The 140,628-nt window shown below is 56.5% G+C and overlaps 3 protein-coding genes across 7 annotated transcripts; 1 reads left to right on the top strand and 2 right to left on the bottom strand.

The window, feature by feature from the left end:
- Nucleotides 1–3,072: 3,072 nt before the first annotated feature.
- On the top strand, nucleotides 3,073–9,421 carry DRD5 (dopamine receptor D5; the record flags this gene model as incomplete). Its single annotated transcript, XM_084881452.1, has 2 exons — nucleotides 3,073–3,129; nucleotides 7,652–9,421. The coding sequence occupies 2 exons, from the start codon at nucleotides 3,073–3,075 to the stop codon at nucleotides 9,419–9,421; spliced, it is 1,827 nt and encodes a 608-aa protein (XP_084737578.1).
- Nucleotides 9,422–29,193: 19,772 nt separating this feature from the next.
- SLC2A9 (solute carrier family 2 member 9) lies at nucleotides 29,194–88,134 on the bottom strand. Of its 5 annotated transcripts, none has more exons than XM_084863251.1 (13): nucleotides 87,972–88,134; nucleotides 61,171–61,272; nucleotides 55,073–55,171; nucleotides 47,766–47,926; nucleotides 44,334–44,458; nucleotides 42,731–42,876; nucleotides 41,282–41,414; nucleotides 39,984–40,171; nucleotides 38,315–38,425; nucleotides 36,154–36,255; nucleotides 35,395–35,470; nucleotides 32,957–33,084; nucleotides 29,194–30,712 (listed from the first exon to the last, which is right to left on the bottom strand). In XM_084863251.1, the coding sequence occupies exons 1-13, from the start codon at nucleotides 88,002–88,004 to the stop codon at nucleotides 30,458–30,460; spliced, it is 1,659 nt and encodes a 552-aa protein (XP_084719377.1). In that variant the 5' UTR covers nucleotides 88,005–88,134; the 3' UTR covers nucleotides 29,194–30,457. The 5 variants fall into 5 exon arrangements, with proteins under 5 accessions (XP_084719377.1, XP_084719381.1, XP_084719380.1 ...); XM_084863255.1 differs by lacking the exon at nucleotides 87,972–88,134 and adding an exon at nucleotides 76,489–76,533; XM_084863254.1 differs by lacking the exon at nucleotides 87,972–88,134 and adding an exon at nucleotides 69,555–69,688.
- A 10,539-nt stretch (nucleotides 88,135–98,673) lies between these two features.
- WDR1 (WD repeat domain 1) lies at nucleotides 98,674–128,824 on the bottom strand. The gene is made up of 15 exons (XM_084885557.1): nucleotides 128,582–128,824; nucleotides 128,007–128,128; nucleotides 118,734–118,824; nucleotides 114,611–114,758; nucleotides 113,122–113,302; nucleotides 110,049–110,126; nucleotides 109,695–109,775; nucleotides 109,176–109,409; nucleotides 108,394–108,486; nucleotides 106,712–106,863; nucleotides 105,142–105,229; nucleotides 102,919–103,029; nucleotides 101,949–102,122; nucleotides 100,605–100,749; nucleotides 98,674–99,733 (listed from the first exon to the last, which is right to left on the bottom strand). The coding sequence occupies exons 1-15, from the start codon at nucleotides 128,595–128,597 to the stop codon at nucleotides 99,627–99,629; spliced, it is 1,821 nt and encodes a 606-aa protein (XP_084741683.1). The 5' UTR covers nucleotides 128,598–128,824; the 3' UTR covers nucleotides 98,674–99,626.
- Between the last annotated feature and the right edge of the window lie 11,804 nt (nucleotides 128,825–140,628).

Raw genomic sequence — 140,628 nt, 5'->3', positions numbered from 1 at the left:
ATCTAAATGCTCCCTTGTCTCAGGACCCCTTGCTTTTTGTTAACACAAATTGTCCTAAGGCAAGGTAGATATACACTTCAAAGGCCAGGGATTGAAACACACAGAATCCATTGTCAGATTGGTGAATTGCCTAGGGCTGTTCAGGTGCTTGGCCAAGAGGAGACAATAACATGTAGATTAAGATATCCTTTGCTGTCTGGCAGCCATCAATTTATGCATCCTTTTCAGGTTTGGGGAAATGCCCTCAGCCATTTCCAGATGATTCAACCCTGCTGACATGCTGGGACTGGCTTCTGGCAAGAAGGGATGGACATTCTGGCCTGGTGTTGTAGCCACACTGATATGAAACACCACCACAATGATGATAATGCTAGTTGTCCAAAAGATGTCAGTTAAATCAGGTCACCTGCTAAAAGCCCACCTGTGGCTTCCCGTTCCTTTTAGAAGAAATGATAAACTCCTAACCGTGGTCCATGGGGATCTTCACGAGCTGGCCTGATACTCCCTCTTCTCCTGCCAGTCCCTTCCTCTGCCTCCCTCCCCAGGCACCCAGGGGCGCTGCTGCAGCCGCATATGTCTCCCTCACTTCCTTGACTCTCCCAAACTCTTCTGTGCCCCAGGACCTTGGCATGTGCTACTCTCTCTTGGGAGTGTATTTCTCGGGCTCCTTGAAATGGGTCAGTCTCTTTCTCATTCTTTAGGCCCTGTGGGAGGTCCCTACATAATGAGGTGTGCTCTGGCCATTTGCACTGAGTGGACAGATTATTATAATCTCTGAACACCCACAGGCCCACCCTGGCTAGGGCTGCTCTGGCCATCTGCACGCACACACTCCCCGTTACCCTTCACCGTGCACCTTACACACGAGGTGTTTATTGTGTGTGTGCTTGTCTCTCCTGGCGAGGACTGCCTGCCTGTGCGAGCAGGGACTTTGCCGCTTTCCCTCCCAGGATCTCACCGCACCGTCACATGAACACGTGGCCACCCTCACACCACCAGGCTGTTGCAGGGCGTGGGGCAGCACCGGGAACAAGGTGGGCATCCGTGATGGGTGAGTTTCCTGGAATAGTCTGTGAGAGGCTCTGCCAGCTTCTGGTGAACCTGTCAGGCACAAGGTGGCGCTGGAAGGCTGGCTGGCAAGAAAGAGCTCAGCAGAGCTCAGTGGTTGAACTCCGACCTATGAACTAGGAGGTCAGGGGTCAGCGCGCAGGTCCTCAGTAGGAGGCATGCAGGAAACAGCCGATCAACGATTCTCTCTTATCGGGGGTGTTTCTATCTCTCTCTCCTTCTCTCTCCCTCCCTGAAAATCAATAAAAATATAGGTTTTTTTTTTTAAAAAGAGTTCAGCAGAACCCTGAGCTACAACGCACTCCCCCCTGCTTGCTCTGACGACCAGGAGTGGGGCCACCTCCACGGAGGCTGGTGGGCTCTGCTCCTGTCCTTTGAAGGGAAGAAGCATACGCTCCCCCAAAGCAAGCATGTCACCCCCTAAGGCTAAGGGGGCCCGATGGACGGGGCCCGCGGCCGGCGAGTGTGACATGCTTGCTCCAAAGCCTCTGGAGAGCACACACTGTTCATTGCCTTCCCGGCAGTGATTCCTTTGCTTGATTAGAAAACCCTGATTTTGGTTGGGAACCAAAGTGCCCCGTCTTAGGTGGTGGGTCATAGCTTGTTTAAACCAAGCCTGGGCTCTCAGCGTCCTTCACCTTGTACTTGGAACAGTGCACCATCTGCCTTGTGGCCAGGGGTGTTACGCCCAGACTTTGTGATCCCCAAGGACCACCAGGGAGCTGAGTCCGATGCAATAAACAAAAGAGCCTGTTCCATGCTAGCATGGGCTCCTCCCACTCACGCCGGCAGCATGGTGGAAGAGAGCGAATTTCGCCCAGTCCAGGGGTTTTACTCCGGTCGGTGATGTCACTGCCTTGGCTAACCCTGATTGGTTGGGTGAGGGCTAGGGATAACTCTGCCCTGCAGGGCGGAGTCAGGAGCTCATCCTTGCCCCGCCCTGCCCTTTCAAGGGGCAGCCACGTGATTCAGTTCTGGCCGATGGGACATGGGGTCCGTCTAAGATTTTCTCCATGGTGACCAGCAAGAGACACATAAAGAGAAGTTGCTCTGATGTGGCTTCCCTGCATTTTGCTCCCGGAGTTTGGATTTGATCATGGTGCCTGAAGCTGTAACAGCCACCCGGCGACCACGAGGCTCCCAGGGTCACAATGTGGATAAAGGAGAGATTTGGGTGAAAAGAGGAAAAAAAAATGAAAAGAATCTGGATCCTCAGTTACATTGCTGAGTTTTTGCACCAGCCCTTGCCTGCTTCCTCTTAACTTCCTGTTACATTAGAGAATTCAACGTCTTTATTGTATAAGCCACGAGCAGTGAGGTTTTTCTGATACTCACAGCTGAAGGCATTTCTAATCAATATATTCATTTAAGATTTCTTTTATTCTGAGATAATTTCAAACTTATAGAAGAGTGAACAACCTTCCCAGCAGACCACAGACCAATAGTGAGGAAGAAGTGTTTGCTGTTTTAAGCCACTAAATTGGGGGGGGGGGGCTGTTTGTTATGCAGCATTATAACAAAACCTGACTAATACCAACTTACCATTTCCTAAGTACAGCATGTCATTTATTCATAATAGCCCTGCACAGTAAATATTGATATTAGCATTAAATTTTTTTCATTTTAAATTACAGTTGATATTCAGTATTGTTTTATATTAGTTTCAGGTGTACCACCTAGTGGTAGACAATTACATAATTTGCAAAGTGATCCTCCCTATATTTCAGGTACCCACCTGGCACCATACAGAGTTATTACAATACTAGAGGCCCAGTGCATGAAATTCATGCACTGGGGGGAGGGGGTGTCCCTCAGCCCAACCTGCACCCTCTCCAATCTGGGACCCCTGAGGGCTGCACTTGCCTGCTGCCTGGTCACTGCAGCAACTGCCAAGCAGGCCATGCTAGGTGCTGCCTGTAGGCTGACATCACTGCTTCCTGGTTGCTGAGGCTGTGCTGGGTGCTGCCTGCAGCCATGCTTGCCTGCTCCCAGGTTGCTGTGGCGATGGCCAAGCAGGCCGTGCTGGAAGCTCCCTCCTCCCTGCTGTCAGTCTCCATGGAGGTGATGAGGTTAATTTGCATACTCATTCCTGATTGGCTGGTGGGCATTTTGAACTGATGATCAATTGGCATATTTCTCTTTTATTGGTGTAGATTATTATTTTTTTTAAAAAAATATAGTTTTTATTGATTTCAGAGAGGAAGGGAGAGTGAGAGATAGAAACATCAATGATGACAATCATTGTTCAGCGGCCTCCTGCACGCCCCCCCACTGGGGATCAAGTTCTCAAACCAGGCATGTGACCTTGACCAGAATCGAACTGGGACCCTTTAGTCTGCAGGCCGATGCTTTATCCACTGAGCCAAGCGAGCTAGGGCTAATGTTACCGTTTTAAAGATGAGGAAACTCAGGCTCAGAGAGGTTAAGTAACTTGCTCCAGGTCCCAGAGCTAGTAAGCCAGAGAGGGGGGGTGTGAACCCAGGACTGTCTGACTTGCAAGCCCACCTCCCTTCCTTATCTGCACGCCTGTGCTACCTTCTGGCATAACTGTTTCCACCTGCCTGACACGGCTGTTCTCGGCTCTCCGTGCTTCTGAGCTGTGGAAGGCAGGGTCCCGGGCACTGACCCTGGGGTTTGCCGAGGCCTCGGGTCACCATCCATAAGTGAGGTGGCTTTTCTGGCTGCAGGGTGGATGCAGGTGACGGGCCATCTCTCTCCTCCTGCCTGGGCTCTGCCGAGCCAGGCTGAGCACGTCAGCAGGGCTGGCGCTGGGGGAGTTCAGGGGTGACCCGTTGCCAAGGAGCCAGGCCAGTCTGGGTATAAAACACGTGGCTTTTTGATAGCAGCCGCGGCAGCAGCCACCGCAAACCCTCGCTGCGGTCCTATTGATTCCGAGATTCGGCCATTGGTCTCAGGGAGACAAATCCCATTTGGAATACGCCTTCGGGGAAAGGAGGATCAGTGAGTTGATACAGCAGAATATTTGCCGACCGGATTAGGAAGACCCCGGGGGCTAAAGTGTTCTTAGAAAATCCTCTTAGCACACTTGTGCGGGAGCCGTGCGTGCGAGGGGATCGCCTCCTGGCTGTGTCCTCGGAAGACGGAAGACAGGGCCCAGCAGGGACCAGGTGAGAGATAAGGAGTTTATTAGCGTCTCATTGGGGAGAGTCCTCGCCTGCGAGGCTGGCTTCTGAGGTTGACTGAAGACACTCGTTGGGTTGCAGCTGTTTACTCTGCCCTGCTCTTCCGAAAACCGTGGGAAAGGGCCTGGTGAGCAAGGGCGGCCACGGCCTCCACTGAACCGTCACCGCCCCCAGCACGCTGCTCTGGAGCCGTCCCGGGAATGGGGGACAGATGCGTGAGGCAGCGCCCTGGCTGCATACTGTTACTCTGCGCGCATGGGGTCTTGTCCACGGAGAGAAAATTCTTAGAGTTCTGAAGACCTACCCTTCCCCCATGGAGCGCCGTGCCTCTGAGCCTTTGCGCATGCTGTTCCCTCTGTATGGACTGTCCCGCACCCCAGAATGCTTTACCCGCAGCCTGCGTGTCCTCTCTTCTGTGCAGCCCTATCCTGGCTGTCCACCCCGGTGGCCAGTCCACCCCGTTGCTCTCACGCCACCATCTGACTAAGACACCTTGCTTATTTCCTGTGTGCGGCAGGGCCTTCTCAGTTGCAGGTGACAACTGAAACACAACTCAGCTGCGTGTCAGCAAAGGGTGACTTCCTGGGTTTTGTAACTGCGAAGACCAGGCTGCGCCTGGAGCGAGAGGCTCAGAGACATCCTTTTTCTCTCTAAGACACAGCTACAGCCAGAGGGGAAGGGAGGCTCAGAGCCACTCATGGAGGATCTACTTTGGCCTCATCACACTTGCCTTTGAAACTGCTGTGATCAGCCCATTGTGAAGATTCCAAGGAACTTGGCCCAAGCTCTGACAGCTAGTAAATGCCGGTTCCTGCCTGCCCCACCGTTCCTTCTCCCCGTCTTCCCTCTTGTCCACTTCGCTGTGATGTCAACCCAAAGAGGGACTGCCCAGGGCAGCCTTCCTTACCTGTCAGGCCTCCGTCAACCCCTCAGGATGCTCTGTCCCCTCCCTCCTAGCCCTGGGCACAGCTGTAACTTTCTCGGGACGATTCTCGGGTTAAGTTTATCTTCAACACTGGACTATAACCTTGAAAGGACAATACTTACATATATATTTTATACACTCTTGCATTCCTGGCGGATAAAACAGCATTTGGGACGTAACAGGTGCTCAATAAATATTTGCTGAATAAAAGAATAAGAAACTGACATTCAGCTGAAACCGGTTTGGCTCAGTGGATAGAGCGTCTGCCTGCAGACTGAAGGGTCCCAGGTTCCATTCCAGTCAAGGGCATGTACCTTGGTTGCAGGCACATCCCCAGTGGGTGGTGTGCAGGAGGCAGCTGGTCGATGTTTCTCTCTCATCAATGTTTCTAGCTCTCTATCCCTCTCCTTTCCTCTCTGTAAGAAATCAATTAAATATATTTAAATATAAATAAATAAAATCTATTTATATATATTAAAAAAAGAAGGAAACTGACATTCAAACCCCGTCTCCAAAACCCAAGCTCTCTTCTGACCTCCCAAGTTGGAGTTCTCCAGGACAGGAGTGGGGGGTGGGGGGTGGGGTGGGGGGTAGGGGGCGCCCGGAGTGAGGGTGACCGTGTGACCCACTAGGAAGATGGCGTGCACGCGCGCACGTGTGTAGGACAGTGGCTTGAATCACGGCTGCCTACGGACGGGGAAGAACAAGAGGAGAAGCAGGAGCACCGAGCAAGGGCAAGGTGATGAAGAGAATAAAAGTCCTCCCCTGACTGTCTAAGGATCGGGGTCCCAGGGAGCTCCCAGGGCTGTCCGTCGGGGGGTGACACGCTCACAGTTACATTTGACAAGGATCGCTCTGCCTGCCATTGAGCGGAGGGTGGACAGAGGCTCACAGCAGGACCCAGAGTGCCCGAACCCAGGAGAGTGTCCCCATAAAACAGGGCGGGGAGGACACAGTCCTGGACAGGGACGAGAGGAGTGGTCCAGCGCCTCGGAGATGGGGAGACAGGTGGCGAGTGTGCCTGCAGTTCTAGGCGTAGGCATCTGGACAGATGGTCTTGCCATCCCTCACAGCGGAGAGGGGGGGGGGGCGGGGGGGAGAAGGGCTGAGCCAGCTGAGTCTGAGAGCTGGGCTCTGAGGTGTGGCTCCAGGGGAAGCGGCAGGCGGTTCTGAGTGGAGGGGGAGGGTCCAGCCCCCGTTTCTGGACCTCACAGCGGGTCTCAGTGGGGATGAAGCCCATTCATTTCTCTCCAGCTGCCTTCCCTGAGCTGCACGGGGCAGAGATGGGCGGGTCGCAAGCGGAACTTGTCTACGGAGGCGTGGTGAGATCCTGGAACAGGGCTCTCCCTGCCCAGCCTTTCTCCACCTTTTTTCTTTCTTTCATTCTCTCTCTCTCTCTCTCTCTCTCTCTCTCTCTCTCTCTCTCTCTCTCTTTTTCCTTTAATTTTAGCCCTGGGCCACCCAGTGAAGCCTGTTTCCCCTACTGTGAAGCACCGAGGTGCTATGAATCCATTCCTCTCAGGGCGAATAAGGAGGAAGCCTGTGGCAGAGGGGAGCCCCCCCCCCCCGCGCCCCCCAGTACCCCTTCCCAGCTGGGCCCCTTCCTCTCCTTGTCTCCGGGTTCCCAGCAGCTATCCCCCAAAGCGCAGAGGCTCTAGAATTGGGGGTGCTGGTAGGGAAGAGGACTCTCTCAAGGCCAGGCGAACCCCCAATCTCAGAAGGAGTGTGTGTGCAGGGGCAGAGGGGGGAGGCGTTCCCAGGAGTCAGCCTCCTGCCCGGGGCCCAGGGGAAGGGAGCGGGTGGGCCTTCCTGACCGGTTTCAGGGACTCTTCCAGCACCCGCGGGCGTGGGCATCACTGCCCCGTTGTGAGGATGAGGAACCGAGGCCCAGGGAGGTCAAGGTTCGCGCTCAAGGTCACACAGCCTCGAATCCAGTCCGAATTGGGACTCAGGTCTGGGAGACACCCAGAGTCGCCCGCCCTCCTGTACCCCACAAGCGCTCTCTCCATGCCTGCAGCCCAGTGCTCCCCCCCCCCCCCCCAGTGCTCCTCCCACCCCGCCCCCTCCCTCCCCTACCCCACCTTCCTGTTTATTGAACATGGCCATGGCCAGCGCGGGCCGCCGGGCTGGGCCGGGCGCCTGTTTGTCTTCCCGGGCGCGTTCTGCCCGGCGCGCCGCGGGCCTCTGGCGCTGGGGTGCCGCTGGCACCTGCGGGTTCTGCGGGTGCGTCCTCAGGCTACGCCAGGCAGGGCGCAGGGGGACCCTGCCCGGGCACCGGCCGAAGAGCGGGTGAGCAGGAGAGGGCGCCCCGGAACTCGGGAACCCGTGGGGCGCGCGCGCCCAGAGCGAAGAAGACGCGGAGGCGGTGCGGGGCCGGGAGCCAGGGCCCGGGAGCCCGGGAGCCGCGGGGACCCCGGCGGCGCCGCCACCGCCACGCTGGCCTCCAGCCGGCCGCCCCCGCCCCCGCCCCCTCGGCGGTGACCAGCTCCGGGGTGCGTCCCCGGCTCCGAACCAGACGGCGCTCCGCGCTGCCGGGAACAGCTCCGCGGGCCCGGCTACTTCCTGTCCCCGCTCCGGGCGCCCGGCCCCGGCTCCGAAGGGGCGCACCGCGACCCGCCGCCCGGAGGCGCCCGAGGGGAGCAGCGCCCCCGCGCCCCGGGCCCCAGCGCAGCGCACGGTGAGCGCCCCCGGGGGCTCTGGGGTCCTCGGCCCCGGGTTCCCTCGCGCTCCCCCGGCCCGGGTGCCCGATGGGGCCGCCCGGGGGGCACAGGGCCGACGTTTGGAGCGCACGCAGCCCGCCCCTGCCGCCGCCGCCGAGGAGAAGGAGGAGGAGGAGGAGGCCGAGTGCGACATGCTGCCGCGGGGGCGCCCTGGCACGGAGCTCCCCGCGCCATTGCCATCCGGGCCGCGGCCGCCGGCTCCGGGGGGCGCCCTGGACGGCGCGGAGGGGGCGGCGGCGCCGGGGCCCGCGCAGGTGCTCACCGCCGGCCTCCTGACGCTGCTCGTCGTGTGGACGCTGCTGGGCAACGCGCTGGTGTGCGCCGCCGTCGTGCGCAGCCGCCACCTGCGCGCCAGGATGACCCACGTGTTCATCGTGTCCCTGGCCGTGTCCGACCTGCTCGTGGCCCTGCTGGTGATGCCCTGGAAGGCCGTAGCCGAGGTGGCCGGCCGCTGGCCCTTCGGGGCCTTCTGCGACGTGTGGGTGGCCTTCGACATCATGTGCTCCACCGCCTCCATCCTCAACCTGTGCGTCATCAGCGTGGACCGCTACTGGGCCATCGCCAGCCCCTTCCGCTACCAGCGCAGGATGACGCGGCGCGTGGCCCTGGTCATGGTGGGCCTGGCCTGGACCCTGTCCGTCCTCATCTCCTTCATCCCGGTCCAGCTGCACTGGCACCGGGACCAGGCGAGCTCGCGGGGCGCCCCGGACCCGGCCAACGGGACGTCCTGGGGGGACACGGGGGACCCGGAGGCGCGGGAGGAGAACTGTGACTCCAGCCTGAACCGCACCTACGCCATCGCCTCCTCGCTCATCAGCTTCTACATCCCAGTGGCCATCATGGTCGTGACCTACGCGCGCATCTACCGCATCGCGCACGCGCAGATCCGCCGGATCGCCTGCCTGGAGCGGGCGGGGCAGCGCGCGCAGCGGGGCGGGGGCGCGGCGGACGGGGCGCCCGTGCCCGGCCTGCGGGCGTCCATCCAGAAGGAGACCAAGGTGCTGAAGACGCTGTCGGTGATCATGGGGGTGTTCGTGTGCTGCTGGCTGCCCTTCTTCCTGCTCAACTGCATGGCGCCCTTCTGCAGCCGCCGCGCCGACGGCACAGGCTCAGGCTTCCCCTGCGTCAGCGACACCACCTTCGACATCTTCGTCTGGTTCGGCTGGGCTAACTCCGCCCTCAACCCCATCATCTACGCCTTCAACGCGGACTTCCGCAGGGTGTTCGCCCAGCTGCTGGGGTGCGGCCGCCTCTGCGCCCCGCGCCCCCGGGTGGCCACGGTGACCGGCAGCAACGAGCTCCTCTCCTGCGACCAGGACACCGTCTTCTCCGGGGAGGCCGCCGCCGCCTACAGCCACGCGGTCCCCGGTGAGGGGACCCCCGGCCACAGAGAGGGGGACAAGGAGGAGGGGGAGGAGGGCCCTCTGAACCTCATGTGCCGGCTCTCTCAGGCTCAGGCGTCCCCAGAGGGTGACCTTGCTGCCCACTCTGTCTGGGAGCTGGACTGTGAGGGGGACACTTCTTTAGGCAAAACGAAGCCTTTCACCTCAAGTGGGTTCCATTAGACTCATACAGATGCCCTTCGTGGACATACAGAGCCTCCCAGACACTACAGAACACGGAGAACACACACACACACACACACACACACACACACACACACACACACTGAACTGCATACAAATGCCCTTCGTGGACCTACAGAGCTGCCCAGACACTACAGAACATGGAGAACACACATACACACATTTACACTTGCACACACACACGTGCACACTCTTACACACATTTACGCGCCCGCGCGCACACACACACACACACACACACACACACACACACTGAACTGCATACAAATGCCCTTCGTGGACCTACAGAGCCGCCCAGACACTACAGAGCACGGAGAACACACACACACATTTACACTCGCACACACACACACGTGCACACTCTTACACATTTACACACACACACACACACACACACACACACTGAACTGCATACAAATGCCCTTCGTGGATCTACAGAGCTGCCCAGACACTACAGAGTACGGAGAACACACATACAACATTTACACACACACACACACACACACACACACACACACGTCCAGTGTTGCAGGATCATCATCGCTCCGCGCTCTTTGTGGTAGCGTTTGTGCTTATAAACCTTACCTAATTGGTTTGTTGTTGAAAAAATTGGCAGAAGCAATTGGGACAAACTCAGTCTAATACACCCCAGTCTGGCAGGTGTGGGCCGATGGTCCTTTTAGAGGTGGTGTTTGGTCCTTACAAAAAAAAACAAAAAAAAATGGTACTTGGTCTTAAAAATATACACTCCTCCCTGCCCCTTTAAACGGATGGATGGCTCAGTGCCTTGGGCTGGGCCGCTTTTTAAACTGGTTCAGTGTGTGTGCAGTGCTGATGGGCGGGCGGCCCTCCTGTATCTTGCTTCCCGGGGCCTGTGCTTAAGCAGCACTGCTCTCCGTGCCCTCTGACAGCTGAGGGATTCTTCCCGACGTGCCCTGGTGTCTAATAAACACAGATTACGTGTGAGATGGTGACTCTCTTGCTTTACCAGATGGGTCTGCAGGATGCTCCTGCAGAAACCATGAACGCATCCTTTCAAAGTCCGGAGGACCTTGCTGGGTCTGGACGCACATGTCCCGTTTCTCTCCTTTACAGACAGCTTGGCCTCAAAGAGGCATGCAGGCCGAAGGATCTTTTTGTTTGTTTCTTGTTAATCCCCACCTGAGGATAGTTTTTCCATTGATTTTTAGAGAGAGTAGGAGAGTGGAAGAAGGAGGGGAGGAGAGAGAGAGAAACATTGATGTGAAAGAAACGCATCGATTGGTTGTGCACACTCCCTGGCTGGGGTAGGGGAACAAACCTGCAACGCAGGTACGTGCCCTTGACCGGGAATGGACCCATCGACACTTTGGTGGCAGGCTGATGCTCCACCACCGAGCACCTGGCCAGCGCATGGGCCAGGGATCTTCAAGAGCTTCCGATGCCTCGGAATTTTTTATTAGACACGGACTTCTGACCAACCGTGTGTCCTGAGGGACTTGGACATGCTGACCTGCTTTGAAAACCAAATCCCAGTTTGAAACAGGGGTTTTTATTTGCAGACAACAAGCAACGAGGGAATGCACTTTAACTAAAACGTAGGAGCGAAAGATGACATTTGAACGAACTTGAAAAACCTATGCATTGAGGGGCTCCCCAAAATGCCCAATGAGGTCCAGTCATCCCCCCTCCCGGAAATCTGCACAGAAAGGGGGGAGGGGCGTGTTCCAGAACCATCCTGGTCAAGAGCAGTGTGCTGCCGTCAGAGCTGAGTCTGAGCACTGTTGGCGAGAGCAAAGGAAATGTGGATGTGCAGTTCCGTACAGCCGGCCTCCCGTTTGAAGCAGGTTTATCGAGACCTACTCGGTCCATTTGGCTCCTTTTAGGGATCCCTTCATTGTCCGAGTCCACTGGCCAGCCTGTCTCATTCACTGTAAACTTGATGTGTAACAGTTGTTTGTTGAATGAGTAAGTGACTGTTCAGAACGGCGAAATGGAAAGCAAATCCTATTTGAAACATTCATTTTCATGTATGACTTGGAACATTTCATTTTCCTATATGATTTAGTCAAATTGATGTTGGAGTCTGAGTTTCCTTTCTGAGCTCCTGTGAGTCGAGAGCGAAATGGGCCCCCAGGGAAGCACTGGGACGGTGCAAGGTGCCTGCTCTGTGGTTCAGGAGGTGGCTGCGTGACCCTGAACGCGTGGACGCAGCTCCCTGGCCTCAGGCTCTGCTGTCCATTGTGCTCCGCGGTGCATATGCGAGTGGACGGGGTCCAGGGGGAAACAAGGCTCAGTGCCCTTTCCTCCCCGGACGGCCTGGAGCGGTCCCTGTGCAGCGGGAAGCCCCCCGCGGGAGAGGAGTCTGCATTGTTTCCCACTCTCAGCTCTGGCGAACCCCTTAAAAGGGGAATTCCCTATCCCGGCTCTCCCCAGACCACAGTGTCAGGGAACCCCGTTTAAGAAACTCCGCTTGACCTGGACGTCTCAAAAACGCAGCTGTTTTAGACAGGCGGTTAGAGGCCAAAGCTTTCGTGGCAAACATCGTTCTAGACCCCCGTTCACATCGTCTCTGTGTCGGGAAGTATGGGCTATGTGAGAATTGTGGCAGCCCCTTCTGAAAAATACCAGTCTGTTCGATTGTTTACACGACCATGTGATGGGCACTGCTCCAGGGATCTGGTCACCCACCCGGGGCTCCGTGTCCTGAGCTGCTTTTCAGGGGGAGAGACACGCAGATGGGCCGGACTGGGCCGGGCGGACGGCCGTGTGTGGCCCTGTGCAGCCCGAACTGTCCCGCCAGGCGGCCATGATCGATGTGACGCCACAGGAAACGGCGAGAGCAGTGACGAAGCTGTGTTACTCGGGGTGATCCAGGAGGGCCTCCTGGACGAGGCTGATGGAGAGAGACCAGATGAAGCAGTTAGGGTTGGAGCACCTCTCACGCCAGGAGGAAGAGTGCGCCAGGCAGAGGGGCTGGCTCCCGCCTGGGCCTGGGAACGGGGAGGAGAGAGAGGCGCTCTGTGGTGAGGGCCCTGGAGCTGTGAGGTGCTGTCCTGCAGGCCCTGTCTTCACCAGCTCATTCAGCTGACGCTCAGCCCGGGGGCGGGCACTTTATTACCCGCTCACGGATGAGGCGATGGAGACATGAGGAGGCTGACCCACAGCCCAGGACCATGGAGCTTGGGAGCAGCAGAGCCGGGCATGGACCTGACAGCCCGGCCATGGAGTCTACACCACCAGCAGGGGAGAGAGGGGCCGCAGGGCACCCCCGTCAGCCTCTGCATTCCACCTGGACCAGAACAGCCCTCGTTCCCGTGTTGGGAGCTGGTTCCCGCGGCGTTCCCATAGTCACGTTGCCCGAGTTGGGGTGGGGGGTGGGGGAGCAGCAGGCGGCAGCGGGGCAAAGAGCCGCGTCCTGAGCCCATCCATGGTGGGTCCGCCTATTAACCCCACGTGCTAGCATTTCCCCATTTTACAGATGCGGACCCTGCGGTCCAGAGCGGGAAGCTGCTTGTTCAATGTCCCTGAGAAGCGGTGGGACCAGGGTGAGCACCTGGGCCAGTGGTTCTCAGTTGGGGTGACTTTGTCCTCCAGGGGCCATTTGGTCACAACTGCGTGTGGGTGCTCTGGCCTTCTAGTGGGTTGTGGCCACGGATGCTGCCAAACACCGTACTGTGCACAGGATGCCACCCCCCCACCCCCACCAGGACTATTCGGCCCTGAGAGGGCTGACCCAGGCTGGTGGGGTCCAGGACCCAGTGGTCTGTCCACAGAGCACACTGCCCAGGCTAGGAAACAGCCCCCCCTAACTAAAACCACAGTGAGACCCCCCCTCACCCTGTCAGAGCAGCTGCTGTCAGCGAGTCAGCAAACAGCACGTGTGGAGAAGGGGAGCCTTGTGAACCACTGGAGGGGGTGCAGCCTGGTGCAGCCGCCATGGAAAGCAGCGTGGATGGAGGTTCTTCAACAATTAAACATGGAACTGCCTCATGACCCAGCGATTCCACTTTTGGGAATTTGTCTGAAGAAACCCCGAACACTAATTTGAAGGAATATATGCACCCTATGTTGGTAGCCAAGATTTGGAAGCAGCCCAAGTGCCCATCGCAGAGGAGGGGGAAAAAAAGCGGTGGCAAATTCACACAAGGGAATACTACTCGGCCGTAAAGCAGAAGGAAATCTGACCGTTTGCACCAGCACGGATGAGTCTGGAGAGCACTAGGCTAAGTGAACTAAGCCAGTCGGAGAAAGACAGGTTACCGTATGATCTCACTCGTATGTGGCATCTAATGAACAAACGGAACTAACGAGCAAAACAGAGAGCAGGCAGACAGCTGCTGTTGGGAATCAGCTGCTGAGTGGGAGAGTAGAGGGATTGAGCAAAATAGAAAGAAAAAGGAAAAGCCCATGGGCATGGGCAGTCAGCGTGGTGGTTGCTGGGGGAGGGCAGAGAAGGCAGGTGGAGGAGGGTTTGGGGGGATGAATGGAGATCTGACTGGGGGTGGTAACCACACAACAGTGTGGAGATGATTTGTTGTGGGATTGTGCCCCTGAAATCTGTGTAATTTTGTTAACCAGGGTCACCCCAATAAACCCAGTGAAAAGAAACAAGAAACTCCACAGCTCCAAGTTCAAATGTCAGCTTCCCCCGTTCAGTGGTTGTTTGGATCTGGGCACCTCGCCTCGCTTCCATTTCTTTATCTGAGAAATGGGCTCACCGACCGCAAAGGTTTGGGGGAGGATGGAAACTGAATGTGTGGAACCTCGAGGCTATTGCCGAATGTTCTCCTCTTCTTCCTTCTCTCTTCTCCTTTTCATAAGGACTCCATGGTCTGACACACTTGACGGAGCCTTTGGGGTTCCTAGCTTGGAAAGAGCTACGCTGTCCTGGAAGCTGAGGGCCGTGACTCTGCTTCCTCTCAGCCTAGAAGGTGGTGCCTGGCACGGAGTAGGTGCTCTCTCAATGTCAGCCTCCTGACCTTGGAGTCTCTCTCTCTCTCTCTGTCATCTCTCTCTCTCTCTGTCATCTCTCTCTCTCTCTCTCTCTCTCTCTCTCTCTCTCTCTGTCATCTCTCTCTCTCTCTCTCTGTCATCTCTCTCTCTCTCTCTCTCTCTCTCTCTCTCTCTCTCTCTCTCTCTCTCTCTCTCTGTCATCCCTCTCTCTCTCTCTCTCAATCCCCCCCCCCTCACACACACACACACACACACACACACACACACACCTCAGGTGTTTACACAGTGAGTCCCAGGCGGTTTGCCCATGCGGGGTGGTCCCCACAGCGGGGCTGATAAGAGACCTGCAGGGCTGCAAGCCACAGGAAATGTGATCACACAATACACATAAATGCTCTTTGATGCCCAGCAGAGTGTGTGCAGTCTTCCCCCAGGGCTCACAAACACCTGGAGACCCTTCCAACCTGCCCATTGAAGAGAAGAGAGGCCCTAGCTGGTTTAGCTCAGTGGATAGAGTGCCAGCCTGTGGACTGAAGGGTCTTGGGTTCCATTCTGATCAAAGGCACATGCTCGGGTTACGGGCTCAATCCCCAGTGTGGGTCATGCAGGAGGCAGCCGATCAATGATTCTCTCTCATCATTGATGTTTCTCTCTTTATCTCCCTTTCACTTCCTCTCTGAAATCAATAAAAATATATTATAAAGAAAAATGGACACACACACATATACAAAAGAAGTGACAGGTGACAGGTGACCTGGGAGGAGCCCAGAGGCTTATCACCCAGAGAGACTCCCCTTGAACTTGGGGGTGGCCTTCTTTCCCACACCCTGTCCAGCTCATGGGGCACAGAAGGGACACGTGAGCAGGTGAGCTGGGAGCACTTCCTTAAACTCACATCTCACTCTCCTCACCCTACTCCGGGCTCCGTGTGGTGGCAGGAATGACCTGTCCCCACTTGGGGAGGGTCCACGGCCTGGTTGGCGAGACACCAAGTGGCAACTGAAAAAATGACGCTTCATCCTAGGGAACAGCAAGGGCCCCTCAGCCATTCCCGCCTCCCGGAGGCCTCCCTCCCCCGGCCTCTCCCTCCCCCCAGCGTGGGGGCTTCGGGGCAGGTGGGCTCCTTATAAAGGCTCTCAGCTCACAGGTGTGCACCGGGGGTAGGGGGAGCCAGGTGGGCCCTGCATCTCCTCCATGACTGGCCTCTGCGAACTACAGACATGAGTCCCTGAGGCCAGACATTGGTTAAGGGGAGGACGTCAGACCCCACTTCTTGATGGGAGGGGTGTCCCGGAATTCTGAGATGGTTTACATTTTCTGTTTATTAAAAAATCATCCTATCTAATGAAGACAGAATATGCAAATTGACCATCACTCCACGACAAAGATGGCCATGTTCACAGCCAATAAGGAGGGAAAATGCAAATTGATGTGACAGAGATGGCTGGGCCTCTGGGCAGCGTATGTGCATGCAGGCATGGAACAGCCAGGGCAGGGCAGGACACCTATTCTTGCACAAATCTTTGTGCATCGGGCCTCTAGTTCTGATATAATATCAGACGTACAGAAAAGTTGCAAAATATTACAAAGGAATTTCTAAATGCCCTTGATTTAAGTCCCCCAAACATTAACATTTTGCTATGCTACTTGCTTTGCTCCTCTCTTTCTTTCTCCACTTAAGACACAATGTCCATATACTCCCAAATATTTCATACTTCAGGGCATTTTTTCTACAAGCAAAGAGTTTTCTTTCTTTTTAACATATATTTTTATTGATTTCAGAGAGGAAGGGAGAGAGGTAAAGAGAGATAGAAACATCAATGATGAGAGAGAATCATTGATTGGCTGCCTCTTGCACACTCCCTACAGGAGATGATCAAGCCCACAACCAAACATGTGCCCTGACCAGAAATTGAACCCGTGACCTCTTGTTTCGTTCATAGGTCAATGCTCAACCATGGAGCCATGCTGGCTGGGCAGGAATTTTCTTATCAAATTTGCAGCCCTTATTCAGAGTTCATGATGATGTCCTTTGGAACAAAACCCGAGACCCTGTTGCACTGAGCTGGTGTATCTCTTCAGACCATCTTTATTCCGAAACAGCTCCTGCCCATCTCTCGTGACTTTGACTTTTACAAGGAACACCCAGCCAGGCACTTGGGAGAATGTCTGCTGTTTCCTCCTGAGTAGTCTGAGCAGAGTCTGAGCCTTGGGCGGGGACACCATGGAAGCGATGCTGAGTTCCTCCGTGCCTGGGGACCTGCCATGAGCAACGTTAACCGCAACCCGCCCCCCCCTGCCCCCCCTCAAAGCTTTGTGTACCCCCTGCAATTGTACGTACTCCTTGGAGAGGTACTTGGAGGCTGTTGAAATACCCTCTTCATTGTCCAACTTCCCTCGGTTTTAACATCGATGAAGGACCCTCCCCCGAGGCAATGATGATTGTGTTGCCAAAGGGCGTTCTTGAGAAAGCCCACCATCTTATTACTGTGGGTCTTCTCCTGTAAGGCAAGGCATTTCTCTCCTGCTTTCCTTGTTTGCAGCAGCAGGGTGGATTCTGGGATGCCTGACTTTTCCAGTAGGTTGTAACCCTTTACACTCCGTGTTTATCATGATGTCTGTATGGCCCCCGGTGTGGCCAGGGGGAGGGCTTTGCAGTCAGCTCCTGTGTCCTTCATTGTTCTCCCAGCTGTTTGCTCTTTGTTGGTACAAGACAGCTGGTCTATCCCGTGCCTGAGCCCAGGACTGGGCCATGTCTCCTACACACCGATTGCTCTCAGCAGAGGGAGGGACGTAGGAATCTAACCCTGGGCCCTGGGGTGTCATTGCTCCTGGGGGGACACAGCTGCTAGGCCCCTCAGAGGACAGAGCTGGGAACCAGACACACTCCTATGTGCAGCTGCTCGGATCCATAAGTACCCGCGTCTATTTCTGTGCCTTGCTGTATACGCATGTTAAGTCCCACGGGTTCATTCAGATCCTTTATGGGCATATTTTGAAAGAATGACCCCTGGCTTAAATTTTTACTTCCTTCATTTCTTAGTTTATGAGACCAGGAAGTTCAAGGAATTCAGTTACCTGCCCCGGGTGTGTTTTCCCCTCCCATATTAAAAAAGGGGGTAGGAACTTGTAGTTTGTTGGTAGGTGACATGACACGTGGCACGTGTGAGGCCATGTACGCAGTGAGAATTCGGAAACCATCAGCTGCGTGTGATCGGGTCTCTAAGGCCCGAGAGCAAGGGCAGGCCCGCTCTGTGTCCGGGTTGCCCAGGGCCGGGAGCTCAGGGGCCAAGATCCAGGCGAGGGAGAGAATGAATCAACAGCGGCCCAGACGCAGCCACACCTGGAGCAGGAAGAGATCCGAGCTTGATAAGGAGATAAACGGTTGGGAGCAGGGAGGGGTCAGAGGAGAATGTCCTGTTCTTCTTTTTGTTAAATTTATTTATTTGAGAAAGAGAGAGAGAGGTGGATTTGTTGTTCCACTTATGTATTCATTGTTTGCTTCTTGTATGTGCCCTGATCGGGGGTTGAAGCCACAACCTTCGATGCTTGGACGATGCTCTAACCAACTGAGCTACCCGGCCACGGCCTAAAGGAGAATGTTCTGGAGGCCAGATGGAAGCCCTGGAGAAGGCCAATGTGAGAAGAGCTCACAGGAGCATGAGGGTCCCCGCTCACAGGTGGGCACAGAGCTGGTACCAAAGTGAGAGGAGGCGTGTAGGGAGGGGACGCGTGCTTTTTGCTTGAAGGAGAGACGTGGCTGCTTGCGGGTGGAGGGCAGACTGAGGCAGCCTCCGTGAGGACCTCCAGTGACTGCTGCCTCCGGTCCTCTCCCTGAGGAATTGCCTCCACTTGAGTGTGGCTGAGCCTCACGTTTTGCGTCTCATGAACAGAATATGGCCAACGTGATGGATGGATGCCACCTCTGGGTTTAGGTTCCGAAAGGACAGTTCTTTCCATCTCAGCCATATTTCTGGCCCTTTCTCTCTCTCTCTCTCTCTTTTTTTTAATTTTTATTTATTTATTTTTTTAAAATATATATTTTATTGATTTTGTACAGAGAGGAAGGGAGAGAGATAGAGAGTTAGAAACATCGATGAGAGAGAGTCATCGATCAGCTGCCTCTTGCACACCCCCTACTGGGGATATGCCCGCAACCAAGGTACATGCCCTTGACCGGAATCGAACCCGGGACCTTTCAGTCCCCAAGCCGACGCTCTATCCATTGAGCCAAACCGGTTTCGGCATCTCTTTTTTTTTTTTAAATATATTTTTATTGACTTTTAGAGAAGAAAGGAGAGGGATATATAGAGGAACATCTATGAGAGAGAAACACCATGGATCGGCTGCCTCCTGAACGCCCCCTACTGGAGATTGAGCCGGTGCAACCCGGGCACATGCTCTGACCAGGAATCCAACCAGTGACCTCTTGGTTCCTGGGTCCGTGGTGCTCAACCACTGGGCCACACTGGCCAGGCGCCCTTTCTCTTTCTTGTTTGGATGGAAGCCAGCTGCAATGCTGTGAGCTGTCCTGTGGGGAGGGCCAGGGGCAAGAAACTAAGGGAGGCCTCTGGCCAACAGGCACCCAGGACCCGAGCCTGCCCAAGCCACATGGGTGAACTTGGAAGTGAAGCCTCGCCTGAACCTGTAGCCCTGGCTGGCACCCTGACGGCCGCCTGGGAGAGACCCTGCCTGACCCAGAACACCCAGCGCAGCCTGGGCTCCCACCCCACAGGAGCAGGAAGACCATGAACTCCCACTGTTTCTGCTGCTCTGCGTTGCGCTGATTTGTTCCTGAGTCACGGACGCCTTGCTCAGAAGACTAGGAACATGTGTGCACCTTTGAGCTGGGGGTGGGGAAGGGTGCTCCCTGTCCTTGGACATTCGTTTCCAAAGGAGACCACCATTTTGGTTCTTACAAGGATATTTCTTGGATCACATGATCTCACACATCTAGAGGAAATAATGAACAATATAAACTGATGAACAAAAACAGACACATAGAAAGAGAAGCAGCAATCAGACTCTCAAACCTCAGAGGGAAAGTAGGGGAGGGTGGGAGTAAGGGGGAGAGATCAACCAAAGGATTTGTGTGCATGCATATGAGCCTAACCAGTGGCCATGGACAAGGGGATGGGGGCATAAGTGGGGAGGGTTATGGGATGGGAATGGGGGGATGAGGACAATTATGTGATACCATAATCAATAAAACAAAACAAAACAAAACAAAACAAAACAAAGGAGACCACCAGCCCCAAAATGTTCCTTCCCAGTTGCTCCTTCAGTGTAAATGACATTGGTGACGTCTATGCTTTCCCCACCACGCCTCCGGTGAAGATGGGACATCGTTCCCTTGCTTTCAGATTAAATATAGACGCTCAGATGCTCAGGACTTGACTCATCCTGATGGAAAGAGAGTGTGGGGAAGGGTAATTTACAACGAACAACCGTGAGCTCCCCGGGACAAACCAGCATTTCCAAGGCTGGTTCGTGTTTGTTTTTGGAAGTCTACAAAAGAGAGTTTTGTTTTGTTTTCTGCGCCAAGTGGCAGGAAGCCATTTTCAAAGAAGAGGGAAAGGAGACTTAAAAACGAACTGGAAACAAATTCAGAGGCACTGTGTCTCCATCACGGTAAACTCCTGCGGCTAGAGAGGCTGTTCAACTACAATCCTGAACCGAGGCAACTTTTGGATTTTTAGAGAGGGAAGGAAGGGAGAGAGAGAACAAAACAAGAGGGAAACATCAATCGGCTGCCTCCTGCACGCCCCCTACTGGGGATTAACCTGGGTTATGTGCACTGATGGGAATCAAATACTGACCCCTTGGTACATGGGATGATGCCCAATCAACTGAGCCGTACTGGCCAGGGCCCCGTTGTGTATTTTAAGTAAATGATTCAATATCTCCTGAGTTTGGTCTCTTCACCTCTAGTAATGAAAACCATCATGCCTACACCACAGGGCCATGATTAGTGTAAAAAATGCCTATTTCCTAGAGTTTACCCCCAGCCTGATGCCATGCTTGCACCTGTGCCCAGGAGTCTCGTGGATCCTGTGGGGGTCAGAACAGGTCACCCTGAGGAGTGCCTCTGCGGCATGTGGATTGTTTTGAGCTAAAGGCAACCTAAACCCTGTGGTCTCCAGGAAGCTTCTGCCCTGTCTCTTAACTACCTAGGATAATTTAAATTAGGGCCTTGCCCATAATAAGAGATGGTCAGAGATAACCTTTTCAACTATCTCCATGGTAGGGCAAACTACAAATTACTGAACATCTGTTCTTCTTATCACTAACATCCTCCCCTCGGAAGCCCGCAGGTGTCTTACATCATCTCTACCTAGCTCAGAATGTCATAGACACCTCGTTTCCCCTTTCTGTCTCTGAGCCTGTCAGGTACGTGGGGTTCCCATACAGACACATGTAGTTACATTGGGTTACTCTTCTCTTGCTAACCTGTCTCATTAGAGCAGCTGGAAGAACCTCAGTGGGTAGAGGAAAGTCTCTTTCTTCCTTCCCATAATCCTTTGTGGCAGCTTGCTGTGGTCTAAATGCTTGTGTCCCCCTCTATTTTACACACTGGCATCCTAACCCCCAAAGCGATGGTATTAGAAGGTGGGGCCTTTGGGAGGTGCTTAGGGCAGGAGGTCAGAGTCTCCATGGTTGGGATTGGTGCTCTTATAAAAGAGATCGGAGGGAGTTCCCATCCCCTCTGCCACGCGAGGTTGCAGCTACAGCAAACACAAGGCTGTCTTGGAAACAAGCTCTCGCCAAACACTGAATCACCAGCACCTTGACCCTGGAGCTCCCAGCCTCCACGCTGTGAGGGATGAAGTTCTGTTGCGTATAAGCCACTTAGTCTGCGTTATCTACCCTAATAAAAGAGAAATATGTAAATTGATTATATGTCCGAGACACCCTCAGCCAATCAGGAGTGAGTATGCAAATCAACACAACAAAGATGGTGGGTTAATTTGTACACACAGACCCGGAGCCAAGACTGAAGGCTCAGGCCCCAGCAAAGATTGAAGACTGAAGACTGAAGATGACTGAAAACTGAAGAGGCGTGGCTTCTCTGCTGTGGTTGGAGCAAAGGCCTGGGTCCTGGGTGCCGGCAGCCAGGGGAAGGAAGGCCTATTGTACGAACCTTCATGCAATGGGCCTCTAGTTTTGTTATAACAGCCCAAGTGGACGGAGACACAGCCCTGTGCACAGGTGTGCTCATTCCCATTGTACAGCTGGAGATGCTCTGCAGAGAGGTTCAGAGAGGTCACTCTGCTTGCTTCAGGTCACACAGCTAAGACATGGAGAGGTCTGTCTTGACACTACCCCACATGGTACAAATGTGATGTGCAAACAAATTGCAAAACAAAACCAAACCCACGAGTCCCAGAGTTGTCCTGCCCTCTGCCCTGTACCCCGTGCCAGGAGCCCGGAATTAAAGACCCATAGGCAGCGTGTTCCGTGGAGCCCTCAGTGGTGCTGGAGGAGGAGCCTGGTGGTCGTAGAAGGCGGGATGATGCTTTTTGACTCAGCTTCGGACTCGTGTGGAAGCTGTGTGTGGGCCACCCAGGCGGGTGTATGAGGGGAGGACCGGAGCAGAGGTCTGGACCTGGGTTCCCGGCACCAAAGATAACCGCTAACATTGGCCGCTTAGTTGGTGCTGGGCACTGTGCCAAAGGTTTCGGGGTGTCAACCCAGTCAGTCCTCACGGTGGCAGAGGGACATGGCTGCTCTCAGTGTCTCAGCTGTGCAGAGCAGTGAGGGGACCTGACTCTCAACCACATGCAGGCAAAAGCGAAAACCTCAGGGAGAACAACCTCGGATGTCCCAGGCCTTCCTCTTTGGGGGTTCCTGGCTCAATCTCGCCCCTCCAGCTCTAATGTCCCCTCTACTTAAACCACTTTCAGTCTCCTAAGAGCTCCCTCACCGCACTGTTGTTTGCTTTACATGAGTTCTCCTGGCTCAGTGTGTGCCAGCAGTGAGCCGGAAGCACTCTCTGGTGGTTGGGCTCAGGGACCCTCAGGAAAACAGCTTTGCATGCCAGGAGGAGGGCTGGAAGCCTCACTTCTGGATCTGAAAGACAGCAGGAAAGGGTTGGGTTAGGGTTAGGGATAGGGTTAGGGTTAGGATTAGGGTCCCTCGCCCCACCCTCAGTCTCCCCGCACAAGTGCAGGCCAAGTTCATGCTCTCCGTCCCCAGAGGACCAGGGCCACGAGGGAGCACCCTGATGGTCCCAAGGGCACACTATTGGGTCCGCGCCACACGCACAGGCTGCGTGCGAAACATTCTATAAACATGAATTCGTGCGATGCTCACCATAAATCCAGGAGGCAAGAACAATGGATAGGACCGCATTGCCAATGACGAGATTGAGGATTGGAGAGGGTCAGTGATTTGCCCAAGGCCACACAGCGAGTGTGGCAGATAGGAGTCCTGAGGGCCCGGGAGGACCCTCATCTACCCCATCAGGCCACACTCTGTGCCCCAGAGCCCAGTCTCCGTACCAAACACCTGCCTGTCGGGGCTCATGCTCCTGTGGGGGAGAGGGGAGCCCCTTTCTCCTCTTGGTTCTAGTGGCTGGTCGAGTAATTTAAACAACCTACAGTGGACAGACCCGGAAAAAATCAAATGCGACACCTACGCACAGGGAACTCTCATGAACATGACGGATTACAGACAGTGGCTGTCCCAGAGGCAGAAGGAGACGGAGGAGGAAGTGAGGCAGTTTACAGGGAAATGAAGAGGGTTAATGTTTAGTAAAAACTGTTCGCCGGGCCTGGTGGAGACAATGGGCTCCGGAGAGGACTTTGATCAAACGGGCCTGTCGAGGCGCCCCAGCCCCCACTCCGGCCCGCCACACCTCGCTCAGGTGAGCCTGGCGGCCGGCCTTTCTTCCACATTCTTTCAGGCAGTTAGGGGGAGGCCAAAGGTTCCTCCTGGCCTCAGAAATAACCGCTTGAAAGAATTGATTTTCCCGAGAGGCATGTTTGGGGGTGGCCAACTCTGCTCCCCATTCCCTCCCTTAGGCCTGAGTCCTGGGGTGCAGGGGGACCCTCAGCTATCCCATCCGGGCAGATCCATCCCATCTTTTCTTTTCTTTCTTTCTTTTCTTCTTCTTCTTTTTTTTTTTTTAAACATATTTTATTGATTTTTAACAGAGAGGAAGGGAGAGAGATAGAGAGCTAGAAACGTTGATGAGAGAGAAACATCGGCCAGCTGCCTCTTGCACACCCCCTACCGGGGATGTGCCTGCAACCAATGTATTGTACATGCCCTTGACCGGAATAGAACCTGGGACCTTTCAGTCCGCAGACCGACGCTCTACCACTGAGCCAAACCGGCTTCGCCATCCCATCTTTTCTTGAGCAGCCCTGGTCACAACGCTTTGAGGTTGGTAAGAGCGTTTTTCTGCTCCTGCCATCGTCATCTGTCGCTACTCCCCAGACCACAGCTCCCCATGACCGCGGCTGTGCTAGGCCCGTGATCCTCATGAACACAGAGGCCCTGGTTCAAGTGGAGGCACCGAGTGCAAAGGAATGACATGAATGGGGTTGACCAGATGCCTCGCTGGAACGTGTGTCACCTGTGGGCTCCTCGGCCACCCCACAGGCAGTCTGGGGCGTTGACCAGCTTTACCTGAAGCTGCGTTCCTGGTCTCTAGACCCGAGGCAGGTGGCTTTCCCCTGGTTCTGAAACTCTGCCCCCACGTGCCCCTGGGTTTGGTTGTCTGGAGGCAGCAGAGCGCGAGGAGGTCAGGCTGGCGGGAGTGTGCGGTGCCGGAAGGAAGCCAGACTTAACGAACGACGCATCCCCTTCCCGTGCACAGAGCCCGCCTCGGCCGCGGCCAGCCCGGGGAGGCAGGGGGAGCTGACTCATGTGGGCGCCCTGCCAGCCCCAGAGGTCGGGACGGGGGCGCTGAGGGAGGCAGCCAGACAGACAAGGGCAGAGCGAGGACGCGGGGCCAGGTCCAGAAGGTCACCAGGGCGGAAAGCACCGGGTGCCTAGCAACAGACAGACAGTTGTAGGGTGGCACCCGTCCCCAGGTTGGCCTTTCCTCCCGGCATATCGGGTGATGCGGTTTGCACCCCTGACCTTTCCTCCCTGGGCTAACCTCTAGGCCTCCGTTGTGTTTCAGCTCCAGGCCTGGAAAAGTAGCAAAAGCAGACATCAACCCCCCCCCCTCCCCCGCTTAGATAATGGCCCCCTGCCCTGGTTTCGACCAATCAGCGGAGACTCTGACCCTGAAGGACCCACCTGGGAAGCTGCTGAGTGTTCTATGGAGAACTTCCCTGGGGCCTCCCTCTCCTCCACTCTCCGCCCTTAAAACCTTAGGGTGAGGACCCAGCAGCTCTCCTCCTGGGAGTTCCCCTGGCCTGTGCCTTCCTTTCTCCCTCTCCCTCCCCCCTGCCCCAGGGCTCAATTTTACCTTCCTCTGGCTCTACAGCTTGTTTCCTGTGCCCATTTCTTCTACACGTTACATCTTGCACCTCTGCGGCTTTCTAAATAAGTGTTTGAGGCTTGGCTCTGAATTCTTTCCCAGCCAGAACTCACCTGGGCCTTTCTCACCTCCCCCAGCAGCGCCACTGGGGGTCAGGCAGCAGGAATACAGATTCCTCTCCAGGCAGGCACGCCGACAGGGCACGCAGAGGACGGAACAGAAGAGTGAGAACTGGATGATGGGAGGCTGTCCCGTTGGCCAGACTGACCTCACGACGGGGCACGGGATGGGGAGGCGGCTGCATTGGAGGCTGAGAGCACAGGAAGCCTGGCGGTGCAGAAGGGAGGCTGCTGACGTAGCCCTGGTTACCGTGCAGGTGAGTCCTGGGCCCCAAAGATGTTCACATGCCAGTTCCCAGGGCCTACGCATGGTACCTTCTATGGCAAAAGGGGGGCACATTCCCGTATATGGCAAGAGATGTGATGGAGTTAAGGATCGTGGACTGGAAGGATTATCCCGAGAGGCCAGGTCCTCACGGGGCTGAGCCGGCATCTGCTGGCTGGCTCCGGACTCTGCACCACTTCTAACGGTGCCCCGGGCTGTCCCCTAGTGTGACCGGGGCGCCTGGCCCGGCTGGGTTGGCTGCAGCGTTGCTTCTCTGTCCTTGTAGCCCTCTTCCCAAGCTGCCTTTGCCAGAGCAGTTGAGAGTCTGGTGCCATAAAGCAGGCTATAACAAATATGAGGCCCCAGAGAGAAGTGGAAATACATCACCCAGAGGCCTGCTGCCGGCTGGCTGGCCCCTTTAACTCGCACAGATCTGGGGAGAGAGGCTCCTGGCCCTGACACCCAGCTCGGAGAGCCGGATCCCACCAGCTCTCACCTGCACCGCGTGCCTCCTCCCTCAGAACGCCCTCGCCGCCTCCTCCCACCATCCCAAAGCATCTTTAGCCAGAGGACACGGCAATTAAAAACTCCATATACGCCAGCGTTCCTTCCCCTCACCTTCCTTTTCTGTTTTTAAATCCTCACCCGAGGACATTTTTTCCATTGGTTTCCAGAGAGTGGAAGGAAAGGAGGAAGGAGGAGAGAGAGGAACATCAACCGGAGAGAGACACATCGATTGGTTGCCTCCCCAGCTGGCCCAGGGAATTGAACCTGCAACCCAGGTATGTGCCCTTGACTGGGAATCCAACCCACGACCCTTGGATCTGCAGGCTGATGCTCTCACCACTGAGCAACACAGGCCGGGGCTTCCCTCACCAATCTAGTAGACGTGCACTGAGCTGGAGCGCCCGCTCTGCCTCACCTCCTGTTGGCTGTGGGATCCTGGCAGGCGCCCTGGTGGTAGACACACCCGGCTCTTTCAAGGAAACCTTGCCCATGTCTCACTGCTCCACATGAAGCGGTTTTCCAAACACTCCAACCGTTCACGCTGACAGTGTGTGCTGGAGGCGGCCCTGAGCCGGGCTGAACAGAAGCGTGTGGAAGGAGAGGAGGAATGGTGGGGTCGTAGAGGCTGCTGAGTCCACAGGAGGGTGGGCAGCTGAGGTTTAGGTTGGTCCCCATCCCTCTCTGACTCTTTGGAGGGACTTTAGTTGGGGGGAGGGGGTGTCTGTGCACCGGAACACCAGTGTCCCAAGGCTGCAGGCACCGGAGTAAGGCAGCTCCGGGCACCTCAGGACGCTGTGACAGGGGCCGTCTTTTCTCTTCTGAGGAGCTCCCTGGTGCTTTCTGGGTCCTACCCGGTGCTTTGGTGTCAGCGCGGGTCCCCCGCAGCAGCCCAGCCGTCAGAAGCCCCCCATTTCCCCTCACAGACGGCTACGACGTCCGAGATCCCCCATCCCAACACCCACCGCTACCAGGGCCTCCTGCACGCCCCACACTGGGGATCGAGCCCACACCGGGCCTGTGCCCTGACGGGGAATCGAACTCTGACCTCCTGGTTTATAGGTCGATGCTCAATCACCGAGCCACGCCGGCCGGGCTAAAGCCACACTTTCTCCTTCCCTGTGATGCTGAGACTGGTTGGTGAGCCTTCTGCTGCTCTCCTGTGCACTCACCCGCACAGCTGCCTCCGGGCGGAGGCCACCTGGGGTGGGCTCAGCCTCGTATGGGTCCTTCCTTCCCCAGGAGGCTGGCCTGGGCTCCCGCACACCGTGGCGTCAGCATCTAAGAGGGGAAGCCCTGGAGCACAAGCCCCCATCGAGCTTCTCGGCCTGTGTCACGTTTTCTGAGTCTCCATGGCCCAAATACGTTGCATGGATTCCACGCGATAGAGGATGACACAGGGCTGAGACGCTGCGGGCCACCACAGGGGAGCGGGAGGCGGGCTGTCACCGTGGAAGGGGTCGGTGTCCGGGTGGGTTCCGGGGAGAGGAGGGGAGATGCATATCAGAGCGGCTGCTCTGGAGACAGGGGGCTGGGCCAAACTGCTGGGGTCCTGAGGAGCAGTGCTGGGAGCATTAAACGTGGCGGGACCTGGAGGGGGAGCACAGGGTCCGGCTCAAATGAAGGAACCCAGGAATGTGTGCTTCACGGGTTTTCTCTCTCCTCAGAGAGATTATCCGGTCAGGGCACAGGCCCTAGTTGTGGGCTCGATCCCCAGTGAGGGGTGTGCAGGAGGCAGCTGATCCATGATTCTCTCTCACCATGGATGTGTCTCTCTCCCTCTCCCTTCCTCTCTGAGATCAATAAAAATAGATATATTTTAAAAGACACTGTTGCTTTAAGCTGCCAGAGGCGATACCGTGGAGGTATTTTGCAAACTTGAACAGAAGGGGAATGAACGTTCTCAGGCAGAAAACCCAGGTCAGCACCCCAGACAGCTCCGAGGCAAAGCACCAGGAGAATCCTGAACAGGAGTCCCTGCCGCCTGGCTGGACGCGCCCGCGCCCAAGGGAGCAGCTGCCCGGTGTCTAGACAACTGAACCGGCTCGATCCATTCCCATTTGCTGGGGCTGCTTCCTGTGGTGACTGTCTGAACAGAGTTTAGGTTTGGTCATGAGTACAAGAAACCCCAAGTGAGAGAGGGTCTGGCTCTGGTAAGCAAAGGCCGCTGCTAGGCAGGTCGGGCTGTCATGGCCCCGCTGCTCCAGGAAGTCCGGACCCTGGATCCTCACTGCGCACTGCCCCACACCCTTAGGGGGCCCTTCAGCCTCACGGTCTCAGGTGGATGGCCAGTGTGCCTGTCACTGCACCCACATGTTTTCATCGGCTCCTCCCCCCAATAAAGCAATGTTTCTGGTGTCCAGTATGTACCAGAAAGAGCTAAAGCCTAGCCAGTGTGACTCAGTGGTTGAATGTTGACCCATGAACCAGGAGGTCACAGGTTTGATTCCCTGTCAAGGGCTGTGGACTCGATCCTGTGTGAGGTGTGGAGGAGGCAGTGATCCATGATTCCCTCTCACCGTTGACGTTTCTCTCTCCCTCTTCCTTCCTCTCTGAAATTAATACAAATATTAAAAAAAAAAAAAAAGGCTAAAAGGCATCAAAAAGTCAGCATTCGCCCTAGCTGGTTTGGCTCAGTGGATAGAGTGTTGACCTGCAGGCTGAAGGGTCCTGGGTTCGATTCCAGTCAAGGGCACATGCCCGGGGTTGTGGGGTCTATCTCCAGTTTGGGGGAGGGCATACAGGAGGCAGCCAATCTCTCTCATCATTGATGTTTCTATCTCTCTCTCCTCTCCCTTCCTCTCTCTAAAATCAATAAAAATATTGGTGTGTGTGTGTGTGTGTGTGTGTGTGTGTTTTAAAGTCAGCATTCTTGGGATTCTGAGGAAGAGAGGAAGAGAGAAGCTTTTTGAGACTCGTGCAGAGAAACAGCCAAGATGAGCCCTGGCTAGCCTGGGCGGGGTGGGGCAGTGTTTGAGTCCAACACAGGCTGATTGTGCTGCAGGAAGACTGGGCTTTACAAACAGAAGGTTTGCGGCCACCGCACGTCAGCAGGTCTATCGGCACCACGTTTCCTGGGAAGACGCCGTGGAGATCATGGAAATGACAGCTCAAGATGGATAACGTGTAATACACTTTGTTGATAAACAGTGGCAGGGCTGGGGAGGACGGGCTCTCATTCTGGAAGAAGTTCTGCTGTGGATAAAATGCTACCACACCGCGTCGCATGGGACAGAGAAATCGTGCGTGAAAGGAACAGTGGACGGGTGTGGCAAGCTTCTCTGCTTCTTAAGAAATTGCCTCCCAACCTTCTTGCCTCCCAACCTTCAGCCATCCCCCCGCCCCCCATCAATCACAGCCACCAACCCTGAGGCAAGACCCTCCCCCAGCAAAAAGACTGACCACATCTGTAATCACCACCACCACCACCACCACCACCAAGGAAAAGACTGCGGCTTGCTGAAGGGCCCAGAAGACAGTTAGCGCTTTTTGTTTTTGCAATAAATAGCTTTTAATTAAAGTATGTACATATTTCAGACATAACGCAATTGCACACAAGATAGACACCACAGGGTGTAAAAATAACTCTTATGTGCACCAGGAAACCACGTGTGTGTGAGACTTGTTTATTGAGACTTGCTTTACGTGGTGGCCTGGAGCCGAGCCTGCAGACCCCGAGGTGAGTGTATGTAGACTTCTGTGCCTCTGGGAAGCCTGCCTCACACGCCATCTTCCAGCGGCATCTCTTCCAGGATCGGCAGCCATGAGGCACCCGCGGGACAGACAGCACCGGGCCATCGCCGCGTCCTTCTCCTTCACTCTGTGCAGCCGCAGAACCGGTCTTAACATTGTTGATGGTTCCCACGGAAAAGCGTGCCATCTACCGAAACGTTACTTCTTGCATCGGCCTCCTGGGTCTTCACTGTGGGGTCCTCTCTCTGGTTTCTGGACACGTCTGGCCCTGTGTTTCAGGGCTGGCGGCCTTGAGCCCCATGGGACAGCCAAGGCAGGCAGAGCTGGGTGGGGGTGGCAGCAGGCTCCTCTGAGCCAGAGGTCCACAGGGCAGGCCAGAGATGGGGACCAGGCATTTGCCAGGTTGATTTAGGAATCCTTCACCTGCGTCCTGAACATCTGCACCCAGGACCCGGGCCTAGGGTCCCTGGGGACTCAGGATCCGACGGTGGCAGCTCCTGGCTGCGGCAGGTAGAGCAGGGACTCAAGGCCTGTGCCCCGAGGCACTGCGATCCTCCCAGAAAGCATCAGAGGGCCCGCTCCCGATTCCAACTCGGAGCCCTGGGCTCAGGGGTGAAGAGGGCGGGCCGGGGATTCGTGTAGGAGAATGGGGGGTCTGCTAAGACACAGGGTGGCCGCTTCCAGCTTCCGGGAGAGTCTGGGGGACACAGCCGTGCACGAAACCCAAATGGTTGCAGTATTAAGTGAGCAAAGTTTCACTTTTAAGTACTTCACAATGTTCAACATGTCGGGGGATCTTCGGCTTTCTGAAATGGTGAGACCATCCGTGAGGACCAGGGGTGGGAACATCCAGCCCGCAGGCTGCATAAAACCCCAGGAACCACGTGCTCCGGCCCTGCCAAGGCGTCCGGGGTGTGCTAATGAAATGCTTGGCCAAAAAGAACAGGCTGGTTTTTAAGTGGATGATTCTGTATGTATGGCCTGAGGACGATGTCACAGACATCCGAGTGGCCCTTGGCAGAAAAAAGGTCTCGCCCCCGTCCTGCCCCGCCCACCCCCGTGGTTTAGACAATCCCACTTTTGACGTGATTGTCCAGCGTGGAGGAGGCCTCTGGTTCCGGCCTGTCCGTGGCCTTGTCGTCGGCGACGGCCGAGTCCGTCTTCTCTGCTGGCGGGTAGGCCTTGTTCCTTTTGGCAAACGCCTGGCTGATTTCGGCGTGGGTCCGGTTTTTGGTCTCAGGGAGGACAATGAATAAGTAGACAGCACCCGCGAGGCAGATGAAGGCAAAGACCAGGAAGCAGTAGGTGCCCAGGCTTTTCTGTGGGAAGGCGGAGACAAAAGCGTCAGCTAGACAAACATCACACTGGCCACGAAACCACCTCTGAGCAACTGTTCTTTGTTAAAAAAAAAAAAATAATAATAATAATAAAAATTATATATATATATATATATATATATATATATATATATATAGAGAGAGAGAGAGAGAGAGAGAGAGAGAGAGAGAGGGAGGGAGAGAGTTAGAAACATCAATTATGACAGAGAACCCTTGATCAGCGGCCTCCTGCATGCCCCACACTGGGGATCGAACCTGCAATGCAGGCATGTGCCCTGGACCAGAGTCGAATCCTGGACCGTTCAGCCCGCAGGCTGATGCTTTATTCACTGAGCCAAACCAGTGAGGGCCAGACTGTTCTTTATGGTCCCCACTCGTCAGCCAGCATCCCTAGGTGCAACTCCGCATGCACATGTGCCTTATAATTGTGTACAGGAGGCGTCTCCCGTGAGGCATGAATAAATCAGCTTCAAACCCCAGGAAAGATGAGGAAGTGGCAGTCTTTACTTATTACTTTTTTTTAGAAAAGTGGGCATATAAAACTTAATGATTGTGAAAGCCAATTACTATCTAAGGTTATCCTCTTTAAAAAGTATGTTTTAAAAATTGGAATCGAACTTGACCTCCTGTTCATAGGTCAATGCTCATCCACTGAACCACACTGGCTGGGCTATCTAACACTATCTTAAGCTCATGTTTACCATTAACTACATCCTTCCCTCCAATATACACGTGAGAAAAGTGTGATGTCAAAAGGAAGTGAAATTTCTCCATTCACAAGAAAAATATGGAACATTACTATGCCCAGATGACATCACTTTCTCTAACATGCAAAGCTATAACTCACTGACTGTTACTCTGATGCAGTCTCGGACAAAGAAGAGAGAAATGTGGGATGCAGTCCCTCTAGCTCAGTGGTCGGCAAACTGTGTCTCGAGAGCCACATGCAGCTCATGGGCCCCTTGAGGTTTTGCAAAGGCCAGCTTAGGAGTACCCTAATTAAGTTACTAGCAATGTACCTACCTACATAGTTTAAGTTTAAAAAATGTGGCTCTAGAAAGACATTTCAGTCGTTGTCCTGTTGATATTTGGCTCTGCTGACTAGTGAGTTTGCCGACCACTGCTCTAGCTCGTGCATCCTGCTTATGGCGGCGAATGCTTGGACGAGAACGGCCCTGACGGCTGCACTAGACCAGCTGCACCAGGCACCTCGGCAGCTCCCGTGCCCGCAGAGCCTGGCGCATGTAGTTGCTCAGCAAATGTTTGTCAAGAAAAAGGCTCTCGGGGTTCCAGCTGTTGGGGCTGTGCCCCCCTGGATGTGCCTCCCCTCTAGGGGCCCCGAGACCCGTTTGCAGAGGATTCCGGGGAGGCTCGGTGACCACCTGGGAGAAGCAGAAGGGGACCCACGCATTTTATTGGGGTTCCCTGTCCTACACTGAGATCCGCCACGTCCTCGGCTCCTCCTTGTCACAGCCCCTGTTTCTCAGAGCCCAGCAGCCTTTCAGGGACATGCTACACTGACCCAGGGGGTCCCGCAGAGGGGCTCTGCTGGAATTCCTCCCTGCCTCTTCCAGACCCCCGCCCCCACCCCGTCCATGTTTCCTCCTGGAGCTCCAGCCCAGCGGGCGCCCTGCTGAAAGTGAGCCCGTGGGGATGAAGGCGAGCCCCCTCGCAACATGCTGCTACTTGGCCCATGATTGTGTGGGAATCACAGCGACAGACACAGCAAAAGCGGTGAGCGGGCTGCAGGTTTGAGGTTCTACCCAGCTTTCCTTGTGGGCCCTCCATGACCGGGGGCTCCCTCCCTCTGAAGCAGCCCTTAGCATGTAGGGAGTGCCCGGAGGGAGGGGGGAGGGAGAAGGGTAAAAGGTTTGGGCCACAGCCCTTCCTTAGGCCAAGTCTCCAGTGGATGGACCGGCCTGGGCTCTGTGACCTGCGTTCACTCTGAGGGCTGCCGAGTCACAGGGGACTCAGTGAGAGGTTGGTGAGAGGCTGCAGCCAGCCTTACTGGATGAAGGGAAGAGCAGCCAGCCTCACCCGGATGAAGGGGAGACCAGCCAGCCTCACCCGGATGAAGGGAAGAGCAGCCAGCCTGACCCGGATGAAGGAAGGGGAGACCAGCCAGCCTGACCCGGATGGAGGGGGAGACCAGCCAGCCTCACCCGGATGAAGGGAAGAGCAGCCAGCCTGACCCGGATGAAGGAAGGGGAGACCAGCCAGCCTCACCTGGATGAAGGGGAAGACGAGGCCCACGACGAAGTTGGAGAGCCAGTTGACCGTGCCCGCCACGATGAAGGCGGCCGGCCGCTGGGACTGCTGGAAGAACTCGCCCGTCAGGACAAAGGGGATGCCGCCTGCGGGAGAGCGGGGGGTGGGGTTGGGGGGGATTAGTCACCCCGAGGGGGAGGCCATGCCACCAGCCCCCCTCTCCTGTGGCAGGGCAGGGGCGGGAGAGCCTCAGCCTGTGTGAGCAGCGGCCTCGGAGCGGGTTACAGCCCAGAGCTCTGACAGGCAGGCAGGACACCACCTCTGACCTGGCTGGTCTGAACAAGAGGTCCCCCCCTCACCCCCCACATTCCCCCACGCTCTCCGAATGGCCGAATGGCCGGGTGGTGAGGACTGCGAGATGATGCGGGAGCTGACATCTGCGGAATACATTGCGTTAGGAATACTCATCATTTCATCTCTGGGACTGCTGGCTACCTGTCCCTGGGGCGGGGGCAGGGGGGACGGACTGCAGCCTGAGAGGTGCCTTCACTTACCCAAAGTTACCCAGCTCTGAGGGGCGGGGCCCGGATGCAGGCCCTGGCTTTGGTAGACCTTTGCTCAGGCAGCATCAGTGCTGAGAGGCCATTCCCTACAGCCTCGGTGACAATGCGCCCCCTGCTGGTCACCCTGACCCTCTTCACCCCTATGTGGTCCCCTCTTCTCTCCCCATGGGCCCTCCCTTGCCCTGGCTTTATATTTATATATTTCTTGGCCGTGCCCGGTTCCCTATCTGGGAGTGTGAGCTCCGTGGGGGCTGATCTAGCAGCTTCTCCCAACATCCGGGTCACAGCGGGCACAGAGGGGGAGCTCACTTACAGGTGGAGAAATATGGAAATGGACAAAGCGGGAGAATCCTTCCGAAGGACAGAGGGCCAGGCTACTGGGTCCCGTCCCGGTCCTCAGCGGCGTGAGGGCTGAGGCCTCTCGGGCCATCCAGGGCCTTTACGTGTAATCACTGTGATGGGCTGAATTGTGTGCCCTTCCTTCCCTGCCCCCACTCCTCCAATTCCACACCCTCAGCACCCCAAAATGTAACTGTACGTGGAGGTGGGATCTTTAAAAGGGTGATTAAGGTAAAAGGAGGTCATACGATGGCCCTGATCCAGTCTGACTGGGGTCCTTAGAGGAAGAGGCAACTAGGCCCAGCCGTGTGGCTCAGTGGTTGAGCATCGACCTATGAACCAGGAGGTCAGGGTTTGATTCCCGGTCAGGGCACATGGGGCGTGCAGGAGGCAGCCAATCCATGATTCTCTCTCATCACTGATGTTCCTATCTCTCTCTCCCTCTTCCTCCCTCTCTGGAAAAAAAAAAAAAAAGAAGAGAGGCAGAGGGACTTTGGGACGGACATGTGGAGGAGAGGCAATTTGAAGACAGGACAGAGATGGCAGTGAGGTGGCTCCGCAGCCTCCAGGAGAGTCTCCCCGAGCCTGCCCACAGACACCAGGGGCGCCTCGCAGAGAGCGGGGCAGGGGCCACACCCCCCGGAGCCCCTTCTCAGTCTCCCGGAGACACGAACGCAGAGCCAAGGCAGGGCAGGGCTCTCAGTCTCCTCCACACTGGCCATTTTACAGATGGGGAAACTGAGGCTCAAGGAGAGGCGAGGATGTTCCCACGAGGGCAACGCCAGAGCTGGGGCTGGACTCGAGTCCTGGGTGCACACACCAGACTCCCCTCTTGCAGGCACTCAAGGTGGTGGCTGGGGGCTGGGAGTCCTGCATCGCTATCCGGTCGGCTCCGGGCAAGTTCCCTCCATCCCCACCTTCTCTTGAGCGGCCACAGCCCTGCCTGAGCTAAGTACAGCCACGTGGTCAGTGATCAACGCATCTTAGCCATGGCCGCTGTTATCATCTCATTGTATCCTCCGCACGGAATTGAGAATTGTCTGTGGGCAGCCACAGACCGCACCATGAGTATCATGAATTCATCCCAAACCCGTGTGCCTGCCTCATGCCCTCACAGCTGGGAGTTGTTATTGTAGGCCAGTGGTCGGCAAACTCATTAGTCAACAGAACCAAATATCAACAGCACAACGATTGAAATTGCTTTGGAGAGCCACATTTTTTAAACTTAAACTTCTTCTAACGCCATTTCTTCAACATAGACTCGCCCAGGCCGTGGTATTTTGTGGAAGAGCCACCCTCAAGGGGCCAAAGAGCCGCATGTGGCTGGCGAGCCGCAGTTTGCCGACCACGGTTGTATGCTATCGCTAACGTGTCTTGGGTAGCACATTGGCCACCACCTGTGGGATGGTCATGAAGGCCGTCACTGAACCTGAATGGCTGGGATCTCCCTCTCCTCCCTCCATCCCCCATCAGGCCCTGCCCCTCCCTGAGCCCCTGACTTCCATGGCGGTGCCCCCAGCCCCGGGCCAGCTGGGGCAGAAGGGGGCGCCATACCTGGGCCGCTGCAGAAGGACGCGATGATGGCCAGGATGCAGACGATGCTCAGGTAAGGGATCCAGGGGGCCCGGTCCTGCGAGGGGGCAGCACGGGCAGGTGAGGAGGCAGGTGCGTGGAGGACCTGGGTTCCCACCCCAGTTCCTCCTCCTGGGGCCTTACTAGCAAGGGAAGGGGGTGGTGGGGCAGGGGACTGGCAATTTGGTAAAGGACGTCTTTGACCTGGTAAAGGTCACTTTACACCTATGAGCCCCATTTCGGCATCCAGAAAATGGGGACAATGATAACCCCCCGCCATTCCAGCGCCTGTTACAGACACGAGGAGCAAAGAGGTGAGTTGCCGAAAGTTCTGTGCGAGGAGGTGGGACAGCGGGGATTCAGAGCCCCAAATCCCCTGCTCGTACCACAGGCCACTGATGTGACAATTGCACAAAGGCTTTGCATGGTGGAGCCGGGCGCTCTAGGAAACATCAAGTGCAACCTCTTCCACCCCACAGAGGGCTGAACAGAGCTCAGAGAGGGGATGCAACTCACCCAGCGTCACACAGCCCCTCAGGTCTCCGGGCTCCCAGGCCCGGACCCACCCCTCAAGCCGTACCTCCCTCTCCCCCCCACCCCCCAGCAGCTTCCCGGCTGAGATGCCCCTGGGGGAGCCGCGTCTGCAGATGGTGCCACCTTCCCAAGCCCAGGCCCCAGGCACTGAAGCCGAAAGCCAGCTCCCGCCGAGCCCCCGAGGGCGGGACCGGCACCTGCTCTCACCTGCAGTGTCAGCGTGACCGTGAGGATCCCGAAGAAGAGGGTCATCAGCCCGAAGCCGCCGATGAGCAGGGGTCTCCGCCCCAGGCGCTCGATGACCAGGCCCTACAGGGTCAAAGGGCAAAGGGCATGGTTACAAGAGCAGCGGGAAGGACGTGCGGGGCTGAAGGACGGCTTTGACCTGAGGCAGGCAGGTGACTCTCTCCACAGCCACACCCCGGGGGGGGGGGGGGGGCAATGACCTTGATGACAAGGAGGAAGGAAGAAAGTCCCGTGTGTCTACCCCACTTGCAGCCCGGTGCCTGCCTTTCAGTGGCCAGGGCAGGCTGCTCACTGAGCGCCTCAAACGCCAGCGACCCCGAAGAAGGTGATTGTAGCTGAGCTTCAGAGACAGGCCAGGCTAGCGGGTACCCCTTTCTCCAAGCGGCTTTCGAAGGGGCTCATGTGATTAAGCATCTAGGTCCCGAGTGTGTGCTCCGGGCCGGTGCCTGGCCTGGACGGATGTGCCAAGACCAGGATGGTGGGGGTACAGTGTGACCACCTCTGTCCTCCTTTCTTTCAATCTATTGTGCGACACACACGTGCTCACGTGTGCATACATCTGTGAACACATGCCCAACACTGGGGCGAGATGACACGGCCCAGGAGGGGGCCAGCGCCCAGTATGCCAAACGGCTGACCTTGACAATGACATTGTGAGGTGGGGGATCCCTGAGGAGCCTCACCTCACCAGCCTGAAGGACTCTCCTGGCAAAAGTGGGTTATTGCCAAAGCCTGAGCTAAGGAAGCCTGGCAGGAAGGAGGGGGTCGGCTCGGTGACTGCCGGTCAGCTCTGTCCTAGCACAGACAGCAGAGGGGGAGGCAGGGAAACGCCCGCTTCCCGTCCCCGTCGATTCACAGGGACTTCTGTCTGGGAGAAGCCGAGGCCTGGGAAGCCCATGGCTATTCCAGTGAATAGTTTTAAAGCCTGTGAACAGAGGACGGGGCCTCGGAAATAACGGTCTACCCGGGACAGCTCTCTGTAAACGGAAACGTAGGAATAATTCCTCGAAGCGTAAACTTTGCTTGGCAATGTGTGTGTCAGAGAAGAATGTGTGTGAGAGCTGTGTATCTTTGGGGCCAGAGGTATGAGAAGTGGCAAAGTGACATTGAAAGGACCCTCATTCCAGGGTGGTTCATGAACCCTAGAAATAATAAACAAAAATGGCCTGGAGACATTTCGTCCCGAGTGTAAACCCAGACGGGAGCGGGGCCAGCTGGCCCGGAGGCCAGGCTGCCGGGGCCCAGCCCTCCGTCCTGGCTCCTGGGAACCGTCTTCCTGGGCGTCTGCAGCCCCAGGGAACGCCCCACCTGCTGCCCTTTGGAGGAAAGGGACCTCTTCAGAGGCTCATGGTCTCCAAGTTGCACCCTTCTTAATTTGGGAAAGTCAGCTCTTAAAGCTCTTGCCCTAGCCCTGTGGTCTACAAACTGCGGCTCTCGAGTCACATGTGGCTCTTTGGCCCCTTGAGTGTGCCTCTTCCACAAAACTCCATGGCCTGGGCGAGTCTATTTTGAAGAAGTGGCATTAGAAGAAGTTTAAGTTTAAACATGAGGACCCTCCAGGCCCCTCTACCCCGGCCCCCATGGGGACTCCCCAGGCCCCACTGTCCCGCCCCCACACATCTGTTTTGCAGCTGGCGTCTGAGAAAGAGCTCCAAGAGCTTTCTCGGATTGTAGACCTGGCTCATTGTTGAAGCCCCTCTGCGTTGCATGAACCGAAGGGAATGTCTTTCTCCTTCTCTCTGCCTTGCAAACACCTACCTACCTGGGCTGGGAAGATGACAGTACATGGTCTGAAACGTTTTTAAGGTCATGACCACAGACCCGAGGCTCCGGGGCCTCTGGCCAGACTCCGGGGAGATACGCCCGTCCTCAGAGGGAGGTGGCGGCCGTCATCTGTGACGAGGTAAGAGCTCCGAGGAGGGAGCGATTGTTTAAAGGAGGAAAATGGGGAAGCAGAACAGACGAGAACGTTCTCTGTATGGTGAGGCATCAGTGGTGGACGACACGGTCACTCCTCAGATTCACACACCGTCCGCGGGACCGAGGGTGCCCGTCGCTGTGGGACCTGGTTCCCCGCGGCCCCGCTGACTCCCCTGCGAGGGGTAACCCTCCCTTTACTCACAGAGAAGATGGAAGCCAGGGTCTCAATGCCGCCGGTGCTCAGGGTGATGTAGGGGATGTTTTCCGGAGCGATCCCTGCTTTCCCAAAGATGCTGTTGGTGTAGAACCAAATCTGCAGGGAGCAGAGTCGGTCAGCGAGGGGGAAATGTTGGTGAGGATGTAGAGAAATGGAAACCCTTGCGTAGTGTTGGTAGGAATGTAAATTGGTGTAACCACCATGGAAAACAGTCTGAAAGGTTCTCAACAGATTAAAACTGCAACTACCATCTGATCCAGCGATCCCATGTTTGGGTATTTATCCCAAAGGGGTGAAAGCAGGACCTCAAAGAGATACTGGCACTCCTGTGTTCGACAAAACATCATTCCCAATAGCCAAAATGTGGGAATAACCTAACGGTTTATCGATGGATGAATGGATCAGGAAATGCAGCCAGTCAGTCAGCCTTGAAAAAGAAGGGAATTCTGCAGCATGTGAATCATGGAGGACGTGAACAGAGGACAGGGCCTCGGAAATAACTGTCTACCCGGGACAAGTGGAATGAAGCCAGTCACAGAAGGACAGGTACTGCCTGAGTCCACTTATATGAAACTAGTGGCACGGTGCACAAAATTTGTGCACATTAAAAAGGGATTAATTAGAGGAAATATTTTAATATTGCTATTTGCCCTTTCTCTATAATAGAAGCATCAGAGATGGAAGAAAATCAGTAAAATATATATATGAAAATCTCCCTCCTGTCAGAGTCTGGGGCCCGCCATAGGACCCAGAGTCAAGTCCCCGCCCACCTGCGTGCACCTCAAAATTATGCGAGACTTAGACCTGGCTGGCCCCACCCCTGTCAAGCCCTGCCCCAAACATCCCAAACCCGCCCTGCCGGCTCTGGGGGGTGAGGGGTGGGCTCATGCCCATTCTGTGCCAATAAGGGGGGCTGGTTACCTGGGCGCCTTGGAAGGTCACCTCTGGGCCCCGCCATGGCTCCCCTGAGCACGTACTTGACCCCAGAGGGCACTGGGTGCTTCCGTGCCAAACCTCCTCTACACACCCCTGCCCCGGTCCAGCCTGCTGACTTGCACACCTGCGTGAACCCTGGTGGCAACCCACTGTTCGCCAGGAGCAACGATGATGATGATGATGATGATGATGATGATGATGATCTTACGGCAGCCCCCCTGTCCTCAAACTCCCAGATTCTAATTCTGGAGCAGGCAACGGGTAGCTGAGCTCCTCGGAGGGCATGGGGGTGGCTCCGTGGAGGGATCTCCTCCTCCCACCTCCCCCCCTCTGTCAGCTCAGGCCCCACGAAATGTACCCTTTACAGCCCAGCTACAAGCACTTGGTTTAAATCATCTCCGTGTTCCTTCCTGATGACTTCCTAATTCCCGCTTTGTGAAGAAATAAGGCTTTTAAGGATTCCCAGGGATAAGTAATCACAGGGAGAGGCAGCACATAGTAAGGGACAAACCCACTAGCTGCTACACTGAACGCTTGGCCTGAATTCTTTCTTTCAGTGCTATGCCGTCCCATTTTACAGATGAGGAGACTGAGGATCAGGTGATGTGGTTGCCCAGTGGCGCAGAGCTGGGACTGGAACCTGGGCATCCGGGGCCCGAGCCTGACCCACCCCAGCCCTCGCCTCCCTTGGGTCCCTCCGACGGTGCGGGACACTCACCGCGTTGAGGCCGCAGAGCTGGTAGCAGGCCATGGTGACCACCACGGTGATGACCTGCCAGCGGACGTAGCGGGTCCGGAGCAGCTCCAGCGTGGACACCAGGAGGATGTTCCTCTGCACGCGGCCCTCGGCCAGGGCCTCCTCCACCTCCCGGGACACGTCCTCCTTGCCCAGGAAGGTCCGGAAGGCTGCGCATGGGGACAGGCGGGGACGGTCAGCCGAGAGCAGCTGTCTGTGTCTGACGCTGGGCCCCGCGGGGACGGTCCCGCCCCCAGACACACGCCTCATCAGGGGCAGAGCTGGCAGGGGCCTCCGAGACCACGGTGTTTAAAAATAGGAAAGCAGCCAAAACCGGTTTGGCTCAGTGGATAGAGCTTCAGCCTACAGACTGAAAGGTCCCAGGTTCGATTCCAGTCAAGGGCATGTACCTTGGTTGCGGGCAAATCCCCAGTGGGGGGTGTGCAGGAGGCAGCTGATTGATGTTTCTCTCTCATCAATGTTTCTAGCTCTCTATCCCTCTCCCTTCCTCTCTGTAAAAATATCAATAAAATATGTTTTTTAAAAATAAAATGAAAACAGGAAAGCAAAGCCCCCGAGCATGTGGAGACCTGCCTGGGGTCACCGGGCGGCCAGGAGAAGAGGCGGGAGAGAACCAGGACCCCCCCCCCCAAGTGCCCCGAGCAACGCCGAACGTGTCCTGGTCCAAGTCCCGTCTCTACAGGGGCAGGTGAGCAGTTTGCAGTCACCCGGCCTCCCGGGGCTGCGGGGTGGCTGTGCTGTATTTAACTCACTAACTCACACCCAGGGAGTGCTCCCCACGCAGTGCAGAGAACCTCGTTTGCCTCTGCGCTGGTCCTCACTGGATGCGTCAGGACGCCCGGCAGCCAGCTCCACTCTCGGCAGGAGGGCCTCTGGGCCCCTTCCCCGTGCCCCCCGAAATGCAGACACCTGGGGGGACAGTCTCAGAGCTCATCTTCCCAGGATTCAGACGAACCCATGTGACCACTAAGAAATCTGTGCTCCGTCATCTCTGTGGCCGGGACACCCCATGGAGACACCTCGGCACAGACGTGAGCAGCCCTGGGTCCTGTCCTGCTGACCTGGCTTTGCCAGGCTCCCAGGGTGGCCTGCGCCCTCCCTGGGCCGCCAGAGCAGGCTGTTGGGGAGACGAAATGGCTTAGGGTGCCCCAGGGCACCCAGCACCACGCCTGCAGAGAGGGGTGGCCCGGGTCTCTGCACGCCCTGTGCCCTGACCCTGTGCGATGCCGGAGTTGCGTGGGAAAGGCCGAGGGCCATACCTTTCTCGGCCGCCGCCTGGTTGTGCTTCTCAAACAGCAGGTAGCGTGGGCTCTCGGGGAAGAAGGGCAGGAACACCAGCTGGATCACCGCGGGGACGAGGATCAGTCCAAACAGGTACGGCCAGGTGCTCTCCTGGGGGAGACGCGGGGGGCCAATGGGTGGGCATGGCAAAGGGAGGAGCCTACAGCTTTCTATTTCCATGGCCTCCATGTCAGCCAGCCATGTGCCTTGTGGGGGAGGGGGGGCTGCTGGTGTGACCCCGCCAATGCACTGGCACAGGGAGGTGGTCTCAACTGTGACTGCAATGACAGGTGCAGGGCGGGGCTGCTCTCTCATCACTGCCCCCTGGTGCTCTTTCTGGGCCACTGCAGTTCCCCCAGGGGCGGAGCTCTCTCCCCATCTTTTTACTTTTTTTTGCACCGGCTCTTCGCTCTGCTGGGACGGTGTCTCCCTCAAGGTCTGCACCCACTTCTCCAGAAAGGCTCCCCAGCCCTGCCTGCTGCATCGGGGCTGCTCCGGGCTCCCTGGTCCCCAGGCTTCCTACATGGCCACCGCGTCCGTGTCCCTTCCATCTGTCCCTCCAGCAGCACGGTCCCTGCAGGCAAGGACTCTGTCTACCCACATGGGGCAAAGTGAGTGGATTGGGATTACATGGGTCTGGGAGGCAGATATGCTTGGAGGCAAGTTCTCCACTGTGGCCCAGGGGTGAGGAAAGAAGGGGTTGGATTGAAGGGTGTCGAGGGGAGAAGAGAGGCCCTGCATGAGGTGGAGACGTGGAGGGGGATGGGCCAGACCAGCAGGGATCGGGAGAACCGGGCTGGGTGAGGGTACGGGCGGAGGCATCGTGGGGAAGGGCTAGGATGTCACCCCCTGGGGATCTGCCTGGGCTGCTGGGTGCTTCACCATGTGGAGGCCCGAGGCCTCCCTCCGAGGCCACGCTGTCAGGCTCCCTGCCCGCTCCCTCCGGCTGTGCTCCGCCTCACATCACCCTCGAGAGCCAGCTTCCTAGATCTGTGTCTCAGGTGTGTGTCCTCCCCTGAAACGCAGCGAGGTACACGAGGCAGGGGTCCCGTCTGGCTGTTCTCCGCTGGATGGAGCCCAGAGCAGTGCCAGGCACACCATCCACAAGAAGTGTCAAATGAGTGAATTCACCGGGAATGAACTAACTGCTCCTGCCCGCTACGGACACCAGGGGGCGCCTGATCACAGTCTGGGTCTGGGCACAGGGCCCCTGAGCACCCCCAAACCTTGAGCCCTGGGTGAGGCGTGCACTGAAGCTGCCATTGGAAGCGTATTGAAGTGTATTGAAGTGAGCTGAGGGCTCAGGAGTCCTAGGCACAGGGACAAGCTTTGTGGGGAGGGGAGGGCGCCCCTCTGTCCTGTCGGTGACACAGGGAGCCGAAGTGGTGACGTGAGCACAGACGTGGTTGGCCGAGAGCCACGCTTACCTTGCCCAGCAGCTCCGGCAGGCCCAGCAGCTGCCCGGTGAACACCCCGATGCAGATGAAGATGGCGGTCACTTGCCCCAGGGAGCCCCGGATCTCCTTGGGCGAGATCTCGCTCAGGTACATGGGGAGCGCGCTGAGGGCGATGCCTGCGGAGGACACAAGGCGCTATGAGAGAGCTGGCTCCTCCTCCGGGGAGCCCTCAGGCCACGGAGAGCCGTGTCCTCCAGGAGGACTGGCCACGACCCTTCCTCTGCTTTCCCAGGACAAGAGCAGCGTGCACTCAGCACCATGCCTGCGCTCTGCACACAGTGCCGACTCGTAACATGCTCGGAATCATTCAGTTCGCAGGCGGGCTGGGAGGTGGAGTTCATTGAAGAGGAAGTAGCTAGGATGGGGACACTGTGGTGCTGCTACAGGTGATGGTGGTGGTGGTGCTGATGGTGGTGGTGGTGGTGGTGGTGGTGGTGATGGTGGTGATGGTGGTGGTGGTGGTGATGGTGGTGGTGGTGGTGATGGTGGTGGTGGTGGTAGTGGTGGTGGTGGTGGTGGCTGATGGTGGTGATGGTGGTGGTGATGATGGTGGTGGTGGTGGTTGTGGTGGTGGTGATGGTGGTGGTGGTGGTGGTGGTGATGATGGTGATGGAGGTGATGGTGGTGATGGTGGTGGTTGTGGTGGTGGTGGTGGTGATGGTGATGATGGTGGTGGTGGTGGTGGTGGTGATGGTGGTGTGCACTGTGTGGATGTGTCTCACCTCTTTTACTCAAATACATTAATGTTGTAGCATGTAGCTATAATTCATTCATTTTCATTGCTGTGTTTTATTCCAATGTATACATTATACCACAATTTATCTCCCCTCCTATTGATGCACACTTCCGTGCTTTCCAGTTTGGGGTCAATGCCAATAGTAACCCATGAACACTCTGGCACAAGACTTTCATTGCACACGTATGTATGTAAGCTGTTAGGTACACAGTAGCCATAATGTGTGCATGTTCAGTGCTAGTAGTTAAGCCAGTTTCCTCAGTGTTCATGCCAACTGACCTCTGCTCCACGTAGTCACCAACATTTGGCATTACAAACTTTTCAACTGCAGCCATCGTGGCTTTGATGTGCATTTCCTTAATCACCGAAGCCATCTTCTGTACCTACTGGCCACTCGGTGTCAGTGCCCATTCAACCTCTGAGCCGCTTTGTGTTGGGTTGCCTAGAACCAGCCATCGCCGTCCACCAGGGACCTCCTAACGCAGCCAACATGGCTCGCACCCCGGGCGAGTGGGCAGCAGAGTCGTCCACACACACAGAACACCTCTGCAGGGGCCTGAGCCCCTGGCCCACCCACGGAGCTGCAGGCTCCGCAAACTATATTTGCTTTCTGCCATTACATCTCGGGTTGAGTTTTTACTTCTATGCAGCAAGATAAGACCTTACTGACAGACCAGGTGATGGAGTGAAGTCAGGTACGTGGCAGAACCAGGCCATTGGAACACACAGCCCTGCCCTGAGCCATTTCCTGTCCCTGCCCCTGAGTGCTGGTGTCCCCACGGGAGTCCGCAGTGCCCCCAGGAGCTGTCACCGCCCCTCCCGGCCACGGAGCCTCACCTCCATCCACGCCCATGACGAAGCGGCCCACGATGAGCATCTCGAAGGCGCCTGCCCGGAGCGAGAAGGCCATCAGCAGCGCGGCCGTGATTGCGAAGAAGTTGTTGACAAGCAACGTGCACTTCCTGGAGGGGAAGGGGGGGGTTCAGGCTTGACTTGGGGTGCCAGACACACAGGACAATATATAGGCCATGTACCGCAGAGTCAGACACCTGGCACCGATATAATTTTAGTAACCAACGTCACCCCAATACATCCAATAAGAAACAAGCTTACAATAAAAGGAAGGGTTTGATGAAGATGCCTGACCATGGGGCTCTCCATCCCAGGAGCGGGGTCCCCACGGCCCCCCACAACCTCTGGCTGTGTGATCCTGAGCCAGGCACTCACACCCTCTGGGTTCTCCCCGGGGTTGCTGATCTCTCCCACGAATCGCTCTGTGCTGGGACTGTTCCCGCTGTTTTGCGGACGCGTTGCTAAGACTCCGTGGCTTGGCCACATGACCCGTGTGGGGGCCCGGGACTAGGCTCCTGCGCCCGCTCTGGCTTTATGAGCCGGTGGCTTCGCACTGGATGCTCTGCGTTGTCCTTCCTCGCCTGCAAAGTGGTCGTCCTTGCTCCCTACAGCGAGCCCCGCTCTGGGACAGACGTCACTGTGAGCTCTTTCCGTGAGTCGCTCCGCTTCTGCTCACAAGGAGCCTCTCCGGTTGGCCACGTCCCCACTCCTGCTCCATAGAGAGGTTAACCCGGACAAGGAGCTGGGCACACACTTAGATGCTGTCCCCCAAAGACAGCGAGTTAACGGGTGGCCAAGGGTGTTATCGGATGTAAGAAGCTGGGCATGCCGAAACCAGTTTGGCTCAGTGGATAGAGCGTCGGCCTGCGGACTGAAGGGTCCCGGGTTCGATTCTGTTCAAGGGCATGTGCCTTGGCTGGGCACATCCTCGGTAGGGGGTGTGCAAGAGGCAGCTGGTCGATGTTTCTCTCTCATCGACATTTCTAGCTCTCTATCCCTCTTCCTTCCTCTCTGTAAAAAGCAATAAAAAAAATAAAAATAAATAAATAAATAAATAAATAAATAAATAAAAAGCTGGGTGTTTTCCAGAGCCTGTGACTGCTCTTTGGAGTCAGAGCTCTTTTCACCATCAGACTTTTCTCCAACTTTGCCCTAGTTTCCCCTCCCCCTCCTGCATCCTCTTGGAGATCCCCGAGTTACTGACCTAGGCCACGCCGTGAGGATGGTTCAAAGGCTGCTCACGGCCACACCGCCCCTGATAGCAAATGACGGCAGCGACCCAGTGCCCGTGACCGAGCAGCTCCGGAAGTGAGTGACGATGCATCTGCCAAGCGCACGCCTGCAGACACTGAGTCAGAGACAACCCTCTGCAGTCTGATACGGAAAGGTCTCTGAGCCACGCTGTGTGAAGTGCAAAGAGCAAGGTGCAGCCCTGGGGAGACTGTGGAAACCACCTGTATGAAAAGGGGTGTGTGTGTGTGTGTGGCTGGGGGGGGGGGGGGTGCGGTAGAGACGGGCACAAGCCTCAGAGGAGATACACACAGAGCAGGTGACACCGGAGCGTCCAGAGGGGCCGTGAACTGGAAGCACAGACTTTGAGGCACGTGTCCCAGGCTCCACGAGTCATGGGTATCAGAGTCCGGGCGCAGAGCTGGGCCTGCAGCCAGGCCTGGGCACCAGCATGGCCATCGTCCTGTCTCATGAGGGACAAGGGGTCTGTCACTCGAGCCAGGCAAGCCGAGGACGGATGGCCCCAAGTGAGCATCTGGGGCTTAGAAACTATTCTCAGTGGACAGACTTCTCCAAGCCAGAGAGGCCAGCAGACAAGGCGCCTGCATCTCTGAGACCAGATCTTGGGGCGGCTCACACCCTCCTGTCCTCACCCCTCTCCCAAATCACAGACGAGGTTAACGTGCCCTGGGCGGGATGGGCCCACTGTGACCACGTCGAGGACTCCCAGGATGCACAGCTCCACCTGAACTCTCTCCCAGCCCCCACCGCTGGCCCTGACAGCCTTGCACACCCAGCTCGGCCTCCTCGTCCTCCCCTATGGCCCTCCCGGGGGATGAAGAATGAGGCCTCAAGCAGCATGGCCATCAACACCATGTGGCAGCAAGACAGGCTGGTGGCCACTCAGACCCAGATCTGAATTTTGGGTCAAGTGCATTCTTCCGACCCTGGGACACCTGCTGGGCCTCGCGGCCTCGATGCATCCTGTGTGGGAAGCATGGTCTGTGGAGCTTGGCAGGTAGCAGGAGGAGGACAAATGATATCCGTCTTCAATGCCTGCTGCTTCTCCTCCCCCCGGAGTGGTGATTCCAGCTGAGCCGTGACCCCAATCCGGCTCTCACTCGGTCGTAATGCAAACAGGAGTCGGCTGCTGCCGGGGCATGACAGCTCACGCCTGTGACCTGATCTCTCTGTCTCCGAGGATTGTCACTTAGAAGTTCAGTGTCTCCCCGAGGCGTTTCCTCTTCAGCTTTTCTTTTGCTTTCGTGGCTGCCATGCTGCTGAGGCCACCGCCATCGCCTTGGCCTTGGCCACACACGTAGGGAGAGTGCTGGCTGAGAGGGAGGTGCCCACCTCACGTCACACACCTGCCCAGGTGGGGAGGCAGCACTTGCTGGCCCCAGGGCACCCTGAGCCCAGCCCCAGCGGCCCTTCCTGTGCCATCTGCTCGGGCTCTGGCTTCTACGGAAGACTGTCTGAGGCTGATGTTTTCAAAAGCAGAGCGCTCTGAGCACAGGGCATGGTCCCACAGACACGTGGTGCGTGCCGTGGCTTCGGCCCGCTCTGTGCCCAGGGCCTGGTCTTCCTGACCTAACTCAGAAAGCCCCTGGTTCTTCTGGCTTGCAATCGGGTTGGGCCAGTGGTCGGCAAACTCACTAGTCAACAGAGCCAAATATCAACAGTACAACGATTGGCATTTCTTTTGAGAGCCAAAGTTTTTAAACTTAAACTATATAGGTAAGGACATTGTTATTAACTTTAATTAGGGTACGTGGTATTTTGTGGAAGTGTGGCTCTTCCACAAAATACCACGTACCCTAATTAAAGTTAATAACAATGTCCTTAAGAGCCACATGTGTGCCGACCACTGGGTTAGATCAATGGGAGGCGCCACAGCAGATTCGGGGGAGAGAGGGTGGAGGAGAGGGAGGCCAGTGTGCTTCTTCCGGGCTCTCCCCCTGTTGGGACAGTAGAGTTTTGACCTCCTCAACTTGTTGGGCAGCCCGCAGTCCACGGCTTCCCTGCCCCATGGCCTCTGGGACCCTATTTCCGCCCCTTGCCCTTCCGACATTCAAGCCTCTCCAGCTGAACTCCCCGGCATTTTGTTGTGTGCGGGGTCCTGACGGGGCACAGGTACATTGTGAACACGATGGAGGGGATCCCCCACACAGACAGCCCCCCACTGACCTCCCACAAAACCTTCCGATCGGCTTCACCATTAACGTCCCCACGAGTCCGCCGATGGCGAATATGGACACGGTGACCGACCAGAGCAGCGTCAGCGTGTCGGGGTCGATCGGGTGTCCGTGCCTTCTCTCCCACGTCTCATTGTAAAAGGCCTTGATGTACTGAAAGCAAACAACATACCGTTACTCCTCCTGCTCCCTCCGCCGCCCGGGGCAGCTGTGGCTAAACCCACCAGCTGCTGTAGCACGCGGTCTCACGCCAGGCCTGCGCTGGGTTCTGCCTGAGCCTTAATCACGGAACCTTCTGGCAAAGTCTATGGATGGGCCCTATTTTTTTTGTTTGCTTTATTAATTCTCATCCAAGGATACTTCTCCATTGGTCTTTTAGAGAGAGTGGAAGAGAGAGGGAGAGACAGAAAGAAACATCCATGTGAGAGAAATACATCAATTGATTTCCTCCTGCATACGACCCTATTAGGGCCCTGGTTGGGAAGGAGCCTACAATCCAAATATGTGCCCTAGACTGGAATCGAACTCTGGACTCATTGGTCTATAGGCGGACAATCTATCCACTGAGCCAAACCTGCTAGGGTGGAGGAAGGGAAAGGGAGAGAGAGAGAGAAACATCAATGATGAGAGAGAATCATTGATCAGCTGCCTCCTGCCCACCCCGTATCAGGGATTAGGCAACATGGGCATGTGCCCTGACCAGGAATGAAACCAGTGACCTCCTGGTTCATGGGTCCACAATCACTGAGCCACACCAGCCGGGCAGATGGGCCTTATTTTTTACCTCATTTTGCAGATAGAGAAAGTGAGGCTCTGAGAGACGATGTGACTTGCTTAGTAAGTGGCAAGCCTGGGAGTCAGACTCAGATCTGCCTCCAGCCCTAGAGCGACCATGACACCTGGGCTTCTCCAACTTCGGTGCCCAGCAGGGTCACGTGGGCAATGTATTTAACATGCACATCCCTCACGTTCGAGAAAAAGCTCTGTCCCCTCAGGATGGGCCAAGACACAAGACCCAGGAAACTCGAGCCAGCAGAGGAGAACAAAGTGCTCATGTGCATGTCACCAAAACTGACGTGTTCTGTGCTTCACAGGACACGGTGACAACAAGGAAAGACAGGCCGCACACGGAGGCCACACATCACATCTGCAACGCATCTGTTGCAAAGGCCTGGCATCCACAGTCGGTGAAGAACTCTGACACATCAATGGGGAGACAGACGACCCACTTTAAAAATGGGCAAAAGACTCAAACAGACTGCAGGGGAAAGTCACGTGACCAGTAAGCTGATGACACGTTGCTCAACATCAAAAGCCAACAGTGCAATGAGGGGCCACTTCACGCCCATGAGGTGCATCCCCATCAATGCTGATGCAGGGGTTTGGGATGGGGACGGGTGAGTCTGATGGGAACCAAAGACGGAGGTCCCGGCCCTGCACTCCCCAAGCGGGTTCCATCCTGGAGATGTTCACAGATTCCCCCCTGTTAGCCATCAGTGTCGCCATAGCCAGCAGATGACATTGTGGAAAAGTCGTGGGTTCAGATTGCACAGACCTGGGCATGAATCCCAGCATCTTGACTGGCTAACCATTTAAACCAGCTGGATCTCGGTCTCCTCCGTACACTGGGACTGAAGATGCGGATATCGTGGGGCTGTTGTGAGGGTCAAACAGGAGCATGGAGCAGGGCTGTCCAGGCCTTGGGTAGAGCTAGCACAGCCCCCAGGAGCCACTTCTCTGCTGGGTGATGTTGAGTAAGTTACTCAGCCTCTCTGTGCCTCAGGTTCCTCACCTGGGACACCCTTTCCCTCCAGAAGGTGTTGCCATGGGGGTTTGATGTGAGGATGAGTAGAAGGTGCAGTGCTGGGTCCACAGATGTGCACAGTGAGAGCCTGAAGCTGGGTGGCTGGTGGTGGCATGTCCGTATCTGTCAGGTCAGGGTCCTCGACATGTCTATTGCGCGGGCCATCGGCTCCAGGAATAATTTACCACTGTCTCCCCAGCCAGTCCCTCAGGGGCCAGGCCTGTGGCAGCGCGTTGAACTGTGCAGGCTGCAGCCAGGTAGACCGGCTCAGGACACCTCCAGATGATGGCGGGAACTTGCTGGACAGGGGAGGGGATGACCCTGTAGCCTGTTTCACGATGTTCAGTTCCTTGCTGAGTCACACTGAACCTGTCGTGACTCTGCACATACAGTTATCCTCAGGAGCGCTATAAAGTGCACACAATAGGACACGTTTGTGGCCAGGCCAGTGTGCACACAGCCTGAGGGATCTGTGAAGACAGACCACACACCTGTGCAGCCAGAACTGTATGGACATCCTTATGAGAGTGCCCACCCCAACCCACGCTCTGGGCGCTGGTTCCAGCATGTTATAATTGCAAGAGTTGCATCAAAAGGTTGATGGAACTTGGGGACTCAACAAGGGCTGAGTCACATATGTTATAGCCTGTTGGGAATGGCTAAAGGCATTTCCCCAAATCTGAAAAGGATGCATAAAATCATTGCTTACTGCCAGACAGCTCAGGGCATCTTAATGTACATGTTATTGCCTCCTACTGGCCAAACATCCAGAAGCAATTCCCCAATCTGACAATGGATTCTGTAAACCCTACCCTTTGATGTGTATGTATCTCCACCTTGCCTTAGGACAAATTGTGTTAATAAACAGCAAGGGGTCTGGAGATAAGAAGAACTTAGCTCCTTTAGCTAACTCCCTCTAATGCCTTTCAAAATTATGTTTCGTCTCTGGACTCTTTATTAATTTATGTACAGTGCCTTCTCTGATTGCTGAACCCTTCTAGATGCCAGATCAAGACCACTGGCATTATCTGGGAAATGAGGGCGACACAGACACCATCCCATAAGCCCTGCAGTGCCACCAAAGGTCCCTACTTGGCAGAGCTCTGGCCTCGCCCACTGAAACACGGCCCGGGCTGCTCTCCTGAAAAACCTTTGGCACTGTGGCCCTGGGCTGGCTCCAGGAACTGTGGGTTCGGGATGGCCCCCACCATTCCTGGGACCGAGCAGAGTGGCTCTCTGCTGGGAGAACCCCGAGAAGGTGGAGACTGTTTCCTGTGGGCTTCACCCACCCCGCACCCCCAACCCCCACCCCTGCTCCTTTTCCCTTTGCTGATTCTGCTTCTTGTCCTTTCACTGAATTAAGTCACAGCTGTGAGCGTGCTGGTGCTGATCCCATGAGTCTCCTGATTTGGCATCGGACCTGGGGGTGTCTCGAACCCAACACGCCTCCCAGGTCTTTGGGTACATGCCCGGCTCCAGTTCTGATGGCTATTCAATATGCAGTGCTTTCTCCCCACTCCGTGTCTCCCAGGGACTTGGGCTGACAGGTGGGAAGGAAGCTTCTAGACTTCCAGGCAGCTGAGGACGCTTGGCTCCCACTGCTGGCTCTCTCAGTGCTGAGAGGATGCTGCGAGGGATGGACCGGCACAGCTCTGGGCCCTCCCTCCCTGCCCATGGCCTGAGGGTTTCCTGCTCCAGAACATGAAGAAAGTTCCATTTTCTCCTTGGCTCCAGGCAGAGGCAGGCAGACCGGCGTGTCCCAAACAGCCTTCTTATTGAAATGAAAGCAGTCCTGAGCCTCACTCCTGCCGGACACTCCCCGGGGAGATTGCAGAGCTGCGTGGGGGTGGAGAGCACATCCACACGGACCTGCCCTTCGCTCTGAGAGCATCTCTGCGCCTCCCATGGGGCTGCTGGAGGGCTGGTGGGGACCAAAAGGGCCAATGTGTTCATTCCTGTGCAAATTGCTCGCAGCGCTCAGATCAGCCTGGAGGCGGCAAGACCTTCCAGGGGCATCCATCTCTTCAGCCCACGCTCAGGGGGCGGTGTGGTTGAGAAGAACATCTTTGTAGAACAGGAATCATGACCGTGGCTTGCAGGTGGGGCTGCTAGAAGAGTTACATGAGGAGTGTGGCCCTTGGCAGGATGCCTAGCCGATAGTAGGTGCTCAGCAAATCCCAATGTCTTTCTCCTACAGGTCAGAAACAGCGTGTTTCTGCTTGTCTGGGTGTGATCCCGCCAGCACGTGCCTGCTGAGGGCCGGGCTGGCTGAGTCTCTGCTCCCCGTGTCCGTCAGCAGCCCCCTTGGCCCCACCCTGCTCAGCAGGGCTTCCCCCAGCTTTCCCATGAGGCACAACAGAGGCACTTTCCAGAGGGACTTGTGAAATGAGAGCATGCTGAACTCCAGAGGCAGGCTTCCCAGCTCCACTAAGCTGGGGGCCCCCAGGGGGAAGCAGGCAGGGCAGCACCCACAGTCTGGATCATCAACATGCCAGCACCTGGAGAGGGGCCCCTCATCTCCCCAATCAGAGGCAGCTCTGCCAGCTCCAATCCCAACCAACTTAACCCAACCAAACCATGACTCACAGCTCCAACTTAAGCAATGCCGCTGCATTGCATACTTGAGAAAAACTGACAGCAACCTAAGAGGCCACATAGGAAGGTGAGGGGGGTGGGGGTGAGGGGAGACTGAGAAATCCGGGGCTGGCCCAGCCCATCGCTCAGCGGTTGAGTGTTATCACATGAACCAGGAGGCCAAGTTTCAATTCCCTGTCAGGGCACATGCCTGGGTTTCGGGCTCCATCTCCAATAGAGGGCTTGCAGGAGGCAGCCCATCAATGATTCTCTCTCATCATTTCATTTTTCTATTTCTCTCTCCCTCCCCCTTCCTTTCTGAAATACTATCCAATAAAAAAAAGTAATATGCAAATTAGCCATCACTCCGTCACAAAGATGGTGGCACCCATAGCCACAAATGGTGGTGCCCATTCCTCTTAGCCCAGCTGGAGTCCCCTAGTTCTAGGGGGGGAGTTGCTAAGAGCAGGCACGTGAGCGGCCTGGCGGAATGCTTGCTTTGTTGCTACGGCGATGAGGCAAGGGTTCCACCCCGACCACGGAGGGCCTCTGGGCAGTGGGCACTGAGTGGCCAGCGGGGAGGGGTGGGGGTGGGACAGGGAATGCTTGTGTCATCGCCCCGGCAATGAGGCAAGCGTTCTACCCCTGGCCGCTGATGGGCCTCTGGGCCTCAGAGAGCCACTGGGCAGCGGGCACAGAGCGACCGGACCCCACAGAGAGCTACTGGCACATGGATTCGTGCGCAGGCTACTAGTCAATAAAAAAAAAAAAATCTTGGGATGGAGAATGTTCAACAACATGGAAAAATGCTGATGATGTAAGTATTAAGTAAAAAAAGGATATATAAACAATCCTTTGGGAGGGGAGAATATTTAGATAAAGCCTTAAAAATGGAAGAAATCTGTTTTGTAAGCTATTACAATGGTGGACAGAGGTCATTACACATTTGTCAAAATCCACAGAACGCGGGAACCTTACCCTGAACTATGGACTTCGATGAGTCAAGACAGGGCCACGGATTGTAGCACGCGCACCGCCCTGTGGGAGCTGTGCACCGGGGACACACACACACACACACACACACACACACACGCCGTGTGTAAGTGTGTGGTGGGGCCACGGGGTACACAGGAAATCTTACTTTCTGCCCTGTTTTGCTGTGAACCTAAAACTGCGCTCGAAAATGAAGTTTATTCACTAAAACAATTTTGGCCTGGTCTGGTTTTGCTCAGTGGTTAGAGTGTTGACCCGTGGATCCAAGGGGGTGGGATTGATTCCCCGTCAAGGGCATGCACCTCGGTTCTGGGTTTGATCCCCAGCCCCATTGGGGTGGATGTGGGAGGCAACCAATCAATGCATGTGTCTCTCTCTCCTCCCCTTCTCCTTCCCTTCCACTCTGTCTGAAAATCAATGGAAAAAGATATCCTCAGGTGAGAATTAAACAAACAAACCAAACCCCAATTTTGAAATGATGACGGCATTGCCCCTTGCTCATGTTCCCACGGTCACTGCTCCACCCAGGTCATTCCAGCCCAGGTTGAGGCGTTACCAGCCCTCCTCCGGCCAGGAGTGCAAAGTCCCCCCCTCCGCTGAGTTTCAGCCGAACTTTCCAGAGGAAGCCGGAGGCAGACTCCCAGGCCTCTTTGAAAGGCAGGCACGGGCCAATCAGACCCCCTCTCAGGATGCTGGCCCAAGGACCTCCTCAAAGCCACCGGGCGCGGTGAGGCTTAGGGGGGCCATGCCCACCCCCTGGCCTGCAAACCGTTTTCAGCATCAGAATCAGTTTTTCCAATGACCTTACACAGAGTTATCAGTAAAAAAAAAAAAAAAAAAAAAAAAAAAAAAGGAGGTGGGGAGGTGAATGGGGAAAAATAGGGACCTCTGTAATCCTTTAAACAATAAACATTTTTAAAAAATGCCACAGCCTGGGTCTTGGCTGCCTCTTTGCTCCCGCCCTACGCGCTCCAAACACACTGGCCTCGGCCACGTCACCCTGGTTCCCGCAGCGTTCCTGCATCCCAGGCCGCTGGGCCTTCGGTCCACCCTCAAGACACAGCATCCCCTCCTCCAGGAGGTCCTCCCTCACACCCCCCCGCCTTGCCCCAGGGGTGGCGGCAGGCCCAGGAGAAGCCAGCACCCCAGGAATGGGGGGCACCAAACCCTCACAGCCCAGGTAGGTGAGAAGCAAACCTTGCCCTGCCCAGCAGCGGGGCGGTGCGGGGGCCTGGAGACATGGCACCTGCCGGCCCGGGTCCAGGGAAAACCAAGGGCAGCCTGGACGTTAACCCGCAGCTTCCCAGGTGCCCTCTAGCTCCGGTGAAGAGACATGAACACAGAACAGAGGAGGAGGAGAAGCGGCCCCTCGGTGGCCCCTCAGACTCCTGCTCCTTGCCCTGGGCCAGTGGTCGGCAAACTCATGAGTCCACAGAGCCAAATACCAACAGCACAGCGATTGAAATTTCTTTGGAGAGTCACATTTTTTAAACTTCAACTTCTTATGACGCCACTTTTTCAAAATAGACTTGTCCAGGCCATAGTATTTTGTGGAAGAGTCACGCTCAAGGGGACAAAGAGCCACATGTGGCTCACAAGCCGCAGTTTGCCGACCATGGCCCTGGACTCAGACCCTGGGGATCCGCCCTGGCCACTCCGAGGCCCCCTCCTCTTCCTGCACTCTCCCAGGTCACTCCACTCCAGCCCCACACCGGATCGCCATCCTCTGCTTCTGTATCTTCCACCTCCCCTTCCAAGGCGGGGCTGGTGCCTCTCTCTGCCCAGTCCCCCAGGCCCCCAGCTGGCACAGAACCTGCCTGCAAAGGCCTGCAGCACCCGGCACCACCCAGCTCAGGGGTAACACTCGGCTTGCCCACGTCCCCTCAGCGCCCCCTGCAGGGCGCGTCCCGTGGCCGCGGGGCACTCACCGGAGTGGGAGCGTTCACCACAGAGAGGTTGTACCCGTACAGGAAGGAGGAGCCGAAGGCGCCCAGGAGAGAGGCCGCGACGAGCCAGAGGGACCATTTCTGGGGAGGAGAGGAAACGTGGCAGTTTTAGTGGAACGTGGCCCGTCTCTGGCCCTCAGAGGAGCACAGAGCACGACCAGACACAGCCGCCAGCAGCAGCCGCCGGCCCTTCCCGGGAGCCACGGGCAGGTTTGTCGTCAGCGCCTTCTGGGAATGATGTCCTGGAACTCACAGTCACCGCCGTTTTATCCGGCTTGCATAGGTGAGGGGACAGGCAGAGCTGTCCCGGGGTCTGGCTCAGCCCCCCGTGGTCACCCTCCTGCCTCGTCCTCTGGGCGCAGTGTCAGGGCCCTGCCGGCCACACAGAGGCACCCACCGTGCACACACCCTGCTCCCGGCGGAGGGGAGGGGCCCGTTCCCTCGCCCAGTGGTGGGCAAACTCATCAGTCAGCAGAGCCAAATACCAACAGGACAATGATTGACATTTCTTTGGAGAGCCACATTTTTTTAAACTTAAACTTCTTCTACATAGACTCGCCCAGGCCGTGGTATAACCACTAGTTACATCACATGGACACTGTGTTAGGTATGATACGTAAACTGGAGATGATTTAAAGCATATGGGAGGGTAGGGATAGGTTATATGCAAACACTACGCCATCCTATATAATAAAAGGCTAATATGCAAATTGACCAAACGGCAGAACGACCGGTCCCTATGACACGCACTGACCACCAGGGGGCAGATGCTCAACACAGGAGCTGCCCCCTGGTGGTCAGGGCGCTCCCCCAGGGGGAGCGCCACTCAGCCAGAAGCCGGGCTCACGGCTGGTGAGTGCAGCGGCGGTGGCAGGAGCCTCTCCCGCCTCCGTGGCACCGCTGAGGATGTTCGACTGCTGGCTTACCAGGAGCCGGCGTTAGCCGTCAGTTGGACATCCCCCGAGGGCTCCTAGACCGTGAGAGGGTGCAGGCCGGGCTGAGGGACACCCCCCCGGCCCCATGTGCACGAATTTCGTGCACAGGGCCTCAAGTTTCATATAAAGGACTGGAGCATCTGCGGATGTGGTTGTCAGAGGGAGTCCTAAACAAACCCCCGTGGATACACAGGGGCGACTTTCTCTGCAGTAAGAGCAGCTTGAACTTAACGGGATCCATTGACAGGACAGAATCACTGAGGACAGAACACCACTCTCCATCGCCTGTCTGTAAACTCACCCTTAGGGTCTCAGCTCGGATGCCACACCTCCTAACCCCCCACCCTGGCCATGCTGGGCACCTTCTCTCCCTGAGCCTTCCTGGCTCCCCCACCATCACTCCTGCTTGTCTGCACTGTCAGAGGGGGGAGGAGGGTAGAAGGAGCCATCTCCCGAAGCCCCCCGCCCCTGCGTGCCCCCCTCTATGCCCACCACCCCTCACCATGGCCCCAGGGCAGAGGGTGCTGCTGTGGAGACAGGGAAGGATAAAAGGGCCACTGCCCAGCAAGGTCTTGTTACACGAGCCCAGTGACCACCAGAAGGTGCTGTCGGCCCCAGGACACTGGCCACAGGGTTGGAGCGCCGACGGCCGAAGTCACCGGGATGGGATGCAGAGCCCGTAGCCCCGGGGCAGGCAGTAACAGGCACGCACTGCGACCCACGCGGGGACCCTGAGCCCTCCGTGGGGGGACGAAGGCCAACGTCTGTTTACCTGCTTTCTCCTTCCACCTGGCTTCCCGCTCCTCCAGCTGCAGCCCTGTGTGAGCGGCGCTGAGCCGGGCTCCTCCCGGGAGTCCATGCTCTGCTCCCCGCAGTGCCCGGGGCATCTCCGCGGGCCAGGAGGCAGAGTCCATGGGAGGGGCGGCCCGGCCGGAAGTGTGGCAATTCTCTTGTTTGAACAGGGCAATTTTTTTTCCTCCTGATCCCCAGTTAAAACCGCAGCTGGAAACCTGCCTTCTCAAGGATCACCCCTGGGTGTGGATTTTCCTTTTTAACGAGGCAAGGCGAGGCCAGTAGCAGGGAGGGAGAGGCCAGCACAGAGCCAGGGCGGCCCCCTCGGGCAGGGGTGGGGATGTCCACAGGCGTGGAAGGCCCGAGGAAATCAGGTGGCCCGCCCGGCCAAGGCCTGAGGGCTGAGCCGGTGAAACGTTGGACAAACAGAGCAGGCTGATTTTTAAAACGATATGGCCGGGGAATTTTATAAATATCCAAAGGGCCCTTGGCAGGGAAAAGGTTCCCCACCCTTTCCCGGAGGGTTGGGATGGGTAGACGGATGGATGTTGCCATGGAAGCCCAGTGGGAAGCCAAGCCTGACTCCAGCCCCTTTTCCCTCCTTTTTTTTTTTTTTTTAAATATATATTTTATTGATTTTTTAACAGAGAGGAAGGGAGAGTTAGAGAAATAGAGAGTTAGAAACATCAATGAGAGAGAAACATCAATCAGCTGCCTCTTGCACACCCCCCATCGGGGATGTGCCCGCAACAAAGGTACGTGACCTTGACCGGAATCAAACCTGGGACCTTTCAGTCCGCAGGCTGACACTCTATCCCAGTGTTTCCCAACCTTCTCTCATGATGAGAATCACCTGGTGGAGTTGTTAAAACACAGATTCCTGAATCCCAACTAAGAAGTGCTAAACTAGAATTTTTGAGAACATATAGGTAAAATTGCATACCTAACTTAGTGCTCTGTATATAAAATCTGTCTTAGAGCACTAGTTAAGTATACAATTTTACCTATATGTTCCCAAAAATTCTAGTTTAGCACTTCTTAGTTGGGATTCAGGAATCTGTGTTTTAACAACTCCACCAGGTGATTCTCATCATGAGAGAAGGTTGGGAAACACTGCTCTATCCATCCAGCCAAACCGGTTTCGGCCCCTTTTCCCTCTTTCGATGCCATTGGCGTGATGGGACACACGGCCCGTTGCACTCTGTGACTGCGAGTCCTCAAGTGGCTTTGCTTCCCTGAGGGACCCTGTTTCCAAGTGGCAATGGGAGGCGCTCCGCCCTGACTGTCCTGCAGAGGCGCTCCGGGGCCGGAGGGAAGCCACGAAGCCCGTGCACAGGTGGGCATGGCCGCCTGCAGCTCGACCTGCAGGAAGGAGAGAATCGGCCTGGGCTCATCGCCCGTCCCGTCACCCAGCATGGCTGCGGAGGGGCCTCCCTCGTGCTCGCCCCTCCCCCAGACGGGCTCAGTGTTCCGGCCACCAGGCCCTCATGCACACGAGGACGGGGTGAGACTTCGTTTTCCTTGTGGCTGATCTGCCCCAAGTCAGAGAAGCGCATTCAAATCCAGTTCAGGCCGCCCGTGCCCTGTGCTCCCAGAGGCGGAGCCAGTGCTGAGGCCACGGGGGTGTTTGGGGGACAAAGAGCCCCCGGAGGCCAGGGCGGCCTCAAGCCTGCAGACAGGAAGCCGGCAGCGATCTCACTCATCTAATGAGTGAGAGTGATGAACAACATAGACTGACGAACAAGAGCAGACCCGGAGATAAGGAGCCGTGGTCAGACTGTTGGACCTCAGAGGGAGGGTGGGGATAAAAGGGAGAGATCATGCCGAAACCGGTTTGGCTCAGTGGATAGAGCGTCTGCCTGTGGACTGAAAGATCCCAGGTTCGATTCCGGTCAGGGGCACGTACCTCGGTTGCGGGCACATCCCCAGTAGGGGGTGTGCAGGAGGCAGCTGGTTGATATTTCTCTCTCATCGATGTTTCTAGCTCTCTATCCCTCTCCCTTCCTCTCTGTAAAAACTCAATAAAATATATTTTTTTTTAAAAGGGGGGGAGAGATCAACCAAAGGTCTTGTGTGCATACATATGAGCCTCACCAGTGGTCGAGGACAATAGGCGGGTAGGGGCATGAGTGGGGAGGGGTGGGGGATTGGAATGGGGGGATAAGGACAAATATGTGATACCTTCATCAATAAAGAAATTAAAAACAAAAAGCCAGCAGCCTGGGCTAAAGGGAAAGCGCACATTGGAGTCAGACGCAGAGCCCGCAGACGCGCTGGGAGCGTGCTGTGTCACACACGTGTGCGAACGTCCAGCCCAGGAGGCACAACCCGGGAAGCAGCCGCTCAGCGGGGAGCCAGGGCTCCCCGGGGGACCAGCCAGCCCTCGCGGGCAGGAGAGCGGCTCCCTGAGCACACGGAACAGCGCGGCGGCCATTCCGCACACCAATCCCACCAGGAGACGGGGTAGAACCGGATCTTCTGGAATTGATTTGCAGCCCGCCCTGCCCCCCTCCACCTGCCCTCTCCCCATCGAGGCGGAGCTGTGGTCCAGAGCAGGATGCTGACACGAACACTCGGAGCTACAACACGTAACACAACGGCTGAGAATTCCCCGGGGAGACATAGAGGAAGCTGAATCATGGAGGGCTTCCTGGAAGAGGCGGCTCCTGGGCCACCTCACCCGGGGGGTATGCTGGCCAAGAAGGGTGTGGTGTGGGAGCGCACTGACCCAAGGCCCGAGTGTTAGGGGGAGGGAAATAGTCGGGTGTGGCAGGAGCCTACGGAGGGAGGCAAGCACCTCAGACCGGTGCCTGCACAGGGGAGGCATGGCTCAGCCCTGTACTGAGAAAAGCCTCCGTGTCCACCTGGAGGGAGCGTCTGCGGCAGGACACCGGACAGCCTGGGCGGGGACCTCCCTTCACACCTGCGAGGTGAGGACAGCGGCACCCAGCTTGCCCAGGTCACACCTCCCGGGCTCGCGTTGACCTTTGCCCTGCCAAGTAGAGGTTGCGTAGAAATGTGGACTTGTTCTCCTCCGGGTCCCGGTAGCTCCCACACCCATCCCAGGAGACCAGGCACGCACGGGGGGAGGTCTGAGGCCGGCGCCACCGTGAACGTGCCACACAGCCTGGGGCGGGTGGCCTCGGCCCTCGCCGAGCCGCGCTTCATCGCCGGTGACACCGGGTGGCGGTGCCTTCGCCCTGGTGCGGCCGGGAGAGGCGAGGGGACCCTGCGTGTGCAGGCCCAGCACAGAGAGGGTGCAGGCCGGCTCCTGGCGTTTGCATCTGGTTTAGAGAGAGGGCCCAGGGAGTTCCGAGGAGCGGGGAGAGGGGCTTTGTAAGTGCTGAGGACTTCCTGGAGGAGGGGGCGGTGACCTGGGCCTGCGGGGGGTGGGGGACAGGCTACGGTGTTATCCTGAAGGATGATGCCGTCATCCCTTTCCGCATCCAGGTCCCCTTGGTCTTGGGCAGCGGCCGGCAAACTGCGGCTCACGAGCCACAAGCGGCTCTTTGGCCCCTTGAATTTTCAGCAAAGGCCAGCTTAGGAGAACCCTAATGAAGTTAATAACAATGTACCTAGATACTTTAAGTTTGAAAAATGTGGCTCTCAAAAGACTGGATGCACAGTGATGTGGAAAGGACCATAAAGTGTATGCAGTGAGGTATATATATATATATATATAGTATTATAATATATATATTATTGATTTTTTACAGAGAGGAAGAGAGAGGGATAGAGTTAAAAACATTGATGAGAGAGAATCACCAATCAGTTGCCTCTTGCACACCCCATACTGGGGATGTGCCCACAACCAAGGTACATGCCCTTGACCGGAACCGAACCTGGGACCTTTCAATCTGCAGGCCGACGCTCTATCCACTGAGCCAAACCGGTTTCAGCGATAGCCACTCTTTTTAAAACATATATTTTTATTGATTTCAGAGAAGAAGGGAGAGGGAGAGAGATAGAAACATTAGTGATGAGAGATCGTTGTGCTGTTGGTATTTGGCTCTGCTGACCAATGAGCTTTCCGACCACTGGCCTAGGGGAAATGGAGATACCTCCCCCCTCCAAATCTGGAAGGTCACCCGCAGATAGGATTTTTATCCACCAAAGTACCAGCCCCCTGAGGCCTGAGCCTCACCGCACACACTTTATGGTCCTTCCCCCATCACCGTGCATCCAGCCTCCGCTCTTTTGGCCTGACCATTCCCTCCACCACCTCCTCTCTCTCCCCCGCCTCTGTGCCCCCCCCCCGCCCCCCAGCCTGCATGTCCCCAGGCGGGAGGGGCAGGGAGGGCAGCCCCAGAGTCCCCGGGCGCTCCTGTAAGAGGGAAGGGGGCCAGGACTTACCGATTTCTTTTCCTCCGAATCGCTGTCCTTGTTAGCGGCTGGGCCCTTGTCACTGAGCTTCATGGCTCCTTTCTGGGGTTTGGGACTGGCCTCCTTTTGTTCCTGAGGAAGAAGAAGACGGAAGAAGGCGTTGGACGGCTGCTGTCAGAGACAGGTGCCTCAGGGGAGTCGTCGAGGGGTGCTGGTGGAGACAGCTGCGCAGGGACCCCTGCTCCCGGGCACCCCCAGCTCCTGTCTGGCCTCAGTTTCTCCGTTTGCGAGGCGGTTGGGTGGACGGCGTCTGTGCCTGCAGTGCTGGCTGGACGGCGTTTGCACACAGGCCTCCCTCCCCCAGAACACCCCGTCCACACATCCTGCTCGCCTGGCACAGGCTGTGAGCACTGGCCTTCCTGGCCCCGGAATGTGAAAATAAAAGCTGGGGAATTAAAACGAAGCGGTCCCACCCCCATCCAACCGGAAACAGTTCCCACATGGCCACCCAGACCCCGGGTACGACAGAGCCAAGGAGTGGGACGGCCGCTCTGGAGACAGGGAATGTTAGGCCCTTTGGCCCAGCTACTCCGTTTGCAGACACTCATCCTGAAACAGTAAACACTGTGCACCAAGGTTTCACCAGAAATGGCACCCAAGCGTTTATTTCCTGTTAGAAAACATGGCCCTCGCAATAGGAAAAGACACGGAAGGGGGAGTTTCCATAAACGGCGGTACCTCCCCGGATAAAACGCACCGAGCACTCAAAACCTGACCTTAGAGAACGGTACTGTCCTGAGGAAATGCTCAGGGTTTCTCTCACTTGGCGAGATGGGGGAGATCTATGAAAGAACGTGCGTTAGTCACCATTAGAAATAGATGTGCTCTTAATGGCCACTGTTTTTAAAACATGTATTTTTATTGATTTCAGAGAGGAAGGGAGAGGGAGAGAGATACCGTGTTTCCCCGAAAATAAGACATCCTCCGAAAATAAGACCTAGTGCATGGAAAGATAAGACATCCCCTGAAAATAAGACCTAGCACAACTTTGGGAGGAAAAATTAATATAAGGCTGTCTTATTTTGGGGGAAACAGAGTAGAAACATCAATGACGAGAGAGAAACATGGATCAGCTGCCTCCTGTACACCCGATACTGGGGATGGAACCCGCAACTGGGCAGGAATCGAACTGTGCCCTCTTGGTTCGTACAGTGATGCTCAACCACTGAGCCACACTGGCCGGGCTGAATAGCCACTCTTAAAACAACGAACTTAAACAACGCCCATGCGTTTTTTAAATGCAAAATTAAATTTAAAACAAAATATTTATACAGTCAGTTATTTATTCAACAAACATTTACTAAGCCCCTACATCCGGTGATGGGGATGCAGTGTCAAGCAAGGCACTGAGTGGGAGGATGGGTCAGGTCCCCAGGGAAAGCAGAGAAAGAGAGAGGCCCTATATCTCTACCTCTACCTCTGTCCATACACATCACTGTATCTGCGTGGAGCTTACATGCTAGGAGAGACCGTTAGGAAAGGGGTGCAGATGGCTCACGGGCACACAGATGGATCATGGCACATACATGGCACATGGGCACACAGATGGCTCATGGGCACATAGATGGCTCACAGGCACACAGATGGATCACAGCACACAGATGGCTTATGGGCACACAGATGGATCATGGCACACAGATGGATCATGGCACACAGATAGCTCACAGGCACACAGATGGATCATGACACACAGATGGATCATGGCACACAGATGGATCATGGCACACAGATGGATCACGGCACACAGGTAAATCATGGGCACACAGATGGCTTATGAGCACATAGATGGCTCATGGGCACACAGACAGTTCATGGACACACATGGTTCACGGGCACACAGACGACTCACAGGCACACAGGCATGAGCGGCATGTCCCAGGCGGGGCCAGCCTGGGCTACAGACCAGCAGAGGACAGTCATAGCTGTACGTGCTTACAAAATGAACGGCCTTGAAGCAGCTGTTCCCACTTGGTTGATATTTTAGCCAGTTATCCTCTTAGTTGTTTTCTGTGGCTCTCCAACTTTCTACACTGGGGAAAACAAAACACCCACCTCTGCCGCTAGAAAAATGAGTGTCCACGTTTTCTTTAAATTAAAAAATTTTTTAAAAAAGAATTAAGCCCTTATGTTCTCGGGTAGCCAAAAAGATTTAAAGATAAAATCCTGGAAGAATACCGCTCTTACAGCGTCAGCTCTGGCCTGGCGGGAATGTGGCTCGCGGGGCTGCTGTGACCTCCGAGGTCCTCCCCTGCGAAATGCCACCCGCCGCATGCCAGCACCCCCGGGACACTCAGCTCGCTGGACCGCCCCTCCGGGCCTCCCCTAGCCTGTCCCCTGAGCCCCCAGAGCTGGGCCGACCTGCTGACTGCTCTCCTGTGTCCCCAGCGCCCGGGACGTGTCCTGGCCCTGGGGGTTCTCTGGAGGGGTCGCCTCCGCCAGGCCGGGCCGTGTGGTTGGGCACCCGGAGAGCGGGTAAGCTGGTGCTGGGGTTTAGAAACGAGGACTGTCCACTTAAAATAAAGTGGGTGGCCCTCCGTGGTTCTGTGGGCGCCCCGAGTGCAAACACAGAGGTGCCCCGAAGGGGAAGGGATTTGGCCTTGAGATGACAGCATAGAAATTCAAGTGAAAACGGCAATGAAGTGAGGCATTCCTTAATATGTCTCTCTCTCTCTCTCTCTCTCTCTCTCTCTCTCTCTCTCTCCTTCTCCCTCTGTCCATGCACACCACTATATCTAACATACAGATACACAGCCTTGGGTTCTGTTCTCTGGGGATCCCTGACCGATATACTCCTAGCACTGGGGCACAGCTGATTACCTCTGCCCACAGAGTCTGACCCAGTGCCTGGCCCAGAGGCGCCTGGGACACAGAATGGGTGGGGTGCCAGAGAGGGGAGGGGAGAACTCAGACTAGTCAGATGGGATGGCCCGGGGCAAAGGAGCCAGCCGAGGGCATCCATGGCCCCTGCCCGCCTCCGGGGCTGCATCCCCATCCAGCTTCTGTGCATGAGTGGCTGTCACCGTGTAGCTCCAGAGGGTGCCATTCGCACAGGTGAGGCTAAATGTCCCCCTGGAGTCAGGCCACTCTGTTTCCTTATCAACCCATCTAGGCAGTCAGCATTCTCTCCCCTTAGGTGAGGCTGTTTAGATAACAGGCCTGCAGGGAGGCCCGGCCAGCCTGGCTGCCTAATTACCGACATCTGTCTAATTACTGCCAGGATTGATTGCTCACTGGGCTGGAGACGCTGCAGGAACAGATGTGGCCGAGGCTGAGGTGTTTGGGAGGCACCCAGGTGCAGGGACCGCTCGGGGTGCAGGGACCGCTCGGGGTGCAGAAGGAAGAGGGGTGCTGGGAGGGATCCGGGCTGGTGGGCAGTGTGGGAGGACGGGTCAGGTCACCAGGGAGAGTGGAGAAAGAGAGCAGCCCTTCAGAACCCCAACCTGGAAGGAGCAGGAAACGGCCCAGGAGGCTGAGCTGGAGGAAACGGGGAGAGGGGGGAGTCAGAAACGAGGAGACGGTAGTATCCAATCTACCAGGGACACACAGAACGGAGCCGAGAGGGGAGGTGTGCCCGCAGCCCAGTGGGCAGAGGCTTGCGTTCCTCCCGGAAGACACGGGAGCAAGCCGGCACCGGGAAGGGGTGTGGGCGGTGGGCTGCGCTTCCTTCGGGGTCACGCCACTTCCGGTCTATTCCCAGGCCAGCAGGGAAAGCACGGGGTTTGCTAAGTCAGGGAGGACCCACTGCCCAGGGGAGCCACAGGCAGCTGGCCCTACAGCAACCCCCGCAGAGCTGAGCATGACCTCATCACGTCACAGGCTGGAAACGGCCCGCCTGAGCAGGGCAAGGCCAGGTGCAGAGAGCTGGCGTCCAGGCAGCATAGAGCCAGGGCTTCAAATCCTGGGTCTGCTGCTGTGTGACTTGGAGGAAGTTACTTAACCTCTCTGGACCTATTTCTCTAGGGCAGTGTTTCCCAAAGCGTGACACGCGTACCCCCAGGGGTATGGGAAGAGTTTGGTGGGGATATGCACTGCACCGTGCTTAGCTGCGCCTAATTCTACGTTCTCATGAGTACGAGGGATACTCAGCGTTATGAAAATTGTAGAAGGGGCACACATGTGTCAAAAGTTCGGGAAACACTGCTCTAGGGGATAATAACAGGGTCTGCCTCCTGGGGACACTGTGAGGACTCAGCGAGCACTGACAGGGAGGAAAAGGAGGGGGAATCACCTGGTGTTTGACTAAAGCGCCCTAAACTGCCTCGAAGCAATTCTCTAAGGCAGTGGTCCGCACACTCATCAGTCAACAGAGCCAAATAGCAACAGGACAATGATTGGAATTTCTTTGGAGAGCCACATGTTTTAAACTTAAACCATATAGGTAGGTACATTGTTAACTTCATTAGGGTACTCCTAAGCTGGCCTTTGCTAAAAACCCAAGGGGCCAAAGAGCGAGCTGCAGTTTGCCAACTGCTGGTAAGGTTTCAACAGAATAACGGATAAATAACGCAGCATGGCAAAATAAACGCAAGCTGGGGAACGGGGTTCTGAGAACCCAGCTTCCTGTCTTTTGGATCCGCAGCTGGCATGGCTGCTTTTCAGCTCTTAAGCGACGCCAGGGCCTGCCTGTGTGGCCGGCTCCGAAGGCTCAGGCCTGAGGGACTCACCGCTGGATCCCGGCATCCCGGGCCCCTGAGGGCCCGCCTGCCGCGATTCAGCAGCTCCATGAGCAGACCTCGCTCCGGGGATTGGAGGGGCCGAAGCTGGTTAAATAGTCAGGGCACTCCCTCCACTAGCCATTGCCTCCGCCCCATAATGGGCGCCATCTGTGCCTGACCTGTGGCCTGACTTGTTAGAAATAAAGCTGGTGTGGCTCAGTGATCGAGTGCTAACCGGTGCACCAGGAGGTCCCTGGTTCGATTCCCGGCACGGGCACATGCCCTGGCTGTGGGCTCGATCCCCAGAGCGGGGGCCTACAGGAGGCAGCCATTATTTCTATATCTCTCTCTTCTCCCTCTCTTTTCCCCTCTCTCTGGAAATCAATCAAAACATTTCAAAAAGAAAGAAAGAAAGAAAGAAAGAAAGAAAGAAAGAAAGAAAGAAAGAAAGGGAAGGGAAGGGAAGGGAAGGGAAGGGAAGGGAAGGGAAGGGAAGGGAAGGGAAGGGAAGGGAAGGGAAGGGAAGGGAAGGGAAAAGAAAAGAAAAGAAAAAAATAAATAAAGCAAGTGAGCCTCGAAGTGTCTTTACTCAGCGGCCTGTCGCAGAGCTCGGATCTGAGTCCCACGCGTGAAGCAGACCCTCAGTGCTGGCTGGTGCTGTGTAAAAGGACCAAAGGCAGAGAATGGGCCCTGACTGTCAATACCCCACAGAAGGTTGCGACAGCAGCCGGCCTTGTTTGCCCAAACCTGGCACATGCCAATGGTGCCCGCTTCCCTGCAGGGCCGGGCGCCGCTGCCCTGAGCAAAGCCCAGGCTTTCACAGCCGCTGGCGGGCGGGCACCCCTGAACGGGAAACGCCCACCCACCCTGGTCCCTAAGCACGCTGTCTGAGTGACACTTCCTTTTCAGGGCTAATTCTCTGCTGGTCTGGCATGGAGCTAGAGCTTATCCCAAGACGAAAAGGAATGCGGAAAACAGAGCAGGAGAGAGAGAGAGAGAGGGAGAGAGAGAGAGAGAGAGAGAGCGAGCGCGAGCGAGCAGGGAGAGGGTCACAGCCCGGGCCACCAGCCATGGGAGGAATAGGCATTGCTCATGGCCAATGTCATGGTTACACTCGCATCTGCCAGACACCACGCTGGGCACTTGATGTACATTTCCTCCACTCTGTCTTCACCATGAATTTCCAAGTCCCTCCGTTTCAGGCCCCTCCTTTCCTAGGAGCCCCAGTCCCCCCTCCCCCAGAAACCGCCCCCCACGCCGGTCCAGGACGGCGAGGGGCACAGCTTACCTGTGCCTGCGCTCCGCTCACCTGCCCCGGTCTGAAGAGCAAACAGATAGGCCGGCTCCCGGTGACGGCAGATATAACCCGGGAGGCCGTGGGAGACAGCAGCGTTAATGATTACAGGGCGTCCGCGTGCCTGTTGCTGTCAACAGGCCACGGGGCCAATCTTGACGAGCGATGAATGATTAACACGCATGCCCAGGTTGCGGTCAGCAAGTTCTGGGCCAGGAGCCGGTGGCAGCGGTGTCCTGGCTGCCCAAGCCCCTGCCGGCTAGCGGGCTGACCTTCCTGGGTGTGGGGTCCCTTCTCGCGGGTGGGACGCTGTGGCTGGTGTAGGACCAGCGTGCCGGGCTGTGGGGAGGGTCAGGTGAGGTGACAGGCCGGACACGAATGAATGAGGCTGGTCAAGCCCTAACCCCACAGGACCCGGGGGGGGCTAACGTCTCCTGTGGGGGTGCAGGAGGATGGTCAGCGTGGAGAAAACGTGAGAGCCATCGCTCCTGTCGGAAGTGACGCGCACCAGCTAAGCCTTCCCCCTCAGGACTCGGGCCGGAGGGCGGACAAGATGGAAGGGACCCGAGAGGGTGCCTGTGCGGCCGGTGCCAGTCCAGGCTCAGCCAAGGGCACCTGCCCAGAGAGAGGTGGGGCTGTGGGAAGTGGGGCGCAGAAAGATGGGTGCCCGGGAGTCCCCCCAGCGTGGGAGAGGGATGCTGGGAGGCAGGGCTGTGTGGGGACCACGGAGAAGGCCACCTGACTCCCCGGGCATCGACGGAGAGCAGCCGGACAGCCTTTCCCTGGCTAATCTCATCTCCCAGCGCCTTCATGTTGACCAAGGGGTGGGCCTGGTGACCCGGGGGAAGTCACCTGGGCCCTGGGAGACAGCTGCCCGCGATGCCCTTATCAGCCTGCCCCTGAGGGCTGGCAAGCCGCACACCAGCGGGATGGCATGTGTGCCCCGGTGGTGTCAGCTGAGCTGAAGGCAATGCAAAGACACCCAGATGGAGGTGCTGGAGCAAGCCTCCCGCATGCCCAGCTGGTGCCCACCCCCTGTGCCCACGCAGCCGCCCAGCCTCGCTCTTGCTGTCCCGTTATGCCCGGGAACGGCCGGGCTGCTCTGACGGCACCTGGCCAGGCCTGCCTCTCTTCCGTAGCCTTCAGGGCACTTGCTCCGGCTTTAGCTGCTTATCCTTGAACGCAGACATAACAAGCATGGGAGGAATTCTGCTTACGTTTTACAGAAACAAGAAAGCCCAAAGCAGCACAAAACAAAACGCAGCTCCTTGCTCGGAATCGCCTCCCGTGGGTCGATAAGGAAGTGTGTACCAAAATAACGAGTGTTTGTCCAGGGTTTACAGGGATACGGAGACCAAAACCACAGCCGCCGGAGCCTGTGGCCCGAGAACAAAGTTCGCCTCCCGGCCCCTGCTGGCTCCTCGGTGCCTGAGATCCTCTGTCCCCTCCTGACCTCAGTCCCTCCCGTGTCCCCTCCCTGCTGTGGAGCCAACGCGAGTGAACGGCCACTGAGCCCGGACCCACTGTGTTTTGCAAAAATCCTTGAGTCCAGCATAGTTCAGATAAGCAGGAGACCAAGGACGCCAGCAGAGTGGGTTGTACGTCTGGTCTCCCTGCTCTCCCCGACGACGCTCCCCCCCCCCCCTTTTTTTCTTTCTGCATTAACCATTTACTCTGTCCTTAGCAGGGGGAAAATAAGGCAAGCAGTCTGAGATCCTGTGTAGCCAGGCTTCTTACACGTAAGGGACAGCTTTCTCTCCCTCCCAGCTTTTCCTTCTTTATCCCAAGGCCCCAGAAGATCTCAACCTTCACCACTGCTGACATCCCCAGCCGTCCCCCGTCCCCCAGCCTGGGGATCCTCTCTCTCAGCAGGCTGGGAGTGAACGCCACCGCCTCTACCCTAAAGTTAACCCTAGAATTCCAAACTGTTAAACGAACACAGCAAAATGGGAAATCAAGGGAAAGCAAGTAAAAGTTCTCTACTGTCTTCCGCCTAACGCAGGGTTTTCACTGTCTTTCACACAGACCCTCACTGACCTTTCCTCCCGGACCTTTCCCCGGAGGCCAAAAGGCCAGCACGCCACAGGGCTCCTGAGCCAGCCCGTCCCCTTTCCTGTAAATCAAAGCGTCAACGGAGGCTCCGTAGTCATCCGCTCGCTGCTTGAATTCCTGAAAATGTTTCAAAAAACACTGCAGGGGCGCACAGACAGAACATGAAGCAGACTGACCCATTCTAACGACAGAGACAGTTAGGCCGCAGTAACCCAGAATAACACAGACAATGGCAACCAACCAGGACCGCCGGGCACCGTCGTGCACCGGGATCTGGTCTCGGAAGTAGCACTGCATCCAGCTTCCCAGAGAGCCTAGATGGGCGCTCATGGAACCAGAAATAAGTTTCTTACTGGTAGGAACCAGATCCAGGCGGCTCCGGTCAGTCCATCAGGACATTCAGCAGGCGGGGTCTCCGACCTCTACCAGCCCCGGGGGTGAGGAACGTCTCTCAGAGATCTCCCCCCGAAACCGCTCTCCAGGCGGGGAGTCCAGAGAGCAGCCCCGACCCTTTGCGCGGGACCTCTTTTAAGCACGTTTACCACATCCTGTTTTTGCAGAGCAAGCAACCCAAGACAAAGCAGCTCTTCCCCAAGCAACGTCAGAGTCATGCCACTGACGACCATGTAGTTCCCAGGGTCATCCTGTTCCTCAGAGAGCTGGCAGTGATCAATGAGAGAAGGCCTAGTGCTGGGCAGGGGCCATGAGACCCTATCTCAAGGCCTGGCCTGGTGTCAGCACTGACAACTCTGTCTGGGGCATGGTCCATCGTCTCTCTGGAATGGGCAAAAATTCCCACTCTCCAACACTCCTCTGGACATAAAGAAAGCCCAATTCTGCACTTTGATGAGGTGGTTCTTTGGGCGGCTCACCCACCATCCTCTTGGCTCGCTGGCTTTCCTGCCCAACACCTGTCCCGCGCCTTATTGGCCCAGGTGCGCCGAGCAGCACAAACTTGAACTTGGTTGTATTTTCAGCCGCAGTAAATCGCTCTCTGATGCCAGGATAGTTCAGCCGTTGGTTCTGCAGCGTCTGGATAGACAGTGCCAGAGGGTGACGAGGAGCCTGGGGTCCAAGGTCAGACCTCAGCGCCAGCCCGCTGCTCCCCAGCCAGGTCACACCAGACACCTGTGCTTTGCGAAGTGGAGTAGGGGAAGACTCGTCTCAAGGTCATGTGCATGCACATTGAATGAGCTGCGGCCCTTGGCAATGCCTGCCCTGTCGCAAGCAGTAAATATTCACTGTTGCCATTATTATTGAGAAATCCCCCTTTTAAAAAATTTCTTTATTGATTAAGATGTTACATATGTGTCCTTATCCCCTATTGCCCCCTCCCCCCACTCATGCCCTCACCCCCCCTATTGTCTGTGTCCATTGGTTAGGCCTATATGCATGCATACAAGTCCTTTGGTGGATCTCTCCCCCTTACCTCACCCTCCCCTACCTTCCCTCTGAGGTTTGATGGTCTGATCGATGTTTCTCTGTCTCCGGATCTATTTTTGTTCATTAATTTATATTGTTCATTATATTCTATAAATGAGTGAGATCAGGTGATATTTATCTTTCTCTGACTGGCTTACAGAAATCCCTTTTTAAAAAATTCTCACCCCATGATATTTTTTCCATTGATTTTTTGAAAGAGTGGGAGAGAAATATTGATGTGAGAGAAACACATCCATTGGCTGCTTCCTGCATGGCCCTGACCAGGGCCTGGGCCGGGAGGAGCCTGTAACTGAGGTATGTGCCCTTGAGCGGAATCGAACCCGGAACCCTTCATCCTCAGGCTGATTGGTGCTCTTTCCGCTGAACCAAACCGGCTAGGGTGGGAAATCTCTTGTTTTATCATTATTTTTATTGTTGGATCTTTATTCTTTTTCAAATATTTACGCAGCACCTGCTATGTGGCCATCGTACTGCTAGAATCTAGATCCTGAGACAGGTAAACCTGCTGCTTCTGTTGGGTAATTCAGAGTCTGGTCAGAAGGATGAGCCAGAAGGAGCGGCCTACGTCCAATAAGCACTTCCTGTCTGCCACGTGCTGGTTATTAGTAGCCTCACTTACTCCAAAAGGCGGATCCTGAAGTTTTGTTATTTCCAGTCTAGGCTGAGCATACCTGGGTTCTGGAGCTCCGCCCACTTGTGAATGAGAATTGAGGTTTAAAGTAAGACCACCCATGCCCGGCTGATGTGGCTCAGTGGCTGAGTATCGACCATGAATCAAGGGGTCATGGGTTCAGTTTCCAGTCAAGCACATGACCAGGCTGCTGGCTCAATCCCCAGTAGAAGGTGTGCAGGAGGCAAGTGATCTATGATTATCTCGCATCATTGATGTTTCTATCTCTCTTTCCCTCTTCCTTCCTCTCTGAAATTAATAAAAATGTCCTATATAATGAAGAGGGAATATGCAAATTGACTGCCATTCCACCACAAAGATGGCTGCACCCACAGCGAAGGTGGAGTTCCCTTGACAAGCCTTAACGAGCAATCAGTAGGAACCTGAGGCTGCACCACCACCACCACCCCGCCCCCGTGGGGCTTGACAGGGGACCTCAGGCCACGCCCCCCACCCTGGTGCCAGGCCGGGTGACCTCAGGCTGTGCCCCCTGCCCGGAGGGGTTTGTCAAGATGGGACCAGCTGGGTCTGGATCTAGCCCAGTGGGGGTGGAGGGCAGCCAGGTCTGGGTCTCAAGCGATTTTGAGGCACATGTGGGTGGGTGGGGACTTGACTCTGGGTCCTGTGGTGCGCCCCAGACTCTGACAGGAGGGAGATTTTCATATACATTTTACTAATTTTCTTTCCTCTCTGACACTTCTATTATAGAGAAAAGGCAGATACCAATATTAAAATATTTCCTCTACTTCGTCCCCTTTTGATGTGCATGAATTTCATGCACCGGGCCACTAGAATTAAGATAAAATAAAATAAAACCACCCACTCTGCCTGCCTGACTGGATCACTGTGAAAGCTCCTCCGAGAGGAACGCCCCCCAGGGAGCCTCAGGGCCTCGACTTCAGAGGACCTCTCCCTTTTGCTTCTGGCAGCCCGGCATCCAGACTGCCCACTTTGGAGGGACCCCCCCCACACACACACACTTCTGGGTCTTGTGGGCTCGACCTTCCCACCGTCTCTAGAATTTCTCTCCAGCAACTGGTCTACTTCTCCGCAGCAGCATCCATTTCTCCATCTCTGTTCCAGGCTAGGACAAATGTCTTACTATCACCAACTAAAACAAACAAACAAACAAACAAACTACAGAGGTGAGGACGTGGAGAGATTGGAGCCCTCGGATGTTGCTGGCAGGGATGTAACTGGTGTAGCCGCTGTGGAAAGCAGCTCGGTGGTGTCTGAACCATTAGACATAGACAGACTCCCCACGCGGCCCAGCAACTCCGACCCGAATGCTCACAGAAGCCCTGTTCACAGCAGCCAAGTGGCGGGGCAGGCCAGATGCCCGTCGGCTGAGGAGAGGAGAAGCATTCCACACAAAGGAATGACGATCTGATACCTGCGGCAACATGGAAGGACCTTGAGGCCATTGTGCTGAGAAAAAAGAGCCCGACACCAAACGTCACCTGCTTTATCATTCCGTGTCCAGGCAATGTTCAGGTGAAATGACAGAGGCAGAAACCAGATGAGTGGTGGCAGGGGACTGGGGGAGGGTGCGGAGGGGAGCAGCTTTTTAATGGGGAAGGGGTCTGCTTTGGGGGTGGTGAAAATGTTGGGGAACTAGACAGGTGTGGCTGCACGACGCAGTGAAAGTGCTAAGTGCCACGGAACTGTTCACTATAAAATGATTAATTAGCGTGGTTTGGTGGTTGAGCATCAACCTATGAACCAGGAGATCGAAGGGTCCATTCTGGGTTGTGGGCTTGATCCCCAGTAGAGGGGGTGTGCAGAGCAAGGAGGCAGCCGATCAATGATTCTCTCTCATCATGGATGTTCCTATTTCTCTTTCCCTCTCTCTTCCTCTCTGAAATCAATAAAAACATATTTTAAAAAACAAAATGGCTAATTGATAAATCAAATAAAACGGCTCATTTGATAGTGAGTTTCATCTCAGTTTAAAAGCAATGCATATGCTGGCCCAGTGGCCTCCAGAGATCACCTGTTTCCCACGCTCTCTGTGGCAGCAGAATCTCCCAAAGCAAAGCCACTGTCTCCGCTCTCTCCTCAGCTCCCGCCCAGCAGGGTCTGGGCCACCACACCGCTCGCGTTGTTCTCTGAGGACATCCATGGCCCGCAGTCGGCGGTCAAGTCCCGTCACCTCGCAGCAGCCTGGATGAAGCTGACCACTGCTCTTCCTCTGGGCCCGGCCCGGTCTTCCCTCCGCCTCCCTGGCCACCCCGTCTTAGTCCATTCAGCTGCTCCCCCACCTACCAGACTTTGTGGCGGAGGGTCCCAGCACCCAGCCCAGAGCCCCCCTTCTGTTCTACCCACACTCTTCCCGTGAGTGACTCATCCAGATGCACAGCCTTAAAACCAGTGATATGCTGGTGACCCCCAGTTCTGTCCCTCTGGCTCAGACCTCTCCTCCAGGTCCAGATGCATATGTCCACCCTCCAGTCAGTGCCCCCGTGTGGCTAAGTGGCGTCTTAAACATGGCTGGTCCTAAACTGCACATCCGATGCCCATGTTCCAGCCCCGCAAGCCCCCCAAATATCAAAGACTCTTCTTTCCTTCCTCCGGACTCCCTCCTGGTGCCTGTCCAAATCATCAAAGCCCTCACTGATTCTGCTCTCAGTTCTATCAGGGCGGATGGCATCCTCTGTCACCTGGGAGACTGCCTGCCATGGCCTTCTGACAGCTGTCCCTGCCCACCCCCCACTCCCCAGATGGTTCCATCTAGCGACATCTCGGGTGACTTCCTACAGCAAAAGCCAGGTCAGGTGACCCATCCTGCTTAAAGCCTCCGTGGCTTTCCTAGAGGCAGACCACCCCCAGCCCGGCCCGGATTCAGACCCTCCTGTGCATCAGTGTGGTTTAGCGGGACAGACGCGGCTTTGGCCCCACTGTGACTCGGCTTCCATCCCTGACTGCCACCAACCAGTGTGTGACCTTGAGCAACTCCCTTGACCTCTCTCAGCTCAGCTTCCTTACCTGTGTCACAAGCATGACAGTATGTCCCCGTGTGAGGAGGATAATAACCTGTGGACATAACACCAACACCTAGCAGAGACTCGTGAATTGGACCTATTTTTAACACCAGCCAGTCAATCATTCATGAAATTGAGCGTGTCCAAGATAAATATTTATACTTAACTGCTCCTTCAGAGCTCCTCCCTGTTTTTTGTTCGGCTTGACCAGTGTTGGCTAACAAGCCCGTAGGAGGCTTTGGCCGCCCTATGTGGGCCTTGATGACCTTGGGATTCCAAGAAAGACTCAATACGTGGGTTGGATGTCGAGGAAAGGCTGTGGACCGGATGCTGGCCAGCTTGCATCTTCCTTAGCTCTGAGCTCCCAACTGGTTCTTTCTTTTTTCACTGCCCTCCTTCCACATTCCTCTATTCCTCTTACCCTCCCCTTTTCCTCTCCCACCACCTTTTTATCCGCACTCACTGCCCAGGGTCTCCCATCCCATCTGTATGCTGACTCTCTCTATGCCATTAATCGCCCCCTGCTCCCCCTCCAAACCTGCTCCTCTATGTCTTTACCTTCCAGTAAATGGCATCGCCATTCTCAGCACTCTCCACACCTCAACTTAACCCTGAGATCCATCCAGAATCCGACCACTTTTCATCAAAAGCATCTCTTCCACCCAATTCTGAGCTACTTCTGTGACCTCTTGCCTCTGCCCCTGCCCCTCATACCATCACCATCACCACCACCATCACCACCATCACCACCACCATCACCACCACCATCACCACCACCACCACCACCATCACCACCACCATCATCACCATCACCATCACCATCACCATCATCATCACCATTGCCACCAACATCACTATCATCACCACCATCATCACCTACACCTACATGGTCATGAAAACATAAATAGAAAAAATAAACGAATAGAATCCATGGGTCCCTTTTGGTTGTGCTCCACAGAGTTCTGAGTCTGTGGCCTGTACTGGCTCTTACCTTGAGGGTCAAGATGAAGGACCTCTCTCCCCGCCAGATGGATGAAGTCTCTGAGATCCACTTGACCTTGCTGGCCCACCTTCCCAGCTGAGGTTATGCCCACAGAGTTCAGGCTGATGCTCTGCCCTAAGGCAGCTAAGACTCTTTCCCTCCTCATGGAAAGTCCCTGCCTCACACCCAGCACCGAGGACCAGGAATGCTGAGGGGACTTTCCTTGCTACCAGGAGCACTGACCCAGCACCTGCTCCCAAGACCTCTTACTCAGCCAGTTGTCATTTCTGTGGCCCTGCGATGACTCTTCTAAGTGGGGATGCCCACAGCACCTTAGCCTTCCAAGGTGGCAGTTACTTTTCTGGGTCTGACAAAGCTTGGGTCAGGGCAAGGAGTCAGGGAGGAAAAACAAAATAGCAAAAATCAGTGCTCTGGGTGCTGGACCTCTTTCCTTCTGTTTCCTGAGGAGCAGCTGCTGGGGAGGGGACAGTGGAGCCAGCAGAGAATGCCCTCTGTGCCACAGTGTGAGGAGGGCAGGCCAGGGAAGGAGAGTTTTCCCTCCAGGTTGGTGATGGGCAAAGAGGCAAGGGAGGGGAGGAGTCAAGACTGACGCCCTCACTGACCTCACCGTTTTGCCCTGGCCAGCTGGCCTCAGCCCCATTGTTCAACTCTTCCAGCCCCAAATGAGCTCCTGGGACAACCTGAGGAGCAGCCACAGGCCAGGCCACACGTGGACACCTGTTTGCTGCATTTTGCCAAGCAAGCTCTCCTCTGGAAAAGAAATCACCTGTCCATCATTCCTTCCTTCCTTCTTTCCTTCCTTCCTTCCTTCCTTCCTTCCTTCCTTCCTTCCTTCCTTCCTTCCATTCATCCAACCCATCCATCTATCCATGCTTCCTTCCATCCATCCATCCATCCATCCACTCACCTACCCATCCACTCATTCTCTTATTCATTTACTAGAGGCTCAATGCACAAAATTCATGCAAGAGTAGGCCTTCCTTCCCCTGGCTGCTGGCACCAACTTCCCTCTGGCACCCAGATCTGGGTTTCCCTCTGGCACCCAAGACCCAGGCTTTCCTCCAGCCGCTGGCACCTGGGACCTGGGCTTCCCTCACAGCCCAGGCTTCGTCCAGAAGGACGTCTGGTCTAATTGGCATATTATGCTTATATCATTTCAGATTATTTAAAAAGGCTCCCTGAGGACTTACTAAGAGCCAGGCGAAGCTGCTGGTTAGTTGCTGGAGATACAGAAATGAAACAGATCAGGTCCCTCCTGGAAGGAGCTCACAGTCATAGGAGGGAGACAGACTCACGCAGAGAGCTGTAACCACACGGAACCTGTTCCTTCACTCCCTCCACACACTGACTGAGCCTGCCGCCAGGCACTGCCCTGGGCACTGGGGTGGAGAGGGATGACTCCCAGGCAGGAATGCCCGCCCTCATGGAGCTTACATTCTAGGGAGGTCAGACAGACCAGAACACCAAGCATGTGTGTGAGTGACGCAGAACCGTTGTACGTGACAGGTGTCCCAGTGTGAGTGACGCAAGGCCATTGAACATGACAGGTGCTGTGAGAAAACGGAAGAACGTGGACGGGATGCTGAGTTGGTGGCAGAGCTGGGGAGCTGGCAGATTTTAAACAGATGGTTCCGGAAGGCCTCCCTGGCACCATGCCAAACCACCGTTTCCTTTTCAGGAGGGAAACCTGAACTTCTCTCTGCGGGTGGAACCCTCCAATGGAATAACATGGGTGCGGGGTCAGGCACTTCAGGGGATCCCAGGGGCCTCTCTCCATCCTCTCCAGGGGCCAGAGAGCCTCTGGAAGTCTCACTCCATTTCCTCTCTGTGCCCTGGGCCCTGGAAAGTAGAAGCTCTGCCTTAGGGACCCATGGCTACTGGCTGAGTCTGTTATCCCGGGTGACATCACTGCCAAGAGCTAAGATGGTTTGTCTGGCGCCGGAAGTTGGAGGTTGGGTCTCGTCTGCCCACCCTTCCCCTGCCCTGCTGTCCCGCACCCGCTGGGCTCTCCCGAGACCCCACCCCAACCCCAGCCCGGACTCTGTTCCTCCTCCCTTCGTTCCGTGGCTCCCGGGCATTCTCTTCCCCCAAAACTCAGCCGGAGCCAGTGCAGGCCCTTTTGCCTGGGATGTATGAGGCAGGCGCCACCTGTTATCACCTGGCTTTTATCTGGGCCCCGCCCCCGGGAGAACCCTGCAGGCAGCTGATTTCTGCGTCCCGGCCTGGCAGCAGGGAGGTGACGTGCCACGCAGCATCCTGGGTGCGGGGCTTTTCCTGCGGTGGCACCGGCCGCCCGGTCTTTGAGCCCTCAGGGTCCATGCACCACCTCTCGGTGACTCAGCCGGAGACCGACTCCAGGCCTCCTTCCCACGCCGCGGCCTCTCCCTCCACTGTCCTCCTTGGCCCTCGGCCCGCTCTCCACCCGCCTGCCTGGGCAGTGAGCTGTCAGGAGCTCAGCCCTGGGCCGTCGGCAGCTGTCCCAGCCCCTTCCCTCTGAGCAGCTTGGCCCTGAGCCATTCTTGCATCTTTCTGCCTTGGGCATCTGCCCCTGTGACATGGGAATGAAGGCAGCAAACCCCAGCTCCCGGGCCGCTGGCAGGGACTCAGGCATCTCTGGAGGACTCGGCTGCGTGGCTGTCTCAGTCTAGCAGTGTTTCCCAAACTTTTGACATATGTGTACCCCTTCTATAATTTTCATAACCCTGAGTACCCCTCGTACTCATGAGAACATAGAATTAGGCGCAGCTAAGCACGGTGCAGCATATCCCCACCAAACTCCGGTGCAACGCCTACCTCACCAAACTCTTCCCGTGCCCCTGGGGGTACGCGTACCACACTTTGGGAAACACTGGTCTACAGCAAGCAGGCCAAACTCTGAGGGCCGTGTGCCTTGTTTATTTGGCCGGTGTTCGCCTTTGAGTTTGACCCGTGTGGTCCACAGGGACAATGCCGTGGATACATGTGAGCTGTCGCTGTTCAACCAGAACTCACAACGCAACCCGTTACACGTTCACAATTCTTGTACTAAAGAAAAAGATCACAGCCTAACAGTTATGGTATGGAAATGAGAGCTGGCAACGTGTGGCCCCCTGCTTGCAAATGGTGTGACCCTGAACACGTTTCCTTACCTCTGAGGTTTCGTATCCTCGTCTGTGACACTGAGAAGGCAACTCCTAATCCACACCACGCTTTGTGTCATGGAGCTGCTCTTACAAGCTCTCCTCCCCGGAAAAAAAAATCCCGTAACTGCGTGGTGACGGGTGCTCACCGCGGTGGTCCTTCCACAGTGCATATGTACACATCAGCTCATGAATGTTATCTACCTAAAACCGTCACCATGTTCTATGTCAATTATGTCCCCATCAAAAAAAGAAGGCATTGCCGAAACTGGTTTGGCTCAATGGGTAGAGCATTGGTCTGCAGACTGAGGGGTCCCAAGTTCAATTCCGATCAAGGGCATGTACATTGGTTGGGGGCACATCCCCAATGGGGGATGTGCAGGAGGCAGCTGGTTGGTGTTTCCTCACCAATGTTTCTAACTCTCTGTTCCTCTCCCTTCCTCTCTATAAAAAAATTAATAAAATATATTTAATTAAAAAAAGGCATTTATTGAGTGCCCACTCTTTATCCGGGGCTTATCACCGTCAGACACTCAGGAGGCACCCCGACAACGCCGGCTGAACGGATGCAGGGCTGAGCGAACGGGCGAACGACGATGATAGAGGGAAGGGGAGCCAGCCCCTTATCACAGAGGTTACAGTCTAACCAGGGAGACAGCCCGGCTGGAACTCCGAGGCCGGGTGATAAATTTTTTAAAGGGAACACGCAGTGCTGAGGAGGCACGTTTGGAGGTTGTTAAAGCCTCGGGCGGCGGCTGCGCGGGCTTGGCCGCGAAGGCCGTGCGAGGGCTGTGCTGCCAGCACAGGGCCCAGACTGTGCTCCGCATCTGGAAGGCGGAAAACAAGTGCAGAACCACTGGTTTTATCCACTCAGCACCTTTCCCTTCTCCCTTTGGGGGAGAGAAGAGCTACGCAAATACCCACCCCACAGCCTGCCCTGAGCGTCAGCACGTGAGAGGGCGCGAGAGAGTCGTAGTTTTGCTCACACTGAGTAAAAAATCAATAATCAAGATAACATTTGCTGTGTCACTGTTTGGCTTTTACTCTATATACACTGAGTGGCCAGGTGATGATGATCTCTGAACGCATAATCATCTGGCCACTCAGTGTCTATCCCATAGAATAAAAGGCTAATAGGCAAGTTGTCCCCTCGACCAGGAGTTCGACCAGCATGCAGGCAGGCCAACCGCCCATGTCCCCTCCCTGTGGCCAGGCTGGCCGGACCCCACCCATGCATGAATTCATGCACTGGGATATATATATATATCCCAGTGTTTCATATATATGTTTCAGAGACTGAAGGGTCCCAGGTTCGATTCCGGTCAAGGCTATGTACCTTGGTTGTGGGCACATCCCCAGTGGAGGATGTGCAGGAGGCAGCTGATGGATGTTTCTCTCTCATCGATGTTTCTAACTCTCTATCCCTTGCCCTTGACCGGAATCGAACCTGGAACCTTTCAGTCCGCAGGCTGACGCTCTATCCACTGAGCCACACAGGTTCTGGCCTGCTGTCACTCTTAATCCTGCCATGGAGCAGACGTCCGATGAGCGTGACTCTGTTTCAATAAAACTTTATTTACAGAGGCGGGCAGTGGTCCACTGCCCTCCGCCTGGAGCCTCCGTGTGGGCTCACTAATGCTCCGGCTCAGTGCACCAGGGCTTCAAGGAAAGGGTGGCGGCGGGCGGCGGATGGCTGAGTGAGGCGGGTGGCGGATGGCTGAGTGAGCCGGGTGGCGGATGGCTGAGTGAGTGGACGGTGACTGTACGGCCTCGATGAACAGCAGTCTGCTCCCACGACACCCTCAGCCTCCCACGAAGACTCTTCCTCCTCTGCCGCCCCACCTGCGTGAACAGCAGGGAGCAGCTCTCGGGCCTGTCCTGGGTCCCCCATCCCGGTGACCCCACCTCACTGGGAGGGGTCTCACCCGGTTCGCCCCATCCCCCTCCAGTTGTCCTGGGCCAGGACATCAGCCTTCTGGCCGGTTTCCCTGCCTCCAACCTCCAGCGTCCAACCCAGTTCCCCACAGTCTTTTTAAAAAATATATGTCTTTAATTAATTTCATAGAAGGAGGGATAGAGATAGAAACATCAGTGATGAGAGAGAATCATGGATCGGCTGCCTCCTGCTCGCCCCACACTGGGAATTGAACCCGCAACCCAAGTATGTGTCCTGACCAGGAATTGAACTGTGACCTCCTGGTTCATAGGTTGACGCTCAACCCCTGAGCCATTCCAGCTGGCCGGGCTTCCCTGCAGTCTTTTTTTTTTTTTTTTTTTTTTAATTTCTTTATTAATTAAGGTATTTCATGTGTCCTTATTCCCCCAATGCCCCTCCATCCCCCTCACTCATGCCCTCGCCCCCCTGGTGTCTGTGTCCATTGGTTAGGCTTATATGCACGCATACAAGTGCTTTGGCTGATCTCTCCCTCTTACCCCCACACTCCCCTGCCTTCCCTCTAAGGTCTGACGCTCCCTGCAGTCCTAACCGTTCTCACAGGCCAGCACCCTGCTCACAGGCCTTCGGCGGCCTCAGCTGGTTCTCGGCTAAGCCTCCAGCGCAGCACAAGCAGCATCAGTGTGCCCTCTCCTCCTCCACACCCAGCCCCACCCAGGCACACAGCCTGCCCCTGCCCCTGCCCCTGCCCCGCCTCAGTTCTGGCATGTGCACTTGCCCCTGCCTCTGCCCCTACTCCACCTCAGTTCTGGCCTGTGCCCTGCAGACAGCCCCCCAGACACCAGAACGGTGCCCTTCCTCACTCACGTCTCCCTCTGCGGGGGTGTCCCTCATGCAGGCAGCAGTGTCCTGCACCCACACTCTTCATCTGACCACTCCCCACCCAGTTTTAGGAATCCCCAGCCCCCCATCTAAATTTCCCCATGCAGCCTGCAGGGGGCAGTCTCAGGTTCACATCCCCACTGGAGTCCAGAGTGCTGCATCCCAGGGTCTGGGCCGGGCCCAGGAGGACCCTCAGCCCACGGGCCGTGAAAGACTGACTGGCAGGCGGTCTCCATTGGAAGAGCTGCTATTGATCAGGGTCTAATGGTGGTTGTTTGCATGACTCTTCAACATTAATCCCTGAGTAAACCCCTCAGAACCAGGTGCCTCGTGAGGAAACTGCGGGGAAACACTCCTCACCCCGCCGGGCAGTGGGGCAGTGAGGCTCCCCAGGCCGCGTGCTCACTCCCGCCCCCGGGAGGAAGTGGCCTCTGCACCCCTCCGCGGTGCCTCCTCCCCCGTCTCATCTGCTCCCGCGTGCAGCCGCGTGCAGTTCCCCGGCGAGGCTCAGAGGAGTCCGGCCACGTGCTGCGGTCACACAGCCAGAATGGGCCCGGCTGCCCGGGCGTCCCCCCACGGAGCTGCCCCGGAGACAAGTGAGCCTCCTGCAGCTGCTGTGCCTTCGCGGTGGGATGGGCTGCACAGTGCTACCCTGTTTCCCCGAAAATAAGACAGTGTCTTATATTAATTTTTTTCTCCCAAAGTTGCGCTAGGTCTTATTTTCAGGGGATGTCTTATCTTTCCATGCGCTAGGTCTTATTTTCGGAGGATGTCTTATTTTCGGGGAAACACGGTAGTTGGAAGCCATCTGAACGCATTTTAAGCAGAAAGCTTCGTGCCCGACCGGCATGGCTCAGTGGTTGAGCATCAGCCGATGAACCAGGAGGTCAGGGTTCAATTCCCAGTCAGGCCACAGGCCTGGATTGTAGGCTTGAGCCTCAGTGTAGGACGTGCAGGAGGCAGCCGATCACGAGTTCTCTCTCATCACTGATGTTCCTATCTCTCTCCCTCTCCCTCCCACTCTGAAATCAATAAACATATATTTAGAAAAGAAAACCTTCGTGACATACACATCCGGGGGCTGCTGGCCTTGTGCTGGATGAACCCACTCTGTTCTGTCCCTTCCAGTGTGAGCCTGACTTCGAGCCCCCCTGCCTCTGTGGCTGGAGTGGGAAGGAGACGGAGTCCCTCCTCTGAGGCAGCGCCTAGGAGGTGACATCTTAGCTCCATGGCACTGGGACCTCGATCTGAGCCAGACGTTTAGCTGGAGGGCTGCACCCATGATCCTCCCCTGGGTGCCCGCCGCTCAGAACCTGCTTCTCACCGTGACGACGGCTGGTCGATCTCCCTGACCAAGGCAAACATCGGCTCCAGCCCCTGTTTGGTGACACCTGCTGGAGGTTTTTGTTTTGTTTTTGTTTTGTTTTTCTTTAATCAGAACTGAAAACCAGGCTAATTGTTCCAAACACAGGCTTTCCTGTGGCTTGGCTGCCAGGGAGGCTGAGAAGGAGAGAGAGAAATGCAGAGAGACCGGCTGAGGCAGGCCCGGGAACGGGAGGCGCCTGGGCTACAGGCCGCAGGTGTCGGGAGGAGGAGCTCGCCTGCTAGCCTGCTCTGCGTGGGAGCAGGCATCCGGGCTGAGGGCCCGCGGGGGACAGACGACGCGCCAGTGTCCTGGGCCCCTCTGCCCCGCTCTCAACCTCATCGACGCCTCGGCAACACTCACTGGTTCTAACCAGACGGCCCGGCCCCCTCTCCTCTGACCGCTGCCCCCCCTGCTCCTCCCCTCCTGCAGGGCCACCACTCGGCGGCTCCCGCTGCCTGGAGGGCACTGTCCTGTCCTCCACTCCCGTCCGCCCCTGGCTTTTGTCCTCCCTAGTCCCTGCCACCCCTTACCCCTCCTGTCTATGGACTGGTGCCTGCTGTCTGCCCGCCTCGCTCACCGACGTCCCTCCAGCAGCCGGCCTGGTGTCTGCCTCACCGGAAGCCTCTGTGAAACGTGGGTGACCCGCGCCCAGGCAGGTTTCATGGGGGACCCGGACACTTTCGGCCGTGCTGCAGGGGTCAAGCACCTCGCCCATGTTGCCAAAACACGGGCTGGCGAAGTTACACACATCACCGGAGCTCAGTGCCAGAGGGCGCAGGAAGGAGAGGGCCCCCCCACCAGGCTGGGGCGACCTTTGACCCTTGTGCCAGGGGCTGCTCAAAGGCGCAGCTGCAGGTGACAGACTGCGCACACTCAGCCTGCACACACTCAGCCTGCACACACTCACCCTGCACACACTCACCCTGCGCACACTCACCCTGCGCACACTCACCCTGCACACACTCACCCTGCGCACACTCACCCTGCACACACTCAGCCTGCACACACTCAGCCTGCACACACTCACCCTGCACACACTCAGCCTGCACACACTCACCCTGCGCACACTCACCCTGCGCACACTCACCCTGCGCACACTCAGCCTGCGCACACTCACCCTGCGCACACTCACCCTGCGCACACTCAGCCTGCACACACTCAGCCTGCACACACTCAGCCTGCACACACTCACCCTGCACACACCCTGCACACACTCAGCTGCACACACTCAGCCTGCACACACTCACCCTGCACACACTCACCCTGCACACACTCACCCTGCACACACTCAGCCTGCACACACTCACCCTGCGCACACTCACCCTGCGCACACTCACCCTGCGCACACTCACCCTGCGCACACTCACCCTGCACACACTCAGCCTGCACACACTCAGCCTGCACACACTCACCCTGCACACACTCACCCTGCACACACCCTGCACACACTCAGCTGCACACACTCACCCTGCACACACTCACCCTGCACACACTCACCCTGCACACACTCAGCCTGCACACACTCACCCTGCACACACTCACCCTGCGCACACTCAGCCTGCGCACACTCACCCTGCGCACACTCACCCTGCGCACACTCAGCCTGCACACACTCAGCCTGCACACACTCACCCTGCACACACTCACCCTGCACACACCCTGCACACAGCCTGCACACACTCAGCCTGCGCACACTCAGCCTGCGCACACTCACCCTGCGCACACTCACCCTGCGCACACTCACCCTGCGCACACTCACCCTGCGCACACTCAGCCTGCGCACACTCAGCCTGCGCACACTCACCCTGCACACACTCACCCTGCGCACACTCACCCTGCGCACACTCACCCTGCGCACACTCACCCTGCGCACACTCACCCTGCGCACACTCACCCTGCGCACACTCAGCCTGCACACACTCAGCCTGCACACACTCACCCTGCACACACTCACCCTGCACACACCCTGCACACACTCAGCTGCACACACTCACCCTGCACACACTCACCCTGCACACACTCACCCTGCACACACTCAGCCTGCACACACTCACCCTGCACACACTCAGCCAGCACACACTCACCCTGCACACACTCACCCTGCACACACTCAGCCTGCACACACTCAGCCTGCACACACTCACCCTGCGCACACTCACCCTGCGCACACTCACCCTGCGCACACTCACCCTGCGCACACTCAGCCTGCACACACTCAGCCTGCACACACTCACCCTGCACACACTCACCCTGCACACACTCACCCTGCACACACCCTGCACACACTCAGCCTGCACACACTCACCCTTCACACACTCACCCTGCACACACTCACCCTGCGCACACTCACCCTGCGCACACTCACCCTGCACACACTCACCCTGCACACACTCACCCTGCGCACACTCAGCCTGCACACACTCAGCCTGCACACACTCACCCTGCACACACTCACCCTGCACACACTCAGCTGCACACACTCACCCTGCACACACTCACCCTGCACACACTCAGCTGCACACACTCACCCTGCACACACTCACCCTGCACACACTCAGCTGCACACACTCACCCTGCGCACACTCACCCTGCACACACCCTGCACACACTCAGCTGCATACACTCACCCTGCACACACTCACCCTGCACACACTCAGCCTGCGCACACTCAGCCTGCGCACACTCAGCCTGCACACACTCACCCTGCACACACCCTGCACACACTCAGCTGCACACACTCACCCTGCACACACTCACCCTGCACACACTCACCCTGCACACACTCAGCTGCACACACTCACCCTGCACACAGGAGTGGAGCCAGGGGTCGGTCCTGACCTCTCAGTGCCCCGTCAGCCACCTGCTAATGCCAATGACGCCCCGTCCCAGGCCACCCTCAGGTCACCGCTTTTCCTCCCCCACCCCCCGCACCCCCATTTAAACGTTCCCGTATAAAACTGGAAGACTGGCTGCCTCGGGGGCGGCGGGGGAGGTGGCCAGGGCCCCAAGAGCAGTGGTTCTATTTCTAGGGCCAGTGGCAAGCCGTGCCCCCCCTCCCCCCACTCCCCATCACATGTCGGCCCTGGCTGTCTGCTGGAGACAGGCGAGCGCGGAGAAACAAAGGAATAAAGTCTGCTCCTTCGCCTCGCTCACCTGATGTCATTCCCTTCCGAGTCTTATTATTATTTTTAAATATATATATTTTATTGCTTCTTTACAGAGAGGAAGGGAGAGGGATAGAGAGCTAGAAACATCAATGAGAGAGAAACATCTACCAGCCGCCTCCTGCACACCCCCTACCGGGGATGTGCCCGCAACCAAGGTACATGCCCCTGACCGGAATCGAACCTGGGACCTTTCAGTCCGCAGGCCGACGCTCTATCCACTAAGCCCGTTTCGGCCCGACTCTTATTTTCAACCGTTCATTGGAGAAACCTATTTTGGTCTTAGAAAAGTCAAGTTAAGAAAAATATCTTTATTCTTAAAAAAAAAAAAAAAAAAAAAAAATGACCACACAGATGAAACCCAGCTCCTCTGCCAGGCCCTCAGCCACAAGGGCACCAGGAGCCCATGTCGGAGAGAGGGAAGCTTGAGGACTGTGTCAAGGTCACACTGTAAGGACAGAGATGAGGGCAGGTTTGAACTCAGGTCTGTCTGGGTCCAACGCCTGGGGTCTCTCCTGTGTCTTTTCTCCCCCCACCCCTCCACCCCCATCCTAGCACCCAGACCCTCCCCTTCTTTCTTCCTGGGAAGGCCCTGGCTGGGATCTCCAGGCCCCTGGTCAGTGGGCTGAGCTCACCTTGCCCCCTGCCGGAGCCGGGATCTTAGCCCTCCTCTCCCTCTTAGATGCAGTCACCCCTACCCCACCCCCACTCCCACCCCAGCCCTACCCCACTTCGGCCCCCAGACAACAGCCCCTCCTTGGGGTCGCTCTGACCCCAAGGGCCGTCCGGACACCTAGCATGGATCCCTAAAGGAGCAGGTGAGCAACCCAGCGATGATGAAACTCTGATTCCTGTGCAGATGTTACACCTCACAACCACCCGCGGAGGGGAACACGATTTTCATCTGTGTTTTCACAATGAAAACTCCTGAGGCCAAGATCAGCCAAAACGTGGTGAGCAGGGAGAAGAGCCGGAGTCAGGCCAAGCCTCCTAGACACCGAGTGGCCAGATGATGATCTCTGAATGCATAATAATCCGCCCACTCAGTGTATATCCCATAGCATAAAAGGCTAATATGCAAGTTGTCCCCTCGACCAGGAGTTCAACCTGCAGGCAGGCCGGCCAACTGCCCATGTCCCCTCCCCCTGGCTAGGCTGACCGAACCCCACCCGTGCACGAATTCATTCACCAGGTTCTAATATATATTATATATATATATTAGAGAGAGAGAGAGAGAGAGAGAGAGAGAGAGAGAGAGAGAGGGGCTATGACTGGAAGTGGGCCCACGCTCACAGGCCTGGGCTCTGACTCCAGCTGTGTGACCTTGGGCCAGTCTCTCTCTGGCTTTCTCGCCTTTCCTCTGGAGCTTGGAGACGGTGTACACCCTCCCTGCTTCACAGCGTCGCCCTGAGGGTTGTTTACCAACACTGGCACCAGAAGTCCTCAGACCGGTGCCTGGCACGCGGCTTCACGCAGGTTGGCTGCTCTGTGTCTTTAAGAAGTTCTGTTATGGGCAGCCCGCATCATGGGGGCCAGGTAAGACCTTCACTACAGTCAGAATCCTAGAAGGGCGAGCTGACCTACCTCGGGAGCGCCCGTCTATCTGGTTACTCTTCTCTACAAAGGAAGAAGGAAGGAGCAAACAACAGGAGGCTCGCCAAGGTGCTGGGACAGGGTCTTCTCCCTTCGCCCTCTTGTTTCTCATTATGGGGGGAGGGGGTGCTAGTGGGTGACTAGGCGCTCAGCAGAGCCGGAGCTGGCCTCGCAGCCTCCCCGTGTACAAGCAGGATGACCTTGACCATGTTCCTTACCCTCCCAAACATCTGTTCATTCCGCCGCAGACGGGGAGGAGAGGGCCAGCGCCAGTGGGCTGGGGGACAGGATCTGTGACACCCCGTAGGGAGCGTTCCACCAGGATGGAGACCCTGCCCCTCAGCAGCCCTGCCACCCGCCCTGCAGGAGCGCCCTCATACCTGCCCCTGTCCCCTCGGGCCTGGGACAGTGTGTCCTGTGCTCCTGTCTCCAGAAGCCGAGGGATCGGGGCTTACATAATGACTGCTTTGCTGGGGGAGAGTGCGCCCCGGAGTTCCCCACACCCACATCCCCACCGAGGGGACCAAAGGCCTCTGCTGGCAGAGAGAGGACCAGACCTCCGCCCTCCTAGCTTCCCCACAGAGCACCCCCCACCCCCCACCCCCATGAGTTTAACAGATCGCTCCCCAAATTAAAAATACAGGACACTACTCACCATCTCTGGTCTCCCGCTAAGACTCAGGGCCATGTGCACACTCCCGGGGGGAGGAGCGCAGTGCCAGCCGCACGTGGCGCCGTGGCGTTCCCACGGGCTGGGTTCTTACGCACTTCCCGGAGCTCGCTGGCCTTTGCCGCACTGTGTTCCTCCGCCTGCTCTTCCAGTCTATCCTCTCCCGGCTGCCTTTCTAGGTTCCCGCTCCTCCCCAACTTAATTTCCTCTCCAGTGTTTCCCGATCCTGACCCAGGCTTTCTCAACCCTGGCGCCGCCACACGTTTGGCCGCTGTTTCTGATCCAGGGGCCGTCCTGTGCTTTGGTCCGGAGGGTGTTTAGAGCATCCCTGGCCGCTACCCGCTACGTGCCAGCGGCGAGGTCTCCTGAGGCCACAAATGCCAACGGCCCCTGGAATGCCAAGTGGCCCTAGGCAGGAGCCGCCATGTTAACCCCGCTGAGTCCAGTCCCTGTTGACGGAGTCACTTCAGGAGATCCTACTTCCATCTCCGTGCTTCTGTGTCAGTGAGACCTAGTGCCCTGTGGCCCTCTGCCCCGGCCTGGGAACCCCCGTGCGTCTAGCCCCTCCCTTCCAGGCGTGGTGTCCATGGAGGAATGTGAGTGGGATGTTGATGTATGACCATGTTCAACAAGAGGCCAGTGTTGCTCTGGCACCGTATGAGTCAGGGTTCTCCAGAAAATCAGAGCGAACAGGATGTGTGTGTGTGTGTGTGTGTGTGTGTGTGTGTGTGTGTGTATATAAAAAGAAAATTATTTTAAGGAACTGGCTCATGCAATTCATGGAGATTACAAGTCCAAAATCTGCAGGGCGGGCCCGCAGGCCGCAGACCCAGGGCAGAGTTGCTCTGAGTCCAAAGGCTGCCTGCTGAAAAATCCCTCCTAGGCCAGGGGAAGGCAGTCTCTCTATCCAGGCTATCACCTGATCGGATAAGGCCCACCCACGTTACGGAGGGTAATCTGCGTTCCCCAAAGCCCGAAGATTTACTAGTAAATGTTGATCTCATCCCAAAAAACCTTCACCAAAACACCCAGAACAACGAGTTGTTTATATATATATATATATATATATATATATATATATATATATATATATATATTATTTATTTATTTTTACAGAGAGGAAGGGAAGGGAATAGAGAGTTAGAAACATCCATGAGAAACATCCATCAGCTGCGTCCTGCACTCCCCCTACTGGGGATGTGCACACAACCAAGGTGCATGCCCTTGACCAGAATCGAACCTGGGACCCTTCAGTCCACAGGCTGATGGCTCAATCTTTGCATTGAGCCACAATGGGTAGGGCCAGAATAATGTTTGGCCAAATATCTAGGCACCGTGGCCCAGCCAAGCTGACACAAACAACTGATCATCACAGGCAGCTGACAAATTACTTGATGACAAAGAGGGAGATGAGGCCAGGCTTCCTTGATTACTGTCTGAAATGTCATTGCTACAGATGCCACACGGGGCCACCAGCGGCTCTGCGGCCTGGTCAGAGCAGCCGCCTGGGGAGCCTCGAGAAGATCCGGGTGCCAGAGCCGCCCTCGGAGAGGCGGGTGCGTTTGGTGTGAGGCGGAGCCCAGGCAGCGGTGCATCGTGGGAGAGCCACAGGTGGTCCCAGCCTGGCCAGGGCCGAGAGCCGCTGGGCTGAATGAATGAATGAATGCGTGACCCGTCCTGCCCCAGGATGGAGCAGCAGGGATGAGCAGGCTTTGCAGGAAGCGGATTGGGCTTGAGTCCTCCTTCTCTTAAGGTGAGGGTGGGGTGTTGGGATGGCCATTGTGCTGGGGAGGGAGAGGGGGGGGGGCGGTTGAGAAGAAAACACTTGGCAAGCACCCATCCCCGGAGGGAGGGGACGTGTATTCCCTATCAATAGGTAAGGTGACCAGACGTCCCGCTTTTGGCGGGACAGTCCCGATTTTTAACAATTTACCCCGCGTCCCATGGCGTTTTAAAAAAGTCCCGGTTTTTGGAAAGAATGCACGACAAGCTAGGGGATGGTGGGAGAGAACAGGAAGGGAATATACGGTTTTCGGCGGCCATGTGGCTATCTAGCCAGGATATGAGTTTTATATTATTTTTGTTAATTTTATAATGTTAAACTTTAATAGTAACAAATAATTGTTGAGAACTGATTACCGAGAACTGCTTACCAAAGTTCGCATTGTTGACCAGTTGTTAGAATTGTGGAATACGCGCTGTCCTTACCAGGAATGAATGCTGCGACTGAACGCATTTTTTTCCTACGGCAAATAAAGTGTGGACTCCAGAAAAAAATCACAATTAAGTGTTGAGACTTTGAAAGCCATGCTATGGGTGAAATATAATTTAACAAATTCTTGTGAAAAATTTCATGACCTTTTAAACAACGACAGCAATCTACTAAAAAAAAAAAAAATTCACTCAAGTGAGAAATATGCCAAAGAATAAAATAATACTGTACATAAGTTTTTTATTTATTTATTATATTTGTAAATGGTACTTATGTGGAAATTTTTTAAAAATTTCCACATAAGTACCATTTACAAATATAATAAATAAAAAGTATATTACAATACTATTTTTTGTGTTCTATGAACATTTTTGTTGCTTCATAGAGACCAAATTTTTAATCAAGAACACACCCCCCCCCCCTGCGCGCCCCGGTCAATGGTGTCCCGCTTTACCAATGTTAAAATCTGGTCACCTTACAATAGGTGCCTGTTCCCTTCTCCCATTTGGCATGAACAGCCTGGCGTCCCTGCCCATCGTGGGCAGTTCCTATTGAACACTCCCGCTTTCCCTCCCATGGACTGAGCTGGGAGAGGACCCTGCCAAAGGCAGGCATTGTTTCATCATCACGGTGACCCGGGCGAGGAAGGCTTGATGGCAGCCCCAGGCTCTGGAAGGACCTGGAGGCTCAGAGAGGTTAGGGGACCCGCCTGAGGCAGGTGCAGACAGTCCGGGATTTGCCTGGCACTCAGGTTAGAGCTTCTGAGTATCTCGCTTCCCGAAGACTGAAGTCCGAGCGATGGCCCCCGGGAAGGAGGAAGCCCCAGGTGCCGCCTGGTTGGCCGCTGTCACACCGTGTGCCAGGGACGCCCGAAAAGTGACAATGCCTCTTTCAGAAGGAGCGTGCGGCTCCCTGGGACCCAGAGCCAGCATGTTCCTGGAAAGAGCAGCTGTCGGCGGGGACCGCGCTGTAAAAGAAAGGGCTCCTTCACTGCGGGAAGCAGTCTTGCAACCCCTTTAGCAGGAGAGGCGAGGCCCGAGGTGCACCTGCCCAGGGGGGTGGAAGGAGGCGTGGCCTAGGAGCAGGTCTGTGCACAGGGCAGACAGCGCCCACACGTCCACTCTGCAAATCAGTGACAGGTAACACCATTCCTTTCTTTTTCCAAGTCAAAATTAGGCGTTGAAGTCATCTCTAAACAGTTCCAAAGATTTCAGAGTGCAGCACATCGAGTGACTCGGGGTACCCGGCGACTGCCAGCATCTGAGACGTAGGCATCCATCTGCCTGGGCACCGGGTCCCCCCAGGCTCACTCTAGACTCCGCCCTGAGAGCACGAGATGCCTTCTTCTCGCTGTCCCCAGCACGTTCATTTCCAGACTCATTCACGTGGCCTCACACTTTAAGAAATTTTAAGTCATGAAACGTACTGCAGGTTTTAAAATAGCAATAAAGTATGTAAATATCCTATCTAATAAAGAGGGACTATGCAAATTCACCCTCACGCCATCACAAAGCTGGCGGTACCCACAGCCAATAAGGAGGGAATATGCTAATTGACTGCCCTGCCCTCAAAGATGGCAGCACTCACAGCCACAAGGTGGGGTGCCCAGTTCCCTCAGCCCAAGGTGCAGGCAAGCCTCCGAAGGCAGCTGCCTGAGGCTCAGGTAACCATGGCCGGCCGAAGCTTGTGCACCAGCAGTAGCAACAGCAGAGTGGGGGTGTCGCCTTCCCCTGATCACCAGGTCACACCCCTGAGGGCTTCCAGACTGTGAAAGGAGGCAGGTCGGGCTGAGGGATTCCCCCTCCAGTGCATGAATTTTCATGCACTGGGCCTCTAGTATATTTATATATTTATTATATACTAGTGGCCCATGCACAAAATTCATGCATGGGGGTAGGGTGTCCCTCAACCTGGCCTGCATCCTCTCCAATCTGGGACCCCTGTGGGATCGGGCCTAAACCGGCAGTTGGACAACCCCCTCACAATGCAGGACTACTGGCTCCTAACCACTCACCTGCCTGCCTGCTCACAGATCTGTTTTCAGGACCCAATGCGCTCACACAAGCACAGCAGCCCTGTGTATTCCGGACACTTGAGGAATGCCACCTGCCTCTTCCTTTGGTTAGTTACGGTGAGTGTGGCGGGGGGTCAGGGAGCTCGTGGAGAGGAGGGGACAGAGTGAAAAGTCACCTGCAGAATGACTGTAAGTTTGAAACATGCTCAGGTGGCAGGGTGGAGTTGGGCAGGTGGAGGCATTGAGCAAAAAAGAAAAAGAAGAGAGCACTCATGGCCATGACAACAGTGTGGTGATTGGGGAGGACAGAGGTAGATGGAGATGGAAGCGGGCCTAGAAGGGATGAATGGTGGTGGGAAAAAATAAAACAGAATGTATTAAAAATAAATTAAAAATATATATAAATCTGTCAAACTATAAAAAAAAAAATAAAAAAAAATAAAAAAATAAAAACATGTTTTTCTCCACTAAGACCTAAAAGGTGAGAGAGAGAGAGAGAGAGAGAGAGAGAGGTAGATGGAGATGGAAGCGGGCCTAGAAGGGATGAGTGGTGGTGGTTTTCCTTTCCAGTTTTAAAGACAAGCAGGAAAGCGGTGCCTGTGTGCAGGAGAGCGTGGCTTCCGTCTCAGGTGTGACAGTCTTGTTCCCAGGTCCGCCTCCGCTGAAAGGTGAGAAATCTCACCCCAATCTTGTTCCCTAGTGACGGGCGCCTAGTAATACTTCCACCCAGGCAGGCAGCGGGGTCTGGTGTGACTACAAAGGTGAGATTGGGAGATGACAAAAGCACCTCTCCCAGTCTACACAGCCTGCCACGCTGGTCTGCAATCCCACCATCACCATCCCGGGGGCGCCCTGCAAGTTCTCAGGCCCCCGGCTGAGAGGCTCTGCAATCCCCGGTTTGGCTCTGTGGATAGAGCATCAACCTGCTGACTGAGGAGTTGCGGGTTGCATTTCAGTCAAGGGCATGTACCTTGGTTGCCGGGTCCTCCCCGGCCCCAGGCCCTGGTCTGGGTGCATGCAGGAGGCAACCAACCAATGTATTTCTCTCACATTGATATTTCTATCTTTCCCTCGCTCTTCCTCTCTCTCTCTCTCTCTAAAAAAAAAAAAAAAGAGAGAGAGAGAAAGGAAGAAAGAATAAGAAAATAAAAGTGATGTGCCCCAGGTGTTATAACCAGGGGACCTTCCTTTAAAAAAAACAAAACTTAAAAAAAAAGAAAGTTAATATAAAACTCAATGTATATATCTGTGCATATATGGTATGCCTACCATATGGTATACTAATGTGTAAGTATATACATAGATATATAAACTGAGTAGCCAGATTATTATGATCTCTGAACACATAATAATCTGGCCACTCAGTGTCTGTGTGTGTGTGTGTGTGTGTGTGCATGAATTCGGGCATGGGTGGGGTCTGGCCAGCTTGGCCAGGGGGAGGGGACATGGGCGGTTGGCTGGCCTGCCTGCTGGTCAAACTCCAGGTTGAGGAGACAATTTGCATATTAGCCTTTTATTATATAGGAATATATACTGAGTGGCCAGATTATTATGCATTCAGAGATCATAATAATCTGGTCACTAATTGTATATATCTGTACTAGAGGCCTGATGCATGAAATTAGTGTATGGGGAGGGGGGGGTTCCCTCAGCCCAGCCTGCACCTTCTTGCAATCTGCAACCCCTCGGGGGATATCCAACTGCTGGTTTAGGCCTAATGCAGGAATCCCTCTCACAATCTGGGACCTGCCTGCCTGATCACCCCTAACTGCTTCTGCCTCAGCCTCCACACCTGGGACCCGGGCTTCCCTCCCTCTGGCCAGCTGCAGGCACCTGGCTTTGTCAGGAATGACATCCAGAATGACATCCAGTCTATCCAGTCTAATTAGCATATTATCCTTTTATTAGTGTAGATATGAGTCATTTTTCACGTGTGTACATATCTGTGTAGCAACCATTCAGATGAACACATAGGACAGTCTGGCCCTGGCTGGGTAGCTCAGTTGGTTAGAGCATCACCCCAGTACACCAGGATATAGAACAGTTCCAACACCCCGAAGACCCCTCCTTAAGCCAGAACCCCTACCCCCAGGCCAGGTAACCTTTATTCTGTCATACAGATTAGTTTAGTCTGTTTGTAAACTTTGGATCACAACAGGCCTGGGGATAGGAGTTCTGGGGTGGGAACGTCTGCTCTAGGTCTTTAATCATGTGGTCTGGCCCTGCCCAGGCATTAGGGGTGAGCTAATTAAATGTTTGACCAAATATAGCAGGCTGATTTTTTTAAAAGATCTTTATTGTTGAGAGTATTACAGATGTCCTTTCTCCCCACAAAGCCCCCATCCAACCCAGTTCCCACCCCACCCAGGATTTCATCGCCTTGTTGTCTGTGTCATAGATAATGCATATCCTGTGTAATAAAGGTGTAATATGCAAATGGTCGTTACATCGTGAAGCGTAATGACTGACCGCATAATGAGCAGGGCAGCAAGCTACAAGTGGGCGGTGGAGAGCTACAGAAGGGAGCAGGGTAACAAGCTATGAAGGGGGCGGGAGGCGCTACAGGAAGGCGGAGTAGCAGGCGGAGAGCTACTGGAGGGCGGCAGTGAGCTACTGGTGAGCTACTGGTGCACAAATTCGTGCGCAGGCCTATTAATACTGTTTCCCCGAAAATAAGACATCCTCTGAAAATAAGACCTACTTACAGGTTTCCTTCTGAGTGAAATATAAGGCATCCCCTGAAAATAAGCCCCCCCCCCCCCCCCAGGCTAAACATGAGAGATTTGGTCCACTGATTCTGAAAGAAATGGTCACAGGAAATTCAGGAATTGGATTGTTATGATGATGTTCCAGAAGATGATGACATGATTGTCATTGAATAAATGAGTAAATTCTTGATACTGTAGGATTCACAGTTTGTCTGGTTTGTATTGACAACTACCGTACTACCATACAGGTAATAAATTTCCTTTATTTTCATTTAACAATAAATGTGTACCGTATTCTTCTTCATGGAAAAATAAGACATCCCCTAAAAATTAGACTTAGCGCATCTTTGGGAGCAAAAATTAATATAAGACACTGTCTTATTTTCGGGGAACAGGGTATGTATATAAGCTCTTTGGTTAATCTCTCCCTGTCATCCCTCCCTCACTTCCCTCTGAGATCCATCAGTCTGTTTTATGTTTCCATGCCTCTGGTTCTATTTTAATCAGATTCCTTGTTCATTTATTTTGATTTTTAGATTTAGTTGTTGGTAGATATGTATTTATTGTCATTTTATTGTTCATATTTTTTCTCTCTTTTCTTCCTCTTCCTTTTCTTAAAGAATACCCTTTTACATTTCATGTAATCCTGTGATGAACTCCTTTAGTTTTTTCTTGTCTGTGAAGCTCCTTCTCTGACCTTCAATTCAAAATGATAACAGGCTGCTAATTTTTAAGTTGATAATTTGTCATGGCTGGTGAATGATGTTATTGTTGTATCATAAATCAGCGAATGAGATACAAGACGCCTTAATGAGCCAATTAATTAGGAGTCGTTTATTGAGCGTGGCCCATAGAGAGGTGTCTTTTCCAAATCTCTGGGCAACACATACAGGAAGTTTCCCGTATTTATACTTTTCGAGCCTCTTTGCAGATATTACAAAGGGCTCTGTGTGAGTTATTGTTACAGACAGGTGTAACCTTGAATACATAATGAGTTAGTGCTTGGCATAAGAATATGAGAATTATTATCAGTACTAGAGGCCTGGTGCATGAAATTCGTGCACGGGGGTGGAGGGTCCCCTCCGCCCAGCCTGCACCACCTCCAATCCAGGATCCCTCGGGAGATGTCCAACTGCTGGTTTAGGTCCCATCCCAATGATCGGGCCTAAACCGGCAGTCTGACATCCCTCTCACAATCCTGGACTGCTGGGTCCTAACTGCTCACCTGCTTACCTGTCTATTGCCCCTACCTGCCCCCCTGCTGGCCTGGTCTCCCACACACCTGCTGCTCAGCCATTTGTTCACCCTTCCCTAACCCCCCTGTTGGCCTGGTCTCCCCACGCAGCTTGTTTGGTCATCTGTTAGGTTGCAATGGTTGCTTAGGCTTTTATATAGATAGATTATATAAATATTAGTCTATTACATTGGATGGCTAGCTTGCAAGGTCAGACAGTTAAATTTATCTTTTTCTATTATTTGAACTAAAAACAAAATCATTTTATAGTACAAGAGACTGTTTTAAAGGGACAGGGTTTTCAGGTCAAGGGATTATCTAACAATAGCAGGGAGTTTCAAACAGCAGTTTTCTATACAAGACGGAAGTTACTATGCTTCATTGTAACTACCCAAATGGTTACAATGGCAGAAAAATGGTTCCCCGCCCCTGGTGTAGAGGGAACCACTCCTTTGGGTCCAGGTTCTGTTCACGAGTTGCATCCCACGGTGTAGTCTGTGTGGGCGCTGAGTGGGGATGAGCCCACGTTCCTCCGTCCTCCCGTCAGTGGGCACCTGGCTGACCCCTGGCTGACCCCTGGCTGAGGCTCTGCATGGCGCTGCTCAGATGTTCTATCGAACTTTTGTGCTGGACAGACACCCCTCGTTCTCTCGTCCGTACGTGGAGCACCAGGACATGATGTGTTCAATTCTAGTGTACACGGCCACGTATGAAAACCTGTGTTTTGATGAGTTTCCGGTGCAGGTGGTCTTGGACTGCGCTTTGAGAAACTCCTCAAAGCTAAGCACCCGATGGTGTGAGCAAACACAGTCCCTTCAGTCCGCCTTTCTCGGGCCACCGGCCGGGAAGGGCTTGCTTCTCTGAGATGCTGGCAGGGACGTGGGAGCTGCAGAGAATGAGAAGTCACTGTCCCAGGGCGCCTCTTCGGAACCAATCTTCACAATTTACTTCCTTTGCCGCCGAGAAGCTGCCAACAGGAGAGCATTGATGGGCTGAGAGGGGAGAAGCCAGGACACTGTGCCTGTCAACCACGTCCCTGCCATCCCAGGCTCAGGCTAGAATAAGGACTCACTGAGGATAACGGCAAGTGCTTTTACCAGATTTGCTGTGAGAGACGTGCGTGGGCCCGTGGGCCAGCTCTGTGGGCAGTGTCTGTCCCTTCCTCGTCTTACACATGCCCACGGTGGAGAGATTCCTGACTCTGGAAGGAGACGAAGAGATGGTGGCCCCGCTGGGCCAGCAGGGGTGACGGTGGAGACCAGTGGCGGGGACAGTGTCTTCCTTGGTCCACTGGCCATTAACACAGACGCAGGGCTTCTCTGAGGCCAGGCCGGGAAGCAGGACTCCCGCTGGCTGGGCTGGGAAGCCTGCTCATGCTGGCCACGCTGGCTCCCGGGCCTGCCGCAGCCTAGTCGCACGCTGCCCCCTGCTGTTTGTCGCTGAGCACTACAGCCAGGGGCCTGCACAACTGACAGCAGGCAGGCCTCAGGGATGAGAGGCCCTCAGGGGAGGCAGTTGGAGAGGGAGTGGAGGCGGTATGGAATCAAGTGAGGAACTAGCTCATGTAGGGACATTTGAAGAGAACTAAGCTTTTAGGATCACAGTTCTTCTATCTGTTGTACCCCGCCCCCACCCCCACCCAGCTCTTCCAGACACAAAGGGACCTCCTGTCTGCGTCGGCAATGTCTGGAGGTGTTTTGGGTTGTCACTGTGGCACCTGTGTTCAGAGGACAGGGACACGGCCAGCCTCCTGCAAGATACAGCCAGCCGCCCACCACACAGTGCAAACCATTCCTAGTGGGGGCGTGGACCAGAAAAGCGGAATCCCAGAAATGTGGTGTGAGGCTGTAGCTATTCATCTCCAGAGTGGGGAAGGGGTCCAAGCAGTGCCTGGCTGGTTCCCAGGACGGTCACGTCCAGAGTTGTTTGGCTTTCTGAGCAGCTGCCCCAACCTGAGGGACCACAGCTCCAGGAGCCTACCCTGCTTACCCCGAGACACGGGCACTATTTGTTGTATAGTATCATTGGCTGGGTAATAACTGTGTCCTACTTTCAGTGTAATTACCATGTGTTTGCCAATTGCCTTTTACACCTGTAGCGCTACTGCCTCCCGCTTCCTGCATCCACAGTGGGATTCCTGGGCATCTCACAGTCCCTGTGCAGCCGAGATGTGCCACCGTCACCCCACTTTACAGATGATGGGAGTCGTAGACTCTGCCAATGCCCCAGGCACGCCCCACCCCTTTCTGTCCGTCAGCTTAGGAAAGGCTAGCCCAGCTCAGTGCCCCGATGGGACAGTGCTTCCAGCTCAGAGAGGACACCGAGGCCCAGAGCCCAGGGAGGCGAGGTGGTCCAGGTCACAGTGGTCAGACAGGAACAGGACCCAGTGGCAGCCCCTTCCCCGGAGCCTCTCGCCCATTGGAAGCCGCACCTCACAGTCCCAGTGCCTGAGCCTGAGCCTGAGCTGAGCGCCTCCCCCAGCCCCGGGGCCCGCCACACAGAGCCAGCGATGCACAGTGAAGAGAAAAGACATTTAATCATCTCGCTCTAATCTCATAAAGCGCTGTTTCCACAAGTGCGGGAGGGATTGCTTCAGCAGCATTTACCAGTGATTCCGACACACGCAAGAAAACGCCCAGAAACCGTGTGGATGCCACTTTAATTTCGCACTGACGGAGAAAGGTGCACCGATGGCAGCTTAGTGACCATCCGCATCTTTAAATTAACCTTTGCTGGGGGCGGAGGGGGAGAAAGGAAAACAGGGAAGGATGACAGTGACAGGGGGACCAGGGCACCTCGGTCTGCTAACAAGGGCTCCTGGAGACATCACCCTCAACCCATGAGCTAGTCAACAAGACAGGCAACAGTTAAGACACATTAAAAAACCTAAAAAAAATAAAGAAAAAAAAAAAAAAACAACCTAAAAAAAAAGAGAAAAAACCCCATCACAGTTCATTCTTAAAACCAAGCACAAAAACTGATAGTGGATACGAGGTCCCGCGTGCCCGTCTGCTTCGAGGCCTTCGGGGGGCGACCGCACAGCGTGGCTCACGCAGGGACTGCGTGGCACCTGGGCCACAGCACCCCGCCTTGTGGTACCGCAGGTGCGCCCCCTCCCGGGCAGCCCGCCTGCGGGAGGGTGGGACATGCCTCCCGGACAAGCGGCGGCCCCAGAGCCCGGGGGAGCAGGCTGTGTGCTTTGGAGGCGCTGCCTCTGGAATGTGCCACGGGCTGCGCTGGGCGGGTTGAGTTTCGCTCCACACCGTTTAAGTGCTCACTTTATCTCTCATGTGCAAACTGTCACTGTCTAAAGCTTTCAGAAGGACGCGGATAGGTACGAACACCCCGCGGAGACAAGGGGCATCGGGGGTCGGGCCCCTGCTCCGGCGGGCTGGGCGGACAGAGGTTTGGAGAAAGGCCGTGTCTGCTGCGCTTGAACTCGAGTCCCTGATTGGGCCGCGGGAGGCGGTCCTCAGTAGCTGATTGTCCACTCTTTGACGGAGGCATCGTGGGAGGTGGTGACCAGCGTGTGCTCGTCCAGCCAGGCCAGGCTGCTGACGTGGTGGAGCCGGTGGGCATCTGAGGAGAGAGACACAGTTTAAGGAGAGCCCGGCTGCTCGGCTGCTCCGCAGACCTTGGGGGGATGACGGAGCAGCCATGGGGGCCCGGACTCGATGTTAAGGAATCCCCTTCCCCTCGCTGCGGAAGGATTGGGCTGGGATGGAGGAGAAGCGGGCTGACTCTCAGGACACTGCCCGACACAGGACGATCCCACCCAGGACGTGAGCCATGAGGGATGACGGCCTGTGACGTGGGCTGCTGCCTCATGTGGAAATGACGTGTTGCAGTAAATACAATAACCATTAAAAATAACTTCCTGTTTCTTTTTTAAACTGGCTGCTAGAAAGATTTAAAGCCCCCAGGATGGCTCTCCTGAGGCTGCCGTCAGAGCGCGCGAGGCTGAGGGGGTGGAGGGGGAGGGGGAGGGAGGAGGCGATGGCCTGAATGCTTGTCCTCACCGTTTCTAAGTTGAAAGCTAATCTGGCTCAAGGTGACGGCATGAGAAGTTCAGGCCACGGACGGGAATGCTCTCAGAGATGTCAGAGCCCACGGGCACAAGTCCTGACCTGGACGAGGCCCCACCAACCACGCTGGCACCCTGACCTCGGGCTCCCCTCCAGAGCTCGTTTCTGTTACAGTAAGCCCGTGTGGACTGACTCGGCAGCCGAATGGACTCCGGCAGAGATTTCAGAGGCCGACTCAGCACGGGCCTGTGGATGGAGACCCCTCGACCACCCCTGCTGTCAGTCTGAGGGCCAGCTCGGCCCGCAGAGCCTGGCTGGACGGGGAAGGAGGAGACACGCGGTCACCGGTGGCCTCCCCGGAAGGACAGAGGGGATACTGGAGCCCCGGGGCCAGCTGCCTGGGGGCCCATGGGTGTGAGAGTCACCTTGGATCTTGACTCTGGTCTCGGGGTCACTCAGGGTCCAGACGTACACCATCATGTCCATGCCCCCGGAGGCAAAGTGCTCGTTGTCCGGTGACCAGGCCAGGCAGACGATTTTTGCGTGGTGCCCGTAAAACACGTTGTTCTCCTAGTTGCGGGGTAAAAACAGAGGCAGCAGAGGTCAGGGGTCGGGCCAGGGATGGATCCTCACCAACACTCCCAGAGACCAGGAGCGCCAGGCGACGCCTCCGGCTCTTGGCCTCCTTGTAAGAACCCCACGTAGTCCAGCATCAAGCACCGGCCACCGTCAGAGCCCTCAGCCCAGCGAGGGGACACGGAAGGCCCGGCCAGGGAATGCCGACATGGGAAGCATGAGCCGCCCCCCCACCCCCACCCCCGCCCCGCGGGGCCGGCCGCCGGGGCAGAGCAGGCGGCTTTGCATGCAGCCGCTTCCAGAGCGTGCCCCGGCCGGAAGCCTCTCACTAAGGGCTTGCTAACAGCGTACGCCATCTTGCCAACCCCCAGAAACGGCCCGGGATCGTCTTTCTCGTTTGCTATGCCGGCCTCTGTGGATTCTGCTCCCGTGAGTTACTCAGGCGTTTCAAGGCTCCTAACAGGCAAACGAGGCCACTGAACACGTGACCTGGTGGCACCGTCGGAAGGGCCCCTCTTCGGGGTGGGTGGGGTGGTGTGTATCTGGACAGGTGAATGCCAGCACACACAAGTACTCTTGTTCACTGCCTTTTGTTATGGTACGTTTTACAGCGGGATAAAGAGTTAATGGGAGAGTCGAGCTGGTGAATTCTTTTAACTGCTGTAGCTTTCAGAACATCCATGTTGGGGGGCCCCAGGGACTGGGGACCTCTCCCCATCCCGCACTGCCCCCTGCCTCTCATCCCGCCAGGGACCAGGTCTCTCCGAAGCACGGCCCCGTTTGTGAGCAGGACGGGCACCGGCCAGGGCAGCTGTGCTGTGTGTGAGCCAGGAACCCTCACCCCCACGTGCAGAGTGCCCTCGGCTGCTCCCTGCGCCCTATGGCCGAGAGAAAAACCGGACCAGGCCTCTGACAGAGAGAATGGCCTCAGGGCAAGGAGGGCACTTAGCCGCCCAGCTGAGCCCTCGGCACTTTCAAGCAGCTGCCGCCCAGCTCCCTCGCTCCTCGGAACTGGGACCTCTCCTGCCCAGAGCACAGCTCCCACGGCAGGGTCTGCCCATGCTGGCCACCCTCTAAGAGCAAAGTCGCCTGCTCCCGTGCACCGATCTGGTCGGGGACAGAGGGAAAGGCCGTGGCCCCGACCCGCCACCCGCACGGCCCCGCCCGGGGACACCGGACAGACTGGCACTCACCGCGTAGCCGTCGGCAACGCTGAAGACGGTGACCACCTTGCTGGCGTCGCACACGGCGAGGAAGGCGCCGTCGTGGGAGTAGGCCAGGTCGGTCACGGGCCCCTTGGCCTCCAGCAGCTTGCCCTCGTCCTTCAGCGAGGTGCCCAGGATGGAGTACAGGCGGACGTTCCCGTCCTGCAGGGTCAGGGCCGGGGCAGTGACTGGGGGGGTGCTCCAGGGAGGGGCCCTAAGCACCCCAGTTCTGAGTCTGTGTCTGGGTGCTGGGGAGTCTATTTACAAACACTCCAGAAAGTTCCAGTGAGGGCTCCCAGCACTCAGCTGCTCCTTCTGGCACCTGCTCCCTGGCAAACCTCCCTCTGCCCCGCTCTTTCAAAGGCCGTGCCTGCCCATCAGCCCACGTGCTGCCCTAAGCCCCAAGGGTCCTGGGTCAGGGATGCCCATGGCAGCTCCCAACAGCCTGGGCATCGGGGGGTGGCTCTGCTGCATGCAGGGAGCCTGACAGGGTGGATGCGCCTCGGGTGCCTCCCCTTCGGGGCAGGGAGCTCTCAATTTTATGCCCCCGGGGCCTGGCACTGAGAAGTGTAACTCTCACTGGGATGAGTTGGGAGGGTGGCAAGGGAGAGCACCTGGGACGGAGCTAAGAGGAAAGGGCGGTAACCGGGGTAGGTGGTGTCCCTGCAACCGCCTGAGGCCGCTCCGGGCAAGCCAGAGCCCAGCCTGTACTCAAGGCGGCTGAGCTGCCTGCACCCCAGAGGCGGTTCAGGGTCCCGGTAGGTCTTAAACGCCCTTCCTGGTGCCCTGTGCCGTGTGCCCAGAACCAGGACAAGACTCGCCAGGGGCTGGGCAGACCTCGGGGACTGAGGTCACCAGGGAGGGGTCCTTGCTGGTTCCCAGGGGCCCGGTGCCACTCCCTCCCGCTTTGCCTGAGAGCCCCGCTCTCCCAGCCCAGGCACCAGGGCAGCGGCCTTACCGTGGCCCCGACAGCCACCATGTCGCCGCCGGGGTGCACCGCCACCACCTCGGGCTCGTAGCCGGGGCTGTCGATGCTGAAGCACTTCCTCTGGTCCTTCAGCAGGACGATCTGCGGACACAGGCAGCGGTCAGCGGGAGCCGGCACGCGGCAGCTCCGGTCCGGCTCCCTTTCTGGCCTTGCTGGGGGGACCGTGCGCGCCAGCCTCGGGCCTGGGACCCCGAGTATGCTTCCTCCCTCACCAGCCAACAGGACAGCGGCGGGTCCTAGTCACAAACTGCAGGGAACACTATCGCCCCTAGTGCCACATCACCGCCACAGCACCTACCCCGTTTCCCCGAAAATAAGAGTGTCTTATATTAATTTTTTCTCCCAAAGTTGCGCTAGATCTTATTTTCAGGGGATGTCTTATCTTTCCATGCGCTAGGTCTTATTTTCGGGGAAACACGGTACCTCCCGGGAGGCTGGCGATGTGCGGACATTAGCGCCTCCAGGTACTTAATCAGCCCCATACGCAGGATGCTGAGCTGCTTCCCCCGGCGGAGGGTGAAGCACCAGGGACCACAGGACTCCAGGGCACCCTAAGTTCTGGTCTCTCAGGCCCGAGGAACTCCCTTCATGAGCCTGCCCTGCTGACTGTGAAGCGTCCAATGTCGTCAGTGCGTCTCCATGGCCTGGAGTGGCAGTGCTGGCACCCCATCTTACAGAGGAAACGGGGCCCTGGCTGACGCCAGCAGGCTGCCCCCCAGCAGCGCAGCCCCAGGAGGGGAGCACAGGACAGACGGCTCCCTGTGCACTTCTCTGCTACACCACCCAGGCCTCGTTCCTCCTCCTCTGATGGGGACAGGGTCCTCCGGAAGGGGGGATAGCGGGGTGGTGGGGAGGTGGGGGGGAGCAGGGGCCTGAGTGCCCGGGTGCCCGAGCCCTATGGCAGGGTTCTGGGGACAGACATATTGGGGCTTGATCCCGGCTCGGCCACCATTGCCTGCAGCCGGAGTCTCAGACCCCTGGGGTCAGAGCGTGAAGGCAGAATCCAGGGCACAGGTGAGTGCCATCAACCAGCAGCCCTGAGTCCCCGGGAGGCGGCGAATCGCCCATGCACAGAAAGCACCTGCAGCGCCCACGGCCCACGGCCCCCTGCCAAGGCCAGGGGTTCAGACAGAGGCCTGGAAAGTGCCCTCTCGAGGAAGCCTCCACCCGTCCACCCATGAACCTCACCTTCCAGTCCCTCCCCCACGCGGCTCAGGCGTTCTAAGCCATTGCTCCTCTGCCCGCCACTGACCACCGGCCTTTGCAGTAACTGCCTGGCAGGAAGCTGTGTTATCTAGGACACGGAATCCATTCTCCCCGAAGCAATTAAGCTCACAGAACGGGGAGGGGCTGGCAGCTTCTTTAGCAGGGTTTGCCTCTCCTGCCAGCGGGGGCCCATCACCCCTGCCTTCCTGACCCCCCGCTGGGACGCCCAGGTCTGCCGGGAGATGGCTGCCAGAGCAGAATGCCGTACAAAGTGGGTCAGGCCGGGGTCTCAGGCAAGGGCGTTTCATTCCAGAAATTCTGAGGAAGTATGTAGGGACCTCACAAGAATGAATGAGGACCAGGCGGGGAGCGAGAGCCGCAGACTCCTCCCTGGTGTGGTGCCCCTGCCTGCCATCAGGAGGCCTTGGGAGGTCACCAGATCACCCAGGCTTCAGTCTCCTCCCTAAGCAAGGGGCTTACAGAGGCGCAGGGCCTGTAACCCCCCGTGAGCGGTCAGAGGTGAGGAGACAGAGCTCAGAGGGGTGAGAGAAATGCCTGAGTCACACAGCACCGCCCCTGGAGGGCTGGGATCATGAACATGAGTGAAGACTCAGCCCTGCTCTGCCCCTCGGAGGCCTCACAGCAATGGACACACAGGGCCTGACGCTCGCATGCGGGATCTGAGCGGTTGCCTGGGCTCAAACCCCAGCCCTGCCCTTTGCCAGGTGCACACTTTGGACAACTTGCCCTCTGTGCCTCCGTGTGTTCATCGGGAAGAAGCGGACGGCCCCACACGTAACTGACAGGACTGCTGAGTGAACATGCAGAAGGCCAGCAAGGCAAAGAGCTCAACGAAAAGGTCTGTTCCAGCACTGAGCCATGGGATGGGACGGGACAGGATAGGAGGGGTGGGATGGGATGGGACGGGATTCAGAGATGGACGCTGCCCAGCTGCCCGCCCTGCCAGCCAACACCACGGGGCCATACCTGCCCGATGCACACAACCACTGTGTATCCTCCAGGGCCGACAGCCACGCACTTGGGTTGAACGTCCAGTTTCACCACCCCCTGGCCGCTGTCGGAGAGAAGGAGAGCACATGACTGCTACGTTTGGGGGCTCAGGTAGGTGTGTGTGCACACACTGACTGTGAGCCCGCGGCAGCTCCAGCTGCTCCGGAGGACATGCCGCTGTAACCCACGGGGTGGGGGTGGGGGTCGGCTAAACCCGGGTGGGAATGACTCAGTCTGGGAGAAAGCTGGAAATCACGGCGGGGTGGAGGGTGGGGGCCTGGGGAAGGGTGACGAGAGGAACAAAGGGAGTCATTTCTGCTGCTATTTAAAGTAGTTAAGTACCCACCACCCCGCTGCACCGTTACTGTCCTGTCTCCCTTCCAAAGACCGTTTCCTGGGTGCAGACAGTACTGAGCTCTGCCCCCCTCAACCCATGCCATTTTAGAGTGAGCATCTCACTCTAAAATACATGGTGTCCCCCCAAAATGCATACACTCGCTCTGAATAATTATGAAGGCCGTGATTATTAAAATCCATTTCATTTTCAAAACTGAGCTGTCAGCTGCTCAAGGGTGTATACATTTTTGGGAACACCTGTATAATCCATTGTTTTTAATGGGTTAAAATTGTGTTCTTACTTCCAGCTGATAGTACGAAAACACATTCTAGAGAAATGTGCACACACAAAAACTTCCCTGAAAACAATAAACTGAGGAAAATCGCACATAACTGGGCCAAGCATGGGGTCCCAAAGGGTCAGGGACAGGCCGGGAGAGGGCGGCCAGGCTGCGGCTCTGCCGGCCGAGGTTCTCTCACGCACCGAGGCTCAGGGGCAGTGCGGCCCGGAGGAAGCAATGCTGGGTCACTGGGCAGCAGGGAGAGGACTGGGGCCGGAGGCCGGGTTCCGGGGCGGTTCCTGAGCTCATCCTGAGGCCTAACTGACCACGGTCCCGAAAGGGGAGTGAGCCACAGCACGCATGTCCGCTACGATGGGTGCCTGCCCTACGAGGGTCACCAAGACGGCCCCCCGGAGCCTGCCGCCTCTGGGAGGATGGTGGCGTCTACACAGCTAACCGCAGTGAGGTCTGGGGAGTGGGTGCTGGAGGGGGAGCCTGCCTGCGGGCAGGGATAGGACCCCCCTTCCTCCTTGCCCAGCCCTGGAAACTACAGAGTAATTGTTAGAGCGACCAGCCGCTGCCTGGACCGCCAATCAAACACCAGGGCAAACTGAACGCGCACTGCTTCTCTCCCCCATCGCCTAGTGCCCGTCCGCCCGTGGGCAACTGCCATACACCAGGCACCTCACCTTACGATGAGGAACAGAGCCGAGGAGGGGCGGGGAGACCTGTGCCCCGGCCTCCCAGGCTACACATGGTCCCGGTCTGCGCGCACCTGGACTCTAACCCAGCTCCTGGCCAAGAGCCCAGCAACAGAGTGAGAGTCCAGGACCGGAAGCGAAGACGGGGGAGCCGCTGTGAGAGTGGTGACTGGTGGGCACAGCGCCCTCTAGGGGCAGAGCCGCGTCCGGGGACTCCGGGCAGCTCACCTGTAGTCCCGCAGCGTGAGGTTGGTGTACCGCACCGTGTCGTCCATGCTGCAGCTCACCAGCTGCCCGGCCTCGTCCACGGTCATCCTGGACACCTGGTTCGTGTGGCCCTTCCCAGTGAAGGAGTCGTTCTCCCCGGTCTCAGAATCCCAGTAATGTGGGGGGGCGGTTAGGGAAAAGTCGGACCTCCAGAACGGGGGGTGGGGTGCCCACAGCCAATCCCTGTCCCAGGCAGCATGCTGGTCCCGAGGCGAGCTCCCCGTGCTCATCTACGTCTGAATCTCAGAACCGTCCAGGTAAACCAGCAAGACTGCCGACCCGATGCGGGCCAGCGGGCCATTCCTAACCAACATGCCGGCCAGAGCCTCCTGCGGTAGCGGTGCACAGGAGGGAGCAGAGGTCACAGACTGCGCTGAGCGAGGCGTTAGCAGCGTAGACAGATCACAACCCAACTACGGAGGCCGCTGCTGTGTAACGGCCAGTGCTGTGCTCTGCTCCTTCTGGAACCTGCTGTGGAGCCCACGTCCAGCAGCAGGAGGCTGGCTGTGCCCGCTGCTCAGCAGATGGACACCAAGCTGCCCCAGGTAGAGCCTGGGCCGACCCATCGCAGGGGGCCATGTTCGTGCCTCGTGAGCGCCAGGTGCTTGGTGTGAGGTGGTTTTAAATGACGAGATTCTTCCTTCACTTCAGCGAGTGAGCCTCATTCCCAATGCAGTTCCAGCTCCCGCTGGGAAGCTGGTGTGCGCTCTGCGCTGACCCTCCTGTGATGGGGACCCCTGCACTAGACCCGGCAGGAAACGAACGTGTGTGCACTGACACAGGGTGGGATGAGCGGGTGCGGGGTGGGGGTGGGGGTGACACGACAGGTGGGGGGGAGAGAGAACCCAGGCCATCTGGAGGTAGGGGCTGCACACCCCACCAGGAGAGGCAGGTTCTAGCGCCTTCTCCCCCCCCCGTGGACATACGCCCCTTTCCCCTGCATCTATTTACATGTAACGGGACTGAGGGTAAGTTCTCTGCCTCCCTCTCTTGGGATGGGGGGAGACTTCTGGATCTCATGAAAATGACGAAGGTCTACAGATGGGTCTCTGGAGGCGTCCAGCCGCAGCACAGAGACTGGGAAACTGTCTACACAAGGGCAGCTCAATGATGCCCCCCACTGGGAGCCAGGCCTGGGTATGGGCACCTGTGGGGGCACCCGACAGACACCTGCTCCAATGTTAAGACGGTCCCGGGAGGAGGGATTACCAGCCCCGGCCACAAGCACAGGGGTGGGGCGGGGAGGCGGAGGAAAGGGCGGTCACACAGAGTCCATCTCAGTGCTGACCGGAGAGCAGCTCGTTCTGGTTCCAGCCCCGCTGCCCACAGGGGCGGTTGGCCGTGGGTAAGGCTGCAGCAATCTAAGCTGGCTTTCCCATTTCTAAACTAGAGAGCTCTACTAAGAGGTCCTGAGTCCTTTAGAACCTGAGACTCAATGCGTGGACTGCTGGGAGCGGGACAGGCCAGGACTAGTCACGGACAGGGGAGCACCGCTCAAGGCTACAGAGTGAGAGGTGGCCCGCCAGGTCACGGCCATGGCGCTCGAGTGGCTGCTGACAGCTGGCTGGCCTTGCCTCTGGCACCACCCGAGCAGGAAGCCCCACCGCACCCGCCAGCGGCCCCAAGCCAGCGCCGAGTCAAAGGATATTGATGTGTCCGTCGTGGCTCCCGGAGTAGATGTAGGACTTGCCGCCGTTTTTATGCACCGTCAGGCACTGGATTGATTTGCTGTGACCCTGGTGGAGGAGGCAGGGCGGGAGCTGAGGACACGCCAGCCGGCCTCTGCGACTTCCAACTGCTCCCTCCCAACCCCAGCCGACCCCGAGTGCCCTGGCAGAGGCAGATCTGGGTGGCAGAGGACTCCTGGTCGGGCTGCAAGTCTCCCGAGATTACAAAATCACTGGGGCTGATGGCGGGAGAAGGCAGAGGGCAGGCCTTGGGGATCAGGGACAAGATCCGGTGGAGTCTTCCCCCCCCTCTGCTCCTCCCTGCTGCCTTGACCCCTGGCCAGGTACTTGAGGCCTCCACACCTCAGGCTCCATCCCTTCCGAGTTTGCTTCTCACCCCTCATGCCCAGAGGGCTCCCCATGTGCAGTCCCACGTCCCAATCCCGCAGGAAATCCAGGCCCGCCTTGGGCCACCTGGTCCTCCTCCTCGAGGTTCGTGTGGGCTTCCCAGGCCTGACGGCGCTCCCCTTACCCTGCCTGGGGCTCTGGGGGTCACAGCCCGTGAGCCCCTCACTGAGGGAGGCTGAACCCTCCCGACAGGAGGAGGGGTGAGGGCCCCTGGCCTCCCACCTGGCTAAACACAAATTCCCCCCAACAACCAGCATCCTGCCACTTTGCCAGAACCCCGGGCCTGCCTCCCGTCAGCCCCCAGCCTCTCCCCTCCTGCCTCACGCAGCAGGTGCCCCGGGCAGCCTCACCTTGATGACCCGCAGGGGTTTGCTGGGATTGTTCTTGTCCAGGTAGTTGATGTACCCGGACAGGGAGATGCTGAGCAGGTGGTCCTTCTGCCACAGGCAGCCCAGCTGCTGGTCCAGGACGTTGGAGCCCATGGGGAACGTGGTGACGACCGAGTTCACGTTGACGTCCCAAATTTTCGAGGTTTTGTCTCCGGAAGCAGAAAGCAAATGAGTGCTATCAGGACTCCAACTAATCTACTCAAACAAGACGGTGTGCACGTGTCAGATCTCGGTGGGAAGTGGCCTCAGAAAGCAGCCCGGCCACAGCCCCCACAACTGAGCAGGGAGAAGCAAAACCAGAATGGGGGACATGCCGGGGCAGGGAAGGGACGAGGTCCAGGCCATGTCCCCTGATGGATGCGACCCCGAAGCTCTGGACCATCCCCCGACTCTGAAGCTTCTAAAGCAAATCTGTTCGGTGAATGCAAACCGGCCCGCCCACGACCACAGACGCAGCCACGGACACGAGCCCATACTCACAGCATAGATGCCTCCGTCGTGAGCCTTGCCCCCGCCCAGGGTGCACACGCTCTCTCCCGTCTTCCCGTCGTAGATGTGTATCTTTCAAGAGAGGGAGGCGGGGTTACTGTGCATGCCGAGTGCTCTTCCCGACCATTTTGTCAGTTCCCGACCGACTCAGAGAATTCTCTAAGCTCTGCTCCGTTCAAGAGGAGACAGCCGAGTCTCCAGTGCTGAGGGGACAGCCCGTTCCAGGTGGGAGAGGGACATTCCTACGGCCCCACGCCGAGATGGCTTTAGGGAGTTTGTTCTGAACAGTCACCCAGGACGATCAGAGGAGCCCCCTCCATGGCCCCAGCCCGGCCCGGCCCTCACCTGGCCGTCAGCGCTGGCCGTAGCAAATCTGTTCCCGTCGGGGGAGAAGCGCACGCAGTTGACGAAGCGGCTGTGGTCCTGCGGAAAGGGGACCGTTATCCACCGCGGACAGGGGGTCCGGGAAAGCCCTCTAGGAAGCACAGTGCCTGCCTCTCAGCTACTGCTGCTAACCGAGCCACAGCCACAGGAAGGCCTCGGAGCTCCCGTTAGCGAGGGCTGGCTCTGCTCCTGCCTTATCCATCTCTGCCTGGAGGCCCCTGAACACCCCAGCCAGGGCTCCGTCTGCTACGCCATGTCCCCTCATCTGTGGGGCAGAAGCACCTCTTCCCTCTCCCCCGGAGCAAGCTCAGGCCCAAGCCCGTGCCTGCTGTGATGGAGCCGCCTGCCCGAGGCCCCAGGCCTGGCCCACGCCCAGCTCCGCTGTGGGGTTGTGCTCCTGGCTCCTGTGTCCGCTGACCCCTGCTCTAAGGGTGCGTGCTGTTCCCTTCAGTCCTAGGCATGCGGAGCGGGAGGACGGGGCTTCCCAGCAGGGGCACCACCCACTGAACCAAAGTGAGATTGAGTCAAAGTGCCAACCCGGGCTCTTGGTGCCCTGCCTGCACCGGCACACTCGCCACCTACCACTGCGAGGCCTCGGGCCTCCAGGCACCTGTTACAGAGACACCAGACCCGAGAGGCCAGGCTGTGAGGAGCCGGTCTCCAGTTTCCCGTGCACAGCTCTTGGCTGAGCCAGCTCCGGGCCGAGCAGGAGGCTGGCAGGCAGGGGCCCTGGCGGGGAGCCACTGAGGTCAGATTCTTAACTCCTCAGGCCACCTGCAGCCACTCTGCTGTCCACTCCCGGCGGGAAGGAAGCCAGCCACACGGCAGGGTCCACCCCGCCCGCCCTCGGACCAGCGATGCTCGAAGCCAGGGCAGGAGGGTCTGAGACACTGCCTCCTCGTTCCCCCCAGTCCTCAGGGCGGCCCCGAGGTGAGAGGAAAGCTCTGAAAACAAACCAGGGCTCAAACCCTGGACATCTGGTCAGACGGCCAGTTCTCTCGCCCCCCAGGTTTTCTCCAGAGTGGACAGGGAGGGTGGTTGGGCCAGGGGGCTTGGAACCTTGTGACTAAGAGGCTTGGCAGGCGGGGAAGAGGGGACAGGGCTCCCTACCTAAAAACTGTGAGCTCACCGCAGCAGAGCGGGCCTCGGTGCCACCGTGGGCACTGCCCCTCTGCCCTGGGCGTAGGAACAGGCTGTGGACTAGAGGCACTGAGCCACCGGTGGGTTGTCGTAAATTGCAGTTTCACTGGTTCCCTGAGAACCCGGCTCACTAAAGTCAGAACGCCCTCCTGAAAGGAGTACCGGGCGGCTAGGCCCTTGCCCCCTCCTGACTGATGATCCCATTAGGGTGCCACCGCCTCTCCTTCGAAAGGCCGCCCCCCAGCACGGTCCCGTCTCCTCAGTCACAGCACTCAGCCGGCCCCGATGTGGCGGGACACTACCCACGGCAGGTGCGTATGTGCCCCTGCAGGCCGGGGACGATGCAGGCTCCAGGAGGGGCCCACAGACCAATGCCACCCCCACTCCGAAGTCCTGGTGCTGGGCAGCTTTTAAAACCCCCTCTCAGCCTCCCCTGCAATTGGGGCCAAGTGTCCAGAAGAGAGGAGACTGCTGTGTGTCCTGAAATAGCCCATTAACCCAAAGAGGGAGGGAGCCCACAGTCCACTAGCCAAAGAGGGGCTAAAAATAGCCCTTCCCGCGGGGAGGGGGGGGGGGTTGGGACAAAGGAGGAATGGCCGGGCAGCATCTGGGGCGGGTTCCAAACCTGAGCATCTCACGGCCACCCAGCCTGGCTGCCGCCTACTGCACTGGGGCTTGTGGCTCTGTCCCACCCAATCAGCCCGCTGGGGTCACAGCACGAGCCTGTGGGCTGGCTCAGCCTCCGAGGTCCCTCCTGCTGACCGTTAGTCACATCAGCACTTACTGAAGCTCCCAAATCCTCCCTGTCATTGCCGCGGCCCTCACTCCGCCCTCTCCGCACTGAGAAGACGGAGGCGGAAAGCCATTAGGTGATGAATAAGTCATGCACCCAAGTCCATGCTATTGACAGGACCCCGGGCTCCACAGCCCGATTCCACGTGCACAGGTGGACCAGCCCCACTCAGGGGTCCCCTCTGGGGGTCCTCCCTGGTCTGAGTGCCTGGAGAGAAACAGGCTCAGACACCTGTGCCCACCACCACCTCCTCCCTTCAGGGCTCTGAGACTCGACTCCTCCCTGACCTGGGAATGCCACCTGGCCCTCCCTCAGCCGCTGCCCCTCTCACCCCTGGCTTCCCCTCGCTCTGCCAGGTCTCCGCTGTAGGGCACCTGGATAGGCAGCCCCACGCCCTTCACCTGCCTCAGCTGCGCCGAGAACAAAGGAGACCGCCCTCCACCTGCCTCTCCTGGCCCCAAAGGGACAAAGGCTTGTTCTAATCTTCCTTGGGCCACTCGCTGTCCAGCTAGCCACCTGCTGCCAGCCAAGGTCAAGCCTTTGTGCCAGCCAGGAGCACGTGGGAAGCTGGGACTGAGACCCCACAACCTGGGACATTTCGCCACCAGGGCATTTACAGCATCTGATTCCTCTCCTGTTCCCCTTTACAGGCGTGTCCCTGCCCCTCGCCTTTCCCGGGAAGGAGCTGGAGACAAATCTGAATGTCTCTGGAGGCCCACCTCCTGTCCCCTTGGTGGCTCAGCTGGCCTCAAGATGGCACAACCAGAGAGCAGGCTGACGCCAGCCCTGGCTCCCTTGCTAACACAGCAACTGCAGGCCAGGATGCTGTCACATGGCTCGTAGGTGCCCGGGACTCCCACCCCGGAATGCACCCTGCATCCCAGACGAAGCCCAGCCCTGTGCAGGGCCCCTCCTGCTGGAACTGGAACATCACACCATCCTAGAGTAGGATCAGGAGGACTGGGGACCGGGTGGCATGCCCTCACAAACCCCGTTTTCCGTCTACAGACCAATGGTGTGTACCCGTGACCTCTGCCACCCGCATCTAACAGGTTTAGGCTCCACTGGCTTCACAGCCACCCTCCAGAGAAGCCCACTTACGCCAATGGTAAACTTGAACTTGAACGGTGGCCCCTCGAAGAAGGCGGCACAGTTATCGTCACTGCCCGTCACCAGCCGGTACGGCCTGGTCTGCTTGATGTCCACGCTGTTGATGACTTTGTTGTGCCCGGTGATCTCGCCCACAGAAGAGCCGCTGTCCCACAGGAAGACGGCTCCAAACCTTTAGCCAACGAGAGGACAAGGAATCAGTCCCGAGAAGCTGGTGAGACACGGGCAGCTGAGTGTCCAGTTCAGCCCCGGCTCAGGACCGTACTTCACATTTTCATCCAAATCACACACTTACGACACTGCGCTTTCAGCTCTACACAGCATTTGTCAAAAGCATGGAGACCACGTGTCTGCGGAAGGGGCTGGAAGTCCGTGTTTGTGCGGCCCAAGGCCAGCAAGCCTCCCTCAGAAAGCTCCCGCCACGTTAGTCTCCTTCCTGGGCAGGACACTAAATACACTGGCCACCCCCTCTAAGAGGAGACCATGCCTCGCTTTCGGCTGGCGTTCTGTGAAAATGGCTTGTTTTGTTACTATTTGCAATCTAATGAAAAAGAAATCATTAAGGCCAACAAGAATGATTTGAAAGTCCAGCTGGTGTGGCTCAGTAGTTGAGCACTGACCCACGCACCAAGAGGATGCCAGTTCAATTCCTGGTTGGGCACATGCCCAAGTTGCATACTGGCGTGCAGGAGGCAGCGGATCGATGATTCTCTCTCATTGATATTTCTACCTCTCACACCATCTCCCTTTTCCTCTCCCTCTCCCTCTCCCTCTCCCTGCCTCTTTCACTCAAATCAATAAAAACATTAAAAAAAAGACGACCTGAAACTCTATGGAAGAATTGATACCTACCACGATATGCATTAAAAAGCGGCTCTCAATAAGGGACAGGCATATGCCTGCCAAGTTCAAGTCCTGGAGGGCAGCCATGATACCCTAGAGGAAACGCTGACTGCACTGGGAATAAGAAAACCGGGGTCCTCTCTGGTCACTAGACCTGGAAGTGCAGCAGCCACTGAGGGACACCTATTCAGGGTCCACTCACCCCGTCTCCTTAGTGAGGGGCCCCGGGTGATGTGCCCAGCTGGGGAAATGCCAGTCTCCCTTGTAGCTGCTGGGAAGGAGGGACCCAATCCTGCTCGGTTAGAGCTGCATCTCGTTCACTTCCTCCCTCTGCTGCTTCCTGCTGCTGGAAGGCGGCATGGTGACGGCGGGAGTTCTCGGACTCCAGAGGCAGGCAGAGGTGCCGTGACCCGAGAAAACCCGAGGAGCTCACCCAGTTACACGTCACTGAGTCCCACCCTTAGGGAGCCAGTGGCCCGGGCCGCTCACACCTGTGAGGAGGCTCAGAGCCTGGCACCTATGGGGACCGATCACACACTCATCCTAGTTGGCACACTGAAGCCACTGCACCCCTCCCGCCAGGGACACTGGAAAGATGATCGGGGGACATGGAGGGGACGGCCAAGGCCAGACTCACTTCTCCCTTCCTTCCCCGACTACGGCGATCCTCTTACTGTCTTCCGTCCAAGCAATGTCCTTGATCTTCCCAGCGAAAGGCTGGTACTCGTATTTGAGGAGGTGCTCCTTCTGCGTGGTGTCCCAGATCCGCAGCTTCCCGGACACATCTGCGGACGTAAGGGCGGCGGGAGCCCGGGTCACCACGGGTCACCTCCTGCAGTTGGCCAAGGCCGCCTGGGAGGGGTGCGGTGTAGGTCAACGATCCCCAGCCACTCGCTGACCAGCACTTGCTGCCTCCACGGGACCCGCTGCTGGGTGTGTGCCCTCACCAGATGCCAACATCTGCACGGGCAAAGGAAGTTCGGGGACACGGGTGGCTAACCCCAGGCACCAGACGCAGCCTCACTTTATGGCCATCTTCCTTCCCTGTAGGGGACCTAAATGGCACACGAGCTTCGATAACTTCCCCAACTCTGGGGACCGAAGTTCTTCCAATGCACAGGAGAGTACACACCAGCGACACCTGCCTCTCTCCTACATGTGACCAACAGAATCAGCCTGGTGCGTGCAGGCGTGCGTGGTGGCCCCCAGGGGGACCTGTCGACCCTATTCCCTCGAAGCCCCACTGCACCTCGGGCATCCAGCAGCCTCACTCATCAGAGCACAGCCCAACCCACAACTCAGCTGCAGTGTGGTAAGCCTTATGGAGACACACAGGGAGGTGCGGGAAGAAGGGCTGCTACAGACAGAACGGGGTGCCAGGCCTCGGATCAGTGATAGATAGAGTAACAGCCCCTCCTTTCCTGCCACGAGCCAGCCACCACATTCCACGCACCAACCCCCACAAGCCCCGCCCCTCCCGCATGAGCACTGAATCCCCACATTCGCAGGAAAATGGAGGACCTGATGCTAATTCTGGAGGCTTAACTCCTTAGCCCGAGGGGTCTGGGAAGCCCTCCCAGCAGGTGAGCAGGCCCCGTGCTCCCAGGACACACTTCAGCACCCAGCTAACTGGACAGCGGTTCCGGAGACAGCTTCTGTCTTGTCCGGTGGGGCCCTAGAGAGAGCTGCGCACCTCGGATGCAGGCCTGCCCTGTGCTACTCTGGGGCCCTCAAACCCATAACCTTGCCACCATGGGGGGATGTGCCAGGGGAAGGGTGTCCCGAATATGAACGAGTGGACAGGCGTAAAGTAATCAAACCAGCCCTGGGACACCTCAGGGTCTTATTAGGGGACAGTCATTAGTCGTGAGTTAGCTGAGGCTCCACAGCAGGCCCCACACTGAGGGCAAACATCTGGCATCTAGGCCAGCTCTGGGACAGACACACTGCTGCCTCAGGCACATCACTACCTGAGGGGCTCCCGTGGCCCTGGTCCGCTCTGGGCCCCCAAATCTAGAAAGACAGCCTGGCATGTCACCTGAGGGAACTTCCAAAGGACCTGGACTCTTTAGGTCCCTTCGCTGAACAAACTATCGGGCAGCACCAGGGAGGGGTTCGCATGTACCCTGGGCACACAGCAGGCCGCCCAGCGCCTGCGCTGAGCCACGGAGAACACAGCCACAGCGCAGACCCAGGCACCCAGCTGCGCACAGGCTGCATCCCGTTCCCTTCCCCCGGGCTCCGCAAGTGGCCGGCGTGTGCTCCACAGCCCAGGTTCCACTCCAAGCATGCAGTCCTCCCCCACCGTCTCCCGGCCAGACCAGCAGCCTCCGCCAGTAGCCCCACTTGCTCATAAAGTTCTTTTCAGAAGCAACTGAAGCCAGAAAAACACATCGGGCAGGGACCAGGCGCCCGGGCCCTGTCTGACGAGGGCAGCCCTGGTGCGGTCACCAGAGGAAGATGGAGTGCCATGGGTGCCAAGCTTCATACTAAGTGCAGAGCAGGTACCCGGAACATTAGCCAGAGAGCACAGCGGACAAGCGCCTGCTTGAGGTCTCCAGGGGGACAGACAATAAATACACATCCACCATGTATAGGCTGCACCTGAGCCCTCTGCTCAGGTGGCTCTGCTGCCTGGCCTCCAGGTCCCTCCCCTGAGCAGCTCACACCCTTCTCTGGGCTCGGCCCGACTCCCGAAAGCCTGTCCCATGCAGCCTAAGCCACCTGGGAATCAACGCCTGGGTGCCCGGCGACCGGCACGGGCACAGACCACCACCTCTAGGAGGGAACTGGAACTGCCCTGAAGATGGCGCCACACTGAGAAGCATCACGTGGCACTGTGGCTCCTGAAGGCAGACGTGGACTGCTTTGCCCATGGCCGGGGCCTGGGCCCTGGAGTGGGCTTCCTCACACACCAGGCCTTCTGGAGGTTCAAACATTCAGCAAATGGGGACCAGCCAGACATACAGGAACCTAAGACCCAGCAGAGGGCTGGCACCCATCTGGGAGTGAGTGGCAGGTTTCCCGGGCCCTGGCACCCCCGCCCCGCACAGGCCCAGCAGGTACCAGGAACGTTAGCCAGAGCACAGCGCTCCCCCAGCTTCCTCCTCCTCCACACTGCACCCCCAGCCCCCACCCGGTTTAATTCAGCCCAGGCGCTCCCTTCCTCTCTGCAGGAAGCTGTCCTGTCTCCAATCTGGGCAGAGGACCAGCACTGCAGAGTGAATGTGATCTCCTCCCGAGAGCACCTGCACCGGGGCAGCCCCAGCTCCCCGCTCCTCCATTCAATGAGGGCGTTTGTGAGACAGCCTCCAGCTGACCCCTCTCTTGTGTACACTGTCCTCGCTGACTCGGCACTACTCTGAGGCCACTGATTACTGTCTGAGCGCCACGCCTGGGGACCCGGGCGGGGCGGGGCAGGCCTGGCCTCGCCAGTGATTCAGCAGCCAGGCTCCAGGCTCCAGGGAGAAGCGCTGCGCCAAGAAGGCAGTGGGGCCCTCCAACCACATCCTCTCCCGAGAACACACGCTTTTAAAGGTACCAGGGCCAAATCTTGGGGTTTTAACGAAGAGACACTTCGCTGGCAAGCTAGGCCAGAATAAAAAACCTCACAGGGCTAAAATAAATCACAGGATGGGAATCAGATCAAGTTTTACAGATGGAGTTAGAGTAGGTCAAAACACAGAAATCATTCAGAGCCCAGTACGTGCCAGACTCCTGGCCAAGCCCTCCACCTACAACCCCGGCCGGCCGGCTCTGGTGTGTGCCGGTTTCCGTGACAGACTGCTGTCAGGTGCCCACTCTGCAAGAGCTGTCCTAGTGTTTTACACTCACTGCACACTGGACCCTTCCCAACCGACCTGGTGGTGCTCGCAGCCCCGTTCACAGAAGAGAACACTAAGGCCCAGGAAGGCTGCCCAGCCAGGGAGGGTGGTCCCGTCAAGGGCAGGGCCATGCTGGCCTGCCACTCCCAGAGCAAGAGCGGTGTAGACAAAACAGCCACCAGCGAGTTTGAATCCTGGCCCTTCCCTATGCGCCCGTTAGTTCCTTCAGCACTTTGGTTCTGCCTGCCCCTCTCTGGGGACGGGAGGCGGCCCACATCAGCTCCTTCACCTGGCTCTCCCTGCGGCCCGAGACAGGCCCGGCACAGGCTGGCCGACAGTAAGCAGCTGCTGAGTGGGGATGAATGGGGTGTGGGGCCAGGGTAACTCACTGTAATTTCTGCGCCTCCCTTTCTCATCTGCAAACGGTAAGAGATCTACCTCAAAGGATTAGGTGAGTAAAGACAGTGCCCGAGAAGGTATGGATCTGCGTGCCCAGCGCTCACTGAGCCGGCACCCAGCTGGGGAGCAAAGGGTCAGAGAATGAGAGGAGTTCTGACCGAGGCGGAGGCGGCATTGTGCTCGGTCCCAGGAAAGGAGCAGCAGGAAAGGTAACACAGACAAAGCTAGTTCAGAAACACACACACACACACACACACACACACACACACACGCAAGCTCCAATGATCAGGATGTAGCCACCGCAAAAAGCACTCCTCACAAGAGCACGGCTGCTGACCTTGGAGGCTGGAACCAGCCAGCAGGCTGCAAGCTAGAAAGCAGTGAAATGGGGCTCTGCAGTGGCTCCTACTTTTCATGTCAGCCCCAAGGAACTGGGCACCCCTGCCACCCCGAATTCCTCCCACCCTCCCACCACCCTTCCAAGGCAGGAGCCCAGCCTGACCCCGGGGCCACCACCAGCCACACAGACACAGATACCTCCAGAGGCGATGTAGAATCCGCTGGGCGCGTACTTGGCCACCACCACCTGGTGGGCATGCTCCGTGTAGATGTCAGCGAGGGCCGGGTTCTGCGGGGAGGAGACCGAGTGAGCACAGGCATGTAGACGCAGTCACACTACTTTCCGCTCCCCCAGTGGATGAATTTGGGGGAAATGACACACCCACAAAACTTATAGTAAGTCAGAAGCACCATAAAGAAAATCCCAGAAATGTACACACCCATTGCCTGCCGCTCTTGGTGATAGAATTCTAGGTCAGTTTACCCCTTTCTCTTTTGTCTATGGTTACAGAAGTCAAGGTAATGTTCTCTCCTATGAAATATGCACATGAAATAGAAGGTTCATTTTTAAACAATCGGATCCTAATTGCCCCCATCTATGCAGGCTGCAGCTGCATTCTTCAGTCAAGATGGTCTCGCCTGCTCAGAGCCAGCTCTGTCCCGGCTGCCACACAGGGCAGGACCCAAAACAGGGCCTCAGCTTCGAGGAAGGAGAACAGAGCGGGGCACATGGCTGGAGGCCCTACTCGGATCCCCACCCCCTGTGTAGCACGGAGTGAAGGCTGGCTGGGCTCTGCAGCAAGGAGATGGCCAGCACCTGCACTAGGAGCAGCAGACCTACTCAACAGTGAGGTCCTAACATAGTATTTACTGGAAGTAGATCCCCCCCTCCACCCCAACACACACACACACACACACACACACACACACACACACGAGGCCTCAGCAAACCTGACCACGTGAGATGCTCCCCATTTGTCCCCACAGCTGTGCCTGCTTTCAGGGGGAATAAAGACTAAGCCACTGAATTCCTGACACCCGCTGTCAGCTTTCTATGAATCACGTGCTCTCTGAAGACAGGCAGCTCCCCACAGACCAGGCTGTGGACACAGGTTCCATCCAAAAGCGGCTGCTACAGGTGCCACTAACTTGACCCGCAACCTGCTCCGACCACCTGGTAATCGCCCTGCCCTCATCTCCTTGCAGGATCAGAGGCCTGCATTCTGCTCAACCTCCTGGTCACAGGATCCCTGCACACCCCACCTCATCCAACCAGAGCCAGAGAACACCCTGAATTCTAGCCCCATCAACCACTGGCCACCTTCCACCAATCCTGGCAGCCCACGTCTCTGTAAACGCTGTTCCCTTGACCAGCAACATTTCTCCCAGGCTGCTAACACTACTCACGCATCAGACCTAACTGAAGAGCCGCCTCCTCCATGAAGCCTCCTGTGCTGGCCTGCCCTCTCTTCTGTGCTCCCCAAGCATTCCACATGCCCCGGAGGCAGCTGTGACAGGCACAGCGGTCCCTCACGTCCACGTGCATTTATCTCTTCAGCCACCACAGCAGTCAGCAAACAGCTGGTACTCAATCAATGCTTTCTGAAGGACAGGAACTCTGAGCAGCCCTCCCTCGGATCCCATGTCTGCCCCTAAGACTCAATACTTATTATTATGTGATGAAGTAGGCATTTGATATATGTGGCTCATAAGTTAATTGGCCTTGGAATAAACATTCGCTAATGAAATTAGAAGCTATCAGGTATCCAATAAGGATATCATGAATGGCAGAAACGCAAATGAAAAGGCGCTCAGCATCACTAGTCCGCTGGGAAATGCAAATCAAAACCACAATGAGCACCACCATGTACCAACCAGAACCAAGAGAAGTGAAAGATGTTAGCAAGCGTGAGGGGGCGGGGAGGGAAGCACTGGCATTTTTGCTGGGGGAATTTAAAACAGCCTGGCTGGTTATTTATAGTTAAACACAGACTCCCCAACAAGAACCCAGCAATCCGCTTCCAAGAGAGAGAAACGCACACAAAGGTCCTGTGCATGGAGTCGGAGGTGGACACTAGAACCCCCCAAAGGTCTCCCGGAGAAACGAGCTGACCGGCCATCAGGAGGAACAGCTACCACTTCTCCCAACTGCGAGGATGCACCCAAACACAGCCAGGATGCTCTCTGTGAAATCCTAGCAAAGGAAACCTCAAGCGACAGGAAGCAGACGGGTCCCTGCTAGGGGCTGGGGATGGAGGGGGCCGGCTGACTGCCCAGGGCAGAAGGGGCTTTGCAGAACCACTGGAATGTTCCATGTTATGGTTATGGATTCTGGGGGCGATCACATAACTATGTATAGTTGACGGAACTCAAGTTGGACACACTTAAAATGGAGGGATGTCTCTCGCATCTAAATCCCCCCTCAACAAAACTAAGATGCCTGGTATTCTTCAGATATCTCCTATTCCAGCCGCTCCTGCCAGGGCAGCCCTCACTCACACCCCGACACCGACAGGCTCCCTCACAAAGAAGCCACCACCATCACCACCACCAGCACCATCATCACCACCACCAGCACCAGCACCGAGGGCCTCCTTCGGTGTCTGCTGCTAGGATGACAGGTCTTACACCCACACGGAGGGCACTACCACACGGTGGGCACCTACCCACCCACGCTGGCACCCACAGCCTGGAGACCTGGTCACCACCGCACTGCCTTTGAAAAGGGTGGGGTCCGCAGAGGCCTCTGGGGAGGGAGGGACCCCCTGGGAGGAGGCTCTGTCCTAAGAATGCCTTCCCCTAAATGGGCAGGGCGTCTGCGTCTGCGGGCACAGGGCGTGCGAACTCCCAAGGTTGTCCCCGGCAGGCTCAGCACCGGAATCCGGGCTGGATGAGACATCCCTCTTCCAAAGAGCACCGGCCAGTGGGGGTGGGGAGTGGGACATAGGAGTCACCGGGCCGAATATGACTGCCTGAGTCAGCGGCACAGGGAAGCTGGCCACCGGAGGCAGAAATGACACCACCCTGTCCCTAATGTGTCCTGCTGCAGGTCCGGCTCATTCCACGTCAGCGGTGCCCACTCAGGCCTTCCAGGCGTGGCCTCCCTCCCCCTCCCCCGCCTCCCCTGCTGCCTGGAGGGACAAAAGCAGGATTTGGGATGAGTAGTGATTTGAGGATGAGCTCTGAACCACAGAAAATGAGTCGGGGGAGGGAAGCCAAGTCTGGGAGCACCTGGAGCACTCGCTGAGGCAGGGCTCCCTCTCCCATCCTCAGGACACCTCCAGAACAGGGCCCTAGTGCCCACCCAGGGGTGCGGGGGCTGGGCAGCACCCAGAACTTCCTTCCTGTGCTCGCAGTCAGAAGCCCTGGCACTAGAGACTCTGCGGGTGCCACGTGGATGTGGGCAGAGGCGGACGGAGCCACTAGAATCTGTTAACTTGCCTGCTGCCCAGCCCTGCCCCTCACTTCGCAGCCCGCCCAGTCTTCTAACAGCTCCCGAGCCCACCTCCTCGTTGTGCCCGACCCAGATTCTGTCTATTTGTTCCCATTCCCCCTGGAACCATGAAAATATATTTTAAACCGATCTTTCCTTCCGTCAATCCACTGTGGTCTCTGGGTCGAACTTTGATCACTTCCTTCCCTCCTTAGAATCCCTCCACAGGGGCTGCAGCACCTGAGCCCACTCCTCTCAGACCCCCGCGGCCCCTTCCTGCCCAGGGCCCACCTCAGGGCTGGAACAGGAACCGTCTGGCCCCACACCCCACCCCACATCCCACAGGCTCCCCTGCTGAACTCAGGGCCCAGCTCGGGGCCAGCCTGAAGCTCAGCCACTTCCCCAAACCCCTGGGCTGGAGCCACGATGCTGAGACTGAGCAGTCACTACTGTGACGAGATGCAGGCCCACGGACCGCCCCTGGCCCACCCCATCTCACCAACAAGGCGAGGGTGCTCCGTTGGAGGGCGGGTCAGGCTCTCACTCAGAGCTTGTCCCTGCCTTGAACCTGTGCAGGGGGCCTTCCCAGGAGCGCACACCACGCACTCTGCCTGCCCTGCCCCAGGAGAGTGGCTACTGAGCCACCCTGCACCCCTTTCACATTTCTGTCATGGCGCCGAGCTAGGGGACAGCGGTCACCAGAGCATTTTCCAGGAAAGGCTGAGTGACGGCCTGGTCACAGGGCACGGCAGCCTTTCCCTCAGCTCCTGGCCGGTGAGCCAGATGGGCTGAGAGGTGGGGAAGGCAGATGAGCCACCCGCTGCCGAAGCGGCCTGACAGGACACAGCTCACGAGGGGTGTCTGCGCTCCTGCGGCTGCTGGTTCCCTGGAGCAGCTGGAGAAAGCCTGGGCGCCCTGCACGCCTGCCAGGAAAGGTGAGCAGGAGTCCAGGAGGGCTGAGTTTCCCGAGTCCTGGCTCTCTGAACACTCCCAGCTCCTGAGCAATTTCGGGTAGCGAGTTAACAATCCACAGGGCCCTCTGTCCACAGGTGACTAAGGCCAAGTTCAAATCACAGCCCAATACCCAGCTCCAAAGCAGCCACACACAAACCTGTGCTTCTAGACCCGCAGGCCTGAACCCAGAGGCTAAGCCCCTCCTACCACGTGACCTCAAAGGACAAGAATGGATTCCTTCCCTCCGGGATCCAGTCTGGGCTGGCACTGGGGACCTGCTGAGCACTCTCCCCCCCCACCCCCGAAAGCCTCCTCCTTCCTGCCTCCCAGCTCAGCCCTTTCCAATGAAGTAAACCACCCTTAGCCATGACCCTGGACATGACCTACTACACACAAGACTGTCATCTCCCCACTGTCTTCCCATCCCTCTGCCTGCCCTGGGCCTTGAGAGTCAGGATGGAAAACTGGGAGCAGCTGCTCTGGTTCAAATCCCAACATCTCCTGGGCCTCAGTGCCTGTCTCTAAGACAGCAGTCCCCCAATAGGGGGCTGTGAAGACGAAGGCAGACATGCACTGTCACAGCCCAGGCGACCTTCCAGAGATGCTTGTGAATTAGCTCAGTTAAATCTCACCAATGCTGTAACACCGGAGACCTGACGCACAAAACACGTGCAAGGGGCTCAGCCCTCAAGGCCCCGGCTTCGTCCAGAGGGTCATCCAGAAGGTTGTTCGGCTGTCTGGTCTAATTAGCACATTATGCTTTTATTATTATAGATGATTCTTACCGATATGGAAAGTGTTCTAAGTGCCTGGACACTGCCGGGCACAAAATGTGCCCATCAAAATCCAGCTCGATGCCAGAGGTGGTGCAGGGGCTGCGCTGCACTGGAGTGAGCCAGAGCTCCGGAGAACGGGCCGGAGTGCATGACACTCACTCCGTCTATGGCAGAGGACGGCCCTTCTCCGGGTGAGGCTCTGGGAAGCCGAAGCCGCCGCACGCCAGGTAACCAAAGCGTGAAATACAGGTCTTCCCAAGGCTGCACCACCATGAAGCCGGGAGACTCCACCAGAGACCTTGCAAGTAAGAAGGGCCCTTTGCACCTCACACACGCCATCTGTAAGAAGGCCCTGCAGGGGAAGGGCGTGGGGGCAGCTGGGTGGCGGGGAAGGGCATTTTCTGAGGGCTGGGACTGGATGGGGATCTGAGTGAGCATCTCCAACCCTTCCAGGAGGAGCCGACTTCCACACACAGAACGAAATGTGATAGCTCCCCGCTGGCCTCAAGCACGCAGCTGCACCCTTTCTTTTTATCTCAAAGAAGGGCTTTGATGCCCCTCTCCACACCTCCACCAGCAGGGTAAGCGATGGACGAAACCCCCCTGCAGGAGCCCATGATGGTGCCAAGAGGACACAGTCAAGCTTCTTCCAACCTGGGTGTCAATGTAATCCCAGCTAGACTCTCCCCATCTCTGCTGTCTCAATCTTCCTGGAGAACTCTTACTCATCCTCCAAAACCCAACTCAAGTATGCCCTTGCTCTAGAGATTTCCTTGCTGCTGGGGCACAGATGGTTCTTCCCTCTTGTTTCCAAATCAGTATGGACACTGTCCTTTCCAAGTGCTTAACCTAGTGCAGTGGTTTGCCACTCTGTTGACTAATGAGTTTGCCGACCACTGGCACAGGGGCTTAAACACAAGGAACAACAGCGTGTAATTATTGGAATCGAGAGTCTAGGTCAGTGGTCAGCAAACTCAGTCAACAGAGCCGCAGTTTGCCGACCACTGACCTAGTGCAGTAGAGTGTTCTCTATCAGGGTTCCCCAATGGCCACTGCTGACACTTGGGGCCAGAGCAGTCTTTGTTGCAGGGAGGCCCTGAGCACTGTGGGATATCTGGCAACATCCCTTAACTCTACCACGAGATACCAGTAGCACAAAAATGCCTCAGACCCTGCCAAGTACCCACCGTGGGGGGTTAGTACATCGCTTACTCTGCTGATTGAGGTATGGAGATGCATCAAAGCCCTTCTTTGAGATAAATAGAAAGGTTGCAAAACTGCCCGAGAACCACAGATTTCAATCTTGGGTGCTGTGGCCGTGGGCAGGGCTCAGCAAGCCAAGGACTGAATGTGTGGGAAGCATCAGGAAGCAAGCACTGGCTGTACCGGCTGGCGAGCACTTGCTGAGGGATGCATTAGTGAGCAGCCTCTTCATTGGCCGCCCTGCCGCAAATCTCAGACAGGGTAATCCGTCTCCTGCAGAACCTTCGGGCCCTCTGGAGGGCTGCACCCCTGTCCCGCATGTTCCCCCGCACCCAGTGCTCCAGTCAAACCGTCTCTCCAGGCCCCGAAACGCCGGGACCGTCTGGCCACCCACACTCCACCTGCCTGCACCACGGATCCAGGTGTCCTCCGGAGCCCGCAGGCGCCGAGCCTCCTGTGCTGAGTGGCCCCCACGCCTCTGCTTCTTCCTTGTCAGTCCCAATGTGAAGTTCCCGAGATGGCTCTCCCTGCGAGACTGAGCAAGGACAGGCTCTTGGGGCCTCTGCCTGGAGCAGTGTGAGGGCCTCACCATCCAGCCTCTTACCGCGCCTCAGCCACAGGGCGGGACAGTGCAGGAGCACCGGCGGTGCTGAGAGCAGCCGGAGGAGCCAGGCGCCGGCAGGGAGCCCAGGCCGGGCTGCCTGTTCTGTACCCAGGAGAGAAGGTGACGGCCCGGATGAGGCGGGCAGCAGAGGAAGAACTGAAAACCTGTCAGATCCCGAAGTTGCTCTGAATAGCCTCCAGAGGGTTCCGAGAGGAATGAAATACGATGTGGAAGGGGAAGGGGAGCCAAGTGCAAGGTGCGAGGCCTGAACAGCTGAGGAACTGCATAGCTCTTCTGGGGGAGGGGCGCATGGGAAACCCTAACCTGGTTTCAGGCATGTTACGGGTCAGATGCCAATCTTTCCCATCTCTTCTCTACTCCGAGCCTGTCAGGGGTCCTCAAACTTTTTAAAGTGGGGGCCAGATCACTGTCCCTCAAAGAGCTGGAGGGCCGGACTATATGAACTACTAATTTCTACTGTAACACCTCGGCTGCGCTCACTGCCCAAAAAACCTGGCGGGCCGGATCAGACTCCTCTGCGGGCCGCATGTGGCCCGCGGGCCGTAGTTTGAAGACCCCTGCTTAACCGCCGCCTTCCCGCCTGGTCCGTGCAGGCGGAGGAGGACTTCTCTCTCACAGGAGTATCTGTCCCAATAACCACCATTCCACTTTACTGGACAACCAATGGCCCCCAGTCACACAGGCCCACGTGCCCCCTTCACACCCAGCACAGGGACAGCCACAGCAGCAGCACCCGTGGCCCTGGTCCTGCAGAACCCTACAGAGATGGGAAGTGAAAGCACAGGATCCTGAGAGAGAGGATGTAGTGTAAGCAGTGACGACCTCAGAAGACAGAGCGTGGGTTTCCAGGCCGGGGGATGCCTCTGTGGCTCGTCCATGGCTGTGACCAGCTTCTCCATCGGAACCAGCTCCTTCACCTTACTGAGCCTGACCCCCTTCAGAGCGAGGGGCCCACGGTGGGGCTGGAGGAGCTGCTGCAGTGTGAGAATCCTTCCCGGTACCAGACACAGCAGGTACACCTCATGTGAGGCTGCATCTGGACTGAACATAAGCGGCCATGATGTGCCTGCCTTGTCAGGGGCAAGCCCATGGGGAGCACGGTAGCATCCCTGAGACGCTTTCGACTATTTGCCAAACCCCAAGTGTCTACTGAGGGCCACCTCAACTTTTCTCAAAATGTGAGGCCCTCACCCTGGAGACCTCTCCATCAGCACGATCTAAGCTCTTGGCAATGTTTCCCCTCGGTCTGAGCGAGACCAGCTCAGCTTTCTAGGAACCCGTGTGACTGGCAGAGTAGCTGCTAGCACCTTCAAAGCACTTTCACAGCCGCCCACCTCTCCCGCGAGGTGCCCAGCAGCCCTGGGCAGACGCTGCCAGCGGAGCTCCACTTTGCAGCAGAGCGATCGCAGCGGCTGGCTTCGCCGGAGGTGGGGGCAGAGCCAGCAGCACCCGCCCCAGGAGAGGCCTCTCCTCTTACAGACAAGGAGCCGCGGCCCAGGGCCCCTCATTCCCTCAGTGGGCTGTGAGGTTCGTCAGCACGTCAGACCAGCAACAATCCCAACCCACAGAGCGTCATCGCTCACTGCGATGTGTGTGAACTTAAGTTGACACCCTGGGAGCATCGCCAAGCAAAACCACCCACCCAAGCCCACTCAGAACCCACCCCCACCCCAATGGTCCTATTGGCACCCCTGGCTTCCCTCCCCCTTCGTACCCGCCCCCCCACCCCCAACTCCCCAGCTGAGTCGGGGAGAAGCAGCATTTCAATGTGCCATCCTGGTCATTTCAATCACCACAGAGCAGCAGCAGGAATGTGCAAGGATTTCCCTGGGAATTGGCTCTGGAAGCATTCTCAGCCTGGGGACAGGATGCCAGCCTGTGCAGTGACTCATGGGAATTCAGGGGTGTTTAATTTTGCCCTGGGGCTCAGATCCGCAGGGGGGGGGGGAGGAGAGGAGGCTGGAGGGCAGTTGCCTGGCCCAGGGACACTGGGAGACCCCGGGTGTTAATGGTGATTAAACCTAAGTGCCATTTACCAAGTGCTGGGTGTGTGCCAGGCAGGCTGGGCTGCTGCGGGAGGCCTCGCCTCATCCAGTGGGCAGGGCGGCCAGGGGAAGTGGGGGGAGCCTCATGGCATCATCTCCACTTTGCCGATGAGGAAACGGGCTCAGGGAGGCCTGAGTCAGCAAACCCTCCCCCAGCCTCCCCAAGATCAAGGAGCAGGGATCGTGGCCTGTGATCCCCCAAGTCCAGAGCCCTCATGCTTATGGGCTGAACTGATCTGAGCCTCAGTTTCCACAAGGAGAGAGAACCCGGCCCGGATGAACTTGCAACAGTCTTCCTGAGCTTGTGAGGTGTGGTCCCAGCGCCGAGGGGGCGTGGCGTGCTCCTCCCAGGCCACAGGCCCAGAGGAACCGGGGCCGGGGAAGGGGAATTCGCCCAGGAGCTGCGCTGCGCGGGGGCGGACCGGGGGTACTCACATCGATGTTCCTGAGGATGACGCACTTCCCGTTGGTGTAGAGGAAATTATTGCCCTTGGGGTCGCCGCCGAGGATCTTGGAGACGCCCCTCTCCACCTGGGGGAGGCTGGCGAACACCTTCTCTGCAGAGACACCAACGCAGCGGCGGCGCACGTTAGGGGCGCCCCGCCCGGGCCCCCCCTCCGCCCGGCTGAGGCCAGAGGGGAGGCGAGCGGGGGCTCAGGACCGGGCTCAGCCGTCACCTGTTGCCTCCACCCGGAGGGAGGGCCGGCCGCCACTTGGAAGGAGCGCAGGGGACTGTGCGACTTCCTGGTCCACGATCCCCCACCCCCGCCAGCCCCTTCGGGGGCGAGGGGGCTCCACAGGCCCGGCCCGCACCTCCAACTTTGGGGGGTCCCCGGGCCGGGGTCGCCCCCGAGGGCGGCGGGGCGCTCGCGGGGCCTGCGCCCGCGCCCCTCCCCCGCGGACCCCCGCGGACCCCCGCCGGGCCGCCCACGCCCCGCGATGGCCGCTGGCCGAGGGGGCAGGCGGCGCGGGCGCCCCCCGAGCCCCCCATCCCCCGGCCCGGCACTTACTGATCTCGTACGGCATCCTCGCCCACTTGTTACCGCGCCGCGCTCGCCGGGACCCTCGGGGACCGCCCGCGCCGGGAATCAGACAGACCTGGCCGAGGCCGAGCCGGGAGCCGAGCGAAAGGCGGCGCCGGGCGTGCCGGACGCGGAGGGGGCGGTCCGAGGCCGCGGCTCCGAGGTCCGCTCGCGCCCTGCCCTGCGCGCTGCCGCGGCGGACGCGCCGAACCCGGAAGCGCGGCCCCGCGCGCGGCTCGCCCCCAGCTTTGACCATATATAGTCAAAGCGCTCGGCTCGGCGCGGCGGCCGCGGGCATGCGCGGACGGCCCGGCCTCCCCGCCCCCGCCCGCGCAGGCCCCGCCCAAGCCCCGCCCCCGGAATCACGTCACCGCGCGGCCCCTTGAAAAAGCGGCGCGGGCTCCGTGCTGCGTCCGAGTTTCCCCGGGAGCGGGAGGGCGTGGGCTCTGGGGCTTCGGGGCGAAGGGAGGGTGTTCTGTGCTGGGGCTTTGGGGGCACCGAAAGCACCAGCGCCTGGTTTTGGGGGGCTCGGGAAGTCCTTTTTTCATGGCTGTGTTGCTGGCGTTCCCAAGCCGCTAGCTTCCGGCCCTGCGGGCGCCTTGTGTTTGCAGAAGCTGGGAGGCGCCCGCTGGGAGGGTTTGCAAACATAGTGCTTTCTTTCTTTCTCTGTTTCTAAAAAAAGCACGGGTCCGTGGGAGTCGCCCTCCTCCCTCCCCCGAAAAGGGCTGCTGGCAGAAAGAACTCTTCTCAGAAGTTTATTTTAGAAAGCTAAGAAGCCAAGAAAAGCAAGAGATGGGGGCTGGGAGGGGGGGGGGAAGGGTGTAGGTTCTAAGAAACCCAGGGGTTGTTTCCTCATCGAGAAAGCGGAAGGAAAAGGGGTTTCATGTCAGAAGATGGAGGCAGCGGCTCCTAGGGGGAAATCAAGGCTCTGAGGTGTGTTCCCTGGAGCCTCACCTTGGGGTGGGCCAGGGGGTCCTCTCTCTCAGAGTTGGGGGGCAGGGTAAATGTGAGGGCATGTAAAAGTACCTCTCTCTAAACGGTTTTCTAGTTTGGGCTTACATCCTTGACTTTTTAATCTGACGGGAAATTCGGTTTCAAAATGTATCCAGGTTAATCATTCCTGGCCTCCCTCGGCTATCTCTGGGTTATTCATTGCAGGCGTGCCCAATTGGATTTCTTGGCTTGTGCTCTTGTTCTCCCCACCCGCCATCTCAGACTGTTTTTCTGATTACAGCGTGGGTGTGTTAAGTAGAAAATTAAATCTCACTGTTTAAAAACTACAGAAACTCCCAAACCTCAAAAGAAAAGCTTAAAGTCCTTGCGATGGCCTACCTGGGCCCTGGGAGAGGTCTCCCGGATTCTCCTCTGCACCAGCCCTCTACCTGTACCCTCCCTGCCTGCTTTCCTCCTGCAAGGTGACCTTGGCGTCCCAGGGCCTCTGACGTTTGTTCTCTATCTGGAATTATTTGTCCAAAAGTACTTAGGTTTAAACAGTTTCTTGAACATTACCTACCCTGACTACCTTATTTTTAAATGGCAACCTTCCAGCCCTTACGAACACTCTGATACTCCCTTCCCTGGCTTCTGTCTGGAGTATGTCTGTTCCGGGCACGTGGTAGATGCTCCCATGGGTGACCCAGCACCCCCGAATGCAACCTTCAATCAAAAAGCAATGGGGTGCTCGCTTCGGCAGCATATATACTAAAATTGGAACGGTACAGAGAAGATTTGCATGGCCCCTGCGCAAGAATGACACGCAAATTCGTGAAGCGAATTAAAAATATTAAAAAAACAACCAATGGGTGTGAAGGCAGTTTCGTGAACTAAAAGGACCCTAGAAACTTTGACTTTGTGCAGAGCGGTGTGGTTTCAAAAGCAAAAATGCGAAACAAGTGGGGCAGTGACTGTTCTGAGAAACGGGGTTTTAACGATCAGGGATTAATGGGACTGGGGTTAAGAGCAGGTGTGATGACTGAAGTTTACCCCCAGAGCATTTATGTGATGGACAGACTGGGATGTAAAACTAAGGCACCACCCCCAGCTCTTGCAAGCAGGTGTGCAAAGCCTTGTTGAATTTAACGCTATTTAAAACGAGACTCGAAACCAAACCTCTGGGAGCATGCTAGGCTCTGTGTAAGTTCTATGTTGCTCTGGGGCTTAAGAAGCTGGGGGTAGGATGGGAATGATGATAAAAAATCATAAGTATGTCTGCAAACAACGTGATTGGAGGCAGCTGCCGGGGTTGAAAAGAGAGGGCAGGGATTATTGCCTGGTTCCATTGCTGGGTGGTCTCTCAGCTGTAAGGGCTCAGTAATACCTTGCTGGCATCAGCTGTGTCTGGCTGTGGTTCCAGCGCTTTTTTTCTTGGGTTTTCCTACTCCCTACATGCACCTTCGTTATAATAGAACTAGAGGCCCAGTGCATGAAATTCGTGCACGGCTAGGGTCTCTAGGCCTGGCTGGTGATCAGAGCCGGTCAGGGCCTTCCGACTGCCAATCGAACTCCCGAGGGGACACTTTGCATATGAGCTATATATATATATATATATATATATATATATATATATATATATATATTCCTAACAGAGGGTGCCCTCAGACTTCAGTGTGGACCCTGAAAGGTCTCTATCCCAACGATTCAGTGCTCTACATGCCAGAACAGGCACTTCTCTAGGTCTCCTATCCTCCATGCCTTTGTTAAAACAAAACCCTGGCCTGCCCGTGTAAGCCTGTACGCTTCTATAGCCAACTGCCTCCCTGGCATCGTGGTGGGAATGTTGAAAGCCAGTCCCTTCCATTAAATTCTCAAGAAGTATTTGTTTCGCAGGCACTCCTAGGCCTGCTGGGTTGATCAGCCTCCCTGTCCACCGCCTGAGAAGCAGCAATGGGAACAGGGACCGCGTGTTTTTCAACCCTTAGCGAAGGGCCCACCAGGTGGGCTGAGTGACTGCTGATGGGTGTCTTAGAGGGAACGACCCACAAGAGCAGCACCTGAGTTTGCATTAAGTTCCGAAGTGTAAGTTAGTGTAGCTTCAAAGCATCCTGTTCGGGCAACAGCTTAAGCAGCTCTTACTTGAAGTCAGAGGGTGGCCTTGGAGAAAGGGGTTGCAGACTGGGTAACGTGGACGAGACCCTTAGGATTGGTTTTAGGGGTAAGGAGGCCTTACAGCCTCCCCTTGCAGAGGGAGGTGGGTTCTGGTCAGTTCTGCTGATGCTTTGCAGTGAAGTGAGGGCTGGGGACGCGGCCCCAGGGGAATCTACCTCGTCCTGAGCATGCGTAGCCTCAGAGCCCTGCTTTCTCTTCCTTAAATGGGGATATACCAGAGGCCTGTGCGGCTCCTGCTCTCAGAAGCTTCGGGGGAGGAAGAGAAAGGGATGGGACAGGCGTTCTGAACTTAAACCTACTTGCTCACTTGCAACCCTCACGTTCTCCTGGTGGTTTGACCTCCTCCTTCCTGTTTAAGAGGGCTGGGCAAAGGACTCTGCCAGGAGCAGCAGGAAGCATGGCGGGTACCTCCCTCCAGCAGCTCCCATCTGAACTAGTCCATGAAGGAATCTTAATCTCTCTCCTGGGTCCTTCCCCGGACAAGCTTAGATAAACCACACTAAGGACCACCTGCAAAGTGTCCTTGGAATAGATCCCCTCCCCCTCTACTTACTTACACCCACCTCACCTCTATCACCTCCAGTTTTCACCAGGCTTGGCCCCTCACTTCCCAATTCCCAGAAACGACCCCAGGTTGGATGGAGGTTCTACTCCTAATCTACTCAGCTATGAAGGTGGGGAGGGTAGTGTGATGTCCAGTGCGGCTAACTTATCTCCAAGGTACCGCCTGCTGATCCTGAAAAGCTGGGGTGGGGCTTTGGGCTTTCCTACTATTTAGAAGGGAGACATTTAGGGCTGGGCCATCACCCCAAGAGCTCTCTATTGCTCTTGTCCTCCATGCTTCTGTCAGGATTAATAAAACAAAACCCTGGCCTGGCCTGACTATAAATCTATATAAAAAGCCCAGCTGACGTGGCTCCGTGGTTGAGCGTTGACTTATGAACCAGGAAGTCACAGTTCAGATTTCCAGTCGGAGCATATGCCTGGGTTGGGGGCTCAATCCCCAGTTTGGGGCATGCAGGAAGTAACCCATCAATGATTCTCATCATTGATATTTCTCTCTCCCACTCGTCCTTCCTCTCTGAGATCAATAACAATATAAAAAATCTATACAGAAGCATTAATCTCTGGCTAACGTGAGAACAATTCTTCCAACGTGAGAACAAGTAAGCTCTCTCCAACCCTGGGTGCAGGCTTGGGGCTGGGTCCCTCCTTGGGCTGCTCAATTGAAAACACATGGTATTTAACAAGGTCCCACAAGGGGGCGCTGTGCTTTGTAAAGAGGGAAATGCCTGGCAGGTGTAACCAGCGCTGTGAGGGTCTTCCGTTCCCTCCCTGCAGATTTTTATAATCAAAGAAAATGTGGTAATTGCAAGGGAAACATCAAAAGTGTCTTATTCAAAGTAATGTCCATCGCTAGCTATACATTTCCCCCATCTTGTTTTGCGGCAAACCATTCAGCTCCAGAACAGCTCCAATTTTCCATTTTTTTGTATGTTTTGAAGTGCTGCTCAGAAAGTGTGTGTGCCATGGATCAGAACAAGTGGTAATCTGAAGGAGCAAGGTCTGGTGAATCCGGTGGGTGGGTTAATACTTCGTAGGCAAGATATTTTAACGTGACTTTAACTGGTTTTGAAGTGTGTGATGGTGTGTCATTATGAAGCAAAATTATTTTGCAGTGTCTTCTGGCACATTCTGGTCGTTTTACAAAGTGTGGTTCAAATTGATTATTTGCTGTTGGTAGCGATTTGTATGTTTTAGCTCATAATACACCACACCTTCCTGAACCCACCAAACGCAGAGCAGTCCCTTCTTTTGAAACAATTTGGCCTTGCAGTCCATGTTGATGGTTGACCTGGATGATTCTGTGCATTTGGGATTCTCAAAATAAATCCACTTTTCATCGCCAGTCACAATTCAATGCCAAAAGCCTTTCGTGCCATTGAAACAACATTTTACTGATGACTTTTGCTTTTCCATGTGTCTTTCATTCAATTGATGTGGCACCCATTTTCCTTCCTTTAAAATCTTTCCAATTGCTTGTAAATGACCAGAAATTGTTTGCTGAGCAACTTTTAATCTTTCGGCAAGTTGTTTTTGAGATTGACATGCATTTTCATCTAATAATGCTTGTAATTGTTGGTCTTCAAACTTGCTCTGTTGACCTGGACTCTCTTTCACATAAAATCATCACTTTTAAAGCGTTTAAACCGCTGAAACCGGTTTGGCTCAATGGATAGAGCATCGGCTTGGGGACTGGAAGGTCCCGGGTTCAATTCCGGTCAAGGGCATGTACCTTGGTTGCGGGCATATCCCCAGTAGGGGGTGTGTAAGAGGCAGCTGATCGATGGCTCTCTCTCATCGATGATTCTATTTCTCTCCCTTCCTCTCTGTACAAAATCAATAAAATATATTAAAAAAAATAATAATAAAGCGTTTAAACCAGCGGTCACAAGTATCTTGAAATGCAGCATGTTCACCATAAGCTTCCCAAAGTAGACACTAACTTTCAGTAGCACTTTTCTTCAAAATAATAAATTAAAAAAAAAAATGAATTAAAACGTCCCGCAGATGCTCTTTTTTGGGGGGCATGAAATTCAACATTAAGTGTAAAAATCTGTTAACACCTTCAGAAAATTTGACATGAATTTTTGAAGCGTGCTATCAATACAACATAGCACACATATCAAATTGCATATATATCAACATATGTGTAAGTCCATCTATTGAAAAAAGTCTGTATTAACCAGTACAACTAGCGGCCTCATGCTAGTTAGAACAATTCCAGGGAAATACATCCTTAAATTCCTGACTTGTTTCTTTAAACTAGGGGTGTCGAACTCAATCTGAGAAGGGGCCAAAATCTAAAATCCAGCCTAAATCACGGGCCGAATGGTTTACTGAACAGTCATAAACTGACAATGTCATAAACTGACAGCGGAGTGCAGTGATGACAGCGCGGTGTGGGCCACATTGCAAGGCCTGGCGGGCTGGATTTGGCCCGCGGGCCTTGTGTTTGACACATGTGCTTTAAACCATCATGTCGTCATTAACTCAACCTGCGCTATCTGATCCTCTCAGGTCCGGGCGAGAGTTAACTGCTGTCACCAGCAAACCTGCCTCCGAGACTTGGCCCTTGGCCCGTGTTCTGCGCTGCACCCTACTCCCCCCCCTTTCCCCACAGAGCAGCAGGGGCTGGCCCAGTCACTGCCACCCTCTGCCCCCTTTTCATCCTGCACAAAGCACTCCAGTGAGTGAAATTAGGCGGGTTTTGTCCTTTTCCACCTGATTTATTCCACTTGGCATAGCAGCCTCAGGATCCACCCATGTTGTTGCAAATAACAAATGAACAAAACGGATCCCTAAATTCAGACAGAATGGTGGGAACCAGAGGGGAAGGGAGTGGAAGGGAGAGGGCGGTTGGGTAAAGGGGATCACATGTACGGTAATAGAGGGAAACTAGACTCTGTTGTTAACCAGTTACCTCACTGAATTTTAAAAATTAAAACTTTCATTGTTAAAAACAAAACACGTCCCATGAACTGTGAAATGACACATTCGTCTGCCTCTCCTGCTGCCTGAGACCCGAGTGTCTGAGCCAAACCCCTTGTTTGTAAAGACACAGCTGTATAGGGTTGAGGGCCACCCTCCTGCAGTTCGGCTCATCTTAACGAGACACAGGTGGTGGCCGAGGACAGGTGAGGGGTCACCCTCGGCCTCTCTGAGGGACCCTTTCTGGAACAGCAGACTCTGCTCTTATACTGGGGATACTCTGTGAGGGTGCTCTCCCTCGGATCAGAGGTTACCACCGGCTCAAGTTCAGAAGTAGAGCCCAAGCCGTTGTCCTTCTGTGAGAAAGGGCCGGACCTTTGCGAGGTGTCCTGTTCTTAAGGGGGTGACTTCCTCCGTCACATTCTAGTGACTGGTCCAGTTCAGCTCAAGGATGAGGAGCTGTGTCCCTTTTGGACAGACACTCAGAATATAGTCCTTCTGTCCACTCTCCTGTAGAGATCCCAGAAAGAAATCTGGCCAGTGTTTGTTTGTTTTTACCTGGGCCAGTTCTTGCTGTGTGACTGCTCGACCCCTGGCACTTGTCCGGGTGCACCCAGGAAGCAGGCGCGTGGGCCACGTGACCCTGAGCATCCTGCAGAGCTGAGTGGTGGGGGCAGGTCTGAGGGCCATGCTGGTGCCCCTGCAGATGACATGGAGACTTGGGTCAAGGTGCTTTGGTTTCTGCAGAAAGCAGCCCCGTACAACGCCAGGCCTGCCCCGGCTCTCTGTCTGGTCAGCGGGCGGTCCTTGTGGCTGCTGCAGGCACAGGACATTCTGCATTTCTGCGCACTGAGGACGGTGTGTTCCAGCCTCGATCCTGTGGACCTGGCCCCATCCCCTTTCCCAGGAAGTCCGAGGACCTCGGGGAATGTCGCAGCATTCCAGAAATCCACCCAGCTCCTCCTGACCGTTGCCTCCTGTTTCCAACCCCCTTTCACACTCCTGGTCTTCTCTGCTCTGCTGGTGTGGCTCAATGGTTGGACATTGACCTATGAACCAGGAGGTCACAGTTCGATTTCTGGTCAGGGCCCATGCCCGGTGGCAGGCTCCATCCCCACTGTGGGGCATGCAGGAGGCAGCCGATCAATGGTTCTCTCTCATCATTGATGTTTCTATCTCTCTCTCTCCCTTCCTCTCTTAAGTCAATAAAAACATTTTTTAAAAGGTGAACAAAGGCCCAGGGCTTTGCCACAAGAGCAGAAGACCTGAGGCGAGATATTTTGGTCTGGGAGGGCTCTTGCTGGTTTGCTTCCCCGGAGGCAGGGATGATGGTGATCTGGACACACTGGTTTCTTGTCCGCTCAGTGGGGGAGAGGTGATCTGACTGGTAGATCAGCCCAGGGAATGGGCCAGGCATAGTTGAGCCTCCACGGAATCTGCCCCCTCCAAGGGGTCACATGCTGCCCTGTAAGCCGGAGCCTGCTGATGGCCAGGCCTGCCGGTGGCTGGAGAGATGCCTTTGCTGGGGCTGCGTAACTGAGGACCACAGCCGAGGGGCCGGAACGACAGACCGACTCCGGCTGGAGGCTGGCCATCGGGTCAAGGTTTCAGCCGACATGGTGCCTTCTGCAGGCTGCAAGGAAGAGTGGGCTCCGTGTCCCCAGCTCTGGGGGCATCACCCCGATCTCGGTCCATGTTCACATGATGATCTCCGAGTGGGTCTGTGAACCAACCCCTTCCCCCCTTTTATAACACCAGCCATGTTGGAATGAGCCCACCCTCTCCAGTACAGCCTCTGCTTAGCTAATGACACCGGCAGTAGCTCTGTTCTGCATAATGCCCCACTCTGAAGTTTTGTGTACTGGCACTTGACTGTGCCATTGTGGGGGACACAACTCAAGCCATAACAGCTGGTGCGAGTGGCTTGCCTGTATTACCTCCGTCACCTTCCCACCCGGAGCCCCAGCCCTGGCCCAAGCCCCTGGAGGGAAGGACACGGGCAGTGCAGTTGGTGGCCATCCGCTTTGGCAGAGGCGCTTACCCTGTAGGTCTGCCACCCCTTCTGGGCACCTGCTCCCGGGAAAAGCCCAACCAGGGCACAGAGTGAGAGTACAGGCAGGTGTCCCACCGGAGATTCCCCAGGGGGGTGATGATGGAGCAGCGACTCCCTGTGAGACACATTCCTAAGCTCCCTTAGGCTCTGCGTGGGACTCTCGGTTGTCCTGCTGTTCTCATGGTAGGTCTCACAGTGAACTGCCTCGCCGTTTCCAGGGTACCGACCGCCTACACCTGGCCCACCTGTGCCTGGTCCGACCAGTTTCTCCGGCTGACCATTACAATGGGCATAAATACCCACCTCCCCCTACGTGGCCTGCTGATGCCATCTTGGCCTTGGCATCCTCTGCCAGCAGATGTAATCGTAAACTTGTCATTCTTGACCCCTTTTGACCCTGACACTCCCCACCCCGCCTCCAGATCTGGCTTCCATTCTAAATCACTCTGCCTTTCAATAGCCATGGGGCAGTTGAGTTATGCCTGGGGGCTGCTTGGCTCTGGTGGTGCCCTTGGGGCTGTGGGCACAATGCCTCAGCCCAGCTGGCAGTGAAACACTTCCGGGGTGCAGCCACAGAGGCCAGGACCCGCGGTGCCCCCAACTGGCATCTGGGCCAGGAGGAGCCCCAGGCTCCTTGTCCCTGACGGGCTGGGCTCCAGGCCCTCCCAGGGCATTGCTGGGACTGTACAGGAAGGGCCTCTGTCTGCAGGCCACTGGAGCTGGGTGCGAAGTTCATTTTCAAGTTGATAATCCCAAGGGAGGTGCCAGAGGTGCGGTTGGGGTGAGCGAGCTCGGCTGCTGCTGCCAACATGATGGATCGAGCAGCACCACTGACGTACCTTTGGGAACAGCTGGCATCTGGTTTTGGTTTCCAACAAGGTTTGGAGTCTCCTTTCTGGGCATGTCTGCCCCATTGAAACACTAAATATCTGTGCTGTAGCTCAGTTCTCAGGAAGCTGGTATGTCTGTGCGACCTAGCGAAGGATTCCCAGGTTACCGCCGTGGGAGCGTGGGTCCTCGGGGGAGGCCGCCCTGCAGGGTAGAGATGATGAAGGCTGGGTGGCACCATTTCTGCACATCAGCTACGCTCCCAGCTCCTGCCCGGTGTGTGCTGATAGTTGAACAAATGACTTAGCCTCCTCCCGTTGATTCCTTGTGATGCAGTGACTAACTCCAAGAGTGGCGGAGTGAAGACTAACGTTCTCAGTGGTCTTGGCAACACCTAAAGCTTGGAAACTGCAAAGGTTTAATACTGGGCAGAGCTGACACAGACTCGGCCATTCAACGGATGTCAGCTTATTATAATACTTTAGGATTGGCCCAGCGGGAGTGGCTGTGTGGTTGAGCGTGGACCTATGAACCAGGTGGTCAATTCCCAGTCAGGGCACATGCCTGGGTTATGGGCTCGATCCCCAGCTCAGGGTGTGCAGGAGGCAGTCGATCCATGATTCTCTCCCATCATTGATGTTTCTATCTCCCTCTCCCTTCCTCTCTGAAAGCAGTAACAAAACAATACTTCAGTATTGGTCAAATTCAGCTACGTCGACCAGTTGGGTATGTAGGTCTCCTGTGCTGGGCAGAAGCTGCCCTGCCCTTCCTGGGGCGGTTGCTGCCTTTTCTGAACCCAAGGTTGGATGGCTCAGGGTGATGTCCTTCCTCTTCTTCGCTGTCTTCACTCCCCGTGTGTTCCGTCGCTTTGCATCCCAGCCTGGCTTAGTCATGAGTGACCAGACCTTTGGTGGTGGTGGCTTGCGCCCTCCCAGTTTGGCAGAGCGATAAGCTATGGTTTCCAGCTAGTCTTGCTTCCCCACTCTACCAACCAGTCCCGATGCTAACAGAGCTGTAGACATTTCAGCATCATTTCTTGGAGTTTCAGTTCTTAGGTTCTGCCCCTGGCTTCTGCCTCACACAGGGGGGCTGGGGGTGGTCACCTGGATCGCCCACCAGAGGGGCCAGCCCGTGAACTTCCCTTCCTCGCCATGGTGTGCAATGCAGAGTTCCTCAAGTGTATGAGGCCGTCTCGCATTTTCAAGGTCTCCCCATACTCACTCGGCAGCCCACTGGATCCAGCATCCGGGCCACCGCTCCCCACCTAAATGCAGGTGGCCAACCCTGGACTCCCCCTGCTGATGGCCTCTCTTCCAAGGCCCATTGCTTCTGTCCCCTGGCTGGCTTGCAAAAAGGCTCATGTTCACAGACCCGGCGAAGGGCCAGGCCTGAAATCCTACCTCTGTGAGGGGAGGGCAGAGAAAGACCCGAGGAAGCGCAGGCCCTCCAGTCTGGTCATGGGCAGTTTATGACAGGAAACTTGCAGCTTCCTGTGACTGAGAGGAACCCCCGCATCACTTCCAGACCCCAAAGAATGACGCAGGGTGGAGGGGAGACAGTCCCGGGCGAGTCCCTGAAGGCCCTTCGGGGAATCACACGTGCTGAGCAGGTGGGGAACCGGTGCTGAGTGGGAGGCTGGGAGCGGGCTGGGTGCGGGTGCTGACGGGTCAGGATGAACGTTGCTGAAGATCGGTCCTCACGAGGACTCGCGGGAAGCAACCTCTGCTCTAGCCCCGGCCCGGCCGCCATCATGTTATGGAGCAGTTTCTTAAGCACCCTCTGTCTTGCATTGTCCTCATTCCATGCAAACATCTGCATGTAGAATGCGCAGCTGCCTCCCTCACCCAATCTGGGCAAGAACTGCCTGGAGCCCTAGTTAATGCTGAAGAGGACTTGGGAGTCCCCAGAGCCTAAAGCTCTATCTGACTGCATCGGGAATCAGCCAGTTCCCTCTGGGACTAGCCGGTTAGCGAGGATAATGAGCTGAGTTAGGCTTCGTGTACTGGGATTGGCTGAGCTAATGGCGCCGGGATAGGACATAAACTTCCATGCTGGGAAGGTAGCTGGAGACATATGGGGATGGATGTCTGTCTGTGAAAACATAGATGTGGCCCATGAAATCACTACCGAGACGCACAGTACTTTGACGTGCTACATACTAGCCACCCAAGTGAGGCGGCAATTCTTGGTAGCTGCTGCTTTAAGTCATCCGTGCACACGTCACTTGTAGAAATGAGGTGGGCTTGGTCTTACCAGTTGCTATCTGTGTTATTAGCCCAGCGCTGTCTGATGACCCAGTCCTCGTTCATAGCTCCTAGGCGGTGTGGGGACCACCAGGGGCCCAGTGCTGGACACTGACTGCCCAGGCGAGGGAAGTTGGGTTACTTGGGGGGTGGGGAGGTAAAGGGTGGGAACCTCTAACGGAGGAGCCTGGGTGAACCTGGGTTTGAAGCAGCTCATCTCCATGCAGGAAGCCTCTTGTCCGCACCCTCAGTCTCAGCAGACATGAGGGTCTGACCGGCTTCTTCTGGGCTCTGAAGAGGTTTGGGGTGAGGCA

The sequence above is a fragment of the Pipistrellus hanaki genome (genome assembly GCF_964339955.1).
Source record: "Pipistrellus hanaki genome assembly, chromosome: 1".
NCBI lineage: Eukaryota > Metazoa > Chordata > Mammalia > Chiroptera > Vespertilionidae > Pipistrellus > Pipistrellus hanaki.
Note: the sequence above shows the minus strand (reverse complement) of the source record. Positions and strands in the feature narration are given on the sequence as shown.

What these genes read in the sequence shown, in the direction of transcription:
- SLC2A9 (XM_084863251.1), bottom strand. Translation starts at nt 88,004, where the DNA reads ATGGCCCTGAGTCTTAGCGGGAGACCAGAGATG. An exon ending in ATTCGGAGGAAAAGAAATCG is followed by an intron (nt 55,172 to 61,170) that starts GTAAGTCCTGGC and finishes TCTCCTCCCCAG; the next exon opens with AAATGGTCCCTCTGGCTCGT. An exon ending in GTCCTTCTGCAGCGGCCCAG is followed by an intron (nt 33,085 to 35,394) that starts GTATGGCGCCCC and finishes GCTCTCCCGCAG; the next exon opens with GCGGCATCCCCTTTGTCCTG.
- WDR1 (XM_084885557.1), bottom strand. An exon ending in ACGACGGACACATCAATATC is followed by an intron (nt 106,864 to 108,393) that starts CTTTGACTCGGC and finishes CCCCCACATTAC; the next exon opens with TGGGATTCTGAGACCGGGGA. An exon ending in CTCACGCTGCGGGACTACAG is followed by an intron (nt 105,230 to 106,711) that starts GTGAGCTGCCCG and finishes TCTCTCCGACAG; the next exon opens with CGGCCAGGGGGTGGTGAAAC.